The sequence below is a fragment of the Leuresthes tenuis genome, unplaced genomic scaffold (assembly GCF_036924035.1).
Source record: "Leuresthes tenuis unplaced genomic scaffold, fLeuTen1.0.hap1 SCAF_10, whole genome shotgun sequence".
In the NCBI taxonomy this organism is placed as follows: domain Eukaryota; kingdom Metazoa; phylum Chordata; class Actinopteri; order Atheriniformes; family Atherinopsidae; genus Leuresthes; species Leuresthes tenuis.
The window spans coordinates 17,532,432-17,649,414 of NW_027325364.1; the positions used below are offsets into that span (position 1 = coordinate 17,532,432).

Here is a 116,983-nt window from a genome sequence, read left to right on the forward strand (position 1 = left end):
GTGTGGGGGCTCATTTTGGCAGGGTTTGACTGTTAGGCTTTTGTTTTTGTGAGCTTAATGTTTGTTAGCGTTCCCTCTGAAATGACAAGGAGAGGCAGCAAGAGGAGGACATTATGAACGTTGAAGAAAAGTCACATCGGAAGGTTTGTCATGGCTGGAGAGAGGAGCTTCAAAATGCAACATTTCAAAATATGAACTATTAGGAGCAGAGCTTTCAATAAAGTGCTGTTATTCAACACTTCTGGAACATGAGACATGAAAAACTTTATGTACCCGAGTTCAACGATTGGAGAAACTTAATAAAGGAGGATCTCAGAGAATCCAAACATGCCCCGCCTGCTGTAACAGCAGGTTAAAGCCCTCGGTTGTTCCAGAACAAGCCGGCTTTAATCTGGTTTGGGAACCGTAATGAAATGTGCTGTTCATAAGGCCTGTAACCATATTAGGAGGAGGGAAACTTGATATTGAGGTGGCCTCCATGGCAACAGTGCCGGGGACTATGAGTCCAATGTTTGGGAGGATTTTTGTAACAGATTCATTGGGCTTGAGGGGAGATGACATTGTGAAGGGGGAATGTTGAAGGACTTGCATGTGTGCAGTGAAAATCCCTTTGAAAATAAAAATTGAATTCTCCTCCTCTGAGCTTTTGGTTTTACCACACTAGGTCCTTGCTCCAGTGAGTGACTCGCATCATATCATACTGTATACGCACCATAACAATACTGAAAGTAGTTTATATTTAGGATTTTTCATAGATTCCGAGATGATGAGCTGTTGTCCTGTTCACAACAGTGCAAAGTCAAATGTCAAAGGAGTGCTAATTTTTGCAGACTCTTTATTATTTCTTGCTCTCAGGCCTTGATTGAGTGTGCCGTCACTGTCACATGTCACTAATATGCCCTCTCCTTATCCAACACACCAGCAAGATGAATTTCTGTCTGAGTGTCCAGACATTATTGAAAGAGGTCAGATCACAGCCACAAGTCAAACTATCCTAAAGAAGGCAGCACGTGGAAAAAAAATAAATAAATAAACAGTTCCTACAGAGGAAGATAGAGATAGAAGTATTTGTAACTGTTCTTTATCTATCATCACAAGAAAATCCATTTCCAGAAATGTTAAAGCTTACCTCGAAGCAACTAGGGCTCCACGACTCCTGCATCAATGTCAATTGTGATTTTTCTCCATATGAATTGAGATCGCAATTCTCTCACGTTCCCCGTTTGTTTTCAACAAAATATTTATTGCACTCAAGCAAAAGGAAAAAGAAATATTGGCGATAGCATCTGTTATATTTATAGACCACTGGGAACTCAAAGAGTGTGATGATGCACTGTGCAATAACGTCTGAGCTGTGGATATTTGTGTGATCTTCCTGCTGCTGTTTTCAGCTGTGTTTTTCTTGTCCTTCATTGCCATCTCATGTTGCATTTTGTACTGACACTTGATGCAGTTGTTGATATTGGAGACGTTACCTTGCTATGCTGCGATAGTAAAAGACAGCTTACAGATAAGGACACTTTGTGCAGCGTCATCTGGTTTAAAGCTGAAATAGTACCAGGTGGGGAAATTATCCTCTTTTTCCGGCACCAGCAAAGTTAAGTTGTTGCCATTGCAGCGGGTTTTTCCTCGTTGGAGCAAATAGTTTTTTCTTCTATGTTATAATCGCCTCCACGTGGACGGGCTATTCTGTTATTGTCTGTCTTCTAAATATACACGAAAGTGAATCGGCATCAATAAGAAATGAGGTCACATGTATGTGTGAATCGAGATCTGGATTTTTCCCTTTTTTGCGCCCCAGCTAGAACTTTGAAAATAAAATGTAAACAAGTTCCACAGTTACAGCGCAGTGCTTTAAACCAAGCATAATTGTTGGATATGTGTATCTATATATAATATCTGTTTTCCCTAAGTAACGTTCAGTTAATAACATGATTGCACTTTACTTAAACACTTTTCTTACTTGTTTGGTTTTAGGCAGTGTTGATGACAGCTAGAAAGCAAAACTCCTTGGTTAGGGTTAAAAAAAACATCATAGTTAGGACTAAAAGACATTAATTCTACTACGTAACCATCCCATTAAAGGACACCTCTCCAACACTTCATATGTTGTTGCTTTCATGACTACAAACACAAGGTGGACTATTTTTTTTATGTAATCATGGGTTGTTTCTGCCTGCACGAACGCACCGAGGATAGTCTCGAAAATGCTTTTTATAGAGATGTCCGTCCACTGTTTTAAAACCCTAGGGAAAATTCCATGGGGCTTGTTCAAATTGAAGGCAGAAAAAGAAAAATAATTCTTGCACCTTTTCCTACAACACAAGCATTGGGAGCAGTGGCAGTGGCAACAGGATCTGTGGATGAAAGTATTCAACTCAAGCCAGACTTGATCACCTCAACCCCTTCATCTGAACACCTCAAAGTCCCTAAGTTGACCCAGCTGTGTCCTCATCAGTGTACCCCACAGTACCCATAAAAAAAGTCAAGAAATTGGCAGTGGATACATGCAGGTGGGAGAAGCTGTAGTCCAATTACCTAGATGAATATCGAACACAGTCCGCTGGTGGCTTGGAGTAATCATATCGTCTCCATGCATGACAACATGACTTCCATAAAAGTAGATGTGCATAACAACAAATTGGAAATCATATACAATACATCTTCTTGAGTGAAGTGGGAGAACCTTCAGGTAAAGGTATGCAAAACATGTACACATGTATATTTCATCCTGTTTGGTAAAACAGCGTTCCACTCGATATATACTAGCCATGGTTACCATTTTGTGAAGACTGACACAAGAAATGAATTCACCTCAGACAGGCTTTGAGGACCTTTTCTGGTTACCCTGACTGAGCCCGTTACAATCCAAACATCCCTTATCAGCCGCTGCCTTTGAAACTTGAATGCAAACTGCAACATTCTAGCATTTTACAAACCTGGCAAGTTACCAAGGCAACGATTAGTTCACCCATAGGACCAAATACTTAACAACAGCAGAACAACCGTTGCAGGTAAGTTATGTGAAGTGTATCCAGATCAATCAACAAAACCAGAGAACCCTAAACAAAAGCACAGAGGAGCCAACACTGGGTCAGGACTGTTATTACAGAAGGCTACCAGAGACTTTTGCTATAGCTGCTATGGTGCTGTTGTTCAGGCAATTGAGAAACGCACTATGAAGAACTTTGTAGACACTAGACAAGGTTAGAAGGTGTTATGCAAGTGTGGACCTATTAACATTTATTGGAGCAAATCAGGAGCAAGGACACATTAACAAGCCATCAGCAGCCTAAATTATTGTCCCAACAACCATTTGTACCACGTACGTCTGATGGTCAAGAATATTTCCCAAAACTTTCAAAAGAGATGTTCAGAAGTGTTTAGATGAACGTCCGTGGGGCCAAGACAGTGAGTCTGTAATCAGTGAGTGTTCTGAAGTGCAAAAGAGGTTTGACTTCCCCCTTCTGAGGTGCAGCAAATGCAACCTGATTTGAAGTTGTGGGTGGAGATCATAGATGGAGATAAAGCTGGAGAGGCTGGATAATTGTACTCTGAGTTTGGTATGTATCCTTACGTCTAGCAGCATCTCTCAATGTGAGAATGCCATTTCTTGACATCTTTCAGTGTTGCTTTAGTTATCAGTTACCTAAATATCTGTGGTGAACCCCCCCCACACACACACATAAGCACAACATACAAGACTCATAGGCAGTTCCCTTCACTAATGATCTGATTTATCACAAAACTGGGCACTGAATAAAACATCCCAATGAGGTGGAACTGATACTCTGTCCTTGAATCAAATGACAATAGCAAAATCAGATTCTTGCCTTTTATTCAACCTGTATGATTTTCCTTACAGCAACAGACAAACAATGATGAACAATGGAAATGAACAGTAGAAAAATTGTGCAGTAATTTTTGTTTCTTTCTAGTCTCTTTGCATTTTGCAGCACATAAATGTACATATTTATACGTGCGTGTGTTTTCACTTAGACCTTTAGATTTCGGTTCTTCTTCTGCTTTCATCATTAATATGAAATAAGACCGCACGAAAAAGACAAAGGGGACGGTAGATGAATTTTGGCTGTGTTGTCTGTGGGTTACTACATGGTATTGACACAGCTCAGACAGAGATTTGTGGTTATGTAAGCTTGCCACACACTTCAGTTCCAGTCACGTTGTCCTGGCAACTTTCCCAGAAACAACAGTGCATCACTGAGTAGCTGGGGGAAGATAATTCTACCACAAATACACGCTTATTGCCCTCTATAACACATTACAATAGCAGTTACAGATAGTGATTTATAAGATGACTCTTGAATGTGCAGAGCAGGGGTGACAGGCACATGGAAATGGTGAGGCACAGCATGTAAAATCTGATAAATATGTACGCATGGGGAAGATGCAAATCCTTAATGACCTGGCCTGTAATTTTGCCTGTTTGTCTGTTTGCAAAATGTTCACAAGTAGCTCCTCAAAAATCTCTCTGCATGAAAGTATTAATGCTGATCTGATCTGCTGCATGTTAATATCTCATGTCTCCCACACACTCTCACTATCCACCTGAGTCTCATTCATGAGAGGAAATCAAGTGTCATTCTCCTCATCTTGCTTTGCCTTGTGCTCCTCTGCTCCCTGCCCACCGCTGTGGAGAAACACAGCAGATCAAATACACACTACTTGCCTCTGTGGTGTTATATTGGTCCGTGGAGGACTGGATATCAAAATTGAGCCACATTTGCATTTTGATTTTATATTCTGCACCATAGCCTCCACATTTTACTAGTTTGTGCTTGTTTAATGGTCCTTGGTGCAAGTTTATAATAAACAAAGGATTTCATTATGCAAATGCAGACCTGAGACAGACCCTGGATTCGTGAACATGTTTGAAAAGCTTTTTGCCGATGCAGTCTATTCACTCGAGTTTATTTCAAATGAAACATATTTCTTCTGAGAAGTGTGTACAGGTACCATTGAACTGCCTGCTCCCAACAGTTGGATAAGACACAGACACTGCAAAGCATATAATTCTTGCGGATTAGTTGTTGACGTTCAAATGTTCTGTTCTCACGCTGCACTTGAACGCTTTAAACACTTTTCAACTGAGATTGCGATGAGTCTGAATTAGGGAAACAGTGTTCTGTCAAAAGCTGTGGATAGAGGTGAGACTGGTGCAAGGGAAAGAAGGGACTTTTTAAAGCTACAATGAAGGATTTGTTGGAGCATAAACCATCTGGAGTACTTTAAAATGATCCTTGTAATAATACCCTTCATCTGCAGAGGAAAGAAATATGAAATGTGATTTGTTTTTTCATCTTTTCTGAGACTCATTTGAAGTCTTTGTCCTGACTATTCAAAAGACTGGAATAAGGAATTTTTGATAAGCCAAAAAATATTTGTTTTTCCTTCAATGATTCATGGCATTTTACATTGGACATTTTTATTAAAATCACAAAAGTCAACATACACTGGCAGGCGTCTGTTTATGGTCAAACACGCTACATTTCATCAGATGGAGGAATGCACAAATGGTATTAATGGAGCTCTTTCTTTCAACCTGTAGAATGGGCTACTTATCTTGAGGATATTTTTTAAAGAAGTGGGTCAGATCCACCTATAAATGTAGAATTTCGCACCTCTCTATCTCCTTCAAAGCACCACTACTGTATGTTGAAGCCAAATCATACCAGATGGATGCTTTGCAAAGGCTGTCAGCTTTTAGCTGCTGAGTGATGCAACAGCGTGTTAATGTCAACACGCTTCTGCTCCTTTCAATGGCAATTTTACAAAATGTCTTCCACTGTGCTGCAGTCCCATTTATTTGTCACAAAGAGAGCTTTCAGTGTGAAACAAAGCGTTGAGGTTTGTAAAACATGCATTAACTTCAGACTTTGTTCAACCTTTTCTTCATTCAACACCCCTACAGTATTAAACTGTATAATAACTGAATAATGTGTCACACCACAGTAGAGGTAGCATGTAGCCATGACAGGCATACATTTATTAGGGAGCACTGGAAACCGGATAACAAGATGGTGCCTCATTCACCATTATAAGATTTTCCTTCAGTAGCTTCCCATGATGTTTTTTAAGACCTCTACTACAAATTTGGGCCCACAAAAGTCATTTTAACACGGATGTTTCACAATGTACACCTGTGAGTGCATAAAAATCCAACTGAGCTGCATGTCATAAGCTGTCACCGCAAAACTCACTCTGCTGCATTCATTTTATACAGAGCAAACAGCGATAGAATAATGATATGGGGCTGCTAAATTTCACTGACCAAGTGCCAAAATCATGTGGTAATCACATAGGATGCAACACCTGCTTGCACTTAGTTTATTTTCAGCGATATATCGGTACAGCTCCACGGGTCTTGGTCGCTCAAGGGGCAGCTGTGTGAGAATTGTGGCATGGTGTGCAGCCTCCTCCCAGGGAAAAGCCTGCTTCCCCATAAGGATTTTTTTTAACTGTGTGCCAAAGACACACAGCTTACACTGGAAACGGATGGACACAGCCTTAAAAATATGCTGTTTTGCAGCCGGGCTGCTCGTGGCATTGCTCGCAGCTTTTACCCCGATGGCATGAATTGCGAACAAAAGTGGTACGGAGAGAAAACACATCAAGAAGATAAACTTACCACCATGCCCTTTCACTACCACGTCGTCTCCCAGATGAATGGCTGGAATAAAGTCAGTCTACATAATGAGTTTATTGGCAAACTCAGCAGTGAAATTTGAAAGTGATGGAGAGTGGCCCTATGCAAGAGCTACTGTCTCTCAATTTGCCTCCAACATCTGCAGCACGGAGCCTTCACTGGCAGAGGGCTGTCTGCCCCAGCACCCTGAGAGAAAGCTCTCATTAAAAAAAGTATTTATCAGCTATGCCTGCTCGTGCTCACGGTGACTCTCAGATTAATGGTTGGAACAACGTCACACTTTGTAATACGTTTAGTTGCAAAACCAAGCTGTTTATGGGTCAATTTTGTAATACCAATTTCTGAAAAAATAAATACTGCAGACCGGGTATTTTTGATGGGACACTGTACTGTCTCCAATAAACTAAATCCATGTCTTTTGGATGAGACATGAAGACTTACAGATCGGACTTGTTGTAGTTATTTTCTATGAATATAATTACATTTTCAGTTCATCCTAGTTTTGTGATGTGAGTGAGTTATTTTCTAGGCTGAAATAGTTCTGTGTTGCAAATGTATGAAGAAATAGGAATGTTGACCAGTGGCTGATTAAAAATAGAATATCTGTCTGCATTTTGATTGGTTATTAGACTGAGCTAAATAAACAATCACCAGCAAAGTAGATCAGAAGCCACTGGACCTCGGAGCAGCACAGTCTTTTGACCTACAACATATTTCAGTTAGTTTTTATAGAAAAGTCTAGATTTAAGTTCCCTTTTTTTGTATCATTTCTATTTTTGCAATTGAAAATACAACAAATAAGGATTTGGTTTCAAGACTTTTGCTTTCTGATGTGTTTGTGTTGAGTGCAAAAAACTTGCTTGGATGCCCTGCTGCACCTATCTGTCACGTCCACCATTTTAGCAGCCAGAGGAAAACAAACCAACATGCTTCTCAACCTAGTTTGTGTTAGCCTCTCCTATAACTTGAGCCCCATCCAGTAGTCAAGATTGCTTGATGTGGATTCCTCCAAACAGTCCATGTGTAGCATTCGGGCTGTTGTCAAAGTGGTGTTTTTTTCTTTTGTTAAAAATAACATTAATAATTATTATCATTATGATAATTACTATTATTATAATGATAATAATAAACTTAAGTGGTTCTCTTTTCCTTCTCAAGAGCCAACGAAATGGCAAAAAAGTCAGATAATGCGACATGAGAGTGTTCCTGCAGACAAGATTGTTGACAGAAGAAAATAATGTTCTGTGGAAACCTAATAAGCTCACAAAGAGTATTATTACAGTCTGAGGTGCAAAATTGAAAAAAAACAAAAAAAAACCCATTCAGAAGTGTTATTGAAAACAGTCGGATTCATCACACACACACAGTAAACAAAATGACAATGTAATAACCAAATATCAAAGTGTGAAGAAAGTCCCGGCACCTCCTCAACTCATTTGCCTCTAAACCTAATAATACTCCAAATGTGTCACATTTGTTTTGGCCTTTAATCCTTTAAATGTCACACCCAAAGATCTTTCCAAATTCAGTCCCTCTGGCTCAACGAACATTTAACTACCTGAGAGCAATGTCACACAGTCTTATGAATGCAAACATTTGCTAATGAAAGTGTATTACCTTAAGGCTGTGCTACTTTTCTTTCTTTTTTTTAAGCAGTTGAGGATTGGGTTACTGCCGGTCCTCTGGAGTGGAGATGTGACAAGGTAAGCTGTAGAAAGTTTTTTGCAGCTCCTGCTTGAATCTGCTGTCTTTAATTACAGCATATTTACTGTACTCTCTGCCAGCTGGCTGCACACCTGCAAACTTCTCAGTGAAGAAACACTTTTCTTGAGCACAGTGTGAGCCCTTCAATTATTTCAACCATGCCACTCTGCCAGAAAGGAAATCATTGCAAATTGGAAAATAAGCAGCAATTTATTTGCATTACTCTGATCCCTCAATAGAAAAAATAATTTTCTCAATTTCTCTTTTTTTTTTTTTTTAACAAAAACATCAAACCCTGGGAGGGTTTCAGTGTTCCTGTCAAACAAAATGGATACCTGCCATCATGAAGATTTTATACCAAGCCCTCAGTCTCACATTTACACTATCTCAATGAAGGGATTATGTCCCATACCTCCATAGCATTATGCTTCCATCTCTGTGAAGCAGGATTTTCTGTCAGTGGAACATATCATACCATCTCTGAACATTTCTTTGAGTCTACCTTTCGACGGACACCTGTTCATTTTCATCCGAATTTTCTTAGCACGTGACCTTCTTCCCCTATCTCTCATCTCTTTTAAGCTCACCAATCCCCCTATCTTCAGCCCCTCCAAGTTAAAATTGCTTTCCTTCTTGTCTGTAATAAGTAGTGCTTCAGTGACTTGCATCTGCCCTGCCACCTGAATCCACTTCTTGTTGATATTAACAAGAAACAAAACCTCTGCTGCCTGTGATCTCAGTCAAATCTGTACATATTAAAGTCTGTATTGCTGAGATGAATAACAGAAGGCTTCAGAGGAATGTCAACGGTGTTGAAACAGCCACTTTAAGTCGACAACAAACACTCAAATTTACCACAAAACAATCATTTAACATATTACATAAACTGGCGCAGGCTTGTGAGTGGGGTTAAGGGTGGAAATGACTTTTGAATTTCAGTTTCAGTCAGTCCCATCGATGTCTTAATTACTTTGCTTTGGCATCACCATCTTTCTTTCTGACTTTCACTTCTTTTCAGCAACAGACTAACTAAGTTGGTCACAATATGCCTCTAAGCCAAAAAGTCCTCATGTGCTCAGGTTATGTGGGGAGATTTGGTAAATATTCAGTTTGATGCTAGACTGGTTCAGTGTGTTTGGAAATGACTGTATTGTGTTTACCAGAGCAGTGAGTGGAGCTAATGAAACTAAAACAGATTTACAGTATTACGGTTATACTATGTTACTCTGACCCATGCAAATCTCTTAGATACAGTATCTCTACTCACTGCACTTTTAAAAAAATTTTAAACTACCCATTTGACATCAAAGTTGGAGGATTTGTTTGGGGACCAGGAGTTCTTATATCTATAGCAGTCTGAAGTAGGAGATTCTTCTGTTAGTGGAGGAAAAGTGGGATGTTTTACAGTTGAAGGCTTTCACCTTTATATGAAATTTCTGCATGTTCCATCATCTTCCTCGTATCTTTACATCTCCAGTGTATCTGAACGTACTGAAAGTTGTCTCAATTATTCGATTATGAGAGATTTAATATTGTTACACCAGGTTTGCAGAGTACGAACTAAAATATGATTATTAATGGAGGAAAAAAAAGAAAATTAACAGTGTTGTGTAGAACATCTATTTTCAGTCTATGACAATACCTGAGAAATATTTCTGAAGATGTCATATTTTGTAGTTTGTGCAATCGTACCATAACCATATCATATCTGTTATATCTAACATGCTGGATGTAGTCGGAATGACACCAGGATTATCGACTATGAGAACGGCTTAAGATACCTTGTTGAGATTGAAATGGGATTTAGAGAACCTTGCGTCAACCCACAAATATTAAAAACAAACACTGGAGGAGCCTCGGGTACAGGCAGGTCTGATGAAAAAGCACATGAGTAACAGCCAAAGTCATCTCATGTTATTATCACGCATCTCTTGCTGCTTGAGTATCAGTCTTCAGCAAGTACTCTAAAGAAGTGACCCCTCGCCTTGAACTTTTACCCCTCGTGCTGTCGTACTAAATGGGATCAATATGAACGGACAAGAGGGTGAAGGTGAGCAGTCATTCCCAATGTAACAACCCTTTTTTTTCCTTTCTAGATCTATCTAAGTCTGTTGAAATGTTTGCACCTGGTTCACCACATTTATAAAATATAGCGTCTATCAAACAACAGTGAAACTGCCAAGAGCAAATATCTATGACATTATTTTTGTAATGCAAGAATTGTCCTTATGAAATCTCATTAACATTTCTCCTTTGCTGAAAAATCAAGAAAAGGTGTTTACAATGAGACACATTTGTTTTGACCACGCCCAAGAGGAAAGTGTTAATGCTCATTGTTAAAGCTCTACTCATTTCTCCATTTTGCATAATCTTGTCTCCTATCTCCTTTGTTTCCTTGCCTGTGACCTGGAACTATTGTACAAATTCTTCAGGAATTTCTAAGTCCCTTGAATGCATCTGGCACAGAGAGATGTGAGGAGAGACAATGGTTGGAGGAACAATGAGTGAGGATGCACAGGTGTGTCCCTGGTGGACGTCTCCTTAAAAACTACAACGTATCAAAGGAATGTAAAGACACTATCCACTGTGAACTGAACTGAATGCAAATATAGCTAAAACCTGTCATGAACACTGTTACGCTCATCTGACAGAGGTAGGTTATGACTAAAGAATGAGCAAATGATGCAGCTGTACCACACTAATTGATGCTGGTTCAAAATGACAGCTATGAAACAAGGATTTCTCATTTTAAAAATGCTTCTGCACCACTCCTTTTGTCTGTTCCTCGCCTCCTTTGCTCAGATCTCCAGTGGGAGAGACGAAGACACGAGAGGAGGAAGCGGGGCTTATTTTCAAGTATCTACTAACCAAGAAATGAGAAGACGGATTTAAATGAAGGAACAAACAAGAATGACTTAATGACAACCGACAAACCCGTTACACAACCTTGGAGATTTCAGCTTTCAGAGAGTACTGTAAACTGTCAACACAGAACGAAGAGACAACAGCTCCACATCTACTTCACGTCTTTTCTGTTTTCTTCTTGGGGTAAAATCCCCTTAAATGAAGGGGATTTAAAAATGTCACAAAATGTACAGTCAAGCTTGGCAATATATTTTAGTTGAATCTAATTTGATGATAATCAGAATGATAACAATAAAAACTATTATCATACGACTAAAATCGTAAAATGATATGTGATACAGCACCAAATGAGGACTTTCAGGTTATAGCAGGAAGAAAACACTTGTGATCAAAGGATGACCTCTGCAGAGCTATGGCAGTACAGCACAACATCGTAAATGTTTTGCACTGAAATTATGTAAATGTATGTGAGTTGTTTGTCGGAGGTAATTACAGAAGAGCTAAACGAGGGCCTTGAAAGGGAAAAGTAGAAAAAAAAGAAAAAACACGGGCAAAGTCAGACTCAATGTTAAATCAGCTGTTATGAGCAACTCTGTGCTACATGGTAAGTGCATAAGTACGAACACTTATTCTTCTGCTTGTGAAGAAGCCCATTGGAAACAGAAAAGTTGTGCAAGCAAGCAAAGCCAGATCTGAATATCACTAACATGTTGATGTTCAGCACACATAAAGCCATGTACCATGCTGCACCAAGGTTAGTCCCCAACTGTATCTTGGAATTTTAAAGAAAGTTATTTGGGTCCACAGCTGATATATAAACTCTTGGCCATATAATGAGAACACCACTTCCGGCACATGCTTTTTGTTTGTTTTTTTTGGTAATTTTTAGGGAATATTCTGTTGTTTTGTTTGTTTTGAGTGGGGTTGTGCGAGACACTTCTAACTAGTTAGTGTCTTGTCTGCAGTCAAATCACTGGAGAATCAGGGAGGGATTTTTGCGGGCTGATTAAGAAACACAGCGTCTCAGAATGGGGACGGGTAAGAGTAAACTTTCTGGCAGCTTGAACAACTTGGAATTTAACAGCAGTTCAAGCAAATGCTGTATGGGTTTTACACCACGTCATTTTTACTATAGCTTGTAGCGTTGTTTAATTTGTCTATGGATTTTATAACTGTTAAACATTTGCTACGTAGATCCACTCCATGTAACTAATGCAAAGGTGAAATAGTGTGAAAATCCACAATGTAGCGTTCGCTCGAATGCCTATGACATTTTTGAGGTTTGAATTGTTTTAGATGGTGTAATGTTGCTCTACTGGTGGCCCTTCTCTGAGCTGTTAGCTTAACTTCCCTGTCATCCTTTCACAGTACATGGCATGCAATGGCAAGTGAAAATGAGCATTGATAAGGATATCGCACATGGGTAGTAGTGTTTTTCATGTGTTATTTCATGAGACCAGGCTGGAATTTGATGGGCTCCTTTTTCTACCTTCATTTAACCTCTCCAACAGGACACATGACTCTCAGCTCAGTACAGTTTTTGTGACTCAGCTGACAAACAGACTCAAAGACTGCCGGGAACAGAGGAGACTAGAATATGCTCTAATCACCTTTTTTAAAATACAGCAATCATTAAAAAAGAAAAAGTGGCTGAAAGATATTTGCTCAAGTTTTCTGTTCTTAATATGATAAAAAAAATTCATTAATTGATATATGGAAGGTATTAGGTTGCAGATTAAACATAATTTTCAACATTCTAAGTATTAAGGTGACAAACAAAATTTAGGCTTATAGTTTTTCCACAATAACTAGTTGATGCAAATTTCACTCTTAAAAATCCTTTCAGACCAGCACATTCAGACTTTTCGTTAATCTAGTGGCATCTGAATGGGCTAATGTCATGTTTGAATGAACAACCTGGTCCTTTTGTTAACGTTTTTTTTGTGAGGAAAACCGTACAAGGTATGACCAAGTGTGAAGTGCTGCAATCATATGAACAGATAAGGAAATGGAGCATTTGATCAGCAGTTCAGAGGACTCTGACAGATTCTGACGCTTCTTCTTTTTGGTCATTGTGAAAGTGTAAAAGATGGACATAAAAGAAAGTATTTGTCATTTTAAACTCTATGCCTTACGAACAAACTTGACCTGCCTTGTGTTTGTGTAGGTTCTCGACCATCGAGGTCACTGTAATCCTAAGCGCTTCAAAAAAAGGGAAACCGAACTTTCAAGAAAAGAGGTCTGGTTACCTTCTATTCAGGCCTTTTAGTACTGACCTACTTAAGTGTTCACAGCAGGTTTTTTGACCAAACTTTTCCAAGTAACTGTAGATCTTCTCCATAATGCATGTATTTCAGCCCAAACAGGTTGGGTCTGATTCCACGTGAGAGTCTGCCTCGAGAGGTTAGTGGAGCCAACGGAAAAACAGTTTTATTTGCTTTAAAAGAAACTTCACTCAGGCCTTTATTTCATGTTCTTCAAGTCTTTCTTAATTCAAAAGAACAGCAGTGAAAAAGAAAGAAGATATCTTCTTTGTGCAGCATATACGCTGCACTCTCTTTGAGCCAAATTAGCTCAAACATGACCTGTACACCATGGGACATTAGACATGTTCGTAACATGAATACAATTTTATAATGAGCCAAATTAATAATACACAAATAACTGCTAGCCTCTCCGATAGATAGCAATAACGTACAAGCAGATGATGTAGGTTTAATGCTGTAGGTTAGTGTTGCTTCTTATAGTCCAGTTTTATTGACAAGTCACAATCTTTAGATACACTGAAACATACATTTCACATTACGTTTTTAAGCACCTATGTTTTTAAGTACAGAGCCCATTTTCAAACTTGCTGCACAAACACTACATAAACAGGATCCAGTCCTTCTGTCTTTTTTAGAACTACAACAGCAGTATCCCATATATTTTAGAAGAGGAAAAGACATATTCATGTCGCTGCTCTCTTTTGATTCGCCACAGAGATACTAAAATCAGTAAAGCATCACTCACTAAGTCATACAGATAGCTTACAACATGTCAGAGGAGGTGAGTAAAAACAATTTACAAAGGGAGGGAGACGATGCAGATAGCTGCTTCTCTCTGAAAGATAAAGCTCAGGGAGGCAGCAGGGATCATCAAAGAGGGAGAGAGGAAAGACAAGATTGAATACCCAGTTCTCTAGAAAGTTTGGACTTTTTCTGCCCACAAACGTGGAGGCTAAAAACACAGACTCCCTCAGGAAGAGCGAGAGCATAAGAGGATATTGGGGCAGTGTGGCACAATTTGATAATCAGGTGGTGAGACTTGGACTTGTGTGGTGGGTTGCACTTAAGCACAACAGATGGTGTTAAGTGTCGGATGTTGGAAAACAGATGAAGCATTAAACTCATTCAGCATGGCTCCTGGGTCAAGAGCACCACGCCAAGAGGGAGAGAGAATCCATCCCCGGACAAGAACATTTCAGGAAGCTTGTGCACAAGAATTCTACTGTCTATGGAAACATTACTGTTAAAGTTGCCTTTTTCAACACTTTCCCCTCTCCACATTCATTATCATGCATCACCACCATCCAAGCATCTACTCATCATGAAGTTTTCATCACATTTGTACATGCAGGCTTTTCCCCAGCAATGCCATTTGCACAAACCACAACAAAATATGCATGATCAGGGTTAATTAAGCCAGCAAATGGCTTCACGTTGCTAGGTCTACCCACAACATTTGCAGTGAGTTTCCCATTAGCCTATGCAATATCAAGCAGCCAAATTCTCCGCACAGCTAAATTTTTAATTGCATGCAAATAAAAACGACCTGGGTTCAAGATGTAAAGCAATAAATCTGGCTCATCACGAAGCTCAACATGAGAGCAAAATTAAGCGTAACAATGTACTTCACTGAGAGCGTCTTCATGGCATGCCTCGTGTTTGTGGAAACTTGTTGAAACCACTAGAAAGGCTCCCATGGGTCAGAACACTCCAAACTGTCATTAAAGTTATATGATTCCTGTTAGATTTCATCCAGCAATACCTCCTCGCATCTCCCAGTTTTCCTCTTGGGTTCCAAAAAAACTCTCATTCGCCAATCCTTCAATCCTTAGTCAGGTCTGATCTGCTGCACTCCTCTATTCCCTTACCTCCCTCAGCCATCTGTCACAGTGGGGTACTTGCTGCCAAGCATTTCTTTTGAAAAGATTTAAAAGCTCACACTGTCTCACATTCAACACTTTCATGGGTAAACTATTTCTCTGTTAGTTCCACCACTTATGTAAATCCCCCGTAATAAAGCAGCCCACATACTTATTCTCTATTACATTCACCCTGGCGTGTACTAGAACTGATAGTATCTGCCGTTGTATTCTTTTGAAATTTGCAGATGTAAAAATCTATATCCAGATGATTTAATGAGCAGTATTTTACTGCTCTCAGTCACAGAAAAATATATTGTAAAAAGAGCAAAACCAAGTAGCTCATTTGGTTCTTTTTAAGTTAATTTCAAGCATGATAATGTGACAACATTAGGTGGCTATAATTATGTCCAATGTGTTAGCCTATGTCAGCTAACAAGAAGATATTTTCCAGTCCAAGAAGATGTTGATTATTTCTGAAAACAGTGCTTGTTTTAAGAGAGTGCAGCCTGCTTTGCCACATGTTGGAGCAGCAAATGAACTGATAAAGATTGCTGGCTCTGTGCTGGCGACAGCTCTGGAACTGATTTTGCAAATGAAAATGCTGCACAAGTTGATGAACATTGTGGAAAATACTGCACATCCTACTACCCAACACAGTGATGAAGCAAGAAACTGTGTTCAGTCAGAGGCTTCTTCATCTCTGCTGCAACACAGAGTGGTAAAAAAATAAGTAAAACGTCAACCAATTAGCATCAAGCAGCAATTAGCAGTAATGAAGGATGCTTAAAACTATCCAATCCACAATTGTGAAATGGTCAGATCCTATATTACTACAGTGCAGTTACAGTCTATTGTGAATGCAAATTAATAAAAGATGAGTTAAGAACTGAATCTGCTCTCACACTGTTGAATTTTTACAGCAAGATTTAGTTAAAGCCAAAACTATACTTTTCATTCTTTACTTTTCCTTCGCTAGGCTTTTTGAAAGCCTGGTAAAATGAAACTGTTGAGAGATGTCCTTTGTTTGTTGCTCAGTCGTTATACCATGAGTGTGAGGAGGCTAAGCAAGCAGTGCTGTTTAAGATCTCCATGTTGTGGCACTCAGCTTGTCAACAGGGTTTGTCTTGCCCATGGCACTAGCAGACAGCTGAGTGTGTTGGTTTCAGATCTCTGCAAGCACCCTGGATGCTTTTCTATATATACTATAATATTTTTTGTGGGTGAAATCTGGATGCTGTAAAATATTTCTGATTGTGGAGTAGTTTGGTCTGTGTCTAGAGCACCACAGCCACCGCCTAAAACACAACACACAGAACACAGATGGCAATGCAGCTGGAACACATATACAGATTAAATATAAACATATTAAACCAAGTGATAGAGAGGAAGAGCAGATGCTGTAATCATTTACTTGCTGTTAATCCAATACACAGCGGCATGGCACACATTCCTGTCTCAGCACGAGGCCTACTGACATTGAATTGGCATTCTTCTGCAGGCACAACTTTCTGTGGTAAATATTTATAGAGGGGACTGGCACGAGGTGATAAGAAGTAGGGGTTCATTCATGATAACACAGGGGTATTTAAGCAGAATATTTAATCAAACACTAGTTTGTATTTATGGGACAATAACATTTCAAAGCCATTAAAGGGATACCCTAAAGCATTTTGGCAAAGGTCAAGAGGGATTTTTACAAACTTTTATCCTCCTTAGAGCAGCGTCCAGGGTTTTCAGAGAAAAACATGGCATATTTGTCCCACAATACAGAGCACTGCAGGCAGAAAGCTGAAAATGAAAAGCCATCTGAAAGCACGCAACATGCAAAATTAAAACTTCACTTACAACTGCACATTGTGATATGAGTATGTCACACAGTGAGCCATATCAGATTTCTCTCTCCAATGACTTTTTACTTATTCCCTCGTAACAACTACTTTCCTGTCTTAGACTCAGCTGCTGTGTGCACATGGATGACAGAGATATTGTGAGGGGGAAAAAACATTTTCAGAAGTGCTTTTGTCTATATTATCAAACCATCTTCTATCAAATGTCAATATTGGAGTCATTGTTCAGAGTAATGTCACCACCATTTCCATTTTACATAATCATTATAGTTTAGTCTTCACGAGGTGTGGCAGAAATCACAGAGCAGAGACGTCATTGCGCAACAAGAATTTATACATAATATAGATAACAACTTCCAAAGCCCCCTTATTCAGAGCTGAATCAGTCTCCAGTTAATGCTTTCACTTCTTATATAATGGCAATAAGCAAAATTAGAATCCTGGTGTAAATGTGAAAGGTGACAAAAAGGCTGACACCTTTATAGGTCACATGCCTTTTAAAACTTGGAATATAATGCTAGCTGAAATTAACTGCTCTTAAACATCTCAAACATATGTAAGGATCTATTAGTGAAATGCATTATGGTTTTAAAAGCACACACTGTGTTCTGCTCTTTAAAAAAAGCAGATTGCAGAAGCAACGGAGGCAGGGAAGCTGGAGAATGACACTATTCTCAACCTCGCCGGTAAAACTGAAAGATGATAATGTCTTTTTCTTCAACATAGTACCTAAAGACAATAAGTTCTGTTTTAATTCATTATAAGTTTTTTTCAGTTTTGGTCATCTATCCACTTTAACATTCGAAAAATATCAAATTACTTAATTATCAATGTTGTAAAGGTACCACAACTAAGCCAAACGTAATGAATTCTATTACAATGAAATCTTACGTTGGAGGAGGAATAAATTATGAAGATTGGTTGTTAGACAAGTGGTAACACTTGAGTTTCAACACTTATCACATGCAGAGTGCTTCTCAGTTAGCAGCTACCACACATTTTAAAGTGAAACTGGTAAAATATTGTGCACACAACATTTCCCTCTATGATTGGACAGAGCCTCTGTTAAGGTAAAAAGTGTTAAGTCAGAGTTTATTGCTGCTATATATCATGCTGCATTGACAAACAACATCATCCATATTGATATCAGTTGTGTAGAACTTAACGATGGTGGATGGAGGCAGATTAAAGAAGAAGGTTTCTAGATGTTTAAATTTCTTGGATAGGTGGTGTGATGAATCACCGAACATTTGCAAACCAGGTAGAAATTTGGAGATTTGGAGAAGGCTCTGTGTAGTCTAAACAATGGTTCTTTCCCAGATATAACCAGAGCATTTCAGGTTTCACTTCAGCTCTATTAGCCTGGAGTCACCCCACCAGCTGTTGTTGAACTTTCCTGGTATCCCTTGTTGTTAAATCAGTGGTTTCTTGTGATGTTCTATATGGACTGTAATGACCCTCTTGCTTTGCTTTTTCTAAATTTGCGTCAAATTAGTTAAGAATTGTAAAAAAGTTCACTACTCTAAGCTAACAGGGACATCAAGTCTTGTTGCCAAATCAAGTTTCAAAACGGTGAGATTACTTGTTTGATGCTCCATATTAGTTGTTGAGACAGCTGTCTACAGTAGTGGAGGGAGAAATTATAAAAGGACTTGTGTGTCTCCAGCAACTTTTAAAAACACTGTTGGCTTCTAAGCATGAATTTATTTGAAATGTCATCTGCCGTTTTATCAAATCTACAGCTGATTTGTCTGCAAAGAAATACAACTAATCTTCAAACTGACTTCAAATAAATTTCATGGTATTGTGTAAGCAGTTATACAACAGTTTGTTGAACACATTGAGCTCATAATCAGCCCCTGAGCAATAAGCAATCCTGAAATTAAGTCATCAGTGATCCAGAGTATTTGCCAAAATGTCGACTATCAAGTGGAAATCATGTTGCGCATCATTCTCCATACTCTACCCCACTCCTGCTAAGTTAACAAGGTTCATTAGGATGAGAAAGGGGTTCTTCGCTTTCCCCCTGGCATCTCGAAAAACTCTAAAACTAAGTGTAAAGGTACTTCTTTCCCACAATGAGAAGACAGGAAGAAACCTTAATCAGAAACAGTGTGACAGTCCCACAGAGTTTTTATCAGCCCTGCCCCTCTTCTCTGTGATTAAGTCACTGTGCCGGTGCTCTTAGGCCGAGCGCCATCTATCAGCTTGTGTCGATTCTCAGAGCAGGGAGATCCAAACCACAGCGATTGCTTCCAACTATCCCTTGTTGTCCCTCGGACACTTCATTTAGATTTTGTCAAGATACACTCATCGCGTGAAATGTATTGTTTTAGAGTGGTAGGCATGCAGGTTCTTGATATATCGTCACAGTTCTTTAGTTAATACTCCAAACCCACCTCCTCAGCTGATAAGAAAATGGATATGGTAGTTTTAGGTTTATTTTGGACCATCTAACAAAGGCATCTTTTTCTGCATTTACAAGACTTGAATAAAAAAAAAAAATCAATGTGGCTATAAATATATATATAACAAGCAACTGTGCCAAACACCATCTGTTGCTTCAAATTCCCCCATCATTCACTATCACATCATTAGGTTAATCCATTTCACTCACATGCTGATTAGGCTGTTGATACACAACATATGAAGTTACAAATACATACTGTATTACACAAAGACTTATTATTTGCAATTGCAGAATGCCCTGAGCTGCAACATGAATGTGGCTATGTAACCAGCATAGATCACCTGGTTAACCCACTGTGACTTAAGTCTTCGTTTAAAAATGCTTGCTAAAAGTTATATTGGATTAATTTGCACTACGCAGCTATCCTGCTAAATTAAAATCTATCATGACAATGGATTCATCAAAACTCATGAAATATGGAGTCATCCTACAGGATGATGAGGAATTAAGACCTAAGTGACAATTTCCAGTCGTGTTAAAAGTTTGGGATCCTTAATTCAGTGTCTTATATCTTATAAGCTGTTTAAATAATACTTATTCAGCACTCAACTTTAATTCTTTCTTCCGATTTTATTATGTGTGACTTCACTCGATGATACCCAGAGTTATAATGAACGATGAGTGTCATGAGCTAGTGGTTCTTCAGAATAGATTTTCTCTGAAATATAACCTTTATTTAGTAAATTCTGGTGTCAGAGAACACTTTGTTATGGGCCCTGAGCTGGGTCGATTCATCTGTTCAGTTTTTAAAAGCATCAATTTGTGATTTGGAGATGGAGTGAAGAAAAGGATTCATTGAACATACAGTATGGCACTTAGAGGGTAACGAAAAAACTTCATATCTTGATTGATTATTTGGATTTTATTTCGAAGTAATGGACTGACAGAACTGCTTGCATTTGATTTGGTGAGAAACCTTTGGATGTGAAGTGCTTGCACAGTTTTTCAATATAACATTAAGTGTTTATTATAGAAGGGCAAAGCTGTTGTGCTTTGATGTGCCTGCTCCAATGAGGATTTGTATATGATTTACTGAAGAGATCAGCTACAGAATGGCATACGACCAAAGCAATAACCTGATAGATCCTAAACACTTCATAGGACTGAGAGGAATTCAAATGCCTTGTGGCTTCGGAGTCACAGCTAAAATAAAACTTGAAACTTAAAACTATTGATGGGTTCAGTTCGAAAACTACTTTACTTCTTTTAAAGCAATTTAAGAGTCATGGGGTGCAACGTTTCCTTGAAAAGTTTAGCAATAGATTTATTGCAACATTTAAAACCCCAAATCACTCTCAGATCCTCAACTGTTTAACTGAACAAGCAGGTTTAGACTGTAATGAGGAGGATTTGAGAGTGTTGCCAGTTTCAAACAGGCTCACAGGTTTTCTGACCTTTGAAGAAGAGCAAGTCTACTGAGAAAAGCTGAGGCAATAAACCACGTAGCACCTTTATCATCACTGTACCTCCCCAAAATTCAATTTAACAATTTCTGTACTAATCCTCAATGTGGATGTAATCCCTGAAAAAGTCACAATAACTGAGGCCATCCAATTGCACAATCCAAGACTTGCATTCAGAATTATAATTGAAAACAGATAACACTGAGCGTCTACTGTGAGCATTGTTCTGTGTTGCTCAAGATTTTCATCATTAACTGAAAAAAGAGACAGACGCTTTTTTACTCAATAAGCCTTATTAAAGACTTTACTTAGGACTGCTTTGCTGTGTGGGAAAATGTAACCATATCAACGGTAGTGAGTGTAAGGAGATGTGAAATGGCCTCTCATTTTCTATAGCAACAAGAATGAAAAGCTTGTTCAAACCCTTCCATCTAAAAATTGAAACTGCAGGTGCACTGGTAATCAAATAGTGTGTATGAAGGAACGAAGATCAGCAGAAAAGGCATGCAGATGGGCCTCAACAAAAGCTGCCTGAGCCATCTGGAGTCTTCTGAAAAAACTCATACTGTGGCGGTAAAGGAGGGGGAGGAGGGGGTAGAAACTCTTCAGCAGGTGATAGATTCTCAGAATTGGAACATATAGACTATTTGGTGAAAGGAACAAAAGTGACAAGTTAGGTCGAGACTTGACATTTTGTCAAGTACATAACCATTCATGCATTCAATTTTCAACATTTGAATAAGCCATACTGTTGATCCTTACTTTCCCAATTCCATATCAACCCTTAAAGTTTTGTGTGGGTTGTGTGAAGTACTTAAGAGTACTCTGTGTTTTTCCTGCAGTAGACAGCGGTCAGAGTACTCTTAGTTTGTAGAATCAGAAAGGAATTCTGATGGAGGAGCTAAGCTAACAGCCACTCACAACAGAGCAAAAGAAGAGCAAATTTTCACTAACTGATTCATTCAAATCAAATCTGAAATATTTCACAGTTCAAACACGTTGTGTAGTGATTTCTACACACATCACTTTTGCATTTAACAGCTGTGTACTTTGTCACTAATTTTGTAAAATCCTGTGTTCATGTGGATATGTGTCACTGTGTACACTGTGGCTGCTCAACAGATCCAACTACTGATTAGCTGTGACATCAAATTCTGCTGGTCTAATCCCTAAATAATAACTACCAGACAGTGAAATGGATGGAAAACATGGGAAAGCACAAATACTTTTTTTTTGTGCTCTTTTAAATCTTTGCAAATGTAATAGCTAGCAGTAAGCCATCCCCCGATGGACTCCGCTCCAGTACATATTGGACAGGCACCATGCATGCAATAACACGGAACAACAAGGGCATTCTTTGCTTGAAAAGTAAACAACTGGTTCAGAAGTTGTGCTTTGTAAAATTCTCTACATCTGCCTGCCTAAATCACTGTGGAATTTCTGGGGTTTGAGTTATAACTCGCAAAAATGAGTTCTTTGTGGCTCCACTGTGAGTAGCTGTTAGCTTAGCTCCCTCTTCAGAACTCCTCTGATTCTTTTAGAGCGCTCTGACTGCTGTCTGCTGCAGGTAAGACACTAGTTACTCACAAATACTTCACACAGCTGCACCTAAAAAAAACTAAATATCTCTTTAAAGTGACTAAATCAAGTGGTCATAACTGGGACACAGCATCGGTATATCAGACGGTACAGGATGACTACCGTGTCTTATCTCAACTCTAAGCAAAAGGTTATTCAAACCACAGCACCCCAAAAAAATAAATCCATCCACACCCTCAGCGGGTGTTGGACAGATCAGCTGGGATAAAAACAATGTCCATGCATCTCAAAGTTTCCTATTTTCCAGTTATGTCAGCATCATGTGTTGGAGACTGCAACCTGCCTATACAGAGAGGTTAAAGGGTAAGGAGGACAGAATTCATTATCCTTGAGTGGTTACGGACTTTGGCATAAAAAAGAAAGACCTTCAGATAGGACATGCATGCCTTCTCTTCACCTCTGCCAGCCCCCAGTATCTCCTCAACCAGCTCATGATGAATAGCCCCGATCAGTGGGCGTTCTGATTGGTGAAGCAAGCAACATCAAGGTAACAGCAAAGATGAAGAGGAGGTAACAAATGTCTCTTTTAGACGAGACTGAATGTATTAGGTTATAATTAAATTCTGACAGTGTTGCAAAACAACAATTCATATCAATGCTACCAAGGACAGTGCGATATATGTGAGACTGGAAACAGTGGGTCACTTTTTTGGTGCTGGGCCTGCTTTATATGGTTTTATCATTATAGTTGTGCCTCATTACTGGATTTTTTAAAGCAAGGCACATACTTAGTATTTGACTTTAGAGGGATCATAAGACTCAGCATTGCCTTGGTAGTTTGTTTCATCAGCCCTGTTATCTATATTTTATGCTTTTAATTCCTTTAGCCTTTATCTGTCCACTGAAGTCTGCTTAACAATACACAATGTGATGCCTGATGAGAAACACTGCAGGGTTCTGCACCAGAATATACACTGTACAAGTACAATACCCGATATGAGTTGCCAAATGTGACTCTGGGAAACAATGGCTTTCAGCACAGTACAGGAATAGCATAACAATTTTCACACATGGTCTGCAGCCTTTAAATTTGCTTTACATTACTCAGAGGAGCTTTATGCGAGAACGCACATGTCCAAATCAGCTGGAGCAGGCTTTGTGTGGAATTTACTAGCATGAAAATGAGGTTTTCTCTGCTTGCAAGAATATTGCTTCCCACTGTTTCAACAATATCATTCATGCATCCTGATACAGATCGTACTGACGTCATGGCAAATAAAACAGTCATCGGTACGGACAAGAAGTTATCCTTATTTATAGTAGTGAGATGTGGGCAATCAATTGTTGTTTATGACATGTGCAAACAGATTATAGGGAGTAACACCCAGGCCAGTTCAGAGCTGAAAATGGGTCATTGTAACGCAACACAATGGTAATTCATTTAAGTAGAAAGTAAGAAACCAGGTAATAGTTTCACCACCTACCAAAGGTAACTGGTTACCATACTTGAACTGGTTTTAGGAACAAAATTTAGAATGAATTGATTGATGGTGCAAATGTGGGAATCAATAACAAGCTTGGGATGTTAAGTGACCTAACAGCCAAGGCCATTTATCACAAATCTGCTATGACGATGAATTTATTTTTAGGCCAGTAATATACTTGCTTTTATTGCTGTTTGTGATGGCTACCTTATGAATGCTGTATTTGTTTAGGGGAATGTTTGTCCACACTCACTGAAATTAATATGCACGATGTAACATGCAAGTAACCAACCTGGAGAGGCATTACGGGGCTCAGATGTGACCATATAGATCGGATATTGACAGGAGATAAATGCTATCGATGGTTACAGCAGCAATTTTGAGCAGCAAGTTTGTTTTGCCATGATCTTAACATGGATCAAGTAATAATTTATTCAATTGTTTCCATATTCATTATTTATGTACCGCAAATCTAGAAATCTAAAAAACGAGAGTGAGTGCGTTTGCTGTGAGTTTGCTGGTACATCTCTGAGTTGAACCCTCCACAAACAGGCATAGAACATCGGCAAGTATGTGATCCATCACGCTGACAGCGTAGCAAGTTGCCTATATTGTCAGCCTGAGCCATGTGAACTTTGTTGCTTTTTTTTTTTCATTCTACTTTTTTGGTCCTTTTTTGTTTTTGCTCTCAACTGTTAAACAAGTGCAAAAAATTCATTTCAAAACACTCCACACTTTTGCGTTGAGCATTTGGATTGTAACATGTGACCTGAGAGTCTGAGAAACAGTCTATAGCAAAAAGAAACAAACTGAACTGAGAATGACCATTTTGGTTCTTTTTTTCTTCAATCAAATTGTCTTACTCTAAATTGAACATTACCACTTCTGTGCACTTTATTGATGGATACATATAGCTGTGCCTACATTACATTAAGTACATTACAAGGACCAAAGCAAGTACTACCTCTTCCATACTGGCGCAATTCTAACATCCCTTATATAAACCACTGTCCTATTCTTCATGTAATTACATTCCTCATAATTCTGTGATTTACCCAAATCTTTTCTCCAAGTAATAACAAAAGAAAGACAACATGCCACAGTAGCAAATAGATGTGAGAACAAAATACCTGGGAGCAAAGAAGAGTTTCTTAAAAAATAGTGGAAGAAGAGGCTGACTGGCTGTGTGTCACCTGGCAAAAACAGAAGGTGATTCAATAACTCTGAACAAAGCAGGTCCCTCCAGCAATTCAAATCTTTAATTACAAAACACGATACCAGACAAAGGCCAGCCAATATTACCTCCTCTGTAACCTTGATACAAATCATACGCAGCAAATGAAGCGTTAAAAGGGAATCGAGAGAGCAATAGCTATGGGGAGCAACTCGCAGACAGAGGGACCAGACGGGGGGAGAGGAGATGAGTGAAGACGGGAGTAGAGGGACACTGAGCAGCCGCCGACGCAGGAGTATGAAAATTGATGGAGTCTGGGGAAGCAACTGATAGTTAGAGGACAGGAAGCAGGCTGTAAGGCAATTATCACTATCTCTGCCATTTGATTTAGGACTGACTGAGTGTGTAATTCTGCAAATTAATCACATCCAACATAGATATATCAAGAGCCCATTTCTGCCTTAAATTCCAATCATTATTTTCCATCACAGGGAAATGTACTTAGGCAATGTTCCAATTAGCATCAGATATAAAACTCCATGCACACAGGGTCAGTATGAGTATGTATATGTGTTAGGGTGAGATTTACCTTATATGAATGCACAGTTCAAAAGGAAACTTTAGTATTGTAAGCATAAATATAAATAAATATAAACAAAAAGGCGAGAGCCTCTTCAAACCCACACAAGCTTTCAAAGTGTAGGGAGGAGGAAAACAAGGGAATTCAGACATATGTAAAGCAAAACAAGTGGCAACACCCAAGCCAATTCAACCACACATACAGAACATGCATATATGCATATACAAGTCATATGTGCCACCCACAAACTGAAGTGCCCACAAGATGCCTCTCCAGCTATCATTCCAAGTGTTTGCAGGGGAAACATTAGAATCAGTCATTTAATATTTTTCTTTGTCTATTAAGCAAATGTTTGCAACAATAATTACAATTTATTCATTTCCAGTGAAGGTGGAAGTCATGCCGGGGGAATAGCATACTTTGTGTTGTTTGGCAATTAAGGCTAAAGATGGCCTGTAATGACTATTTTGATTTGCTACAACAGCAGGACATCAATGTTACGAAAAATTAGTTTTGAAAAACTGTCTTAATTGACCTGCGAGTTCACTGTAAAGCGCGGTGATACATCAGTAATGTAATCTGACTATATCCCAAAATACACACAGATCATTTGTGCCCCCTAATGGAAGGATTCAGTCTCGTAAATGTCGATTTGTTTTTTCAAATAAAAGGAATCATTTAAGGGTTATTGAGTTCGAACGCCAATGTATGAATTATTTTCCCAAAGCAATCATTCATTGCCTTTTGCCCAAGATGAAAAGAGTTGTGCACTGTATATACAACCTGTATATTGCAGCTAAAATAGATAATCTGCTTTATATTTTCAATAGTATTACCACAGTAGGACCAACATATGGGTTCTTATGCTCTGTGCACTATGCTCTATGCACATTATCATGGTGGTTTATCTTCACTTTAGTTTCAACACATATCTAACTCACAGTTGTGAGTTATGCAACATCTCACTTATCGTCATTGCTGAATCTTCTGCCATTGAACCATTTTCAATGTGCAACAGTAAATATGGGAAGCCTTTATTTGGTCCACAGTGTATATATAAAAATTTCTTGAAGGGAAAAGCAATTTGATTATTTTCAGGCCATTCAGAATAAACACACATTTGAAGCAGATTTTATGTTTGAATTTTAAACGAATATACCAATTCAGTGTCCTTTTCCCAAAACAATCCTGTTCATGACGCCTTTGCTGTGAAACTGTAGCTGTATTACCAAACAACAAGGCTGCACTCTAGTGGTGATAAACACCAACTAATGCTGTAGTATAACTGAGGTATTCACCTAACAAGTGGAACAGTACGGGATCCAAAAATCTAATTTAATCCATGTAGCACATGTAGTATTAAGGATGAAGCTATGGGTTAAATACAGTGTGGTTTCAGGACCGTTACATAGTATATATGTGACTGATAGATATATATATATATATATATATACTATAATTTTCGGCAAGGCATAGACCACTCTGGCATCTTGACTTCTACCGTATGTAGGGACATGAATGAGTGACACATACTTGAAACTGGTCTTCATAAACAGCAATGTGACTCTGATTTAATTTTCAGTCTCAGTTTTTCTCCTTATCAGCCAAAACACACTCATGAGATATACAATCGCTACTAAGCTAAAGCAATCTGAAAAACAGCCGTCTTTGTTCACCTTATATATGCATAGTGTATGTATGGTCAGCATTGCTAGCTTCACCAGTCTGTTCCAGCACATGCGGCTTTCAGTCAACACATCACTTTTGTGTTAATGCTCCTCGAGGCTTCATACAAACACCCAAACAAATACCCAGCAGAGACAGTGAAAGCGCCACCTGATGCAAACCCTATTTGTTGTTGGACAGCATGTCAAGTGATGTATTATGTATGAGGTCAGAGGTTGTTTTTTTTTTTTTTACCTTGACATGGCAGACAACTGTGAGCATGTGTCAAAAGTAAGCTGCACATTGTATTTTCTTATTATTTTAGTGTTTTTTTTCAATCACAAGCTTCCTGCATGGTGTTAGGCCCAGAATACAGCGACACATCCCTGAAAAGTTTCAGAGGGAAACTCTTGCGGAGGAACAGGCAGGCAAACACACAACTTCACTGTCAGCAAATGTTGGAGATATTTATAGAGTCACCGAAAGAAATAGGCAGGCCTATCCTTTTGTGCATTGCATATCCCTGTTAAATCGTTCAATTGTTTGTTGGTATGTCGATTGTTAGCTTCAAGAATCTTTTTTTAAAATAGTAACACTGAGGAAGCAGAAGGGGAGGAAATGCTGCTTGGTATCAAGGACTACTTGGTACGTTGTCTTCCTTCAGTTCACTGTAATCTTGTGCGTGAATGTTGATTAATAAAACAAAATGAAGTCCAGACTTGTGTTAGTTGAAAGTGATTATATTATAGTTATATCATTTATATTATATTATAAAGCTATTATAGTGCTGTTAAAAAGGATAGAAGTGAATTTCTGAAAGAGATTCAGATGTGAAACGTTGACCTAGGGTCTGATTGTATTGTCTCTGTTTGCTTAGGAAGGTTCCTATCTGAATGAAATGATGTGGGTGTATCTCAGTGGCAGCCATGATAAGAGCTGTTTGAATGATCTGTTAAGGAGCTTCAATGCATCCTTTAAGGTGTCCTTGAAGGCTAGACACAGATAGATACACTGGAGCCTTCTTTATTTTTCTTCTTCAAAAAAGGTCACATTTCCATTCCAGTTCTTTTCAAAGATATGATTAATCATTTTCATCCAATTGTACAAACTGTGATTTTTGTGAGAAAAATATGAGGGTATGAAGGTGAGTGTGAGCAGCCTGTGACAGCATATCTGACTATGTGTGCATTTTCCTTTCCATTTGTTCACAGAATTTTATAATCTTTTCATACTGATATGATATATATGACAAGGCCTCCATATAACAACACAGATTTGGTATTTTAAGTGCTTTTCTTTTTTATTTCATTTTTTTATTGTAAGTTAAACACAGAGTGAAACACATGTAACAATGCAATCATAGCTTTATAAGTTTTGTACAACAGGTAAAAAAAAAATTAAGGTATGAAAAGAAAAAAAGGCAACAACAACATTTTAAGATTGAAAATAATCATTTGACGGATTTCTACACAGGATGGGAAAGGTACTGTAGCTAAACAGAGAGAGTGCAAGCCTAAGCTGGAAATAACTAGGGCACTGAAATAAAACAGCATAAAACAGGACAAAGAATCTGCTTACAACCAGTATTATCATAGAGTCACCTTCAAGTATTTTAAGACCGGCTCCCGTACTTTATCAAAAGTTGCCCCTCTAACTTTCATAATTATATCAAAGTTTCTCCAGGCAAAGGGCATCACCAGGCTCCCTGATCCACATTTCAAATGACAGTACAATATTTGACTGCCAGTGCCTTAAAATGAGCCTTTTGGCCAAAATAGGACAAAATATACAGGCCACTTTGTGCTGTTAGTGTGCTGATTCGAGTCACCTGCTGCTCCCAGAATGACCACCAAGGGGCAGAGTTTGCACAGCCTATTAAATGCCTTTGAGTGAAAATCTAAGATTGAAGACCAAAATGAGTGAGGACCGGGACCTTTTTTTTTCTGTATTAGTCATCTGTATTAAAAGGCCCAAAAGCATGTTTGACACAGGTTGGCGTATCCCCGTTTCACATTTTTGGGGCCTTCAAGTGTGAATTTTATTAAGTTGTGTATGTTGTGTACCTTTGTGGGGCTATTCAATAGGGCTATGAGAGAGGTCCCCTCACATGCTGCCTGCTCTAAAGAAAGCCAGGCAGGGGTTGGTTTGGTTGCATCCTCCAAAAAGCTTTGTGCTTAAATGTGCTGTCCATTAGCAACATTTGAAGTCTGGGAGGCTGAAACCATCTTCCTGCTTAGATTTACCGAGGGTTTTTTGTTTATCTGTGCTACTTTGTTTTATGTTTATGCATTCAGCAGACGCTTTTATCCAAAGCGACTTACAAATGAAGATATAACAAGCTATATAAAAAGCTAACAATAAACTACATAGAAGAACCCAGTAGTCCGACTCTGTCAGAGGTGACAGAGTAGAGATAGAGTGCAGGCATAGAGGGAAGTACAGATAGATAAAGTGCAGTGATAGAGGAGTTAGGGAAGTACAAGGTAAGTGCTAGGATGGGAGATGCTCTCTGAAGAGCTGGTTTTTCACTTGTTTTGCCAGAGAAAGGGAATAATTATAGATTCCAACTTCCTAAAATAGGATTGTTGAATGCAGGATGGTTTTATTGGGAAACATGTGTTCCTGTTTATCGAATAGCTGTAGTTGATGAAGTGATGCGTACGATTGGAGATTTCTTCATTTAAAATTCATTATTCTTTTATGTTTCCCCAGCACTGACAGGCTACATCCCATCCACGTCAACTTGTTTGACAAATGCTTGAATATAATAGAAATGAAATATGAATTTATATGTAAAAGTTATGGATGTTGGCTTGGACAGTCAAAATGTCTTAAATAGTAATACCACTGAAGAAAGTCAGTGAACGTTTCAGTCTGTGACTCATCTATAGGAATTTAAATTGTCTCAATTTTGCATTGGAAATTTTTCAAGCTTCAACAATGGACAAGCTTTGAATTTTGCACTGGAGCTGCACAATCCTGGTCCAAACAAACAGTTCCCTCGCTCTGCATTTAGACCTCACCATCTTGGGAAAAGCTGAGCGCTATGAGCTCAAATGTGTTCCTTTATTTCTCGAAGACCTTTTCAGCTGAAGAAAACGTGCTTAATTCATGGTGGAAAATCTGGTCGTTCATTCGCTTCACGCTAGATGTCAGTGACTCTCACAAAGCAATATATATATTGAACTATTATTATTGCAGTATTGCAGTTTAGAAATATTTCCTTTTTTTCATCAAAATTCATCAAAATTTCTCTGTTCCATTATACCAAAAGTCAACTGACTCAGGTTGGTTGATTAAATGAAAATGTGCTGACGTGAACCTGTTGACAGTCGTATCATGGAACCTGTTCTTCATTTTGAGGAATCAAAATCAAGTTCTTGGTAAATTAAGTATTAAATCTTTCAATAAAAAACAAAACAAGGTTATAGGTTGGGTTACTGCAAGTTGGTGCCACGTGTCCCTCATACCAAAATCAACCATGAAACTTGTATGTACTGTTTTCACCATGCAAGTGTGCGTTATTGCAGTGTAATGATGTCCTAGAGACGCCTACTGTGGTTGGCTAAACCACCAAGGCAGTTTTAAGTGCTCTGCGGCGTGTGTAGATGTCTGTGGACTGGTTGCGACGACACAAATGTCACATTCATGACACACCAAGAACTTTACAAGCGTGTAGTTGAGAGCAAAGCAATGTTTGAACTTCAACATGGGTACGGGCTGACCTATGAGTGTGGAGTAAAGGGGCGTAGATTCTGGCAGGTGAAGTGAATGGGGATCACACCAGCTGCAATACCCATAATTAAATGTGTCACATCAGGTACATATTATATACATACATTACTCAGCAACCCTGGGGTGGAGAACACGCTCTGTTAAGTTTCATAGCAGTAACATGCTCCGCTGTGACACCTTCAGCTCTCTATTGTGCTACAACACAAGACACCAGGAGAGCATATTTCCACGGCGACACACACAGAATCACCAGGTGGAAACCATATCGACTTTGGTACCACAGGTGGTAGATATTTCAATTCCATCAGTTCATTTCATATCAGAACAAAGTACGCAAGTAAGACTTTGTTTGCTATTTAGCTTCAAATTACAGTTTCATTTCCTGGTGTAAGAAAAAAAAAACAGTTTAAAACAAAAAGGAAGAGCATCTCATTTTGGGATTTACAATAACACTTTATTTTCTTAAATACCACAGAATATTAGTACAGTCAGTTACAGATATTTTTAGAGGCAGACATTCTGATCCCTCCGACCCTGCTTTTCTGAGAGGGACAAAGGGAAACCTTGGGTGGTGTCAGAGGCTCTGTTTACACACACTCGCACACAAAACGCTGCCCATGTTCCACAAAACATCTGTCAGATTTCATCAGCAAACAACTTAGATCATGTGTGACAGAATATTCATGTTGCAAGAAACGCTCCATTTAAGAAAATAATAACGCTGGGTACTCTTGAGCCGCTTCTTCTCATTTTTAACAAGTTCCCTCTGAATAAACGGCAGATAAATAACAATCTCTGTAGTTAATACTGGTCCTTTTGATGGTCAGGGCAGTAACCTAGAGTTACCTTACAGGTAGGGCTGGTGAGACGTTAACAGACATCATTTGCCAACCATAAATCATTTGCCTACAATGAAGCCTTTCAGTAAAGCGACTGCATAAGCCAAATTCATCTTATTCAAGAAGACCTCAGTCTTGTTGCCCACCAGTCTGTACCTGCACATCAAAGGACAAGCTTTTCTGAACTAAAATACAAGCTTACTCTGAGTTATGACTTTTCAAAGGATCCACGCAAAATAAAAATTAAAATTAAATAAATAAAAAAAACACATAAAACAGGTTCCATGCATGTAAACATGGCCACTGCTGCCAGGCTACATATATACATATATATATATATATATATATGTATATATATATACAGTGTTGATTCAGGCAGTGCATAAAGAAACCGAGTCAGAAATGCCAAAATTATACCTTAGAGCATCACAGTTGAATCTCATGAGTAACATGTCTGTGGTCGGGCTAAGACAAAAATTAAATTGACTCATCTGACAGTCAGCCTCGAGATTCATCTGTCAGTAGTACCATCACTGAAGCAAGAACAGATTCATTGGCACATTAAACACCGTCATGAACAGAGAGTGAGGTAATGAATGTTGAGCATTTCAGACCTTTCAGATAAAAATCGAAGCAACGTTTTCAATGAATTAGTGGGATAGTTTCATAAGAAGGGTCATCAACCAAAGACTGGGAAATGATGTATTCACATCCGTTAAGTCTGACAGGCAGGAGGACACTGAACACAACACACGCTCAGAACAGATGACAAAGTCGGCATGTACTGTATTCCACTTGAAAAAGAAAACCAGCTCTATATGCTGCGAGATGGAGAGAAAACATCTGAGATAAACACAAGTAATGCACAGGGTAAGGAAGAAGTGCAAGGCTAAGCTTTCATTGACATTCACACACCTAATATCCACAGTATATACCAAAAGACATGCGTAGAGGCACATAAATATTCATCGTACAAAAAAAAAGAAACGTACTAAAAGCAGAACGCTCAGACTTCGATTCGGCTTTTGTGACTCAACTCTGTTCAGTCCTCTATGAAAACATGCACGCACAGCACTGACATCATGGGATGTGAAAAGGCAAAAGCTGAAGTTCCAGCCCTTTGAATAAAAGAGATTAATATCGTTGCAACAAAGCCGCATGAGCGATGTCACATCCATCCCTAAACCTACAAAGAGTGCCAGCCTCATTTCCAACAGAAGTCTAGAATCCAAATAAAAAGGCCTTCTTTCGATAAGTGCAGGTACAATATTTGGTCTTCAGATTGGTTTCTATACGTTCCTCAACTTTGTTTAAACACTTTTGTGGTGCTTTAAAAAAAAAAAAACTTTGATAGCCACGCAAAATCAGGAGGAAAAAGAAATAATTTACAGTGGGTTAGAAATATGAATAGAGTCCAATAAATAAAGTCTTGCCTGATTAAAGTGTTTAAATAAATGCTTGCATAACTTTAAATGCTACAATTTGATTAAGACAGGAAGATTATTCCAAATACAATGAAAGAGCCTCTGAACTGTTGGGCTTACCTGCACAAAAAGACAATCTTTTATACCATGACTGTAAGCGACCCTGTAGATAAATATGAGGAGTGAAGACACAAGGGATTGTTGTAATGTTTGAGTACGACCTGCACTGCTAAAGACAGGTTAGAAGATTCCCTTTTCCTCACTGTAAGTCACAAAAACACATCCTCAATCACTTCACTTCACTGTAGTTTGGCAGATCACATAGGAGAAATATTCATAAGTCACTGTCACAAACCGATATTTTTCATTGACAAAAAAGCGTTTCCACTGTTTTAAAACCATCACCACAGAGTAACATAAACGAACCCCCCCCCGTCTTTGAAAAAGAATCCTCACTCCTCCTTCTCGTGAAGAGAGGAGCGCACGCGCTTGCGCACATAGAAAGCCGTGAGAGCGCAGCAGCAGGTGGTGAAGATGAAAAGTGCAACGGCGTCGTGCGCCAGGTCTCCGTGGAGACGCTCGTAGAAGGAGCGGCGCTCCGTGAAGTCTGTTCGCAGCGCTTCCAGCTGCATCAGCGTGCACACCACCACGAAGATGTGAAAGATCTGGTGGCCCTGTCCGATGAAGTCACACTTCCCAGGTAACAAACTCTCTGGGTGCGGGCAGCAGAAGAAGTAGGCGCCGATTAGGAAAAAGAGCACGTGGTAGACATGGTACGCCACGATTGGGTCGGAGCAGCCCTCCCGATAGCAGCTGTATATGCGATGAACCACGGGGCTTATGTCTAAACAGTAAGCCAAGGCTGAGGGCACCACTTGGAAGAGCTTGTGGGCGAACTTGGGCAGCTCAGGACCGGCGTATTTGCCATAGCAGCACCCGAAGCAAGTGAGCCAAGCCAAAAAAGCTGCCGTTGGTAAAAAGAACCCCTGCACCGTGGTGTGCAGCTCCTTCTCTATGGCGTAGTAGTAGTGTGCCAGGGCACTCCCGTACTGGTAGACAGCGACCCCGATGTAGTCGAGGAAGTAGAAGGTGTAGTAGGAGAGCTCCGACTTGGCAGAGAGGAGATGAGCGAGAGCACTGAAGGAGAGGTAGGTGAAGGCTGCCAGGAGGACAATGAAGAGGGGCTGGGCATGAGGGTCACGCAAAAAATCCACCGTCTCCGAGATCTCCTGCCACTTCACCAAGATGATGAGGGCAGCCAGCAGGTGGGTCCACACGTTGAGCGTTTCGTTGTGCCTCTGAAAGAGGGTGAGGAAGTAGTAGCGCCAGCTGTGGTCCGTCTGCCTGTAGCCGGTGAGGATGTGACGCTCCTGGAACACCTTGGGAACGTCGGACACCTTCACGGTGCAAGGCAGCGTGGGAAAGGCCGACTCGAGCAGCTGAGGGATCTGTCGCAGCTGCTGCGCGTTGATAAACAGCCGGCCGATCTGCTCCATCACGACCGTTGCCATGGCAAACTTGAGGCTACAGAAGAGGGTGGAGAGAATGAATGAAGAGCATGTCAATATCTGGCTTTGAGACACATCCATTTCCCAGCCTGCAGGCGTGTATAAATGTTACTTTTGGTGCAGTACTACTTTTAACACAAAACAAAGAAGTAGTGCAGCTCTCAGATGGTCAGTGGACAGAAAAGTAATCCAAAGACACTTTCAATTACATTAAGACAACTATGAAACAAACTTCAAACATTCTCCAGAGTTTGTGGGTTTCTGCTTTATAAGACCATCATTTAAATATCTTTGATTTTGGGTGAATCAGACAAAGCATTTGAGATTTCACCGTTTTTCTTCTTAAAATCTCAACACATCAGTCAAAGGCCCCTCCCCTCAAGCTGCAGTCATTGATTTCTCCTTTAAGGCCACTTGGGGCAGGAAAACAATTGAAAACAACAGTGCCTTGAAATGTTTTTAATTTATTATCAGAAAGAATAAACATCCATGGCGCCGTAGCAGCCAAGGACTTGATTATGTTCGCCGGCAATTTAATCACACAGTCTGCCGTTTGGTGGGAAGTGGTTAGAACAGAAAAAAATAAAGCCGCCTGGAGTAATTGAAACAGAGGTTGATGAAAACACAATTATGGGCCAGAAAGGACACGCAATTACCCATAGACTGGTAAACGGCCCCATAGGCATGGGCTGCATTGTTTAGCTGGGTTCTTAAGGAACACTTTCACATTTTGCACAAGCAAACTGATCCATTCTTAAGAAAAAGCGTGGATTAATGAGGCTTTAAGTGTTCCAGTTTGGAGAAGCAGCTGACTCAAAATGTTTTTGTTTGCTTGGTTGATCATTTGACTGGTGTGTACCAGAGTATTCTCGAGCCATTAGGCTATTCCACGACATAAAGCATCAGTTTGCAGATGTTTGCATACAGCAGGCCCCTCGGGTGCATTAAGGCCCTGACTTTAGCTACCCTCGTTCAATCATTGGTGATTGCAAGAGGGAAATGACTTTCCTGAAAAGATCCCAACTTGACACAGGATCTTAACCTATGGGTTAGCGAGAGTTAGGAAATGTTTTTTCAAGAACGGAAGACACACAAAAGAAACACGTGTCACCTGTCATCCACACTACCACGTAATGGATAAACCCCATTTTCCCCGACTCCTGCTTCCAAGGCCGTTACCACTCAGTGGCTAAATGATCCCAGATGCTTTACATATGAGGTTCGATAAGATGAGTATCTGCTCATTTGTTTTTTTTTTCATATCTAGCTAAATCACCTTCTCAAAATAAACTGAGATAAACTATAAGACTATATAACACTTCCTTAACACGGGGATTTAGTTAGCTTCTTAAAATAAGGAAGTCTGTCTCAGCGTGGCCTGACCATGGGAGGAAGACCAGACCACACATGTTCTGTGTGAATATTCTGTGTGAATATGTGTCGCCTATAGGCAGTCCTCAGCGATGGCTTCTTCATCTATTGGGGTCTGTGTTAAGTAAGTTTTGCTTCACCTGCATGCTTCTGTTGCTTTGGAGCATAAGACAGAACAGATTTAAATGATTCATTACCTTGAAATCGTTTTTTCTTTTTTTTTTTAAGAAACAAATTTTTTTCAACATCATTTTCAATGCTCAATTGTGAATTTTATACATCAAGTTTATAATCTCATGACTTGTAGCATTTTTTTTCTTCATTTCATAGGCAGAAATGGGGAATCTTCATGCTGCTGGCGGGGCTCTAACCGAGCCCACACGGGTCTCCTCTGCATATAAGGAAACCTGGGTCAGAAATCAGACATTTCATTAATCCGATGTCAGGATCGTTTTGAGATCTTGCGCTTTACCTCCCCGAGATGTGAGGAAGGCGGAGAGCTGAGGCAGCAGCCTCAGAGAGGAAGAGAGAGAGAGCGAGATCGGTGGGATGAACATGTGCAGAGGATAAGGAGGAAAGCGTGAGTAATGAATGGGAGATTATGTAATAGAACTCCATCCGACGTCCACACCCTCGGCTTCCAACAAACGATGAAGTCCTATGAAATATTTATAGATCCGGAGAAAATGCCTGGCTGGAACCAGGAGGGGGGTTGTGGAACCGATGCGTGTTAAACAGGGGCCTAACCGGGCCTGTTGCTGCAAACTGCCTAAAGCTGATATGCACCTGATAGGCATGGCCGTTCAGATTTGACACGTTCGAGATAATATAAAAAAAAAAACGTCCAACTAAATTTTAACCAGTCATTTCACCTTTTTGTTGCCCAGCAACCATCTATTACATATGGTCGATTCTTGTAGAATCAGCCCACGAAATGCCGCCACACACTGACGAGACCTGACAGGGCTTTGCCTTCGATGCGCTTCTGAACCTCTCCTCTGCCTTCTTAACGTTCCAGCGATAAAATGCCATGAATGCCAATTAAAAGCCCGACACTTAGCACGGAAGAAAAAATAAATTAAAAAGAATGCTCCTACCTGTAGGTGATAGGATCAATCCAGAGTCTTAAACAAATCAGTCGATGGAATAACTGGAGCCGTACAGAACATGGACAACATTATTCGATGGGCTTGAGTGGGAAAGGATGACCGTGATGGGAGCAGCAGCGCCGGGTGTATCTCACGGTGCAGCTACTGGGAGGATACCGGGCAATTTGATGGACGGCTCATTCGGCCAATCAGCTCACACGATGCTGCTCTTCCTCCCTGACGCGATGGTCGTTTCGGCCAATGACATCCACCACTCGACAAAAATCGGCCCGCCCACTTTCAACTGAAATTCTTCCAATGACATAAGGCCTTTCTGTCAGATAAGGTCTTAATGGGTGCTTAAGCCGCTGGTTATCTTTCAGTTGAGATCATATTCGGCTGCCCTGTCTCTGGCTTGCATATAGTTTAATAGTCAGTAGATTTTGAAGTGTTAATCTGCTAATTAGCAGTCTGTTCCTCAAGCCTCTGCTGAAAAACTGGCACGCTTAGCTCGTCTTGAGTTGACAATGTCATCACTAGAGGCTTTATGTAACCCTGACCTTTTCACATGTCATCGTTCCTTCTCCCATGTGCACATACCACACCTGCCACAGTGTGGTTAGTCCATTGGGTTGCTGTAGGGCCACGAACACTGCAAGTGTGTTTAACACAAGTCAGAAGGACGTGTGGTCTATCAGATTCTATTACTTTCGATGCGCATCACTTTCCTTCAAAACCATGTGGAGCAAGAAGACTGTGGCACAATGCTGTAGTTACTCCGAAATTAAATGTGGGATCGACCTTAGTGCTTATGACAGAGCAAGAATCTGAAGCATGAGATCATGTTGTCTTAATTAGGCTGCATTATTAAAAGTTTTGAAATTCAGAGGTTACTTTCTAGACCACAATGGGAGTCTCACTTTGCAAAACAAGCACTTTCCCCGCACGGCTGGTGCGCTCACATCATCTTTAAAGCCTGTGCCTTCCTCTCCTTTAGCATTCTGTAACAACGTTTCCTTTGTTAAGTCTGTGTGTTGGTGAAAGATCTCTATTGTTTTTTGTTGTTTTTTTTCTACTCAAACCATCCTACTCAGTGTATATTTCTGACAAGAGGTGGATTCAGGCTGTGCCTATGAGTACAACGAATCTGTGTGTTGTCCCTCAGGGTGCTGGCCCACACTGGGATGATCCACGTCCTGACCTGAAAACAGTCAGCTTTGGATAGCACAAGCTGTAAACTGATGATCAGTACAGTATGTCTTGGACCAGAGAGGAAAAAGTCATTCCCAACATCCAGAAAAGGCTGAGAAAAGGTTGCTGAAACGGAGCCAGCTTTGGTCCCGTGTGGCCAAACAGGCAAGGAACACAGCACCCTGGGATATCATTCTGGGCTGATGAGCCCAGCAGTTTCCTCCAAACACATGACAAAGAGGGATTGTATCGCACTGCGAGGGTTTGTTGGGCAGTGCAGCCTCAAACGCAAACAATAGTCCCGCAATCTTATGAAACAATCTTACAATCTAAACAATCTTATGGAGAGCACATTGTGTTGAATTGGAAAACAGGCTAAACTTGTGTGAAAAGGATGGTCATGTGTTAAGATTACCTGGGACCTGTGTGTGTATTTTAATGGAAAGTTTGCATTTAAGCATAAGAGAGATGTTTTCTCCTCTTTGTTACGGGAAAAGAAAAAAAATTATAGTACAGGTTCACATTGTGATTTACGAGAAGAATTTATCGTTATTTTGAATTTGCACTTAATGAAATTCAAATAGCTAAAGTGTCAAACACTTACCATTACTGTCATTTTTTAATTTTTTTTCAGATTAGAATGTGATTTCTATGACTCTAACAGACAAGAGGTGTAATAGCCCAAATACAAGAGATAAAAGTCTAAATGGCTTAGATGTGAACTAATCAGACTTGCCAAGCTGCTCTGGAGAAATCGTTGAGCACTCACACGCGAAATTTTTGAACGTGCGTTGCTTTTTCAAACTTGGGTGACAGGCTTGCCAGTAACTGCAAGCCTGAGCAAGATGCAAGCAGGGATAAACAAACCCAACACAGCTGATCGCACGGCAGGAAGCTTTTTTTAAAAATCCGTCCAGCCCAAACACCAAGGGAGTCAAATGATTCGTGTGTTCATCAATGCGTTTTCACCCGAAGCCTTACAACAGAGTGCTGCACCCACCGAGCCGCTCAGTCTTGATACGAGTGTTTTGAATATCAGTGTATGTAAAAGAACTCTACCTGTGAGCCATCACGAGTCGGATATGTTCGTATCTAACGGCCAATAAGTCGAGGAATTCCTTTAGTCAAATGCATGTTATTCTTTCTATGCAACTCACAGATAGGTGTTAGGCACTTTTTTTCCTGATTGCAAAGCCTCCTCTTGGAAAGAAAAGTAGAGCATGCAACACTTATGACTTATGAATGAATCCGTGGACTAACCTAACACTCCCTTATTTTACTATCAGCAGGCAAAACATTTAACTAATAATCAAAGTGGAGACTGATGATTTAGCCGACTCTTGCTCTGAATCTTTCTAACAGAGTTATTTTTAAAAAAGAAAAAAAAAACAAAAACTTGGAAGTGAAATCTTGGCTCCATCTGCAGGCATTCGTGGCAAACACAACAGGAGAATCAGGAAGTACAAGTAACATAAAACTCTTTTTTGTCAAACTAAAAGGAAACCTCTGCGTAATAGTGTAGGCGTAAGTTTGTTCGATGTGGTCATGCCTGCACAATCAGATCAGCAATTCATTAAAAAAAAAAAAAAAAAAAAACACTGGCTAACAAATGCTGATTACATTTACATAAATTATATTTAAACACTGGAATGAGTACAAATAAATGCCACAATCCGTTTTGTGTCTTTAATAGTGAGACCTCTCGCACCGATTCTTTTATTTCGTTCAAAAAAAGACGCCTGCCAGTAGTTTTTCAGCAGTGTCCAAGTATTTATTAACAGACGAGCAGCAGCATACAGCAGAAGATGTTACAACTCGCTCAATTCTTATTATGTTGCTCGTCAAAAACGATACACAAACCGAGAGAACCTTCCAGCATTGTGTATTTCAACTTTGGTAAGTATAAAAAACAATTTAACAAAAGCAAATGCCTCAAAAAGATACAGAGTAATCAGCTGCCAAAGAGAAATGTAGGAGAATAAAAAAAAGTCAGGCTCCATCAACACTAAATCTAACAGTATATTCAACAGCATAATGATTTCCAACAGTATGAAGATTTGAGGAGGATTCCAGAAAATATAGCTTATCTTTGGACACGTAAAGACAGCTTTCAAGACCATGAACAAATTAGTTCTCGGTATCTTTCTTTGCCTCCTTGTTCTTCCTCACTTCTTGAAGCTTCTTGTCCTGTTTTTTTTTTAAAAAAAAAGGGAAAAATCGTAGCATTAGTATTTTCTCAATTTCAAACATCAGGACGCATCGGTGCAGGACTAAGACCTCACCTTCTCCTTGAACTTCTCGTTCAGAGCTGCCATGCGGGCAGTGCGGTTCTCTTTGTTTGCCTCCATCTTCTGATTGAGCTTCTCCTGTGCCAGCTTGCTGAAGTTGCAGCTTTCCTCCATAGCCTTCTGGATCACCTCCCTCTCATGCTCTCGTTTCTCTGCTAAATGTTTCAGCACTTCGGCCTCGTGGCTCTGACAAAAAATAAAGAAAGAAATCACAAAAGAGATCCTCTTTTCAGTTAATTAGCACAGCGTGAACTTTAAATCCCGCGCTTGATGCGTTTTCTCACAACTTTAAGCAATTAATGTTGCCTCTCAAGATACCCTGCGTCTTTCCTCTGCAGCCGTCAGTTTCTTCTTAATCTCATCAAGTGATGTTTCCCTTTTCTTGTTGGGGGACAACAGAAACTCCACTTTAGCATCAGGAGTCGAGGGGCTCAGGATGACCTCGAATGCTTGACCTGATGCGCGCTTGTTCAGCTCCTTCACTTGGATGTCTGTACAACAGAAAATGAGTTTAGTGCTCTCTGGTGCAATGATGGTTACTTTACTGCATATCTACAAAAGGGGAAGATTGCATTGTAATATTTGGACCGATCATTGTAAACGATGGACCAATTATCGACACTGTGTTAAGATTTGATGGACTATAAACAGTGGAGGGCCGAGCAGCTCCTCAAAGTTCTCAACATTGTTGCCTTGCAAAGGCATATCTGCACGTTATAGCGTTTTGCAGCCTGAAAAAACACGTGGAACAACCTGAGCTGCAGACTGCTTGACGTTGCGGTGGAGCTGTTGCTGGTCTTTTAGCTTTGCTCTGCTGTTGAAAAGGCAGAAGTCACAGTGGACAAAGACCTGCTTTGTGATGCAGTGACACTAAGCGATAAATAGTAAAGACTGCACCGCGCAGCTGCTGTCTTGAGCTATTCACTTGTGATTCTTTGCTATTTAAGGTTTATGTTGCTGGCCCCTCCCAGCTGTAGCCGGCTTGAGATAACTTTCAACCAATCAGGACTTGAATCAGAGCATTACGTCCGTCTCCTGAGCTCATGTATTGTTAGCTTTTAGTAGAATAGCACAACTGTCTTGAGAAAGCAGTGAAGTGCAAGTGTTTCTCTGGAGATTTGTTGTTTGCCAGGATAAACTGTATACTTATTTATCTATTTCTTTATTAATTTATTTATATCGTCAATCTTTGACAAAGCGGTCAGGGGAAAAAGGAAAAACAGAACAATAATCCATGCGGTAGCATTGTGAATTTGTCATTAATATTAGAAGAGAATATTCAAAACACGCATCAGAAAATGCTGCTGGAAACACAAGAGGGTCCAAAGGCTGAAGAGTAACTACTGAATTGCTACAGTTTGCACTTACCAGCGCAGCTTTCCATTTTAGCGGAAAAGTTGTCTTTAATTCCACTGCAGAAAAAAACAGAAATAAAACTTGTACATGAATTTCTTTACAAAAACAACGCAGCATATTGTAGATATAATAGGCAATCTGGACATTGCATAAAATCGAGCTTAAAAATAACAGATTGCATTCTTGCACCTATAAAAACAGACTGTCACAGCTTGGTAAAAATATTAACAATAATCACCCTGCTTAGGAAGAAAATATTCACTTATTCAGGCTTTGAAACGTTTACCAGAAAATCTATCTGTAAAAACATTTCGGATACACACAGACGTTTGGCGTGTTGAGATATCTGACTAAGTATGAGAACAAAAATACACATAATTATCATCATCTCAAGACGTTTTTTCTTTTGGCCTCTGAGATTTTATATTTACATATGCAAAAAAAGCACTTTCTGCTTGGATAGAACTTGATTTGCATAAATGCCCACTGGACAAATGCGGTTTAATAAACACCTATAAACTAATGGCTCGATAAACGTCGGTGTGCGATTGTTTTTCTCTTTTAAGATGTCAATATGAAAGAAACAACGTTTTGAAGGCAAGATTAGCCACGTGTGTGGACATCACAATCAATCTTCTAAATAGAAGAAAAGATAAGATATTAGGTACTTTCTCACAAAAAGGTAAAAGTGAGTTATGAAGTTACAAATCAGTTTTAGTTACCAGTCACAACCTGATATGACATGTCTGGCAAAACAAGTTCTCCACATGTCCGACGCGTCCCAAACAAAGCCGATATGGTGAGTTACCCGTGGGGTAAGGCTTTTCGACTCTGTCCCCTCTGCTCGAGGTTGAGCATAACACCTCTGCAAGAGTTACAAAAATGGCGGGGGAGGGGAAATTGAACTGCTGTACAAGTCCTCCTTAGACACACAAACTCCTGGAAACGGAGGCATTATTTCTGAAGCCTAATTAAGAACATATGATATCGAAAATCGAGACAAAAATGACGAAACTTAACTACAAACAGATCAGCGTGATGTGATTTCGCGAGTAAAAGCTCGTTTTAGCGTAACATAACAATGAAACAAAAACAATATGAGTCAGCCAAATCTGCTGGAAATGACTTAATTGACTCAACTCGACAGATGTTTAAAGGAAGCATGCAATATAACTTTTACAGTTGTATTTTCAGGTGTATATCTAAGTGTATGTAAATTTTTAATGCACTGAAAGGCTTTTGTTGAACAGCGGCCATAACAATTAACTCTGTTAATTACTGAAAGTGACTTCAGATACATGGAGCAAAACCCTGAACGCTGCAAAAAAATAAGGAGCCAAACGACTTTTAACACGACTAAAACGCCTTTTCCGAGCGGTCAGAGAGCAGGGTTATTCATTTGCGTGGTGCTATTGTTCTCACCGTCAAGTGCAGTTCAGCCTGAAGAGCAGCAGATCTTTTCTACCTTCTTCTTCTCTCTATTCAAACCGCCAACATCTGCACCTTCGCGCACAAACCCACTGACCCTCTACGTCACTAGTGATATGTGTTGTCATTGGTCCAAATTCACCAATCACAGCAGGTGTTGAAGCTGCGAGCGCGAGAAGGAAGGTGGAGGGAGCCTGCTCGTATGGGCCAGTCACCCAAGCTGGCACCCTGACGTCAACGTGGTGTAAATCAGAGCTATATACCTCTGGTGTAAATGTTCGTGAAATCAAACTATAACTATGTTGGTCTGTGTTTTATTATGTAAAACTTAAGTTATATATGTGTATACGCCATTTGAAGATAAATGCAGCATTTTCATTACATTTCTTGAGACTGGCTTTAAATCTCCACAGTTATGTATCTCATGCTGTGTAAAACCAATAAGATCTGAATATTTCCTTGATATGATATATGAATTAATTGTGTTTTCTTTTGTTATATAAAAAAAGTAATTTACAAACACAAATCTGTGTTGCATATATTGTTACAGCAATGTTACTTGTGTTTGGGTAGAGTGGTGCAACCTCATTGTTCATGGGGATTTAATGACTTGATGAAGGTTCTCCATCAAGTTATTAAATGTGATAAGGTGATAACGTAATGTTAAAGGTGATTTTAAAATTGAGACATGGATAATTGGAAGATCAAACAGTGTTACTGTGTTCCTCTTTCTTTTCTGTCTCATGACTTGCACACAAAAACTGGTGAGCTGCTCGGTCTCAAATACAACATGAATGCACCGAGGCGTTCATGTGCAACTCAATGACTGCAAGGTGCCCAGGTCCTGTGGCTGCAAAACAAGCTCAAATGACAACGCCTCCACCACCGTGCTTGACAGTTGGTATGAGGCGTTTGAGCTGTTATGCTGTGTTTGTTTTTTTGGTTGTTTTTTCTTTTTCAAATGTGGCACTGTGCAGTATGGTCAAACATCTTCACTTTGCTCTTGACTGTCCAAATTGTTCGGTTTAACTTTGTCACACATCGTGTACAGTGCAACAAAAGATTTGAAAGCCAGTCTTCCTTATGATACAATAGCACAATACTGAACAAAACCACAGAAGTGTTGTGGTTTGTTCAGATGCAACTTTGCAAACTTAAGCTGTGCTGCCATGTTCTTTTTTTAGAAAGAAAGGGCTTTTTCCTGACAACCCGTCAAAAGCAAGCCATACTTGCTCAGGGTTTTTCTGACTATACTGCCACGAACGTTTACCTTTTGCATGCTAACTGAGCTGAGTCTGAGATGATACTTGTTTTCTTTTTTTTTCAAATTTCTCTGAGCATAAGAGGGAGGGAATGACTAACAATAGGTTGGTTGCAGAAAGCAACATCAGCTGAGGAAAACAGGCTCTAGAGTAAAAGATTCAAAGATAATACAAACAAAACATGAGAGCAAAAGCAAATAACCATAAAACACAAAATTGTGGAAATCAGAACAATAGGATAGTAGAGCCAGAAACAACAAAATTCACAGACCATGACAGATGAACTCCAAATTTTCTGACCTTTTAACCTTTCCCGGATTGATTGGTAGTAAGTATTGTATCCCTAAGATCATTGCTGATATCCTTCCTCCTTGGCATTGTGTTAACACATATCTGAATGCTCAAGACCAGCAGACTGACAAAACATATCAAACTGATTAAGTGTGTTTGATTAGCAGCATCTGATGACTATTTACCCTCTTAATTCCTATGGTAGCAGTGCCAGTGTACGTAAGTATGTTTTTCACACACTGCTTCAGCATTTCAGCTAAGTTCATTTTGAATAAATTATGAAATGGTGTAATATGTTGTTCGTCTGAGGTTGTATTTATCAAATTTAAGCACCTGGTAAGGGCCATATGAGTTTGTTTATTATGTCCTGATGCATAAAACCTTGCAATAGGCCATACTTTCTGCTCATACTAACAGCTCAAACTAATATGTATGTTTTACGGTAATATAACTGGGAAACAAATCTGCAACCAGCTGTTTCCTTTCCATGCATTACAGTGATTACATGTGGTGATTTTTTTGGAAGCAGAATTCCTCAGACAGTTGTTTTTGTCATTAGATTTAAGTCATATATTCCAGGCATGGTGTAAATTAAAGTCTGGGTTTGTTGTTGTATACTTTTGCTTTGGGCTGCAGGAGTTTTCACCTCTTTTGGCTTGTCCCTCCCCTCCCGCTTACACTGGAAGTTGTTGTGCCAGAAACCCCTTTTTAACACCTTTCTAACATCCAACAACAGTCTTTAAAGAGCCAAAACAAGAAACTTTTTTTCCCCTGTCTTTTATGTCTCCTTTGTTGCAACTCTTACTGAAGGGGAAAACTACAAGTCATTCCTTGGAGTAAGTGATGAAAGAGTGGTGATTCTGGAAGCTTCATCCCATGAACAATAAGACAAAGATGCACATAGCAGCTGCCAACTGCTGCTGCCGGGCAAGTTAGGCTGCCACTATGAGAACAACGCAGTGATTACAGAAGACTCACAGCGGTTCGTGGTTATGCCGAAGAGCTGACAGAACTTGGTTTATATTAAAAAGAAACTGACCACCTGCTTTTTCTCTGATCAATTGGATTTAAGGAAAAAGAGAAAAGCAGTTCCTGAGGTTAAACAATCCAATATAATGCTTTCCAGTAGAATATGGTTACTTTTAGTTATGACTATGTTTTAAACACAACCCGCAATTGTGATAAAACACGAGGTGCCCACACTGAAGTTGTGTGGTTCTACTGAAATGTTTTGTCTGCTTTCCAGTGCATTGAATTGACTAATGCTTGATCAATCTTGAAGAGGGATATTATTTTACAGCATAAAGAATACAGATAATTCATTTATCAGCCATAAATCATTGTAAAAAGTAATCCTATGGAGCTATTGTTGTGGGAAGGAATGACCCAATGGCGTAAGTTTGCATAGGAACCATAGGGACAAGTCACAACCAAAGTTTGGGAAAGACAGAGTTGTCCCCAGCAATATTTTTGATAATATTCTAATATATAATTTTTTTACATAATGCATTGAATGTAATATTTTTCACAAACTTATTCGTATATATATATATGTATATATATATATATATATATATATATATAGAGAGAGAGAGAGAGAGAGAGAGAGAGAGAGAGAGAGAGAGAGATTTGGTCCCCCCCAATGCCAAAATTATGAAGTAAATCCTCACATTAATATTTTTACCCGTGTTTCTGCTCTGTAAATAGAAAATGTCAAAAAGAAAAGAGACATCAAAAGTTATTTCACTACTCAGAGAGTAGTTAGTCGCCAACTGCCCACACAATGGTGGCCTTGTAGCCTATCGTAAACACTTATTCTACTATGGAAAAGTGTGTGACACCATAACATGTTGCTGGGAAGTGTCCCTATCAAACGTACGCCCTTGGAATGACCTGCAAATGCTCTTTGTTGTTGCAGCTGAAGAGGCATCTGACTGAACACACTTTGTTCTTCGATCAATATGCTAGAGGGCGCATACTGTCGTAATCAGTTCAACCCAAGTCAACCGTGGAGTTTTATTTCGAAAAACTGTCGACTGACTTCCGGTTCTGTGTGTGTTTTGCCAGCGTCAGTCGCAGCTCTAAAGGAGACGTCGGAAAAACAGCTCAACATCTCAGCAATATTGTGTCAAAATGGGGGCTTGCTTGGCCTTGTGTTCTTTAGCTAGTTGTGTAAGTACCTCATGTTAACACCACTGTTATTCTATTTATCAGATAGAGGCTTTTGTTCTCTCGTGTTCTGTCGTCAGGTTAAACTAACATTGGAAAATAGTGCTAACCTTGTTAGTTTAGTCCTAACTACGTGACCGTTAACATTAACGTAAAAATCCTTTACTTGAACGAACCAGTTAACGAGTCAAGGTCCGTTTCTAACTGCATTAGATATGTAGCTATTCACTGTATGTATATTAAAACCAAGGAAGCTTGTTAAGCTAGTCAGCAGTATAAATAGATAATGACTAAGGAAGTGTCAGAACTGGGCAGGCCAGTTGCACAACGTTGATGAGAAACATTAACACCATGTAGTTATGTTAGACAGTTCGAGCAGTTAACGGACTAAATGCAAAGTGTGTTATATTAGCTCTCGTAAATGAACACCTTCAGAAGCAACGCCACAGTCATTGCTGCTTCAGACCTGGAGTTGCTTTGCCAGTTAAAACAGGGCAGATAAATCCTGTCTCTTTCTGTGTGGGTGAACTGTGACAACTTAGAAGCCAGAGGCCAGTTATCCTTTTGGTTTATTTGACATTATATATGCCCATTTCACTAGATTTGACCAAGCATTTAGTAAGTGACCCAGATAAGTGGGTGTGGTCTCGGATCTTTACCATCATGATTAATAATTTACCAGCTTTCGACCTACTTGTGATTTGTTTTGTGCCTCAGCGAGCAGTTGACAGCATTCATTCACTCTTGGTTGATATCGTTTTAAAACCCCGTCTTACCCAAAGTCTCGACTGTCTTTGTGTGTGTCCCCTCACAGGCCTCCTGTCTCTGCGGCTCAGCTCCATGTCTTTTGTGCGGCTGCTGTCCCTCCTCCAACAACTCCACAGTCACACGGCTGGTCTTCTCTTTCTTTCTGCTGCTGGGGACCATGGTGTCTGTCATCATGATCCTTCCTGGAATGGAAACACAGCTCCGTAAAGTGAGATTGGGGCGCTTAATGCTATATTCCTATTATACATAAAAATAATTGCTTTGGGATGATTCCTGAGGAACATTTATTTTCTTCCATATGCCTGATAAAAGTAGGATTCATTGTTTTTTATAACTTGAAGCCGGAGGTATTAGTGTTGACGCATCTACAGTTGATAAGCTGTTGATTGTGTTTGTTTTATCTGGTTTTCTTCCCTTTCATAGATCCCAGGATTCTGTCAGGGAGGAACATCTATACCTGGTATTGAAAACCAGGTCAACTGTGATGTCATTGTGGGCTACAAGTCTGTGTACCGCATGTGTTTTGCCATGACCTGCTTCTTCTTTCTGTTCTCTGTCATAATGATTCGTGTCCGTAACAGTAAAGACCCACGAGCAGCTATTCAAAGCGGGTAAGAGCTCCATTAGGCTGTTATCGTACGCAGAGGTTCAGAGCTACTGGCTGGATTAGAAACTTCCAATGCTTCTGCTTCTGCCGTCTGACCTGATGGCGTGTTTGTTGATGTTCGTCTCTGCAGGTTCTGGTTCTTTAAATTTCTGATTCTGGTTGGGATTACCGTGGGAGCTTTCTTCATCCCGGACGGAACATTTCATACTGGTACTGACAACTCTGCTGAGTGAGAAGAAGCTGCGGTAGAGTTTGGTAACCACGGTCACAGCGAATTGCTTTATTAGGGCAGCGCTGCCATAACGCGGAACCACAAACCCAAACAAAAGAGCAGATTGTTGCTGAGTCTTAAACTGTTTGGAGGGCTCATACCATCCAACTAAGGTCAACATCAGTCTGAACAAAACAAATTGAACACCGTCAGGAAGTGTAGAGGCTTAAGAAGTACTGAAATGAGAGCAAATGCATGACCCCAAGATGTTTTTACCAACAGTGTGTGGTGTGGTGCCCCGTATCGCTGCACCGCTTTATAGCAAACCACAGCACTGATGCCGGCTGGAGTTGGTTTCAACACTCAGACAGTACTAAAATGATTTAAACCTCAGGCACACACGTTCAGCGAACTTGTACTCTGGGGTCGTAATCAGAAGTAGACCTCCCCTGAATTGAGCCGTGTCCCCCTTCTCACAAAAAACTTTTTGAATCATCCTGCTAACATACCAAACAAAACACGTATCTTCTTGGCTAGATGGAACAATGAAGGCCGTATGGCGTCTGTGACAACATGTGTCACATGTTACCAAAACAAAAAGTACAGCTGCCAAATACTATGGCACACATCCATCAGCTGCTCAGTTGTGATGTGATGTCATGTTGCCAAGCTCTATTTGCTTCTATATAGTTTTTTTTCCCCTTTAACAGTATCTCTGTCAAATATGTACGTATACATTGATATTTATTACTGTTAAGCAGTAACAGATACCCCTGTGTTTGTGCCTTTTCTGTTTAACAGTGTGGTTTTACTTCGGACTGGTGGGATCCTTCATCTTCATTCTAATTCAGCTTATTCTCCTCATTGACTTTGCCCACTCCTGGAACAAGATCTGGGTGGAAAATGCTGAGGAGACCGATAACAAATGTTGGTTTGCAGGTAAAGGTGTTTCCTAAAAGAAAGATTCTATGTTTTGAGTTACACATTTGAAGATGGTTGGATATGAATATGATGATTTAATATTATGTCTGAATAGTGTTGACTGTGGGTGAAAAAACATCAAAGATAGACTCATGTATGGAGGTGAAATGATCGAGGCTATTTATGAAGAACCAAACTGCAGATGATGTCATCCAACTTATAGAAGCAAAAAAGGCAGAGTTGTTTTATGTCAACAATGGTCACATGCTAAGCTGTTACTGCTGTAAAATGGCTCTCATTTATGTAGTTTCTAAAGATTTGAACTGCCAAGGTTCAGGAGTCATGGCATTCCCACATTAGATTTATTTTTTTTTTTATTACAGATATTTGATCCAAGTCCAAGTCGGCATCAGGTGTCTGTCCATCTTTCTCTACTCACGTCACTCATGTCTTCTTGTTTATTGCAGGACTGCTGACTTTCACCGTCCTCCACTATGCTCTGGCTTTCGCTGCCGTGGTGCTCTTCTACGTTTACTACACGCAGCCGGACGACTGCACAGAACACAAAGTCTTCATCAGCCTCAACCTCATCTTCTGCGTCATCATCTCCGTCGTCTCCATATTACCTAAGATACAGGTACAGCGTTGGAACGGGTCGCACACTTCAGTTAATGGTTGTTCGAAGGCAGGCTGACGGGTTACATGTGAGTGTTTTTGTCCTGTTGCAAACAGGAAGCTCAGCCGCACTCTGGTCTGCTCCAGGCTTCGATCATCTCCCTCTACACCATGTACGTCACTTGGTCTGCAATGACCAACAATCCAAGTGAGTCGCCTGAAGTCTGATTCCATTCTCGTCCTAAAACCTTTGGCGGCATGTTGAGTTGTTATTCTACTCACTTTGTCCTTTTGATATGTGCACCTGCTGTTAATCTGCTGCAGCTTTCTAACAGTAAAGGTGAGTTTAACCTGATACGCTTCATGAGCCAGGAGCTGATTTAGCTTGTTTTAGCACGCCTGCCTCGTGTCTGTTCGTGTGACCCGCCTCTTTTGAGTGGATGTCAACCGTAGGTAGCATTGCAATAGATGTAGGGTTAGGTTTCTTCAACCCATTCAGATCTGATACGGAATGTGTGTTTATCTTCCTTTCAGACCTGGACCACCATTTGTGCGCTCTAACCCTTCCGGCCCGACACAATGCTCCTGCTATTTAATTCAATACGCACAACCAATACTGACGAGCTTACGGGCAAAATCAGTCATTTCTAAGAAAAAATTCAAACTTGCCCTTTAAAATGGTTCTTTTAATTCTACTTCCTGTTTCTCCCAGAGGTTTGGAATTACGGGTTTTAGCTGTAATGTTAAGATTCACAGGTTTTTGGGGGCTGTTTTCGAACATGGCTGAGGTTCTGAAGCGCACTTCACGAGTTTACCCCTGAAGGACTTACACATGTAGGCATCTTTGAGCCGTTTACACACGACACTGAAAGCGCCTCTCAGCAGCCCAACACAGAAGTGGTCCTCCGTGTTGTCTGAAAGGACGAGTCATCCTTGTTCTCCCCAAAGAGCCCAATTTCTGTTTTTCTAAAACATTTGCGAACATTCACTGGCTCAGATATAAAAGAGGCTAATGTGATGTCTCACGAGTGTGTGAATGTGTGTACCTCGTGCTTTAGATCGCAAGTGTAACCCCAGCTTGTTGAGTCTGGTCTCAAATGTCAGCGCCTCCGAAACACACGACAGCGGCACGGGACAGGTGCAGTGGTGGGACGCTCAGGGCATCGTCGGTTTGATCATCTTCCTCTTCTGCACGCTTTACGCCAGGTGAGCTTAGCAGTGCAGAAACCACCGAGATATTTTTCACTTTCAACTGAAATTGTAATGTACTTCTCTGTGTGTGTCTGGTAGTATCCGGTCATCCAGTAACACCCAGGTGAACAAACTGATGCAGACAGAGGAGGGCAGAGGGTCGGGAGGAGAGGGCGTCGTCGGAGAGGACGGCATGCGCAGGGCCATCGACAACGAGGAGGAGGCAGTCTCTTACAGCTACTCCTTTTTCCACTTCCACCTGTGTCTGGCCTCCCTTTACATCATGATGACTCTTACCAACTGGTACCAGTAAGTGTTTGTGACCCGAACACAATTGAACAACGAGGTGTTCAGATGTGAGACAGATCGATCTTACAAAAGGGAGAACAGCGACGAGGAAGTGAAAGTTCAGTATTTGCCTCTTCTGAATGAACCTCTTTCAGCCGCCTGTGAGCTGCGGTGGAGTTTCTCCGTCAGCAACTGATAACACTGTGGTTGTGCTGCACGCCTTCCGGTTAGGAAGCTGATTAGAGAGTTTTGATAATAACCAAATCCACACTACGAATGTTAAAACAATTCTTTTTTTATAGTGAGGAAATTCTTGGCTGTAAATCAGAGGATTTCCAGCTTACCGTTTGACGCTCGAGTTCGTTGCCAAACATTCTTAATTCGTCTTTAAACCTTAACCCAGCCACCAGAGGGCGCCATACTTTACCAGAATTTTCTACCTTCTCAGAGCACAGATTGAGTTTCCATTTAGGAAAAGAGTCGTCCAACATTTATGTGCCTTGAATTAAGTTTGGATGAACCTCGGTGCGTGTAGGAGGCTGCGGTAGCATCAACTAAGTTGTGCTTTTCCCTCTGTGCTCCCCCAGACCAGACACCACCACGCAGGCCATGCAGAGCAGTATGCCGGCTGTGTGGGTGAAGATGAGCTCCAGCTGGCTGGGCCTGGGTCTCTACCTCTGGACCCTGATTGCACCTCTCATCTTCCCTGAAAGAGAGTTCAACTGAGCGTGCCATGTCCTCTGGTTGTTGTTGGGGGTTTTTTCCTGCCTTGCGTATTGGGCAGTTTGAAGGATGCTACAAAAGGATCGAGATGGAATCATTTCTTTTTATATCTGTTTCATATGATGACCTTATTATAATAGTCTTATTTTTGTGCTTGTGTTGTTTTAAAGCTTCGGCTGGTTTACTGAGAATGATAATCACGACATAAGTTTGAAAGTTGATTATGTTTTTTTGATGAAGGTTTCGGCCATAGGAATTTCTTTTGGTTTGCCAATGGCTCAGAGTGATAGGTGACTACCCCCCTCTGTGGTGTGTTTTTACAAGCTCTGTTATCTTTGTGCCTGAATTACCTTCTGGACTCTTAACAGTGACTCAACAACAAGACACCTTCTTAGTTCCTGAGATGTATCATTCCGTTTTTGAAGGATTTTCTGATCAAACCTCTCTGATTGGCTAGATCTGGAATACCCCTGATTAGCTGGACTCCTGCACTGCGGGGGGCGACGAGGGGAACCCTACTCAGGAGCCCCCGAGTGAGGTGAGTGTGAGAGCTAGATAAGGCTAATAAGGCACGCCCTGTAGATCATAACAGGGTTTCCCTGGTACTGCTAAGCTATAAGCATGACTGTGTCACCTTGAGCCAGAGAGCCCTAATATACAGCCAGTCTAATCTCAGCTCTTCCATGTCTGCTGCAGTTTAAGACAATTTATACCTGGTGCTAAGTTTTTTCCACGTCTGACAGTGTCGGACAGCCACGGGCAGCAATCTTTGCCTTTATAGCAGTCTGTCTGCAGCAGGGAGACTTGTATTGATCCACAGCAGATCAGCATCACGCAGCGTGCAGTTGTAAGGTTCCACAGGGGGAAAACATAAACTCCACACTACCGGCGTTCTTGTTAATGTCATCATTTTCAGCAGTCTGTCAAGTGAACGAAGCAAAACAAATAAATTGAATTGTTGCACTGTTCAAAAACACTAATGATGCATTTCACAGATGATAAATGCTGTTAAAATGTCATGGTGATGTGACGGTTGTAACGGTGGTACAGTACTTATGCATTAAATAGTAGTTACCTCAATTTTAATAGGACTCAAATGAGAATGAATCAGTATATTTGCACATGTCGAAAACAGTTCTTCGGTACAATCCTTAAAAGTAATGTCCCGGTTTTTCATTTTGTTCTTTTTCATAAAGCTAAACGGGCAACTACATGAATGAAATATTCTGTTGCTATGGCTACATATGAGTATTGTGAATGGAGATTTTCAAAGTGTTGTGATAAATTGAAACCCTTGTCTTCTTTCTTTGTTCTTTTTTTTTGTACATTTGATCCCTGTAAGGGTTTTTATTTAGCCTGGATGACCGCTGTAATCCATTTCATATAAGTGCCTTTTTGTAGTCCTGCGTTTCAGAAACAGTGTGTCACCAATGCCGATGTGCTTATTTGCCTTCCCTTATATCGTGGTGAGTCGGTCATTGCATGCCATGAGGCACTGGTCTTTGACAGGAAGTATAACTGTAATAAATGTATGAACACTTTTAATAAAGATGAGAACTTTCTGTCTCGATGGAGCGTTATTGTAAGGTTTATTCTGCTTGTGTCCACTCGTGATTAATCACAGCCACGGAAACAAGTCTGTGGAAAGACACGGTGGGGGGGGGGTGTGACTCTTCCTCACGCCTGATGATGACAAGGCATTTAAAATGTGAGTATTTTGGGGTGATTTAGGCTTTTCGGTGGGAGTGATTCGGCATCCCTGCTCAGTCACCGCTGTGCAGACAGTCTGGTCACACTCTCCTGTGCATCACCTGATAAACTTCAGCCATGAGACATTTTGACACCACCAGGGAGGGGCTCAGAGGCACATCACAGCACGTCCTGTACTCTGGGCGAAGCATCATGTACAGTATAGAGGCAAGTCGAAAACAAGCAAACCATCAGGCTGACTCATTGATTTTTCTCCATGCAGCAGCTGTCTGTCATCAAACATCACCCACTGATATCTTGCCTTTTGCTGATTCTTCACTGGTTATGCTTCTTTGACAGATATCCAAGTCTGAACTGAAAGTGCATGACTTCCTCTGTCGACACCTTTTTTTTTTCCCTCCCCCCTCGGTGTAAATTAAAGCAGTAAGAGTGTGTGACGTGTCCTCTCTGCTGGTTCAGGGGCAGAGTCGCGGGTGCCAGCGCTCGCAGTCTCCGCTGTGTTATTTCCTTCTTGCCTGGCTGGTAGACGGGACATGTTGGTTTTGGCTGCCACTGTCACTCAATCCAGTTGGCAGTGCATGGAAATGTTCAGGACACACTACCTCCTGTGGACTTGCACCCTCCCACATCACCACCCCTCGCTCAGCCTATCCATTCCAACCCTGAGTTGGTGTTTAGTGTCGCAGTTTAGCTGGTGACTGAAATCTTATTTCTTCTCTCTCGTAAAGGGGGAAACAAACAGCTCTTAAAACACTGCGGGGGAAGACTGCACAAAACTGTAAAGCTATAAAACATTTAAGCAGTGGTAGCATTTGCTTAGTGATGAATAATCATGCCAGATCTAAAGGAAATATTTCTCGTCAGTCAGCAAATTAATTCAAGTTGGGGGTTTTTCGGGCAACAGATGAACCAGATCCATTTTTTTTACTCACCAAGCACCTTGATTCTTGTGAGATCGTGACCATGAGAGAAGTTGCTGTGAAACAAACCATCTGGTGGGTCAGGTTGGAGTTATTTGTCAAGTTACGGCCAGTGGTGCAGTAGTGCCTGCAAAGGTGGATATAATTTATTTATTATAGAATTTATCATTAACTGCCTGTCTTGTTAGCAGTGATCCGTAAGACTACACTGCCATAAATGTTCAGCCAAAAATGGATCAGTGGTATGTGCACATTGTCACTTGACTTTAGGCAGTAGTCATTATTATGGAATTTGGTTAGTCTCAGAGGAGGTGCAGATTTTGAGATTAGTACTGACACAAAGGCTGTAAGGTAAGACAACTATATGATTACGCCTTTAGCGTAAACTAGCTTTCATACAGTTTTCATGAAAACTGGACAACTGTTCTCTCATTTGCTTAGTGATGAATAATCATGCCAGATCTGAAGGGGATATTTCTCCCCTTTGCAAGTCTACATGCCAGTTAGCTGCTTACATGGCTAAACATTTTGTTGTTGAGTGGCTCGTTGAATATTTTCTATTATTTTCACTCATGAAGCACACCTGTTCGGCTTTGCCTGTGACTGACTTGCATTCAATTTTCCTACCTCATGCCTAAAACTGACGAGTGCAATGAATGTAAAGTACATCTAAGGGGATACAGAATCAGTGCTGACAGATAAACAAAACAATAGTCTGTATATTGTTGAATCCCCTTTTTTACGGGGGGTTGGTGACGATTTCACAAAAAAAGCTTCAACAGGACTCCACAGAAATGTTCACGGGGAATTTTGTCAGTTTCTTGTCCTCAAAAATGAGTTAAACTGCTACATAAAAAAACTGCAAAGTTTCTTTTTTTTAATTTGTTTTGTTTTTTGTTTCACAAAATGTAAAGAATCCTTATCTGAAGAAGTGCCGATGACATCCAGCTAATATTTAGTCTCTCATTTCGTAACAAACATTCATGAGGATCTGTGCAGTTTCCAGGGAACAGGTGGTTAAATCTGGCAGAAACTGGCCAGTGAAGACTGGCTCCAAAATAACAATGCTGCATGTTTTCGAATGAAACACACACATAAACAAACACACACATTGTTATAAATACATTATGGCGTATTAATGGCACAAACATGATTCTATTGGGTTTTTTTCTTTGCTAAAATAACCCATTTCTTGAAGAAATCAGTGTTAATTTACACCAGGATCAGTTCGATTTCATGTGAATTTGTTTTGTTTATTCATTCATTGCTTCGTTACCTTCCTTATGATTTTGCCATTAAAAAGAAATACAGCATGTAGATATTTTTGACATTACAGCTATATAATATTTCTTAGCCATCTTACTAAAACCCTGAAATCTGCTTAGAATTTACTCAAGTGAACATTTTCAGACTGACCCCCTGTCAAAGAAAGAAAGAAAGAAATAAAGAAAGAAAGGGAACAGAGTTTGTCTGATTGTCATTAATCTGAATTAACAATATCACAAATGATATTGGAACTGCTTTTTCAAAAATAACATGATATTTAACAAACACAGCCAATTTAAGTGCACATTAAGAGAAAAAGAAATACTTTGTGGATCAGGTGCATGGAACAGGGTGCGTATCGAGTCTTGTGCACCGTCACCGTCCGTTGCTCCCAGACATTTGTAAGAAACCAGATGACAGATGTGATGTAACTCCTCTACAGGTGCAGACATCTTCCAAATTCCAGGTGAATTCTTTTTTTTTAAATCTTAAATGTTTACCCTTTTCTTTTTTCTTTAAGTCTCTTCTAAAACTCTTGTTAAAGTACCTCTGACTTCTTAACTTCTCTTTAATGTATTTGTGCATTTGTAAAAGTACCAGAATCAGTTTTTCTTGTTGGGATTGCTCCAGTGTGCCATCCTATATGTTGTTGTTGCAAAACAACCAGCTTTTTTCTACATTTTACAAAAGAAAATCAGCAATTTATCGGAAAATTTTTAAATCCTCGTGAGGAGTGTCCACAACTGGAGCTTAACTGAAATTCAACGGAGCGGGTGAAGCTGAAAAAAAAATACTTTCACTTCCAACAGCACTTTACTGACCACGCACAGCTTTTTCCCAACAAAACCTTGTTAAAAGTTTCTTCTCACAGCATAACCTGATATTCGAAAATACAACTTTTTGTCCTAGTAGTTTCCAAATGACAGGAAAACACCCAGCAGCCCCAGAGACTTCAAATACAAAAGAGAGCAGAATTTTCATAGAAAACCAAATCTTGCTCTGTTTTTAACTTCCCTGTAGTTAAAAATGCATGTTTTGCAAGATGCATGTTTTGCAAGGTGGCAAAACCATGCCATTAGGAGTTATGCTTTCTTTCTCAACAGCAGGTTTTAAGAACAAAGTTTATGTGAATTTTCATTCTGAGCCTGATAGAAATGTACACACAACCTCACCACTGCAACCTTTACAGCCACTCGTAACTTGCCTCCAGCAGATGTCCTGACTCTACATGTACACAGAGCTTCATCTGAACACGGAGATGGACTCAGCTTCAACTTTTTAGAAGTTAGCAAGACACAAGGGATGGGAGTTTCAGCAATCCCACTGCAATTTCTTCAAAAATTGCAGAGGCTAGTTCCATTAGTTCCCTCTAAAATGTACCAGCCGCTGAACACAGCCAACAGCATCTGAGAACAAATGATAAAAAACGTCATAAATCTCCCCTTATTTCCCCCTGTAACCATCAGGTGTACAAATGTGAGCTCGTTTTTTCTCTGAGGATAGATTTAATACACTCTCCGTCTTCGGCCATTGGCTCCGGTGTCATAAATCCCACCTTCATTTCCTCTGTTATCGTCAGAAGCAATTTGTCGCTGTAATAGGAGATCAGAGGCTGTAATGTGCTGATTATGAGCCACTTAGTGTGGCTGTGCAGCCACGCTTGGTTAGGCACCCAGGGATTTTTAATTGCAGATTGACTGAGACAATTGTTATCACTTGCAGTGTTTGCCCTGACCTTAATCTCCATTTCTATTTTCCCACATTAGCTTGGAAATGCCAGCGTTATCTGCATTTTGCATTCATTTGCCAAGAGTGAGGTCACTCTCTCGACATAAAAATAGATCATCTCTGTGTTGTCAACTTTGTGTCTGGATTTATCATTGCTCATTGCAATAAATGAACAACAACTTTTCCAGCTGATGCTGATTCAGGTACACGTTGCTCTGCGAAAGGATTTTACATCCCTGACCACCTCTTTGGCGGGATGACTGGAAATGCCTGTCTGAGGTGTAATTGGGTTTTAAGAGTTGAATCCAGGCCCATTAAATTATATTCAGCATGCAGGGGAGCTAATTGAGTTTGGGCCCTGCTGGCATACTGCAAGTGCATTGGTAACATTTACCCAACATTAAGCCCCAATTAGGCTTTCCATGATGGGAAACTTGTTGCTGGATGATGGGAAGTGAATCTGCTGATGCCTGATGGACTGATTGTGCAGATTCTCTATAGCTTGAACGTGGGCGCTAACAGCTCTTTTTCTAATGAACTGATGAACTTGCTCTCTTGCTCATTTGGCGTATCCAGGCTGCAGTGCAACGCAGCCGCTCCATCCTCAGCTGAATGTATAAAAGTCTGGAAGTCTAAGTGTGTTTGTGTGCTTGTAGAGCTCTCCAGTGCGCATGCTCTCCCTCAGCTCAGAGGAGCAGCTAATGCAGTTATATAACAGTCAGTGCAGCCGGCGTCTGCTGTGAGCCAAATGCCAGGCCAGTCTGGTTACATAAGCCTGTCAGAGTCATATTGTAGCAGCACAGAGCGCTCACACCACAGAGTGTCCCTGCACTCCTTCCCCCGTCCACTGCTCCGTCTCACACTTCCTCCCACTGTCTTCCCTTGCTCTTCGCTCCTCTCCTCTTTTTCCACACTTCTACCCTCCCCTCCTACTTTTCCTTTCCTTTCCTCTCCTTCCCCTTCCTCTCTGCTGCAGCGCTGCTCTCAACACCTAGAACAAAGAGTTAGAGCACTGGATGCGGATGCAGATTCAGCCAGGAAAATATGAGCCACGAGAGCAGGACCGACTGTATGTTCACATGCATATGGTTAATTCTGCATCACACTTTCCTCTTCCGCATATCCCGACATGTTTATGTTCAGTTCGCAGGATGCTTTCTGTCTTCATACAATATGTGAGAGCAGTTTTATTCTTCCTCGGGTCATTTGTGTACACTGTAGTAGAGGTGAGTCGGGTGAATTGATGAGGTGTGCTGGCTCTCACCACCACCTGCGCTCTCTGATGTCCGCTGGCCTTTAGGAGTACATTTGATCTCCAGAGTATCCAGGTATGCAGCAGCCAGGACTGCATCTGTTTGGTGATCTTTACTGTACCTGACCCTCCTCGCTCCACTCAGGTCCCCCTTAGGTATGAGGAGAACAGAGAGATTAGATTAGCAGAGATGCGAAACCTTGGAGAAGTTCCTGTTCTTAAGAGCAAACACCTAGGAGACCTGCTAGGAAGCCTTTGCATCTGACTGTTGTCATCATATATGTGGTGTGTTATCTGTCAGCAAACACTACTGTTTTATGAAGTCTGTGAGTTGGAAGTGTCTGTGTGTGATGTAAAAAAAAGAATTACATAAAACGGGACACTGGGCATGACACAATAAGATATCTGAAGAGGAACGAGTGCATAACCTGTCCAATCTGTCTCACTGCACGAGTTTGCCCAGCTAATTGCAATTAATAGTATCAACCAGGAAGTGTTTTTTCTAACCAATGGCATCCTCCGCTATATCAAATTATTCATGAGGCGCGCCAGCCCACTGGTGGAGGCAGACAGGAGGGCGGCGCCCGCCGGACCTGCCGTGCGGGGTGGTGCGGGTACTCTGAGTGTGTTTCGCGTAGGGCGAGATGTTGTTTTGTTGTGGCGATCAGCTGAATGTGGCATCGCTATCCGGTCTGACACAACAGTGGGAAGCACACCGAGCCCCCGCGGCTCCCCTTCCACACAAACGCGGGCGCAGAGCCGCTGTATCCAGCGCATCTGAATCCAGGAAATGCGGATTTCTGGCCCTTTCGCTGCGGGATAAAAGGCTGCAGCGCACAAACTGTAGCAAGCTGGTAAATATTAACCTTAATGTTACTGCCTGTATGTGACTTGGTTTCGGTTGTCAGAGAGAGGAGTGGCACGGTGCGAAGTTGAGAGCAGATCCCACCCGTGCTTCCACATGACTGTGCCTCGAAGTTGACTTGCCTGGATTAGGCTTCATGTTGTGTTGATGACTGATTTGGAGAGTGTTGCATGTAGCGGACTTCAGCAGCAGTCAGTTCAGGGGGGTTTCGGACACACTTGCTCTCCAGCTTCAGCACTCGCAGCGCTGAAGTAGCGACGGGGGCGCTGCGCACACAGCTGACAGCCTCACCGTGCACCTTCAATACGAAACCGGCTGAGGAGAGCAGCGGGGGTGGCACTGCCAAATATTAGATTAAAGATCCAGCCTGTGAAGTTGTTTGTAATGGGCTGCACCTCCACTTGCCAGATTTTTAGAGGATGACATCATGCCTTTGTACTCAGTTGATCCTGTTATAGTTTGTGATGGGTTGAGATTACCAACTCGAGTTTGTTTTGGCGGCTGTGTAGTTTCCCTAGAGTTAAACCCCTGTTTTCATTTGTTTATTGCGAAGCTTCCCCAGCATACCTTGCTTAAGTATCATATACAATATACTGCAGCCTTAATGCACAGACTACCACTCAGAGAACGACTAAGTCTGACATGTTTATTATTCAAATTAACCCAGGAAGTAACCGTCTTCAAGAGTGTCGGCAAAGTTTTTAAGCCTCGTTTCAATACACACTTTTCAAACGACTAACCGCAATGTTGCTTAAAAATTAATAAACCCTGTAGAAGGAAGCACCAGATTTGAAAACAAGTTCCTTAAAGAAGCAAATGAGACCTAATATTACTTTTCATCGTTTAATTAGAAACGATTAAAGTTCCTGTATTGAGTATATGTGTGAACCCCTTGGGTTAGTTTGCTTGTTCTCAGGGGAGTGCTGGGTAGTTTCTCATAGATAAAGCTTCTCTCACTTTGGTTCATGTAAATGTTCATGAATCCACCATCAAGAAAACATTGAACAATACTGGTGTGCATAGCAGGGCTGCAAGTAGCAAACCACTGCTCTCCAAAAAGAGCCATTTTCTAGCACAAGATCCTTTTTCCCATTTGCAGAACATGGTGGTAGTTGTATCATGGTTTGGTCAACACCATAATCAGAATATTCTCTTATTTAGGCTGAGTTACATATAGGCTATTACTTTATGATTCCAGTTTATATGTTCAAGTGGTGACTCAGGTCCACATTACGCGCCCCACGCCATTGCCCAACCAAAGTCCTAATTGCAGCCATATCCCTCATAAACTGGAGCATTACTCATCTTTCTTTGTTGCCCCAAACATGTGTCTTCTTTTTACTCACAGCCATGGCTGTTCTGCACTGACTCTGCCAGTGTTTTTAGATCTTGTGATAGAAAGAAGAAATCCTATCAATGAAAACAACCCCCAAAACAAGCAACTAGATTCCTAAAAAAAAAGAAGGAAACTTAAAGTTGCACGTAACAGACCAGGCAAGTCTAGACAAGCGTACATAATGTGACTAAGATTGGAATACTCCACTGTATCTTAAATCAATAAGTGCTTACTCCAAATATGACCTCATAAGGGTTAAGTTAAATAGAAATGGCTGTTTGTTTGGCCGTCTCTTTTTCAGAGGAAAGTCTAAACGTAGCCATTGAAGAAAGATTCAAATCAGAATTCGACCAGTGGATTCCAGAGGAAAATATCAGGACATACGTCTGTTAACTGAATCACAAGAGAAAGTGGGTCACACAGCAAGCTCAGCTCTCAAGTAGTTCTATGAAAGAATGATTAAAGAGTAAAGTGAATGTTTTGGAATGTCAAGTTGAAGTACTGACCTCAATCCAAAAGAAATGCTGCATTGGATTTGACACAAGGCGAAGTCATGGCACGCTCTTTGCATTTCAAACACTACTTTATTTAATGAGAACAGCACTTGAAATGTGTTTGCTCTTCGTAGAGTCCACAGTGGCTACCTTTTCCTGGGGAAAAAAAAACCTCCCCATCCAATCCACAGGATTGTGGACCTTAAAAGACAAAAAGAAAACCAATAGCAGTCATGCGGCAATATTACTTGACTTGTGTTGTAACTTTCAGCACCATAATAAAAAAAAAAAGAGAAAAGTGGTGAAGGGGGATAAATGGAGAGAAGCCAATATGCAATTATTTCTTATTGAATCAGCACAAAGAGGCAACCTTACAGTGCTGCTCTCGGGCCTGGATCAGGACCACTTGTGCTGGCTGAAGAAAGGCAATAGCTCAGCAGGCATCCAAGGAGAACACTTTTCATTTTCCAAGCAAATGTCCAAGATTGGTTGACACCATAACACATTTGGTCCTTAAAAAAGAAAAATAAAGTACCTGCGCTTAGTGATTGCTGCCATTTTTAGAGTTAACTTAGATGGGAATAAAAGCTGTGTCAGACTTACTTTGATGTTTTTATAACATTGTAACTTGGCTGAAATGACAGGGAGTGGCTCGTTAAGAATAATTGCTAAGTTTTAAAGCTGGAAGTAAATGTGTTTTTTATACCAGTCAACTGCTTAGCAGTGCCAAGTCATTACAAAAAGCTTTGGAATCCTGTATCTTTGCTGTAGACTTGCGTAATGGCTTTCCTTAGGTACACTACAAGTAAAACACGAGTCTGTCGACACTAAGACAGATTACTGAAAGACCTCAGCCTTTTAGCCAAACATGTTTTTGCGTTCAGTCCACATGGAAACCGGCCAATTTATGCCAGTTATCACAGAGACACTTTATTTTGTAACTGCTTTATATGCTATAGTCCTGCTCTCTTCTACTCACACATTGACCTGGAATACCCACTGTGCTTAGCCCTGACACACCGAGTCAGACTTGGAGTTGGGGAAAGGTGGATTAAAGTAGTGGTACAGAAATGCAGTCAGCAGCAAAGGTGGCTGTGCAGAGTTGCTCAGACCTTCAGACACAACTCCCATAGATTAAAAAGATTCAAGGACCAGCAGCTGTATTTCTCCAGCAAGAGTGACAGTTTGATGCAAAATTTTTAGGTGTTGCAAGGATGGCTTAACACATTTAGAGAAAGTTAGCGTTCGAAAGCAAGTCTGTTTTGCTTCAAGCATGACTGGCTGGTTTGACCGAATGCGCTAAATGTTAAATGTCACATTCAAAGAAGTTTGTTTTTCCTTGAGAACATGTTGGGAAGAACGATGGCACTCATACGACTGAAAAAGTAAAGAAAAAAATAAAGAAAAACACAAACACACTGCGATACACACCCAAGCTGTAAAATTCCGGTGGCCAGCGGACACAACCTTTTCATGTTTCTGCTGCTGGCTATTAATTCTGTTCTCTGAAGCACCATGGAAGAATAGACCCAGTGTAGTGAGGAGAGACCACACTGAACCAGGAACAAGATCTTGGATTCGCATTTTAGACAAGCACGCACAGTACAAAATGGAGGCCAGGAGTGCCATTCTGACAACTTCACAAATGCCCTACTAGCCTAATAATTTTATTCCTGACATTCAGTTGAATTCTACTGTACTCTGAATAGATCTTTTATTAAGACATGCTCTCTGTTGTTCAGTGCTGTGGCCTGGTCTGTAGTCTGTGGTTTTCCTTTTATATCAATTGGGTCAGGGTGTGTGTGTGTGTGTGTGTGTGTGTGTGTGTGTGTGTGTGTGTGTGTGTGTGTGTGTGTGTGTGTGTGTGTGTGTGTGTGTGTGTGTGTGTGTGTGTGTGTGTGTGTGTGTGTGTGTGTGTGTGTGTGTGCGTGTGTAGTGGGGTTCAGTTTTCTGTCAGTTTGGAGCTTCCACTTTGCCTCTTGCTCAGGACAGTGTTTTGGTTGGCTCTTCAAATGGAGGTAAAGTTTCCTTTTGTTTGTCCTGGACCATCGTGGGGCTGCTTGGCCATCTCCCATGTGTATTTGCCAAAGTTATGTCATAATAAATGCAGAAGATGATGTATAGTCAGGCTGTCAGCACAGGTTCTGCAGAAAGAGAGCACACAAAAGAAGGGTTTACTCATTCAAATACTCCCTTCTTAAAAGTTAATCATTACCTTCTCCTGTGCAGTTGGTAGCCAAGAGGAATGTTAGCAGATTTGCCATTTGTGATGGCAGTCCTCTCTCAAAATAGGCCACAAGTTGATTACATCACAACAATGCCAACTTTGCACCTAGTCATATCAAATCACCAGATTTATATCTTGCATTGTACTTATCTGTATATCTTATGATCTCTGTGTTTTTTCTTCTATCAACATTTAGGGCATTTGTTTGGTATGTGTTCACTTTCCACGTAGGCCAGTGTTGTGCAACAGTTATTGTTGTAGCGTGACTGTAAGCTTCTGTGATGGACACCGCAGGTATGTCTGTAAAAGGCTGGGTCACGGTATCACTGGTGAGATTCATGTAACACAGGGGAGAGGCTGATGATAACATGAAAAAAGGAACACGCACTCATACGTGCGCGCTACACACACACACACAGTTGTAATGTTAGTGGATATTCATATTTGCATTGAATGATTAAATCGGAGCTTTTGGGGGTCAGCCGCATAACTTTTCAGTCAGGCTGTGCTTTGCCTTGAAAGATTATTAGATGCAAGTCTCGTGTTTTTTATTGATCGATGATGCAGTCGAGGTATTATTTTTCAGAACCAGATATCTCTACCTCCTCTACATCTCTCGCATTCTCTCCCCAGTTCCCAAGACACCCCTCTGACCACACCCAACGGCACACAGTGCATCTGCACTGATTACAATCTCCAGATGTCACTTCACCATACTAATCTGTGCTCATTACCCGAACACCTGCAAAGATTACTGGTGTTTACTTGTGGTTGAACTCCTCCTGAAACTCTGTTTGCTGTATCATGCATGAGGAGTGGCAGTTGCATGATAATGCATATGCATATAAACTGTGTGCATGTGTTTGAGGTAGGAGAGAAAAAGGCAACATAGGATGTTTGCCAACTTCTCTAATGATATATATAGTCCACATACAGTTTTCTGTCTTCAGAAACAGTTCCACTCCCGTTATAGAGCCCTTTGTCTCAGCATGTAAGGCATCCCTGCAGTAACTGCAAGTGAGGATTGGAGGGGATTTCTGCTCTGTGGGAGGGTAAGAGGGCTTTGAGGGGGAAAATCCTCCCAACCCTGCCGCGGATCTGCCGAGCAAATCAAGGCAGCAGGCGATCCTCTGGCACAATCCTCCCCAAGCTACGCTGCTGCCACTGAAGCGGAGAGGCTGAACTAACCCGCAGACCCCTTCTTTAGCCGTACTCTTCAAAAGCCCTAAGAAAATTTGTGGCGAAGCCCTCAGCAGAATCCAGATTTGTTTTGTCTGTCTCATGGTGCTGTCAGTCTGCTTTGTGCCTTGTTCAGCCTTGAGGAACACTCTTACCTGCGGTGTGCTCATGCTATGAAGTGCGCTGGCTTGCGGGGAGCTCTGAGGCAAGCTTCTTTTTATGTTTTGGGCCATACAATGCAGCATGATCTAATATATCATCGCTGCCATTGAATACTGTGCTATGTGCAGTATATGAAAAAAGGTTTATTAATGTGCTGTGAATTTCACACGTGTGTGTGTATGTTATTTACCACCTAGTCTCTGTTGGCAAGCTGTGCCCTAACATTGTCAGGTAAGGTCATACAAAGAACACCTCTTGTTATATGCTGTTAATTATGCAGAAGTGTGGTCGGCTGCAATCAGTAAGGAAGGTCATTTGCTTCTCACGTCACGAAAGGGCACATAACTCTACAGAAATGGGTTTGTTTTGTGTTTAGTGTTCGCACAGAAAAGTGCATTTTCATTGTGGTTTTGCAACACTACTGATGCTGTGCTGACATCCTGTATGAGGTTAAAACTACCTTTAGAAGGATCCACCTTTTAGAGTTTTCTTCTGTTTGATGTAAGATTACATTGCAAAGGATGGTGTAGTTTCAGACATGATGTATTTGTGTACACGCTGCTTGTTTATATAATATATTCTTCAACGGTTTACGTGTGCGATGTTTTGCTGATGCCTCCATATTGCAGCCCCTCAGCCAGGGCATCTGTTTCACCTAATTGAAGGTCAATATTTGCATGAGCGTTCCTACAGACAGCTTTCATACAGAGACTCAGGCTGGACAGAAGACAGGCTGTTACTGCACTTCAGTAAAATCAGAGTGCCTGTCATATTCTAATCTAACATCGCCACACCCACTGTATCTCTCTACAGTGCTTTTGTGCTGTTTCAAAGCAAAAGAAAGGTCTTGTTATCATTGCAAGAGAATGCTAAGCAAAAGAAAAGAAATTAAACTTTCTCGTTGTATCATTTTACTAAAGCAAATGTGTTAGACTTGAGCACTCCAAGTCTTACATGCTGTATTGCTCGGGAATGATTTAGAGTTTTCTCATCCATCCATTTTCTGTACCTGCTTCAAAAGTCCATCGCAGGGCCAACACAGAGATAAATGAGATAAACAACCATGCATATTCATACTCACTTAATTTAGAATAGTCGATTAACCTAACATGCATGTTTTTGGACTGTGAGAGGAAGCAGGAGTACCCAGAGAGAACCCAGGCGTGCCCTGGGAAGAACATGCAAACTCCACACAGAAAGGTCCCAGCTGGTTGAACCAGAAGCCTTTTTGCTGTGAGGCGAAACCACCACACCGCCATGTAGCACCAATGTACACACAATTCAGATGCTAGCTTTTCCAATTTTATCTTCCAGAAATGGGCTTTGAAAACGCCAAGCATGACTGGGGAAAAAAGGGGGAAAAAACAGCATATAAGAGACAGTCGGTATTATTTCAGCGATGCACATCTTTTGATATATTACCATTCTAGTAATTAGAAATCAGTGCATAACGGTGGTATCATAAATATGTAGAATAATTTGATCTGGGGACAGCTCTTGGTTGTTTTGTCACTGTTGATATTTATTTAGCTTTGCTCAGAAAGAACTCAAAGAGGAGAAAGATCTGCTTTATGACGACTGTTCAGTGCAACTGTTGTCCGAGCTTTCCTCTTGTGCTTAGAGTAACTGCATGTGATGTGTGAAAAAGGCATCCAGAAAAGTAATGGTTACATTGCAAAAAGTATTTTCTGACGATTTTTTTTTCAAATCCAAACCAAGTGAAGTTGTTGGCTAAAGCCAACCATAAAGTACAAAGTCTTATCATCCCATGCTATGTTTACATGTAATCAAGGCAACTGGCAATATGGCATTCAAGAGTATCACTTTGTAAAAAGAATGTATTTTAGTCCTAACCAAAATCTTTTTCTAACCCTATCAAAGTAATATTATTATATAAACCCAACCAGGAAGTGGTAAATTGTTTTAGTACATTTTTGTCTCATTATTAACTGAACGTAACTCAGAAGTGAAAAACCTGTTGTCATTTGATGGTCTTGAACTTGTGTCACTTGCGTCTGTTTCCATGCCACCCAAACCCATACATCATGCACACACAGCATGTTGTTGGAGTGTTTGTGCTTTGTGTAGTTGATGACTCACAGCACCAATACAAAGAGACACCTTGGGGTCCTAAAAATGTTGATGAACACATGTATACGTAGGCAAAGTAAATATAAATTGGCAAATGCAAAATGGAAATCTGATGCAGAGTGAGATACACTCCTCATACTGTTTTTTTTTAACTTGGACTATGAAACTGGAAACTATAATCTATGCCAAAAAAAAAAGAAGGAAAAAAAAGAGTGTACCAGTACTGTACTTCGAGTTTCAGTGTTATATAACATAATGTTTTCCTGATTCTTTGTCAAGAGACAAAACCACCTTTGCTTATTTTGGGTGTCTGTCTGAAAATCCTTTTAATCCTTTGAGTAGAACATTTCATCCACCAACCTCAGAATCAAACAAAAGGAATGACAGCAGGTGAACTGTCTCCACAATGCTCTGTAGTCACAGTGAAGTAATCTCACGTCAAATTTGTTACACCCTTGTCAGGGTTGATTACCAGTCAGAGATGGCTGTTTGGGTTGTAGGGCTGCTCAGCATGAATTCCTGTGAGGGAACGTTTAAGGTTGGTAGGTTGAGAAAACTGTTTATTTTCTATGTTCTGTTGCACACTAGCTCCAACCTGTATCTTGTCACAATCATCACAGTATTTTTCAGACTAATTTCCACACACGTACACACACACTGTCGAAGCCATGCCTCCTCTAGAAACTTCTGCACCCCAGGAGAGGATCCTCCCTTCTCTGCCTCCCGCCTCATGCCAGAGCAAAACCCCAGAGCTGCTGACACAGACTCACCCAGTGTAATTGAGAAAATAAACAGATGAGGAAAAAAAGAGAGTGCCGCTCATCACAGGGCTACATGTTTATCCTCTGCTGCTGGATGTTGAACCAAGGATTTCAATCCCTGCCTGGGGAGGAAAGATGGATGAGGTCGGGTGGATTGTGAGCGAAACTGAGGAAAAAAGCTAGAAATACAGTAAATAGTTTGGGGGAACTTGAAAATCCTAAGCATAAAATCTATCCATGCATGTTTCATACCCATTTACATCGTGTAGATTTAAGGGATTTGCAGCACTTGTCACGGTATATTCAGCTAGAGGCACATGGCAGTAAAATTAAATTAACGAGTATTATGAATCATGTCATAATTAAGGATTTGCAACCACTACAAAGGCAGAGGTCTGCAGAAGACATGGGCTTGTGTATTGTTGCAAGGTCAGAGCTTGCTGTAGGAAACTTCCACAGTGTGAGGAGTTACAGTGGTTTTAATTATGTAATCCTGCTGTCCTCAACAACCTCAGTCAGCACTCCTACTGTTTGCATCCAGGTAGTCGGCCACCTCCTCCCTTTCCTCGGTCTTGCACTGTCAGCACAGTGCTAGGGAGCAACCCCAGTGTAGTCACTGCAGAGTTTGATTTTTCATCAACACTCCACGACTCTAATATGCTTAATGGCACTGCCTCTGTCCTCTGAGGACTTTGCTCTTGCCCCAGTGTCAGCTGATTGACAGGTTTCTGGGCGAGGGGGTTGGTAAAGGAGGGAGGACACATGGTGCTCATCTTTGGCTCTGGCCAGGATGCCATATTTCACACTGACACTTGCATCCATTGGGAAAACAGGCGGTGCATAGCTGGTCATATGTTTTCGGTTTCAAAGACAGAGGGTTCAGCCCTCCCAACAGCTATTTTTTCCCTGTTCACCAGGATTCTCCCTCTCTTTTTCTCTGTCCCCACGGAGCCCCCATAATATGGTAGCATGTGGGTAGCTATGTACGGCTCATTGGGATTCTTTGTGAGTACAGTAGCCGGAGCGGTGGGGCTGGATTCCCACTCACTGCCTCTGAGTGGGGTGTCCATTACAGTGGCCCAAATTACACAGAAGAGGGAGATGAGGAGAAACCCTGGTGAGAGCTGCGGAATAAGAGGACAGAGGGGGTTGGGGTGGTGAGTGGAGAAATCAATTTGTCTCTGAGCAAAAGAAAAAAAGACACACAAGGACATTATTTTAGGGGTGTGTGAAGTGCATGATTTCAAAACTGGCTATATGACCATTAGTGTAGCAAGACTGTAAATCTTCAGTTTGGTTCTTGAGCTTAATTCCACTGCAGATCTTTTGTCAGTGCAAAAGTGTAATGTGTATCTGTGAGTCTGTGAGATGGATGGTCTCTTTGGCCTTGTGAGAGCGTGTTGGCTAAGTCTAGCCGCAGTCTCCCATTGGTTATAGTTGTGTGTTTTTTGCCTGCCGAGTTGGTCATGTTGTCATAGGCATCACAAAAACACAAGTCAGAGGTTGGTTGCTGCTTTTTGTTCAAACAACGTCTTCCCTGTTTGCCCCCTGAAAAATCAACAACAGATCTTGGAAGCTGCAGGTTGCTTTGCAGCAAGTATCAGTGTTTCATCGCATCAATCCTTGTAATGCACTGTTTATTGCTTTTCTGTGTAACTACAGCGTTATCAGATTATCCTCAGTGCAGTTTTTCATAGTGAACACAGTGTTACATTGTATTGTGTCTCTCATTTGCCAAGTATTTAATACTTTTGTTTGGTTGTCATAATGAAAAAAAAAAAAAGACAAAAGATGTTGTCTCTTAGAAGCCAAAGCAGTCCTTAAGTCAGGGGGATATCTACTAATGTGTTTACATTCATGCTGTATGCAGTGTCAGTAAATCCCGCCATGGAGTGGCTCCATGGATGGCAGCACTATTCTCTTTACTTATTACTCAAATGGTCACTTCAATGAAAACTGAAATATCTCCTTTGGATTGATGGCAAATACATTTTGATGAATCCAACTTTCTCTGTAGGCCATGCAGGCTGACTTTATAATTTTTAAAAAAGGTAACTCAAAACTTGGTGAAAGCAGTAATAGATATGTGTGAGTTATTTGCGACATGAAGAAATATGTTAATAATCAAACAATTGTCATATATTGAGTTTTGTAAAAAGTAAAAAATGAGCTGTGATCCTTGCTCTGAAATGTTTTGTGGTCACTGAGAATGGATATGAATACACACTGCAGCTTTGTCAGATATAAAATGTCTTGTTACCTATTAAAGATCTTGTTACCCGAAGTTCACGGCCATAGGTCAGAACAGATACATAGACTGACTGATAAAGGGAGATTTTTTTTCTTTATAGCTCAGCTCCCTCCTCACCAGTAAGGTACAGTACAGCAGCTCACAGGTGAAGCTGTTACCAACCTCTGTTTATTTCAGAGTAACATATCTCATCACTCCTGAGCAAGACCCAAATGTTATAATTCAAATCGGAAGTAGAATGACTTGAATATAGCATCATGATAGGAAGTGGTTTGAAGAGATATGCATACGTTGTGCCACAAAGTGTGCAGAGAAGATGCGAACATGGTTAATTCCCTAAAAAGTGTTTTAATGTTGTCTTAACTGTCAAATATGAAACATTACAGTCAGCACAAAGAAGTAAGGATGCACTGGCTCTCACAGGTGATCCAGCGGGTGTTCTTTAACAAGTCAGATAAATTACAAAAAGTAAAGACACATCTGGCAGACCAATGTATTCCATCATCATCAGGTGAAAAGGCATTAATTTAATTAATTTTTTATTTATTTATATGCCAGTCAGTACCTCATGAAGACATAAAGTCAGTATGTATTGTTAAATTTGTTTGCCAAGACCGCCTGTCCATCCATCAATTTTCTATTCCTGCTCATTCCAATTCAGGGTCACAGGGAGGCTGGATCCACACTGCCATCGAGCAAAAGGTCCGCCCCTCCATACACACGCCCGCCATGACTGCTAGGGTTACAATATTACCTCGATTAGCCCAGACATGACAGATTTCACTGAATACTTTTGACCTGATTTTCTCATGATGATTTTGTAATAGAGACCACTGAAATCGACAAACCCTTGTACTAAATCAGATGAATCCGTAAAGACAATAAAGGTTTATGTCAATGCCTCGTTAATCCCTCTTTTCACAGTTCTCAAACCAAACACCAATTGAGACTTGTCAGACCACACTGAGCGTAATGAAAACTGTGCGGCTGGCAAGACAACATCTGCCAAAGCTGGAGTCCTGTAATCTCATTTGGAAATTAATCAGTGTGTGTTTTGAGTATCTCTGTGTGTATTACTGTATTTATGGTGTGTGTGTGTGTGCCTGATCATAAATTTCACAGTGTTCTCACTGTGGAGCTTGTTGTTCTCTTCTTTCACTTTTTTGCATTTGTTCAGGTTCTGTTGAACTTTGATGATGTGCACACTTTGAACATTTGTAGTCAGTTTTTGGTGTCAGTATTGAAAGTTATCCTACTTGCGAGACACAAGATTAGATTTCCACTGTCTTTAGATTAGATTTTCACTCTCGGTTTAGCTGCTTACTGGAGGGCACATCTTGCCATTTGTTTAAATTTTGTAGGCTCAGGCTTATGACTTTCTAATCATATTTTTTATGTGGTCTCTAAAAGAGTTTCTATCTTGTTGGAAATTCTTATGTCAGTCCATTTGTTGTGAATTAGATTTGGCCAAAGTAGGTGACCCGCTTGAGGTGTTTCATTTTTCTACCTCTTTACTTATAATTTTGCTTAGCCAGACTTCTTCAGTGTTGTGTCAGTGCTAGAGAATAGTCTGACATTATCCACAGTCTTTTCTAGTATGGGGGATGAAACACTTGGGTATGTTTTTCTCCTCCACAGTCATCTTGGGAATTGCTTGATGCAGTGACAGTTTCACTGTTGCAAATAGTTTTGGGGTAACTTTTTTCTTTTTTCTTTTTTTTTACTGGAACCAGTGACCAAGCACACAAAAATGTGCCCTTTAGGTTGTTGTTTACCACAGCAAAGTAGATACTGCAAACAAGCATATATCAGAAGAGGAACAGTTATTTCATACTATACATTGTTTCTGCTGTATCTTCATTTTTTATTTGAGTGTTACGTTTATTTAAAGCACTGCTCATTTTTCAGTAATGACAGAGATAATGACTTTCATACCCTACGAGGCATTGAAGTCAAAGTATGTAAGTGACTGAAATTCCTTCCATCAAGAAAAATTAAACTGTCAGAAAGCATGCTCTGGAATTCATGATGGGGTGTTCCTGTGTTGATTGTAGAGAGTTAAAGGATAAGATTGACTGAACTTTTATATCTGTCCGTCACTGAGGTAGTTTGGAAGGCTAAAGTGAGCACCTTGCTTGCTGAGCTTAGCCAGTCTTAGCAAAATTAGCTGAGCTTAGTACAAAACATCTGCCCCATTCTTAAGTGGTTCAAACAAACATTGTATAAAGTGTTATTTGGGAAGCTTTAAAGGTGCTTGAATGCGGGTGGAATTCCATTTCCATTCTTTGTATTAGCTATGTTGAATAACTGATCATGTTAGCATCTTAACATTTGTCTCTCACTGAATCCAGTCCTTTCACCCTTTCATCATTGGAAAAATTTAAGGTACCCTTTCTTCATTTCTCACAACTGTCATCGCAGTCTGTCTGCTTCACAGCTTCATCCCTCCACCGCTGCACCACCTGTGTCAAGGCCGAGTCCACGGCACCTTGAAGGAATTGGTTGCTATTTATGGCGCTGTCTCTCTATAGCTGCCTCTCATCTACAGCAAGCTTTGGCCTTCATCAAAAACGTGTGGTCACCCAGATTGTCCAAAAATATTCATGTGTACGGTTAAAAGCTTGTATATTTCAATTGCTATGTTTTGTCATTCCGTTAAGCCCCTTACAGACATCCACCACTTTCCATTAATCTGGTGGCACTTGAACATGTTGGGTCATGTGTGCATCCTGGTGATTTTCCTTTGCATTTTCTGAAAGCACCCTTTCTGGGTTAGACCTGGTAACATATCTATATCACCATCAGCAAATCACAAGTCACATATCTCAACTGCTGCAGACAGACACCCATGGTAGCAGTGAAATTTGACTCCTGATCAGATGTTTTGAGAAATCCAAAAGATCACATTATTAGATGAATAAGTAACACTGTCCAAACTTTTCTGCTTAATGTGTTAACTGTAGCGAGATCACCTCATCCTTTTGTTTTCTATTGTTTGCGCTAAAAGAGCTGGACAAAACAGTCTAAAAGTATTCTGAGCTTCATTTGAAGCTGCTCTCTGACTGATTGCTTATCAGTATCATTTATTTGTCCCATCCATTCGCATTTTGTTTAACACGGTGTGACATGCTTGTCAGCTTGATATGCATTTTTTGGAAAAAAAACTAACTAGTTTTTTGTTGTGGTGCAGCTTCCCATACAGTGATGATTTGAGAGATGGTTTCCTTGCTTAAAGGGAAAATCCTACGCTTTTACTGTTATATACACATTCTCATCAATAAGGTTAAACATATGGAAAAGAGATATTTTCAGCTGCTTCCTTGACGTGCTTTACATAACCACTGCTTGATTGGCAGCAAATATTAGCTGTAATGGCGATACTACATGATGTGAGAACATCATTTCACTTACAGTTCAATAACGCTTGAGTTGCAAATATCGTGTGCATCATCGCTCTCTGTCACTTTCAGAGTTCTGTTTGAATGGAGCTGTGCAGAAAAGTGACCAATGTCTCAACGCTTTAACAGATTGATGAAGCCATTAATGTTACATAAGTCATGCCTGGAAAGAGCTGAGGACACAAAGCAAATGAGGTCCAGCATGTTAACGTCACTGATCCTTATGCCTTGTTTGCCTGTTTGAATTTGATACCTCACGTCCAGCTTTGACTAACTGCATTTAAACAATTAAGTGTGAGAGGCTGAGCATTGTTTCACAACTCATGCATTTCCTTTCCTGAAACAAGGTCGAATTACTGTCAGGTGGCTCATTCAGTTGGAAAACAATGGTATACAGCAGTGACAAGCCCAGAGACACATGAGAAACCCCATTAAGATATTTTTCCTTGCAATGTGCGTTTCTTAAGAAGTAGATAATGGCTGACGTAACTGGTACGTTGGTTTCAATCTCAAGTCACAGTTTAAACTATGTTGCTTCTTAAACAAAAGATTTGACAGCCGGGAGGGTACTTTTACAAGACGTTGCTATGGGTGATATTTGGGTGTGAGCAGACTCCATGTATGCTTGACTTGTTGAAGTTTTTTTGAATGGGTGAGGGGTATTTTACAGCAAAGTCACCTAATGGAATCTGATATGTGGAGCTTTGTCAGCTGTCACGGCTTATATGCTTCATTATGTGAAATTTTGTTCCCCAATTTGAAGTCCTGTGGTATGCAAATCATGTATCTGAAGAGAGAGCTTGCTAGATTATCTAGTGACCCTGCAGGACAGAAAGCTCTTTGAGTAAACATGACCAATGGGAACATTCACAGAGGCAGCACACATAATGATCTACTGTGTGTATATCGATATGTGGAAGCCAGCGAATCCTGGCTTAGGGTATGTTCAGAGACAGTGCTTCAGCCTGTATTGGATGACAAATCAGCTGCACATAACAAGGCAAGAACTAACAGGAAATCGATGTATACAGCCACCTATCCTACATCAATGCTGTGTCTCAGTTGCTCTCTTTAAGCCTGATAATCCTTCTGTCTTTCGGTTCTTCTTTTTCTTTCTCTTTGTCTGCTGGGTCTGTCCTTGCAGTGTTCTTTTCAAACAGCCTCTCTATTTTAAGGAAATCTTTGTCTCTGCTTTGTATTCAAATGATCTGTCTCAGAGGCAGGAGGATGCAGGCTTGAGGATGAGTGGGATGGTAGTAGAGGATGGATGAGAATAGCGAGTCGGCCTTTGGGAGTCAGATTTCTCCAAAACCAGATTTTTCTGAGGCGATGACAGCTGGAGGAATGCACCCCTAATTCACTTACCATGGGTCATCATGTGACCTTTGGGCTCAATTACTCTTAAGAGCAACATGAACATGTTGGGTGGTCAATGGAGAGAAAAATATTCATGTGATGAGGGGGTGATGTAGACTCTGATCTTATTGCAGTCAGAAGCAGTGTGTGTTCGCTCTGATATGGGTTTGGTGTGATACCCTGGAAACAGTCAAGAGTTTAGTGTGGCCATCCCTTGTGGCCATATTAGACTGCACCTCCCAGAAACAATGAGAGCAGCCGTTGACACATTTCTGCACGTCTGCCAGTGCAAAGTGGGCCAGTTGGTTTCCAGTAGATCGGGGCATATTTTAGTCACACCGCAGGCTCATTGGGGTTTTCCATCATTTTAATATTTGAATAAGATGTTGTGCAATAGAAAATCTCCACTTACAGCAACTCTGCTGCTCTGTAGTTGTGGTTTAGAAGCTGGGCACAGTATATGTTTGGTTTTGTAACTAACACTGTGTTACTTAGCAGGATGCATGGATTGACACTTGTGTTGACATCCTCGTCCCTCTGGACTTTGTGTGAACTTGCTCGTATTGAGAAATGACAAAACTTTACATCAGCATTTCTTCTAATGACACTTTTTAATAATTTGGGAACCAAAGATACTCATCGTCAGGATAATTATTGCAGTTTTACTAACAGGAATATATGACCGTTCTTGCTTATTACGAGATTTCAGCTTCAACAATCAACAGTTTTTTTTGTTTTTTATTCTTGTCTGATTCTCCTGCTCATGATGGTCCATACATTTTCAATTGCAGACAGATCTGGAGTGCAGACTGGTCAATCAGTCACAGGCTCGGTGTCTCTGAAGCCTCGCTGTTGGAAGTCATGCAGGTTGAGGTCTGGCATTGCCCTGCTAAAATAAAAAAATTCCAGTATACCTCTCTGCAACGATACCTTAACATGTAGTATGGAAGTCATTCACTCCACTGACACTGATGCACCCCCATAACATTACAGATGCTGGCTTTTGCAGCTTACGTTGATAACAGCCTGGATGGTCTTTTTTTGTCTCTGGGAAATAGAACCAGACGTCAGTTTTTTGTGGACTCATCTAATCCCAGAACACGTCTCCACTATCTATTTGTCCATCTGAGATGAGCTCATACCCAGAGAACTCAGCGGTGTTTCTGTGCCGTGTTGATATATGACTTCCTCCTTCAGTAATACAGTTTGAGCTTACATATCTGGATGCAGTGGTGGACTGTTCAGTGAAAATGGTTTTCCAAAGTACTCCTGAGCTAGTATGACTGTATTGTGGCATGTCAGTTTCATAGGTGGTACACCTGAGTGCTCGAAGATCAGAAACTTCCAACAGCGGTTTTCTGTCCTTCAAATCCTCCTTGACTATTTTTAGAATATTGTGCACCGTAGATGAAGAAAGACTAGTGTTGTTTATCATTTTGCAATGAGAAACATTTATCTAAATTCATCGATGATACTTTGATTGAGTTTGGTACAAAGTGGTGAGGCACGACCCGTCCTTACTTGCAAATACTAAGCCTTTAGTGAAGGTTTTTTTTCGTTTGTTTTTTTAAAAAGGGCTTCAAGCTTTAGCTTTCCTCAACAATGTATTTGCAGTTCTACAGAATTCAATGCATAGATGCCGAATATTTAGACATTTTATAAATAAGCTTCGGGATCACCTCATTTGTTTTTCAAATGCTGTTCGAGGCAGATATCTGAAAATTTCGTCAGTCAAGTCAAGGATATCAAGAAAATAACACGTGATGCCACCAGAACCAAGACCATTCAAAGATGCATTCATTTGAAATATTGGCAGCGTTAACGTTCATTGAGGTGAGGAGCCAACACCTTTCAGAACAACCAAAATCAAGAGCCAGATTTTTCTTGTGAGTCTCTCCTAAGTTTTTTTTGAGAAAGACTCAAAAACCCACAGTATATCTATGCAGTAAGCAACCGTCAGTGCTGTTTATACTTCAAGTTCTCTGCAGATTTAGCACACACAGATTTATTACGGCACAAATTATTTTTGACCCAGTTGTCTTGTGTGATTGAAGAACTGCCTCATTCAACTCTGGTGCTGCATTCTTCTTCTGAACTCGCTGCACCATTCAAATAGCCTTTTAACAGATGGTCTCTAAGGGTAGATCCATCACAGGTTGCAACCATGTGCTGATACCGAAGACATGAAATGACCACAAATAAGAGCCACCTCTGTCTGCGTCTCTTTTCTCTGCCTCCCTTCAACGCATGTGCACACACTGTTTTTCTCCAGTGTCTTGTTATTCTCTGTCTCACACTGTCCCTCTTTCTATAAACACTTTCACTAACAAACACCTTCGCTTTCAGAGAAACAAACACATCAACAGACGGATTATAGCACGTGGTGTTTGTATATAAGAACTGAGTTTGAAGAGCGCTGACAAGGCGTTGATGTGCCAGGAGAGCCTCTGTTGACAGGCTTCTAATGCAGTGTGGCACCAAACAGAATGGCCAGCAGGGTCTCGCAGCAGAGAGGAGAGAGTAAACTGTAAACGAACGCCTCGGCTGAATGGAGTTGTTTGTCACTGTGGTTTGCAATTACTTGGACTGGACTGGCTTTGAGTAAACTCCCTGATCAGAGGGTTACCCCTCTGCCAAGGTGGGAGGAGGCTGTGTTGATGCGTTCTGCGGCCTGGTCCTCATGTTTGAACACACTCAGGCTGAGCTTCCACCTGTTGACTCTTCCCTTGTGTCCGTGTTTGTGCAGGCAGCAGTGAAAGCACCGGCAGCTCCAGCTCAACGGCTCAGATCAACATAGTAGCAGGTTACTGAGATGTGCAGATAAGGCATGGCGCCGGGTCATGCACAGAGCTGGAGGGTTTGGGTGTACCTGCTGCAGCTTCACACAGGATGCAGCACAACAGCTGCAAAAAGAGGAACTAGCACAGGCTTTCCCATCACTGGGGAGGAATCCACATGGGTGACTTCATAGAAAAATAGATAAACTCAGAAAAAACAAAAATAACTGCACAAAAATGTTTGCTGTCATAAGATGACTCCATCACCACACAGATTTTGAATTATATGCTTTAAAAGACTACAGAAAATAGCATGTTTCCATTGTAATGCACTCAATTTTGGATCTATCCTGAAGTAACCTACCACAAGATCAAAATTTATAGCATTCATTTAGTCTTGTGCTTTCATCATATAGTTCTTGCTGCAGAGCTGTGTATGTGTTCCCTCTCTGTTTAACTAGCCGCCATCTCATTGCAGGGTTTCAGCAAACCCATTCTTTTGTTCGCACCACGTCTCGGAGAGCAAATACAAAACAGCCGACTGTGAGCCATGGGCACAGTGAGCTGCGTGGGAGAATATGAACTGTGAGCTTGACTTCCACGCATCAGTGAAACTTGTGGGCATGTGGAGGACAGCTTTTGAAAATGTCAGTTCCTCTTTCTATATTTGTCCCCGCACACCCTCCGCAAAAACTCCACTATTGCTTTGTCACTCTTTTATTTGATTTGCAAACCACTCACGGAGCTGTCCAAAGACGGATCAAGTCTCTTTGACACACAACTCTGTCATATGTTTTACTTCTGTTACAGTTACTCCCTCCCTATTGCTTCAGTCTCTTTGGTTGTCGCTGCTGTCTTTACTGAATATGTTGCATGTCAGAGGACCGTTTGACCATTCAGGCACAATTTAAATCTATTTCTAAAGACTGTCTGTAAAGTAATAACATGTAACTATAATAGCTGGGTTTACATTAGCATCACAAATTGCTAATGATAGATTACCTCTATAAATGGTATCACTTACCAAGGGCCAGGCTATTTTCCATAGTCACCACCCACAGCAGCCCTGGAGACACGATTTCCTGGTAACCCTCCTCATAGTATAAAGTTTACACTGCCACATATATAGACAGTGGCTCTTATTAATACCATAGCACCATGGAAAAATAAAAGATAATGAGTGTGTGGTGTGGCAACAATTGAGCCTAAAAAGGGAATAGTGTCATTTTGTGTGTCAGAGAAAGTGTGAATAACAGACTTAAAGAGAGGAAAAAAACAATCCCCTCAAATTAAAAGAAAAAAACTGAGGTGCTGAGTAAAACAGATTGTGGCCAGTCCTTCTGTGTTTTACGGGATCAGATATCACATCTACATGAGGGTACATTGATTGGCTTTTAGGGCTATTGGTTGCCTTATGAAGACTGATCTCTACAACCTCTTGCTTTTTTTGTTTGTCCTAAAGCACCTCTCGGTCTGAGTGTTTAACCTCAGTCCTTTTGAATGATAACCAGTTTGTGTCTACGGGACATGTCAAAACCAATTGTGTAGAAATTTGGCTCCTATTACTTTGTTTTTACCCTGTCTTACTTTTTGATGAGATATTTATTGATTTAAACCATAATTTTGTTTAGCAGCTCGAGGCCACATCATGCACTTCTTGTATGACTTACTCAATCACGGAATAGCTTGTGGTTGGAACAGCTTGTGGCAAATAGTGCATAATGTTGGCAACAGGTTTTCTACTGGGATAAGAATGAAAGGAATAAAGGGAAAATAAATAGCTGGCTCCATTGCATTGATTTAGATGTTTTTTTCTTTCTTTTTTTGTCTATGTCAAGTGCAACAATCTCCTAGTTTGAAATTACATTTCATGAGGTCCTGATGGTACCAGTTAACTCAGAGGAAGTACTTGTTGGATGGTCAAATGGTTATTCTGAATCCCTCTGTCCAAAACTTTCTCACAGCAGCTTTGAACTTTAGACAAGAGGATTGTAGTTTACTTGGCTATTCAGATTTAAAATTTAGATTTGCAATTTTAGTTTTATGTTAATATTCAACAGCTTAGATGCGCAGGCAGAGGATTGCGTTATTAACCTAGGTATGAAAAATAGGTGAATGAGATCAGCTTGGTTGGGATTTTAGCTGTACTATCATACACTTGTGCTTTACTGTTTAAAAAAAATTAAATAAAAAAAGACACAAAAAGATGGAACTTCTGTGCATGTGAGCGCCAAGACCCATTTGAGCCTAGCTGGGCGTATACATGCAGGAGTAATTCTGATCCCAAACTGTGTTATCTAAATGTTTTAGTCTGGTTTTGAGAAGCTTGATTTTATATGATAAAAACTTGCACTAGCAAGCTGACATGCATTGTCAAAGTTCAGTTTTGATCAGACTAATGCGATAATTTATTTTTTTCCCCAGAAGTTATGTAAACGTAATATTCATAGATCCACACTACACAGGTGTTTCACTTGTCATGGTCTTTCATCAGAGAAAACAGCTGAGGCTAAACCTCACTCTTTGTCATACAAGTTTTGATTTGAGGTGAGAGGAAAGTGATGATACAGTTAAAGCACATTTACTCAAGTAATGGCAATATTTCCCTTTCCTAAAGGACCAACACTGCCCCTCAGCCAGTTGTCTCAGTACCCTTTCTGTTTTCAGATAAATACAAACAGGTAGAGTAACAGTGAGAGGTAGGCGTCCGCTTTAAATGGATCTTATTTCTATCATAATACCACAGTCTTATGGACAGAATGGGTCAGTTTACGGGAAGACCACATGTCTGAAAAAAATCTCTCTGAATGCTCCCATATTTGCCCACTTTACTGCCAGTGTCTGCAGTTTATGGGGTGAAAGTCCAAAAATATTTCATCTGTATGGTTGTCTGTAAATGCACAAACCACTCATTTGGTCTAAATTATAGTCTGTGGCCGCTCCAAAACAGCATGAAGTTTCTTATAAAGCTTGATGTTTGCATTTTAGGTGTTGCTTGTCTCTACGTTATGATGTATAGGGTGTGTGCAATGCATATAAAATTGTGTCATGTGACCATACCACAGGGGAACCCTTGTTTCCATTTACTGTAAATGAGAACAGCTTTGCATATACTGTAAGTCTGACATGCTTTGGCCCAGTGGGTAGCATATGGTTACCGTTTATTATAGCATAATGAAAACTTTCTTTCACACCTTCACAACAGTTGCACTTCCCATTTTGACTCCAGTCGTCAAAATTATTCTTTCCTCTGTTGTTGTTTGCAGTATTGTTGAACTTATCATATCCTAGCTCCTTGTCTAACTCCTAACTAGCCTGTGTATCTGCTGCGCAGTCCTTGGCCTTGCTAATCGTTACGTCCATGCTGAGCAACTTTTCTGTCAATCATCGCCACACTGGCAGTTTTGTTCCCGGGCCTCTGCCCTCCCCCACCAACACCTTCCCCTCAGAACCCCTCAGTCTGAGGAACAGAGGACAAAGGGATGACGGATGGGTGAAGGTCCCTGACAGGGAAGTACAGTATAGAAGGTGTGCGCTGTAGGGTGACAATGAGCACATTCAGGCAGACACAATACAGTGCCTTGGCCAGCAAAGCCGGCAGCCTGTGAGAGTAGCCCAGCATCAGGCCAGTACAGTTTCCCTACAGCAGTCAGCCTTCAGCCACACTGAGGCAGGGGTAATCACCACGTTCTGAACAACACTCCTATTGACTGGAACCAAATAAAACAAGAGAAACAAAAAGCAGAGGAGAAAGGCTTGGAGATACGTGGATAATCCTAGAATAGCACAGGAGAAAGAGGTGAAAGAAGCAAAAATGTGAAGTGAGAGAGAGTTAAGAAGCAAGTAGAGTAGAATGGAAAAAAAAGAACAAATAAAGGGCACATTTAGAGCAGCAAAGAATCATCTTTTCCTTCTGACTCATCCCATCCTCTGGCTGTGAGTCCCACCAGGCCACCACGTGTTGCTGGCCTGCATGGATCCATGTTCCCTCTGCCTGCCTTCTGATCAGTAGCCCAACCATCCGCTCATTCTCAGTACCGGCTCGTCGCTGTGTGAGCGTGTTTATTTTAGAGTGTGTGACTCACACTTCCTGCGCTCTGCCAGTGAGGCAAAGCTCTATGGAACAGCAGGACCTCCGCTCATTCTCAATTCTCTCTTTCTCTTTCTGTTTCTCTCCCTCTCCGTCGCGTTGCACTGCTGATAGGCCCAGCCTGAGCCCTGCGTAATGCGGGGGCTTGCTTGAATGGATGCCACTCTGGAATACGTTTACAGATGCAGCACAGTGGCACTCTGGCTGTAACTGGAAAATATATGTAAAGCAGACATGTTTTCTCGTCGGCGTATGGTGTGCCTCTTTGGAAGAGGGCTGCTGAGTTTTCCCTCACATGCCACAACAGTAAGATAACTTTTGTGATAAGGAGGTGATCATTTTAAGGAAGTCCCTCCAGGGTTGTGTGTTGCATGGGAAAACCCCATGCAAGACCTGTTTGTAATCTTGTCTGTGTGCAGTGTCCCATAGCTGGTAAATGTGCACGATTTAAAGTAACAGTAGCAGATTAACCAGTCTTGGATGTGTATAAATGGCAAGAGATGATATAACTGATTTTAGAAATTAGGTGATTTGTCTGGGATTTATTCTACAGTGACTGTCGTGGCTGCCTCTTGCTACCACATCTTCCTCCTTCCCTCAAATTTATACAGGGGAAACATTCATTCAGTGTCTTCCTCGCTCCCTCTTTCCCCATCACTTCGGGTTTTTTTTTTTTGTTTTTTTTTGTTTTTTTTTGCCTCTCTCTCCGTCTCTCTCAGCAACACACCCACTCAAACAGTCATATCCGCTCTCACTCTCTGGCTCTCCCTGCTTGTCTCACAGTGCCTGTGAAGCGTCTCTGAGGGGGAAGACCAGACTGCTCTGTCAGGTAATCTAAACTCTGACTCTCTGCGCCCCACTCACTCTCTGCCTTTCTCAGTCTGTCTTCGTCTCTTATTTTAAGCTATATGTCTTCCAACTGCAACTGCTGGAATAGATTGGAATTGAGTAGACATTTAGTGGTTTATTATTGCATTTATGGAAGTTTTTTTTCTTCTTTATTTTCTAGTATTTTAGCAGCCATTTGAACATATTTGTGAGTTTAAGGATTTGGGCTTGTCTTTTTCACTGGCTTGAAAGTATACCTGAGATTGTTAGCATGTCAGAAGGAGTCCTTGAGCTGTACAGATATTTTGATAATAGGTTTGACAGTCACAGCTTGAATTCATGTCAGAAAGAGGTTGAATTTTTTTCAAAGTAGAGCTTGTCTTCAGTTCCTTTCTAAATGTATTCTGGCCTATAACTTAAACTTGCAAACTGCATGCTGACATAAAAAAAGGTGATTTCCATCAGTGAACTTGACCACAAAAAAATTCGATAAACGGAGGACGGAGTACTGAGCAATCTGCAGTTGAATCCAAGTTCTAGCCATTTTGTTATAACAGTTAATTCCGCCAGCAAAGCTGTCAGGATCATTCTGAATTGGTGTTTGCATTACCCACCTCTGCTTCCTTCTGTTTCATTTAATGGCTAATATTGACCTGCAGTTCACCTGCTTGTGGTTAATCAAAATGAATGCTGTGACGGCTGTGAACTGCCAGTCTTATCAGAGCCCTGTGAAATCCCTCTTGTCTCGGAGGCACAGTGAGCCCAGTGCATCCCGCACAGAGCTGAGAGAGTGTGGCTGAGGGCTCTGGTATGTGCTGTTTTGTAGACGGCGTCCTCCTCGGCACACAGCAACAGCAGTGATATCCCTGGTTGAGTGAGAGTCTCAGCCTTTGAGGTTTTCTTCTCCGTGTGGTGTTTCGTTCTCTTTCTTTTACTGCCTGTGGCATTGATTTGTCTGACTGTTTAGGATTTTGGGGTCTGGGTTTGAATGACAGCTCTGTTTTTAGGTGGTAGTGGCAGGAGGGCGATCGCGATTTAACTTTCCATTTTACAGTTTGGAAAGGCTGCAGAACCGCCTGTACAGTATCAAATGTTGAATTGCTTCATCGTGACTATGGTTTGCTTTGATATCAGCCAATCGCCACTCAAAGGGATTTTCAAAGTCAAGGGTCATGCCAGCTTGTCAACACATGCAGAGGCCAAGCAGTTCCCCTCCTCACTTCCTGCTGCCAGTGTGAGTCTGTAGTCAGAGAGGATGCTGGGAGATAAATTTAGACCTCCAGCTCCCTCTCCATCTGCCGTTGCACAGAGTAGGATTGTTTCCATGGGAACATGCACCAGGCTACTGCCAGTAAGAGAGAATGATGTGTGTTTGTTTGTGCTTGTTTGTTAGGGGTTGTTCTGACACTAGTTTTTTTTTTTTTTTTTACACTAGTTTTCATCTTGAGCCCTGTTTTTATTTACTTATTTATTGTTTTTATCATCCCTCATTAACAGCTGCTGCATGAATCCATCCATGAGTATTGATGAGGAAGTGAGCACAGCCTCTGCCGGCAAAACTCTCCTGTGGACGCTAACAAAGTTTTAACTGTAAAACTGCTGCATAGCTGAAGTGCTACTTATTGAGCCAGAGCCGAGCTTATTGTCTATAAGATTTACACTTTCAGAAGGGCCGGACTGAACGGGTGTTGCAAAGATGATGGAAGGAGACGGTGCGTGACGGCACGTGTGTGTGAAAGAGACGGAGTGTGAGCTCCTCTGTGTGTCAGGGCTCCCTTGGGTACCTGCATCAGAGCTTGTTTCTGCTGACAAGGCCCTCTCACATGTACACACACTCTGTTCACTTTCCTCACTCATTCTGCCTTCTTATCTTTGTTGACGAGTCATTTATTACATTTTAGGCATAGACACAAGAAACTAGTTTGCGCAACAAATCGCCGAATACACTGCAAGACTGTTTCTGTTTCTGTGGATTAGCATAAAATGGTTCAGAATGCACAGTTTGCTTCTGTTCTGAAAATGTCAGTCAACAGAAGTAAAGGTTGTAAAGCAGCCATATCAGCGTCTTTGTGTCTCCCACCTAAGAATATAGATAGAATAAAGAATGACAGCTCCAGCCCTTCCCTTAACAGTACAAGACTTGTTTCACATAACTTGCGGTTTCATCAGAATTGTAGTTGCAATATATTTTTCACCTCTACTCAATAATGTTATCATATGTAAGAGACTCCATTGTGATTATGTCATGTCTGTGAAATGATGATTATGAGGAAAATCCCTCTATGACATCAGGTTAGGTCACCTCAGGGCAGTGTAACTGATTGGCTAGTCACATCCGTCAGAGTTGATTTGGGGTTGCTGTGCATTTTGGTCTGGGAAGCGCAGCACTGTGTGCTGTATGTGTGCTTTAGGGTGTGCGTGCTTTGGCTTAATGTAGGCTTGACTCTGGCATTCCTTTCCCTCATCTTCCTGGCACAGCTCTGACTGTGTGTTTCCTCACTCAGACCTGGCAGTCTAGACTGCAATGAATAATGTAAGCAGCGTTCTTCTCAAACCTTAAAAACCTTCTAATTGCCCTGTTTAAGGGCTGCATTAACAGCTATCCTTGAGATCATTAAACTTAAACTCTGATAACCAACTGCATGAACAAAGACATTCAATACAGTTGATGTGTAGGAAAGCGATTTGTCCTGGCCTTTGTGTTTCCCATCCTGCTCAGTCCTTTTCTTCTTTTTCAGTCCCTCGTGCTTTTTCCCATCTTCACCCACTGGGTTGCTGCTCTTATTACATTTTTTTTCCTTTACTCTTTATTCTTATGTTTTATCTACAATTTTTGTTAAATCTTTGTATGTAGTTAATAACACCCTTCAGTCAAGATTTGCAAAGACCGTTTCATACGACCTAACTTTTGCTGCCCTGGAGAACAATGTGTCTCTGACTCAACATCTCAAGACAGAAAAAAAAAACTCTAGCTGCCACCAAAACATGCAGGACAGGAAAATGAATACAGAGAATTGGATTTTAATTGTGTTGTTTTGGTTTTTTACGCTGCGTAATTGCTGAGTGTCTATGCTGAAAGTCTGCTGGAATCAAAGCGCTGGTCTGCTCAGAGAAACACAAACTGGACAAATGATTGGACCGCTGCAGATGTGGGGAAATGTGGAGACAGATCCAAGAATCTGTGAAGTTGTTTCCAAGAGGAAAGGTGATTCTTTTCCTTTTTATTCCTCTGTAAACTGGCTCTAATGAAGGCTGACTGCGCTGGGTATTTTCAGACATATGGAGAGAGTCAAAGTGTTGCTCATTATAAAAAGTTGTCATTACTGCATTGCCTCCCCTGGCACCGTAAGCTATATTTTTCTGTTGGGTCCGATTATTTAGCCACTGGATAAGCCATTTCTTTTCCCCCTAGGTTTTATAACTCCTTCTTATGTATATCTTGTATCTTATATAGTATATTATGGAAAATCTGTATGTTTTTTTCATGTCTGCACTTGCTCTTCATCAATGCTACACCATTGCAAGGATCAGCAGCTGTGAAGGGAACACACATGGCGTCCTCCTTAACTTAGCACACATTTCTAGAGCCTGACGGAGTTAGTGACTTGCAATAAAGTGTCAATGTCTCAGATAGTGAATGATACTCTGGATAAGCCAGTGCTGGGGCTGTCAGCAGTCTGGCAGGGCTGCTCCCTGAAAATGTTATGATTGGCTCAGTCCTTTCCCAGAATGTGCTACGATTGGCTGCAGTACAAGAATTCCATGTCTCGAGTTGAGACTGAGTGCATGCTTTGTAGTAGGCAGGAATTATTACAGCACATACATCTTGATAAAGGATGAGATTTCATTGTTGCCTCATCTCTAAGTCTTCGTGATAAGCTATTTTTGGCTCCTCATAAACACAGCTTTCTAGTAGTGTGTAAGTGGGAAATATTACAATATATCAATCTTGATAAAAGGTTTCACAGGATCCTGCCACGACAGACTTGGATTCTTGTCTTGGCTCCTCGTAAAATTTGCACCCTGGTGGCAGTATAGTATGAGAAGCGTAGGCTGAAACACAGCTGCTGTGATACTAGAAATCAGCCCACACCATTTACCCCCCCTCAGCTTCACTGCCAGATCAGATAAGCATGGGCCAACATTTGTTTTGACTCTTCGCCCTGATATGAGGGCCTCGTGTGTTGGTGCCCGTGCTGTGGATGTTGCCTGGCTGGCCCTTAGCTGCTCTGATTCCCGCTGAGTAAACCAGTGCCTTTTTTTTCCAAGAAGATTTTAAATTTTTTTTAATTTTTGTGAAATGTTTGCATCAGGTAACTTAAGTTTCACTTTCCATGTTATCAGGTCATTGTGCCTTTTTTTTTTTAATGTTTCAGTAGTCTAGTCTAATATCTGTGCATTTTTAGATTGACAATATTTTGTCTCGTGAAGCATATAAGAGCTGCAAGAACTGATTAGGGTAAGACCGTGTTGCTAATGCGTTTACTTTGCAAAGGTTCTTAAAACAATACGGACTCCTCTCAGTGATACACAAAGAAATGTAGACCGATTTGACAGAATATGATTCCTGTTGGCAATTTCTAATAGAGTTTGTCAACTAGACACTTTTAAGTCTAGCCTTGTGCTGATTTGAGGCGTCCGTGGCTCAGCAGTTGTCGTCCGCCAAACCAGAAAGGATGGAGGTTTAACCAAGCAAATAGGCCTCCAACTGGAGAAGTAGTGCAATGATTACTATGTTTCAGATGGCAAGTTATTTAACCTTAACTGATGCTGTGAGTAGCTTCTTAATCCTTAAATAACCATATCAGAAGACGCATCCTGTGGTTGTGGAAAAGGAAAATTCTGTTTCAGATGGGTCAAATGATTTTTCTGCATCGAGCAAATAAAACAACTAAAGAAAATCAGAAAGAAAAGAAAATCTGTAATAAAACGCATGGCAATGTTTGACAGCAAAAGTAAGAGTATTTCCACACACACATTACAGAGACAACCCAAGGTACTGGGATTATAAAGCTGTGTAGGCTAAAGAAAAACACAGATTGTTGTTGCTTATCATAGGAAAAATTTGCTTGGGAGCATAGAAGTTGGACTTTTGAGCAGTAGGAAAAGGTCATGTGGTCTGAGGAGTCCAAGTTGTTCAGTTGGTCAGGTGAAGGTTCAGCTATGTGCCAGCTGGTCAGCTGGCTACCTGAATATATTGAATGACCAGGTTTTTCCATCAACAAATTTCTTCTTCCTTGATTTGGCCAAACATATTCCAAGATGACAATGCTATTAATTCGACTCAAATTTTAAAATAGTTGTTCAGGGAGCAAGAGACATCATTTTCACACATGGATTGACCTCCACAGAATCCAGACTTTAACCCCATTGAGAATCTTGTGGATATAGGGGAGAAGAGTTTATGTCACTCTTTTATCAACAATACAAGATCTTGGTAAACATGGCAAACACAGGTTGTAATCAAAGCTAAATGTGCTGGGCCAGGCATTATAATGGAGAAGTGTCATATTAGTGTTAGTGTACATGGATGAGTGAGAAACACATTGTAAAGAGCTTTGAAGAACCTGGCTAAGGTGTAAGGGCAGCTTTCTTTTCCCCAGCATGTTCAAATGAGGTCTGGCTGGCTGAGGTCTGTGCAGAGAATGAGTTTTCTTTCTCATCACTCTTTGTTTTGTTGCTTTTGTGTAGAAATAGCATGGTTTTAGAACAAATCGAAGAGCAAAAAGTTAAAGCTCGGAATGGTAATTTTAACAGCATTCAACCATAGCTTTTTGTGAATAAACCTTTTTCAGAGCATTAAGAACATGTGCAATATTGATAGGTTTTCTCTTTTGTGACTGTACTTTTTGTGTTTTTGTGTTCATTTAGACTCATTCAGAAGCTGAACAGCTGGCACTCTTGAGAACCAACAAAAGATATGCAGAGAAGACCTTGGGAGGACTGTTAGAATGGCTCAGGCGAGACAGAAGGAGAGCTGCTTTGCACAGAGAGAGCATCTATGTTTACCTGCATCCATGCTGCTCCAGGGCACCTTTTAATGATGCCTCATTTGGTCCTCTTCAATAACTCTTGGACAATACTAAAAAAGGTCCTCCATTTTGATTTACAGTTCAGTCTGTCGACGTTCCCCTGCGTCTGACCTCTCTGCTGCCATGCGGTTGGACCAATGAGGCTCAGAGAGCCCTTCGTTACGTGTCTGTGAGGTCTCCCCCCACTCTATGGAGGCTGAGCCCAGCCATCCGGCTGATGGGGAGCGCTCTGGAAGGCAAGAGCAGCAGCAGCCTGTGACAGCTGAATCTTCATTGGGATCTTGTCTATCTCAGCAGCCCCAGCAGCCTCCTAATCCCCGCCCTGTACACAGAGCCTTGGGTCGCCTTCAAAATCGCCAACCCAAACGTACTGACCTGCTTCGTTTACAGCAGCAGCAAGCAGTGGCATGGCAGCATTCAGACACCACAGGTCCTTCGGGAGGCAGCTTCTTCTCTATAGCTTCCTCTTCGACCTCATCCCTCCCCTCTACTTCCTCCACCCAGGGTGAGTCTGGTCATGGAGTGCCATCTCACTCAAGTCAAGAGGTCCAAGAAGGTTTCAGCTCACCCAGAAAGGGGGAGAAGAAACCACAAAAACCAGGGAAATATGTGTGCACTTATTGTGGACGTCCATGTGCCAAACCAAGCGTACTTCAGAAACACATACGCTCCCATACGGGAGAAAGACCCTACCCTTGTGCCCCTTGTGGCTTTTCTTTTAAGACCAAGAGCAATCTGTACAAGCACCGCAAGTCCCATGCCCATCGCATTAAAGCAGGTCTGGCGTCCACTCGTGATGAGCCAAGTTTAAGTGGACCAGAGGGTAGTGGTGTTGGAGAAGACCCTGAGGAGCACACAGAGGGAGAAAGCACAGAGTCTGAAGAAGAAACAGGCCAACATAAAAAATCCTCCTCTAAGGAGATGCTCAAACAGCAAAAGAAAGGTGGTAAGGAGCATCTGGGAAGCTCAGAAGAGAGCCAGAGACCTGAGGACTCTCAAGCTGTCAAGCAAAGACTGGCGCTGAGGCTTAGTGAAAGGAAACGTGGCCCCATGGCTTCTCCAGATGACCCTCCTTCCTCCCTCTCCACTTCATCTTCTTCCCTTGGCCCTGGTAGTAAAGGCAGCACAGAGTCTGGATACTTCTCTGGATCTGGCAGTACTGACCTGTCCCAAGTAAGCCCCCCTAGTTCCAGTGCCAAAACCTATGCAGAAATTATTCTTGGGAAGTATGGACGGCTTGGGGGGCAGCAACGCAGTCCCCACCAGCAGCAGCCTCATTCTTCACATTCCTCATCCTCAGGATCTGAAGAGAAAAGCATTTCCTTCGCTGTGCCCAAAACCCAAGTAATAGAACACATTACCAAGCTCATCACTATCAATGAAGCTGTGGTGGACACCAGTGAGATTGACAGCGTTAAGCCCCGACGCTCCTCCCTGTCCAGGAAGAGCAGCATGGAGTCACCCAAATTCATCACTCCTAAAGATCCTTACACATTCGATCCCAAAGGAGAGGCAGCAGGCCCCAGTGGTTTGAGGCATCTCCAAAACCCAGAGGCAGATCCACCAGGTGTACAGGAGCAGTCAGCAGTGCCTCTTCTTAGAAGCCACTCAATGCCATCCGCTACCAGCCAAGCAGAGCCCTGCACCTCTGGCACCATGTCTCCCAGAGGTTACCGCCTTTGCCAGTCATTTGATGAGCAGCAAGCAGTGGTGGCAGAAATGAGGGGGGCCCAACGCATGCTCAAACGCCAGCCTGCCATAGAGGTTCCCTTGGGTGCTGAGTTAATGTTAGAGGAGGCCAGTCCCACCTCCATGTCCTCCTCAGCCAGAGGCACTGAATCAGCCAAGCAGCCACAACAACATCAACATCAAAAAAGTCCTGGCTTGTTTGAATGTGGAGCATGTGGGGCCAGTTTCCAACACAGTGAAGGCTATGAGGCTCACAAAGGCATCTGCCCAGGACCGGAGAAAGAAGCTGGGGGTGTAAGTAAGACATTCAGGGAGGATCGCCCCCTGATGATGCACTATAAGTTCCGTGCACTGGCAATGGCTGTCAGGAAGAGGAGAAAAGAGGAGAGTCTGGAGGAGGATCCCCCCAGCCCTGGATCTGTACCCATGTCAGGCAGCTCTGCAGGCCTTATTTCAATGCCAAGCAGACCAGAGCACAGCCAGGCCCTCTCAGGTTTGTTTATGTATCCCTATGGTAATAAATAAATTCGGTTATCTTTGTACGCAACACATTCCTTTTCTTTAAGACACTTTTTATTGTCAGGTAACTCAACACATCTAATACCTGATGATAAAAGGGCCTTAAAGAACAGAAATGAAAATATTGTGGAATAATAATACTCCGTTTAAAATGAGAAACAGCCAAATGTTGTTATTCAAAAGGTTTGTAGCAATATGACATGTTTTTTTCTCATGTTTTTCTGTAGGTGTTACCTTACAGACTGAGCCAAACCAACAGCAGCAGCAAGACAGGAAGGGTGTGTCTGTCATCCAACACACTAGCTCTTTTGAGAAACAGGAGAGTATATCTATGGAAAGCCAGGAACCAGACCTCAGAGAGCATCAGCAATCACAACAACCTGAGCCAAAACCATCCCCCTCCACATCGCGCCTCATCCGCCAGCCAAACATCCAAGTGCCGGAGATCCTTGTTACTTTGGAGCTTGATGCTGACATGCCATCTGTGACACCCTCAGTGACAGGATCTTCATCCAAGGTACATAATCCTTTAAATGACCTTTTCTTTTCTTTCATTTATTAGAATTTGATATAATTACACTTCTTCTACTCAAGAATGTTGTAAAATATGAGCATTCAGTGTCCCTCATTTTACACAAGTCAAAGTTAATAATTTCTCTATCTGTCTTAGGAGGCAGAGAAAGTAGAGGAGTTCCACTGGCCACAGCGTAGCCAGACTCTTGCTCAGCTTCCTGCAGAGAAGCTTCCACCGAAGAAGAAAAGACTCCGCTTGGCAGAAGCTGCCCAGTCCTCTGGAGAATCTAGCTTTGAGTCTTTGTCTCTGCCTCGCAGCCCCAGTCAAGAAAGCAACATCTCAAGCCATTCTGCTTCTTTTGAGGACACAGCACGATCAGAGTCAGCGGTCTGGGCCTCCAGCAGCCAAAGCTCCCAGATGTTAATGGTGCCATCTGCTTCTCACCAACAAAGCCACAAGGAGATGAGGCGCTCTGCCTCAGAGCAGGCCCCTGCTAGCCCACAACAAACAGAACAGACCTCAGAGACCAGAAGTAAGTCCTTCGACTATGGATCCCTGTCCCCTCAGCAGTCCACTTCCTCCTGGAAAGAAAGGAGGAAGTGTCTTCTCACCTTACCTGCCACCTTAGGTGAACCTGAGCAGGAGATGGGGGGCAACATTAGTCAGTTGTCCAGGGTAGAAAGTCCCAAGCCTGGTCCTTCCTTCTCTAACCATCCTTCTCTCTATTCAACTGATGTAAGCTCCCGGTTTAGCCTGGAAGCTAGAGGAAAAGCCTTGCAGCTGTTACCGCCACAAATCTTTTCATCCTCTCAGGATCTGCTCCCTTTTCAGCCTAGAGGACAGCATACATTCCCCCCAGGATCACTATCACAGCTACTCCCAATCACCTCAGCCATATCTGAAGTACTGTCCAACCAAGTTATCCACAGAGCATTCTTACATTCGCACACAGCATCTCCACCTATACAGATACACCCAGCACAGATCCCCATGGCAGAACGGTTGAGAATACCTCTGCATCAGCTTCCTCCTCTAGTTCCTCTCACATTTCCCTCCAGGACTAGATCAAGCCAGACTCTGTACCTGCCTGTTCCCCCAAGACTTACCACACATGGTTCTTCGCCATCAACTATAGAGAGCAGACCCTCACCCCTTACTCATCAGTCCATTGTGACAATCTCCTACCACCACCCCAGGCCGGTCATAGCCACATGTCTGGCACAGCTCGCACCAGTAGTGTCCCTTGTGGTGCCAGTGCGCCACCAAACTCATAGACCTACCTTTGCTAGTGCTATGTATACTACCCTCTCCCAAATTTTAGCTTCCACTCGCTCACAGGAACCAACTTCTTGTACAACTATGGTAATCATGAGCCAGATGGAGCGGGAAAAGCTGCAAAGGACCTACCTAAAGGTCCCCTCCACAGACATCAAAACCCTCCTTCCGCTGTCTCTGCCAACGGAGCTAGCTTCAGGTTCTGGGGAGGAATATGGTCAGCTGGGGGCTGGAGGAAGCAAACGCATGCTTTCACCTGCAGCTAGTCTTGAGCTTAGCACAGAAGCCCAGCGACACCAAAAAAGGGTAAAAGAAGAAGAGGAGGAGGAGCAACACAAGGCGGAAGATGAGGGGGATGTAGAACCAAAGGTAATACAAGAAGAAGAAAGTAAAGCCACAGGGGACAAACTGGAAGAAGGAGAAAAGAAACAACCGGATAGAGTGGAAGTGGCAACTGTGAAATTAGAGAACTTACAGGACCAAGTACCAAGAAAAAATAACAGGGAAGATAAGAGGGAAGAGAAGGAGTCAACTGAGAAGACAGGTCAAAAAAAGGAAAAGGTGCCAACTGTGGAAGAGGGGGCTGAGAGACCAAGCACCCCATCATACCCCAGCCTCCACACTTCCACCTCTGTCAACTGGTGCTACCTGAAGTATGTCAAACCCAACCCATCTGCCCAAAGGGACCCTCATACCTCAGTTTATTCTACATGGAGCATCAGTGCTCACAACCCCAACCTGCCAGGCCTCAGCACTAAGGTGGCCATGTCTCTGCTGTGCTCTAAACAGAAGCACAGCTCTGAGACATACACCATGGCCACTGCCCCGACACCAGCTCGAGGAAAGCTGGCCTCTGCAAGCAGCAGGACACCAAATGTTTCAGAGGTAAATATAAACACAGTATATCATAAATCTGTAGATTTTGCCAATGGCCTTTTTACATATCGGAGTCAGTCAGGTCATAAAAATTTCAACAAGTAAAGGAGTGTCTCTGGGCTCCCTTAATACATACAAGCACAGCACATTCACTTATTCTGGAGGGGAATGCTACAGAAATACAGTTCTAGAGCAGTAGAGTACCTTAAATATTAAAATGATAAGGATTTTATTTTGAGTTTTTTTTTTTTTCCATTATTTGTCTTGAGTGTAGGTACATGCCACGCCACCCAGCACCCTCACCGAGGTAAAGGATCAGCAGAAACATGAAAAGGAGGAAAATAAAGAGATGAGAGAAGAGGAAGGGCCTTCCACCTCCAAACAGGGCGAGCCCTCCCGGGTTCGCATCTTTGAAGGAGGGTAAGAGCTGCGAGAGCCTGTGACTGTTTGGTCTTTTTATTCAGTGTTTTTGAGTTATGACAGTGCCTGATTACACAAGTTCCTTTGCCTGATGACAGCAGCACAACAACTATGGAGAGCTGACAAGAGTGCACAGAGAATTAGAGTAGCAGATGGGAGGCAGTGGGGCCCACAGGGATTTCATTTGTACCTGCAGCCAAGATTTTTCCTCTCACTGCTGGCAAGAATGTGTGTTTAAGATGTGTTAATTTGAGGAGATGGCAGTGTGTCTGTGTGTGCGTGTAGGAGAATAGATTGCCTTCGAATTCACTTTGCGAAACTCATTAATATCTTTTTATGGTTACTGTAACTTACTGTGAAAACACAGAGACACAGTATGAACTGATCTGCAAGCAATAACACAGACATGGCTGTTGTTTTTTTTGTGTGCAGTGTTACTGTGTATTTGTCTTAAGTGCCTTTCATAAATGTCTCAGAGATCCTTTCCAGTGCAGCCCATCCGCTTTCCTCCGGTTCACTGTGTTTAGACCTAAACGTTTCTCCAGCAGCTGAATATATACAGATCTCTTCACACTGAAGCAATCTTAGAAACAGATAAGAATGAAAAAAAAAAGATATGGAAGTGCTAGAGTAGTTGAGAGGTGTGAAATGTTCCGGTATACATTTAGGAGCTTCCAGTATTCGTTTTTGTTGACACAAAGCATATTTTAGAAAGGCATTAGATAAATAATATGGCATTTCAGGGTTGTTTATTTGCTTGTACGTGTGTCAACACTTCCACATTAAGGCCAGTGTTTTGTGTTTGAGTGTACAGCAGATTGAGAGTGGAGCAGTTCTCTGCTTAACAGTAGATAAGGCACTAATTACTAGTCTTTATCATTTTCAGCCACACATTAAACACATTCAGGAAGTGCATTTTCATCCATAAACAGCCCACAGCTTTCTTCTGTCTTCCTCTTCTCTGTCCCTATTGTACCACCCTTCTCCCTCTGCTCAAGCAGCCTGTTTCACTCTGGCAGCTCTTCCACTTTCACTTACACCGAGCATTTTCTCTCCCAACCTCCTCTGAGTCTTTTCTCTCTGCCTGTGTATTATCCCTTGATGTCCTTCTGCATTGTCTACATGCATCCAAAAAAGCTGCTACACAGCTACTCACTCTTCAACGCAGTAGAATGTTTGCTCCCTGACTCTGTTAGCACTCCTTATCCATATCTTCCTCCACTCGAAACTTTGAATTTATGTTTATGTGCAACTCTAGAGCACTCTTCAATGAATATGCATCAACTTTGTTTGTGTTGCAGTGACTTGCGAGTTTCCATGCAGTGTCAGAGATTCCTTTGGTAAAGTATCTCTAGAGTTAAAGTTAAAGTCATCCACAGTCTGCTTTTCTTTTTTTGTGGCAAGTCTGTAAAACATCAGCTGTGGTTTCTGTCAGTGAGCACAAGCTGGACTGTCTCCTTCTGGATTCTGTGACAACATGCAGTTTGATTTCCATGGTTATAACAGCTAACAGTGCAGGTTTGTCCTAACATTTTAACCACACTGGTGATCAGTCTGGGGGCCATATCTGGCCATATGAGTAGTAATGCCTAATATTGTGATTCAGTGGTTCTATGTGGAGATTCAATAAAATAATCAAGTTTATCAGCCAGTCGCTCTCTAGTTTGAGGGGTTATCCTTTCCAGCAAACTATCTCTAAATTGTCAGCTGAATCTACCAGAGACTTGCTGCTGATTTAAAGCTCAATAAGTGAAGTGCGACAGTCTTCTTTTTTTCTGAGATGTGGGTGGATATTTTTAGCAGTGACAAGCAATACTTGCCAGTTAAACAGTAGCCAGTTCCCAAACGAATACAGCATAATGTCACAGTTGAGACGTTTTTGCAGTTGTGTAACAATTTGTTTTGATTTGGTTCTGCTACTTCTGTCATACAACAGGGAGCATTGTAGAAGTGGTGCATATCCTGTAATTAAACACAGTCAGCACACACTGGGTGTTTACAACTCAGAATGGATTCAGCATCTCTTCATGAGCAGTGAGAGGAGAGCTGGAGTTTTTCATAGAGGACAATTTATTCTGATATAAAACATCTGCGGTCCACTGTGTCTGCAAATAGTCTGCGGGTAAACAAGAAGATTGTGCATAAACAATGTTTTTATAGACTAAACCTAAATGTGTTGCTTGATTTTTTTTTTTTTTGTAGTGTCTATTTTGGGTTGTTGGCCATAGCCAGGCTTCCCTTCCCTCTCTTTAGCTGCTGCTGTTGTTGGCAGGGCCACCCGATCGCAGCAGAATAGCTGGTATTCTTTGTGCTCCTAGGGTGTAGTGGAGGGTACGGCCAAGGGAGTCAGTGCCGCTGGGCTTTTGGTGGGGCTTCCCCAACCCGCCTCCATAAAGAAAGCCTTGTTTCCCCATTTCTTATGCGTGTGCATCTTGTGTGCATTTTGATGCTCTGATCAATATTTTCATTATGACATTGGGTTAAATGACTGTGTAATGTAGTCACTCATAACAGCGAAGCCACAGACAATCATCAGGCAGCTTTACCCTCAGAGCCTCTTTTAGCACATTGTTCCGTGTTTTTTGTCTGACTAAGATTGCAGTCATGAACATTGTTTCCATCAGCTGTATCCAGGGGCTAACTGCTAACTAAATGGTGTACATCCTAGTGTATTTAGTAACTAAAGAGACAAATATTTTTCAGGACTTGGCAAGTAAATTTTGGCATCAAATTCATGACATAGTCATAAAATTCAGCTATGAATCCTAATATTTTCTGTATGTGGTGGATTTGCAAACAACTTGAGTGTAACGATAATCACAAGACTACACAATATATGTTGTGTTTTCAACTTCATTCCTGGGCTCAAAATTGACAGATGATAAGTAAAGCACTGGGAAGACCTTTTTTGCACCCAAATGACTGTTTTTACAAAACACAGTCTACATGGAGGCAAATTGTCAGTGAAATATTTAACTTTTTACTCCTACTCAAGAAATTATATGCTAGCGGGCAGCAGCACCTGCTCTGACAGCTGACTAGTGCATAGCATGCTAACCAGGTGTCAACACTGACCCTTTGGTCGTACCAGGGAATTTTAGTAAACTGTGAAGAATAAATTCTTTATATAATTTAAGTTGCGGACTTTGATTAGTTATACTGAATCTGCAAAGTGGACACGGCTGGTTCCCCTGTCCTGTTCTGCAAGGCTACAACACACTCTGCTAACACAAGGTCACAACTCTTCATGTAAAATTCATAGAAGTTAAAATGATTTGTCTCGTCGCCCCCAATATAAGCTAATCTTAACTTGACTGATCTCGTATGGCAGCATAAGAGCGGTGGAGCAAAAACACGAGTGTAGCATCTTGACAAGAGGATCTTTCATCAACCTACTTTTCTTTGTTTTCTGTGTCCGAAGCCATTAGAGTGTTCTTTTATTTTCACTATTGTGGGCTTTGTCTTTATATTTCACACATTCATCCACTGTTGAAATGATGAAACCCTTCTATCAGGATCCTTTTTTTTTGGACATCGCAGGGTTAAAACAATTCAGAGATCAGCTTTTTGGGGATTTATTATTGGTGCAACCAATTAGACAAAAAACAGTTTTGCGTAATGTTTCTAATTTATAATGGACTCTTATGGTTGTTCTCAATGCTGCTTGTAGGATTGTTTTTCTCCCAGAAAGGGGTGTAGTGTGGAGAGCCCAAATGTGGATAATGCAGTGCTGGTCTGATTGACTGAAATTGATTGTTGGTTGACTCTACTATGTAATTATAGTCTGACTATATTCTATATTTGACACTGGAGACTATGTATTTGACTCTCCTGCTTGGTGTCCACTTTGATCTGAAAAAAAAAAAAATGGAGAGCCATCCCTGAAACCAAATTCTTATAAAATCAATACAAATGAATTACATCACTTTGTTGCATGTAGTTACTTTAGTCACTGCAGCTTTAAAATCGCATGTGTGTTTAATCTGCTAGATGTAGAGGCTATTATATTTGTACATGTACACTCAGAGGTATGCATTAAAAGTAATTTCGACATTTTTCAGGCAACCATATCTTTTCTTTCTCTTCTCTTTATCTTAGGTATAAGTCCAATGAAGAGTATGTCTATGTGAGAGGTCGCGGCAGGGGGAAGTACATATGCGGAGAGTGTGGCATTCGCTGCAAAAAGCCTAGCATGCTGAAAAAGCACATCAGAACACACACTGATGTTCGTCCATACATTTGCAAACATTGCAACTTTGCCTTTAAAACCAAAGGTGAACAGACAATTTGAAAGTTACATAAAACATGAGTTCTATTTTGGTTCTTTACTTGTCATCACAGTGGTAGTTCTATGTTAAAAATATCCTACTTTTCCTTTTATTCTGCAAGTCAAAGGCAGTTTTCATGGGCATTTCTTGTTCTTTCCTAGGAAACCTTACAAAACACATGAAGTCAAAGGCTCATGGGAAAAAATGCCAGGCAATGGGAGTATCTGAGTCATCGCTTGACGAGCCGGAGAGCGAGGAAACAGGTACTTCAGGGGATGGAGATGCATCTCACATATTTCCCTTCCACTAAGTAGAACTATCGGTATACAGCTGGATGAACTTCTGTCTGTGAAGAATAGTAGCTGCTCAATACTGACAGCTTATGCAACACCATGTTCTATTCTCCTCCCTCTGGCCTTGTAAAAGAAATGTGAAAAAGCATAAGATGAATAAATTAAGAATACAGAGCGAGCCACATTCTCCTTTTATAAAATGGTTTGATGGTAGGCAGGTAAAAGAGTTCTGGCGTCACTCTTTGTGCTTGCTCCTTCTGTTCATGTGAAGGTTTATGACCCAACTTTGTACATTAAGTGCAGTGGTTTTGACGTTTACAATACGGATGTTAAGGGAAGATGTTTGTGTTTTTCTGTGTCTGCACAAAAAGCAGGAAGCGATGAACGTGTGCGTGGCTCAGAAGAACAGGAGGAGCATCAGTTTTCTGACGTGGAGGAGACTGAGGATGACGATGACAATGAAGATGATGAGGAGGAGGAGGAGGAAGAGGAATCTGCATCCCATGAAGACCCACCATCCTCCTGTTCTTCGGACACCCACCCGTCTGCTGGGGGACGCTCCAGTTGCAGTCGGCGCTCACAGCAGAGCACTCCCGATCCTGAGCCCAGTCCCAGCCCCGGTCGGGAGCCCTCTCAGCGGGGAGTCTGGTCCGGCAGGCGAGCGGCCTCGCCAGGCAGCAGGAGAGCACTCTTCTCTCGACGAGGCTGGAAAGCGTCTCCGAGAGCCTTCTCCCCCAGCAGTGAGAGCTGCTCCCCCAGCCGCAGTCTCTCCCCCCGTCTGGAAATTTCCTCACCGATCCGTAGTCTGTCCCCCATGACCGACCTGTCCTCCCCCAGCCAACACGTTTCACCCTCCCCTGAGAAAGGACCGTCTCCCATCAGACCCCTTTCTCCTCTTCGTCCCACTTCACCCAGCTGCTACCGGCCAACTAGAATTCGGACTTCTCCATTAACACAGGGGGTACAGCACAGAACCCCTGGATACCTGCCCTGGGAGAGTCCCCACATGAAAGGAGGTCACGTCAAATCGGTCAGTCTGTTTTATTTGTACATCATACATGTATTCTTACACATTTAAACAGGGAGTTAATAATACCAATATATTTTCTATAAATTGCACTTGCCTCCTGGGAAGATCTCAGTACACAGTACTTGTATATTCACAATGTAATTCGGTTCGCAAAAATAATGTGTTTGCTCCCTCTACAGGCGAAAGGTGGTGCAGCAGAAGAAGGGCGAACATTGGCAGAAACCAGCTTTTTTCCACCTGCTTTTCGTCTTTCCACCTGTGAGGCTTACTCAGGCCTCCAAACAGCAGACAACATATTCAGCCATCTTCCCATGCACTCCCAACAAGCCAAGGTCCCCTACCTGATGATTCCAATCGGTGGGATCCAAATGGTACAGGCCAGACCGAGGTCCCACCCCACTACCCCCTCATCCCCAACATCTCCCCCACTGGAGGGGCCATCACTGGCCCGGTTTGAATCATACTGGGGCGGGACCCCCAGGACTCAAGGGCTTAGGACTCCTGGAGATAACTGGTCAGAGCACCAGGCAGCAGGAACCAGCCAGTCAGTGCGGCATGGTCTTAGCACAGCGCTAACGTTTTCCAAAGCGGAGTTGGAGACCACAGACTCAAAGCAATATGGCAGCTCACATAGCTTCGTCCACGTCCACAGGTCTGCTACTGATATCACAGAACACAGCAGCAGAGACAGTCATACAAGAGCACTTAGCCTCAGCCTAACAGCCCCAGTAGCCTCGTGTGCCATTGGACAGCAGCCAGAGAGGGAGGAGCTACCATCAGGTAGTGATGAGGTGGAGGGAGAAGCTAAAGGAGACTCAGCCAGAACAGAACAGAGCACTTAACAGTGTTGACACCTTGATGCATTGTGCATCCCATTTTGCTTTATTTGTTGCTACACTAGTCTTGTTTTTTTATTGCTTTGTTTTATACAGTTTTCAATACTATTGTTAACTTAAATGTTTGTTTTTGGGCAATATTCAGGTTTGGTATAAAAATAATGCACTTTTTTCTGTGTGAAAATAATGTTTCTGTAAGTCTCTCTATATAAATTATATATAAATATATATATATATCTATATAAAATATAGCCCTCCTGTATCTGAATAGATACCGGTAATCTTAACTGTTTGAATATATGTACATGGAATATGAATAAATTTGTAAATGACCAAAATCTTTCATCAAAAAATAATTCCATTTTTGTTTTGTTTTTTTCAGTATTACTCACATTGTAGTTACTTGTGCCTTTTCCGTCCAGGTTTGTGTTTTTGAGATGTACAGTACAGATAGAATAAAGAGAAGGCTGTGAATTTTTATAGATGCTTTTTTATGTTCTTAAAGAGGGTTAATATTTGGTGTTTTGATTGTTTCTGTTCTAAAGGCCAATGCTTTTTAGCCAGAGTAACTGAGAGTCATGTCGTGGAGATCCAGAGGAACGAGGAGAAATGTGTGTGTGCACTGAAGTTCTATTTTTATTACAAAAGACTTTAGATCAGAGTATATGTCTGTACAGGGAAGAGCGCTCCTTATTTATTGTTATTAAATGACAATGATCATTATTTCAAGCTTGTTCTTTTTTAAAAAAGATTTTTGTTATCTGGAAAGAAAAACCTTTTTTTTTGTTACATCTGTGTCTTTTTCATGATGTTCTTGTAACTTTAACTGGTGACAAAGATGGAGGATTGATTTGGCTGGTACCAGAGGATCAAGTGCCCTGCCGATTTCCCACAGCAAAATTTCTAGTCATTGAAAAAAAAAAATTAAAAGCAGCACCAGACTCCTTTGAGGTCTTGTCCTTCTTCTTCTTCTTCTTTTTTTTTCCAGAGTTCGAAAGAGTACGAAACAGGCTCTGTCAATCTATAGAGGAGATCAAACTGTTGTGTGAAATTGATAAATACAAATGAAATGATCAGAATATATCAGTAAAATGTAAAAAAAAAAAAAAAAAAAAAAAAAAAGTTATCAAAAGGGAAAAAAACATCTTGCTTTACAGTGAATTAATACAGAGACACTGGTTTGTGCAAGTCGTTTTTGCACTAGCAGCTTTTATCCCTTCAGATTTCAACTCTTCGAGCAGATTTAAGTCAGTGCTCATTGCTGGCCAGTTTAAAATATTCCATCTTTTTCTTTTCAACCATTCGTCTGTGTTTTTCCGTGTGTGTTTCAAGTCGCTCAGTTGAAAGACCCAAACCCAATATTCTGACAGAGGTTAGTACATTTTCCTCTAAAACACTTAGACAAGCTTCAAATTGCATCATTAAAGTAATACATTCAGTATTTTCATTACCAGAATTATCGGAGTGGCCGGCGTCTGACAGGACTATTGACTACCACTAGATGTCGCCAACCTCTAAGGTCAATCACAATGCTGCTGATGTTGACAGCTGATACATTGACATTCTATGAACATGATGCTCTCTTAACCTTAGCTGTAGAAACACTGGAGTCATCTTCTCCATTCTTCCTTGGTTGTAGTCTCAGTTTGGATTAACTGGGTGACACACTCCCTCGGTGGAATAGAGTTGATCAATTCCAAGCCCACATGGAGTTAAATAACATGTCATAAATTCCAGTAAGTATGACTGGCTATGTGGGTCAGTTGTTGGTTCCCTCTGTCAATCATTTTTAAAAAAGCTCTTTCTTGTTCTTTTTTTTATTATGTGGACACATCCGAAGGGTTTGACTCGGTCAACAACAATCATCATTTCCACACACATTTGTAACGTCCTTACATGGGCAATTGAAAGTCTTGGTGTACGTTAATGTTGAACTGAATAAAAGAGGATCAGTAAACAAAACAATATTCACATAAACGGTATCATTCTCATCCAGTCCCTGCGGTGCTTTTGATTCTTTCTCACTGGCCTTATGCAAAAAGCACAGCACAGCAAGATGGGGATTATGTAAAGCTTACACAGGCATGTTATTCAAGTTTATTGACAGGGAGCCAAAAGATGATACGATAGTAGTTCAGTCAGATCTTCCACAGTAAATGTGCCAGAGCAGGACAGAGACATTTCAAAGTCCTACGAGAGCTTTGGTAAGCAGGAGATGGTATGTTCAAAAGAAATCAACTAAAAATAAATTAACACCTTCCAGGACTGAAGCCTTTACAGTCATTACAGTGTGGTTCAATATTCAGAGACTTTTCATCACTTGTTTACCCCTCCTCCAGCTGCCATCTATTTCTGAGTGACGGGGCGGCTTAAAATGATGTGATGATCCCTGGGGAGGGGGCACATCTGTTCTCCCGAGGAGACTGAACTTACAACCTCTGGTGAAAGAATGTGAAAAATCTACAGGATTGTGAAGTGTTTTGAGGTCAAATCTTTACATAAAGGAAACATATCGCTGCCTCCCTGCAGAAAGCCTGGCATGTTACATATGTGACACAGATCATTTCAGCAATGAAGTTTCTACTCGGATGCACCAGAAAAACAAGCTCCACAAACAAACTGAGGTGATGAATGGTCCAAAATAAAAAGTTAAAAATATCATGGTTCGTAGCACAAAATCATCATCTCGTGTTTTTTGCAGCATGTTTCTTTGTCATCGATGCTTTTGTGAGCCCTCAACATGCACGCCACACAAAGGAAAAAAAAAAACATCTGCTCTCTGCTTGTTCCATAGGTTAAGGTGTCCGGTTTCATGGAAAGTTATGTCTGCTCCTATAAACATACAGCTTGCTCTGTTAAGTGGTTACCTGTCCACCTCCAATCTATTTTCTTCCCTAAAACACTGTCCACTTCATATGAAGTTACTTAAAAGAGTGGGAGAAAAGAATTTCTGTCCCCCTCTGGAAAATGACAGCCATCTAGCTTTATCTACGCGGCACATCTCAACATGTACTTACTGTATTTACATGTGTGAAGGTGGGCATTTGGCTATCGGCATCAATCTGGTGTTGCTCATCTGCCTTGGCAGGTCATGTGGGGGTGACATGACCAGGATCCCTGATGCCTGTGGGAAGGGATTTGCCAAATTATGTGTCACCATCAATCATGGATGGAGGCATCAGCTTAGTCAAATATAACAAAATGGCATGTCATGCTGCACATCCTCACTTTATCTTCACATTTTCATGTCATTAAAAAACGAATGCAGTCGTGAATTACTACAAATCCAATAAATCCCTTCGTGTGAAATGGCGCTGTGGCAATAAAAGGTACATTTTCAGCTGAGTAACTCATTGTGTTTTGCCTGATTTAACCCAAGACAAAGAATTCTACATAATGCTTAGTCAATTTCAGTAAAAGAAAAGTTTAATCACAGAAGTGTATCTTTGTTATGTTTGAATCACATCTGAAAATCATTTTGCTTTAGATTCAGAGCAGATACTGCCCAGCTTTCAGAGGTGATGAGCAAATACACGAATCTGAAATAAATAGTGAACATGTCTTAACTAAGGATTCATTCCATATATCTGTGTGCCAACAAGACACATAAGTGAACTTTTCTTAACAGAGAGCACTGGGGATGAACCAGAGGTTAGTTAAACATTACTTAAGTATATGATCATTATACTTAATATTTTATGAAACGAGCCTTGTTGTAATGCTCTGGAAGAAGTACCACAATCCTTTGCAGAAGTAAAAGTAGTATTGTCTCACTATGTACTCTATATTAAATACTTCACTGTCAGTAAGAGATCTGCATTCAAAACATGGTTGTCAGCCAGATTTACATAAGCTATGAAAAGTAATAGCATTTATCATGCAGAATGGTGCCATTGTCCTGCTACAACCACAATTCTCTTAAAAGACGACTTTTTACTAGCTCAAAAAAGAGCCTTGTGTTCTGCTCTGGTCTTTTCTACTTTACCTATGTATTCCATAAAAATACTTCACATGTCTTTTACGAAGTAGGAGTGTTCAAAGATCATAAAAGAACTTGTAAAAAATTTGTTCTGTTCGAAATAAAAAAAAATCAATCACAAATCATCAGTTTCGACAGGGAGAGGATGAACATTGCTATCTGACCTGTAAAGGGGCTGAAACATACATTTGTCCTTGATATGTATTTTACTGTACTGGGATTTTCTGCTGTGGTCTTTATTCGTTTCTCTATTTGCATCTCACATAAGTGATTAACCTTTTCTATTCTGTTTGTTTATTATCTGTTCCAGCAGCGTAACTGGCCTTGAGGTTCCAGGAGATTCTGATTTAAAGCATCTCCGTCATATACCAGCATATCACTGCTTCATCTCCCCTCTCATCTCCTCCCACATGTGTTCCCTGCAGTCATGTCCCGGTCATCCCCCATCAGTTTCAGTATAGTTCCATGAAACTCATCATTAGTGATCACCTCTTCCCCATTGTCAGACTTGTACTCATTCAAAGAAAAAACACAGACATAACTTGGCAGATGATATTTATCTCCACCACACAGAGGCTACAAAGCAGCAGGTATTCCTGGAATGTATCACAGGTTCGAACACCCTGGGGTCGTACGCTGTGGCTCCATGACAGGCAGGCGTGGGGGGAGCTTCGACCATGACATCACAGGAGAGGAGAGGCATAAAGTTCAGACACCTTCAGGAAGGAAATCACGACAGCAGTAGCAGCAGCAGCAGCAGCAGCACATTAACACCACACCTACAAGCAGTTTCTGCAGAGCCTCATCCATCAGATATTTACTATGTCTTCTCACAGCAGCCTTCTTCTCCTCATCACTCTTTGGGCTTCAGTTCAAGATGGTAAGCTTTTTTTTTTTTACATTTGTATTGAAATAAATATTTCAGTTAAACACTTTCTAAATTAAAACAATGTTATGTTAACTTTTTTTTGTTCCTCTGAGACAACCACTGAATCTGTGACTCATGTGAGTGGCAGTCCCATTAAAATCAGTCTCACTGTGGATATGGCAGTTTTGGTCATCACTGCATGTTAGTGCGAATGCATGTTTTGGCAAGCACAAGCTTGTTAAATATAAAAGGCTGCATTTAACCTGCAGCTGCTCATTTAAACGGTTTTCTTTTTGCATACATTTTGTAACTGGAAATCAATTTCAGTCAAATGTCATTGTGCTTCTTTTTAATTTTATTTTATTTACCAGAGTCTATGAGACTTTGGGATTTTAATCTATCATAACCAAGGACTTCATATTGACATTCATTTAAAATTTTTCACTGCAAAAAATTTACTTTTGCGGAGAGAAAATCAAAACATTTTGTAAAATTTACAAAAATATGTTTGAATCTAGAATTCTGCTCCTCGAAGACCAGTGATGTATAATCATTATAGAAAGCCATTAAGGGGGGAAAAAATAAAAGCAGCACTACTGTTAAGTTGTTTCGCTTGGCTGGAGTTGATGCTGTGTTTATTTGCTGAGTCAGAGTGTCCCTTTGTTTCTGAATACCGTAGGTTTGGGTCTTCCGGTTGTGAAGCAGCTGGAGGTGGAGGCCAGTGAGGGTGTCCAAACACACAAAGTGAGGACCAGACGCTGTGCCTGTAGTAATCTGCTGGACTCTGAGTGCCATTACTTCTGTCACCTGGATATCATCTGGGTCAACACACCAAGGTGAGTTTAAGAAGACAAACTGCTCAGTCAGAATGACTCAAATAACAGCACAAAGTTTAGTGCCTCTCACTTTGAGCCAAGAAACAGTTGACTAACCCTGCTATCATTGCTGCTCTGTATCATTAAATGGGCAGCTGCAAAGTACCAAAGAGCAAAGTCTGCAGACTGTTTATGTCATGAGCATGGCACTGAGTTTGTCTTTCCCTGCTGCAGTAAAATGACGGTTTATGGTCTGGGAGGTGCTTCGTTGCGACGCAAGAGGTCCACCGACCGCTGCACCTGTGCCAAACTTGACGATCAAACCTGCAACAGTTTCTGCCATCAGCGGTGAGTCGAGGGCTGAGCATCCACACTTACAAGTATTAGTTAAAGACTCTCATTAGCGAAGAGCTTCTGGTTGTACTGGCAGGTATTATCACTCTTTAAGGAGGACAGGGAGTGGTAAGGTGTGAGGGAATAGCTCGTGCTATTCTTAGCCTAAATGTGTATCACAAGTCTTACTTGTCCAAGGGTGTGAACGTCAAAACAATCCAGCCGAGGCCTGAGGGAAAAGGGCAATTTAAGTTCACACAGGTTGTTTTTTGATTTGTGAGGTGTGTAGGATACTGGTGGAGGGAGTGAAACATTTAACCAAGAATTCACCTTCCTTAGAAATGGCAGATAAGTATGTACCGTCACCACCTAGTAACAGAGGCGACAGTGAGCAACAGACTCGATACAGGAAAGACATAAGGCAGACAAGGCAAGTCTGAACAGTGAAGCGTTGACAGAAAAACACTGACTGGTTGACTGTTTTGTTCTGACATAAAACATTCAGTAAGTTAGTAAAGAGATTCTAAAGTTATTTTACAAATCGAAATAGCATGAGATGCTTTATGTAGTGTTGATAAATTTAACATTTAAAGGTATGAAGCACAATGTTCAGGTTATCTCTTGGTCATTTTTGCTTACTTTATTATTTCATGTGTGCAGCTCTGAAATCAAGTCTGTGAAAAGAGCTCAACTTGACACAGTCAGCATCCTGAGGTAAGCTTTGGAAAACATATAAAAAGAAAAAGAAAAAGATCATACTTGGAGTTACTAACTGACTTTCTGCCCCACAGAGCTGCTGCTGCTGCTGGCAGGTCACAGAGAGCTCGGGATGTGCGCGTTTCAAGCAGGGAGGAATCTTCAGGGGCTCAGAGGAAGAACGCTTGATGGTCAACCCGGCTGCTGAAGCAGTGAGAGTTACAAAGAAAGAGAGCGGCCAGCGAGCACCTGAACAAATGACACTCCTTTGAAAGAGAGGAGGGAAACAAAGGGTGGCTGAAAGATGAGTCTGACCGAGAGAGGCCAGAGTGCCACAAAGATGTCTGTTTGTACCCGGGATTAGAGGGTAAAAAACATGACAAAGGTCTGCAGGCACATGATGGAAACAGAGGAGGAAAGTCAGAGATGATAAGATATGATACCGTTTTATGTTTGACTCTGGTTGTTTAGTCTGTAGGAGCTTAAATGACTGTCTGTGTGTCACTGTTACACAGGCCACGTCTGGGAGAAAGAGATGCATATATAGTATAAATGCAAGTACAAGAATTTCTGACATGCACACAATGTTGTTGCTTGTTTTGCTTTTGTACAATTATTCTCCTGTATTTAATGGATAAACACTGACATGATATGATTCTTGCAAAATTGCATGAATCGTGGTATAGCTAAAGGGGTTTGACTTTGTTTCTAGAATAGTTCAATATATTATTTTCAATTCAAATCAATTCAATGGATAATAATTCATTGTATTTCTGTATCAAGTATGGCTTATGAAAATAAATAAAATAATCTTTCAATCCGTAAGATTTTCTGTTGTGATTGAAATGAAAACAAAAATTCAGTCCCTTCTGATTTATATCTTTGTTTGCTTTAGGGATTTAAATAGAGTAGCTTCTTTGAATAAGCCACATGAGAAGAAGCATTCGAGGGAACAGAAATCATGTTAAGCAACATGTGTGATTCAATTGTGTGACTAGCAAACACATAACTGAGTTCAAAAGGAGGCCTGACATGGTTGAATGGTTGAGGAATTTTGTGGCTTCACATCAATAATAAGTTTACCTGCTATTCAAAGGCAGCGCAGCCCATGTTATCATAAGGATCTGTGGAAAGAATGCAGCGTTTTGTAAGTCAGGGGCTGCAAGAGAGGCACAAAATACCCTGTCACCCCTTGTTCCTCTCCCGTTGCTTGCACTGCACATACCGTTCAAGCACACCTGAATATGCAAGAAGGTCAATGAGAGCTCGAACCAAAGACAACAGTTGTGAGAGATGGTTCATTGGTCTTCAAATGAATTAAGCTGCAGCGAACTGAGCTGCTTTTACTGTCAAGTAGCACTGAGGAACAAAAATAACAAGTGTTAATGTGACATCTAATTTAAGAAGCAGTTTTCCTGCTTGACTGCATTGCATTTCATTCTTGTCTTACATACCCCCTGCAGGCATCTTTTTCAAAAGGCTTGAACAGCCACAGGCCGACTTCACACCGCATCACAAACAACCTGCTCTGCAGAGCCGCCTCTGCAATATCAGATCAAATCAAATGTTATTTATTTGGCACCTTTCATACTTAAAAAAGCAACACAAAGTGCCTCACAGAGGCTAAAAACAACAATGATAAACCATACCAACTCTCTCACCCCCATAAATACCCAGAGAGACACAGAGACACACAAACACACAAGCTCAGACCCACTGCACCTATTTGAGAGAGACATGGTCGGACACCGAGAACTAAGGCAAGGAAAAAGCCACACTTGGCGGCTGACCACACTGAGAGGGCTCCTGGCCGAAGACTACAGGGAGCGCCACCACAGAGACAGTCCTGACCTGGGCAGACAAGAGGCCCTACACTAAGGTGCAGAGTCCTCCAGCCACCCGGGCTAGAGCAGTCCACAGGACAGCACCCCCGTCAGTGGACCAAAAGCAGCTCCCGGTGTGGTAGGCCCCCACGAGGAAACACTGGAGCTAAAAACTGAAAAACTTAAGCAGCAAAAAAAGATAAAAAGGTGTAAAATGAAGCTTGTGTAGTTAAAACATATAACTAAAATAGTACAGAACAAAAATATGATAAAAAGTTTGATTAAAAGGAATAAAGGAAATCAATAAAATCTAATAAAATACTTCAATCAGCCATGACAATCAACATCACTAGTATTGTTTATTTACTTTTTTAGGTCCTAGAAATGACAGGAAGTCTTTATGTAGTCGTTAGGAGTTTGACATTTAGTGATGTGTTTTGATTTGAGGCAATTCTTCATCCCAGAGGCATATACAATGATAAAAGCAATTACTGTGCTGTAAAAGAAAAAGAAGATAACCCTCATAAAGAAATTTAAAAAAAATTGATTATTGATTAACTGATTCGATAAAACGTGACCACATGCTGTTTCAGTGGAAAAACTCTGTCCATGGTGCTGGAATGGCACCTCATTGTTCACTGCCAACACAGATGGATGAAGTTTGATGGTTTCCGGCAACTTTTATTTTTTCAGAAAAACTCCAACACTTACACTAATTTAAGATATCCAATGACAATGTAAAAATGATAACTGTGATAACTGTTTAAAACAGGCCCCTGCAGAGTCGGCCCTACAGAGACCTCACCCCTGAGTGTGCAGCTTCTCTTTCTGGAGCTGTATTGACAGTGACAACATCAAATGAGACTCTCCTATGTTTAGTTGTTGAGAAGTAGGTTTATTTGCACTTTTTAACCTCTATGAATCAGCCAGAACTAAGGCAGACAGCAGTGCATTCAAGGTGATACTAATCATTTAAATCATGCATAGAATGTTGGAATAAGTGGGGATTTCTCCCAAAAGACAAGAAGATTTCTGAACATTATTTGAAGCACATCAAAAGCAGACAATATCCCTCACCCAGGTGAGTAACGAAAGTCACTTTTGTAGCTGCACTTCTGTGATTTAATGATAATCTCACTAATGTCACTGAGTTTTATGTTTTGTATTCCTGAGTTACACTTCCCACAGTTAGTTTTTCCCTTTTTCTGTATGACTTTCATGACTTTGAACACTGTTCCTCAAAAGTTTTTTCAACAGAGGGACCAGCCTTTCCTGCTGCAAGCAATTTAGTTTTGAATCCAGAAAGGTCAAACATTTGAATACATACTGACTCAGAGATGCGCTGCAGGTGGATGCCTTGCAGCAAGAATGTTCCTCTGTGGACTTTGCATGTTCTTCCTGTCTCTCTGGGTACTCCGGAGTCCTCCCACAGTCCAACAACATACATGGATGCATGTAGAAGTGAGTGTGGGTATACATGGTTGTTTGTCTCTGCGTTGACCCTGTAAAGGACTGGTGACCTGTCCGGGTTGTAGAGAAATTGCTGTTTTTTCCCTCTTGCTCTTCACACTGTGGCTTTAAACAGTTGCTTAATAAGTATTTAATTACTTAATAAGTATTTCATTACTTATTAATTAATAAATGTTATTTATTCTGTAAATAACATTGATGGAATATAGGACAAGTCTACCACTGCACTGTGTGCAGTGTACTGTGTACTTCTACTGCCATACCTTACATGTTTTGAATATTAGCACATTGTGTTTTCAGCTGTCATCCTTGACATAACTGTATGCAGTTATGCGTATGCATGTGTAACACAAGTGAACCCAGACATCCACCTCCATGCATGCGTGCATGTATATCCATCACTGAGGGGAAGAAACCACGGTCTGATTGACATCTGTTCCCTCAAATTCAAGTGAATTCGAGTGTGGCAGAGGAAGACTCCTACTTTTTAGCATGCATAGTCTCACTCACTGATATTGTGAGCATGACATAGTTGAAGAGCAATGAATCCACCAAATATATGGTTTTGAATGAGCTCATTAGATAAGATATGACTCATGCCAGTTCGTAAACATTCTTCAAACGTTTTAGTATGTTGCGATCAGATTTGCTCAAAATGCTTATTTTGAGGTCACAGCCAACTGACATTGATATTGATTGGTAACAGCATGTTCCCCTCTTAAAATGGCTTGTTGTTTCATTCATCTTTTCAGCTGAGTGAGCTGGGTAAAAGACTTCTGGAAGGAATTTTAAAAAAAAAGTGCACAAACACCTGTCCACATCAACATCGAAACTACCTAACCCATGCGGCAAGCATGTTTACAGCACAACACTGTGTGGTTGCCAACTTTGCTGTTTGTTAAACTTGGCTCAAAAATGGAATGACAAAAGCAGGAGCACACCAGACAAAATTACTCCCATCTGAGGGAGGGATCTTATCTATACATAATTGTTTATGGCAGATTGTCACTCTCTTGAGTAAGAGTCATAAAAATTCCCATCCATTCTGTAGGGCAGTTCCAGGGAAAGTGCTTCCGTTATCAGTTTATGGTCAGCTTATCGATGGCATCCATTTCACTGAGAGACACATATCTGACTTCAGCAGTAACAGCTGATCTGGATAAACAGTGTAAAGCGTTATTCTCTCTTCAATCCTCTGACAATACACCATGCTGCATTTAATTGTGCTAATGTTGAAGGCTTTTTCTATTTCAGATATTAACCTAGCGTTTGCTCTTTGTAAGGAACATCTGTTAAGATCCACATGTGGGATGTCTATACCGTTCGACTTTGTCTGATGACGTCGTACCGTCACTCAATCAATAAGGTCATAGTCAGCAGAGGGTTTGTACTGAACTGTATTATACTGAGAGCTGATTAAATTATGATTATGAACACCTCATACATATTGATTTGAAGGACAAGAACAGAAAATAAAAGTTGAAACATGACAACATAACCCATTAAAATGACCTCACTTTGACCTCATTGATGAATGCATAACCTCATTCATGCATTTTCAGCACAAAACAAAATTAGAATTAATTTTCATAAGAATTCAGTGAAAAAAAAAACAAAAAAAAAACTACACTGTAAGGAATTCAGAGTAACAGTAACATACTGGCAAGCAGAAATACCAGTGTTTTTACAACTATTGTTAGTGCATCTTGTACACATGAGCAGTATAGGTCCAGATGGTCAGGTGTGGCCCATGGAGCCTCAGATGAAAACAAAACAACTGAAAAACCTATAAAATACAACACTTATCTTGATGCAAGTCATAACAATCTACACTGCCATTACACTTTATTCCAGTAAAAGAGCCCCATCTCAAATCAAACTGGACTAAAAATAAATCTCAAGTTGACTCTGCCTGTGGCAGGTCAGTGACGTCAGCAGCAGTGAAGGCAGAAACAAGAGTAGGATTACTTCAACAAAGAGAGATATCGACTTCAAATGTTACCTTTTAAACCAACAGCAGGCATCCTGCATAATTTCCATGTGTCAGCGAAATGACAAAATGTTTGATTTACCAACAGGTTATTGCTGTCCTCAGTGCACAGCATCAGAAGGAGCTTTCAACTAAGCGCGCTATCTGAGCTACACACTTGTCATTACAGGAAAAAGAAGAAAAAGCACCAGATTACCTTTACATAGCAGTCGAAAATCCACAAATCGTCAAAGAGTCTACGAGCTTCCAAAACAGACCAAGGCTTTCAGTGATGGAGTATTTTTGAAGGAGTGCATGACATGGGTGAGGAGCATAAACCCATGTTTCAACTCAGATGTCTAGTGTGCAGCCTTTCTGTGACTTTAACTACTTATGGCCCTCCTGAAAAAAAAAAATAAGAAATTGCTCACCCAACTACAATAAGTTATCTTACCAGCATATTCTTGTATTCTCGGTAACCGTATGTGATATTGAAGTGATTACACTATCAAAATTATATTACAATGGGCAGATTTATTGATTAGTAATCTAACATGCGTATTTTCTACTTAGTATCACCATTATAATTAACTTTAAGGACTGATGTTACACTTTGTCCTTCTGTGACTCTGTGCCAGTGTGGTGGTGATAAGTTTGCTCAGAAGATTATCTTAATGTTAAAATGCCTTCGAAGTTGACTCACCTGCATGACAATGAGGACAGTCATCAGCCATATTTCTTTTGACATACAGTAAGTTGCTGTTGCAAATGTGCTATGAATCTATGGCAACTCTATACACAATGTGCAGATCTGTGACTGTTTATTCTCTTTATATAAAATGGACTTGCATATACTGAATAGGCCGCATACAGTGCATCATAATCTGAATCCATACAGCTGTAGTCGTATAGTGTAACTTTTTCACTGTCATCATTCGCTGTGTGAAATTGTTTTGTTTATTTTCTTTCAGTCTGATGCTTTACTTCAACAACCTGAAATTCTGCTAAAACCATCTTTTAAGGTCTGAAAAGTATCATCCACATAACAAAAATAACTGTATCATAGCGTGGAATAAGATCTTATCTTAAATATTTCTTATCTCAAACATTAGGGACAATATGCAGATGAACTGTTGAACCAGGAATAGCTGCTGTATAATGCTACATAAAACATTCACACACAAGGAAAAAATAAAAAAGAAGGGGAGAATTCATGAGTTTAGGTTTATCCCCTTGGACCCAAATGCTTCCTTGTATTTGTGTTGCTGTGTTCATAGAGGCTTTATGACGTGATATTGTTGTGTGAGTACATTTTGTGTGCTTTTTACACTCCCAGACATAACAGCCACGTTTTATAACTGCATGCACAGAGACAAAATGTTCTTAAGCTAAAGTATAACTCCTGGATTTATTGTTTGAGAGGTGAATCTGCTCTTCTGAATAACTGGAGAAGCATCCGTCCATTCTGCATTGGCGGGTCTGAGGTGGAGAGGGTTTCAAATACCTAGGTGTGACCATCACACAGTACCTGTCCTGGTCACTGCATGTCAAAAGAACTGTTAAAAAGGCCAGGCAGTGTCTGTTCCACCTCAGACACCTCAGAGATTTCAGGTTCCCCCTCAAGATGCTCAGGAACTTTTACACCCACAGCATTGAGAGCATCTTGAGTGGGAGCATCACCACTATGGATGGGCAGCTGCAAAAAAACAGGACCTCTTGGCCCTTAAGAAAGTAGTCTCAGTTGTCAGCTGAGCTGACTATTAAAACAACCCTACCCGACCTGCAAGACATTTACAATGTAAGGTCGAGAGTTGAGAAGCTCCTCAGGCAGCCCTACCACCCCGGACACACTCCTCTCCCTGCTCCCTTCAGGCCGTCGGTTCTGCAGCCTAAGAACCACCACTGAGAGGATGAGGAAAAGCTTCATGCCATAGGCCATCCATCTGCTCAACAGTGAGTGTTAAACTGGACTATGGCACTTTCACTTTCTGTCTGTTAACACAATTTAGATACCTTATACATCTTTTATTTTATACACTGACACTTTAAACAGAGACATTTTTAAATTGTGTGTGACTATTGTGATAGGGCTCTTATATTATTCATATTTAATTTTAATTCAGAATTAAACTATTAAATTTTTTATTTTATTGGTAGCAGGACAAGGAAAGATTTCACTGCATATTGTACCGTGTATGATTTTATATGTGACAAATAAAACTATCTTGAAATGTGGTCACTACAGTTGGCCAGCAGATGGCCTCTAGCAACTGTATACTCAGTGTGGAATAAGATCACAAAAAGAGTCTCCGATTCAAGACTTCCTGCTCTTACTCATAGATCTACTAAGAAACCGTTATAGGCATAGCAAATAGAGAGTGTATAGAGAGTTATTTTTACTCTTACTATATAATGGAATATGTGTAGACAAGACAATTATACTAATGAGATTTCACCCAACAAGTAGATACTGTTATAGTGGTTTTATTGTCTATACTACTGTATAAAGACTCCCAGAATGTATCAGGCTTATTGGCTGCCCTAAACTTTATGATAAAGACCTAGACGTGTTACTGGGAATCTGCAGCTGTTGAAAGTTCCGGAGAGGATAAGTTCTGAATCCTCACACCCTGTGGTAAGGCTCCCCTCAGGGCAGATTGCTGACAATCGACAGATTTCACAATTTAAGTTATCTCAAAGGTCGCTGAACAGTAATAAAGATAAGTGAAAGCCAAGAAAAAATTTTGATAACATAGAGATAAAAGTTGAAAATTTGCCTAGCAGATAAACAAAGCAGAAACCTCTGTCCAGCTGCAGCGGAGAAGCTGCCACAGGAGGGTGCACTGGTTCACAGCGCAGCACTTACGCACAAACAGGAGAAAGGGACACTTTACCTGGGACCTCATCAGCAAAGCTAACATTTGGCAGCAAAGCAACATCTGGATAGGCATAGTTGTTTTGGAAATATGTTCAAACTAAGTCACAGTTGCCAAATATATGAAGATGAGCAGCATTTGAATAAAATATTTTTTGCAGGTGCTCAGTTTCTGCAGGTAAACAATCAACAGATAAAAGGAAATAATAGATTCCACCAAACATCTGCTAATTCCATGTCAGATTAATACCTGAAACTGAGAAGAAGCAGGTTTCTGTAACAAGACAAATACTCCAAAATAGATCTCTTAATCAGCCTCATCAACGAGGCAACACAAACACCACTGAAGCTTTTGGAATGTGCCTAAGTTTTCTTCAACTTGGAATCTGTGGATAAACCAGGAACATTTTCAGTTTGCATGACACGTGACCTGCAGGCAGGTGTCTTTTTCACAAAAAGAAAAAGGATTTGAAACTGGAAATTACACACACACACACAATCTCACATTAATAGTTTCCAACACTGTAGAGCGAAAACCTACTGGATAAAAAGAGATGAAACCATGTAAATTTCCCACTTGCAGTTTGTGGTCTGAAAAAAAATGACAGAGCTTCACTTTCATATCTCATATAGTTAATTTACACTTAAAATAAACTGGCTGTGTGATGAGTTTAAATGAGGAAATGGAATTATCGATAAGAGGATATACTCAGGGTGTAGTCCTAAGGGACGTCACATCCCTATGTCGACTTTGAGTGATAGATATCAACAGTGCTTTTTGATATATTATCACAGTTTATAAAGCGGCATGAGGACGAAAATGTGCATATGGGGGGTCTAAATGAAAGCAGACTCTATATGGTTTAATTCGTAACGTACAGTAGAGAAAGAGCTTATAAATTCTTTACTCT

The 116,983-nt window shown here is 41.0% G+C and overlaps 5 protein-coding genes across 8 annotated transcripts; 3 read left to right on the top strand and 2 right to left on the bottom strand.

The window, feature by feature from the left end:
* Positions 1-31,694: 31,694 nt before the first annotated feature.
* On the bottom strand, positions 31,695-37,631 carry paqr7b (progestin and adipoQ receptor family member VII, b). Its single transcript, XM_072394542.1, has 2 exons — positions 37,502-37,631; positions 31,695-35,049 (listed from the first exon to the last, which is right to left on the bottom strand). The coding sequence occupies exon 2, from the start codon at positions 35,034-35,036 to the stop codon at positions 33,978-33,980; it is 1,059 nt and encodes a 352-aa protein (XP_072250643.1). The 5' UTR covers positions 35,037-35,049; positions 37,502-37,631; the 3' UTR covers positions 31,695-33,977.
* Positions 37,632-40,540: 2,909 nt separating this feature from the next.
* Positions 40,541-43,853, bottom strand: stmn1b (stathmin 1b). The gene is made up of 5 exons (XM_072394543.1): positions 43,750-43,853; positions 42,340-42,383; positions 41,290-41,462; positions 40,966-41,157; positions 40,541-40,870 (listed from the first exon to the last, which is right to left on the bottom strand). Exons 2-5 carry the CDS (start codon positions 42,353-42,355, stop codon positions 40,811-40,813), a joined length of 441 nt encoding a protein of 146 aa, XP_072250644.1. The 5' UTR covers positions 42,356-42,383; positions 43,750-43,853; the 3' UTR covers positions 40,541-40,810.
* Positions 43,854-47,361: 3,508 nt separating this feature from the next.
* serinc2l (serine incorporator 2, like) lies at positions 47,362-54,367 on the top strand. The gene is made up of 10 exons (XM_072394544.1): positions 47,362-47,480; positions 48,292-48,453; positions 48,669-48,856; positions 48,983-49,062; positions 49,865-50,002; positions 50,452-50,621; positions 50,717-50,807; positions 51,658-51,805; positions 51,890-52,099; positions 52,666-54,367. The coding sequence occupies exons 1-10, from the start codon at positions 47,442-47,444 to the stop codon at positions 52,802-52,804; spliced, it is 1,365 nt and encodes a 454-aa protein (XP_072250645.1). The 5' UTR covers positions 47,362-47,441; the 3' UTR covers positions 52,805-54,367.
* Positions 54,368-60,264: 5,897 nt separating this feature from the next.
* hivep3b (HIVEP zinc finger 3b) lies at positions 60,265-102,192 on the top strand. Of its 4 annotated transcripts, XM_072394546.1 has the most exons (10): positions 60,265-60,531; positions 83,448-83,493; positions 89,364-91,706; positions 91,960-92,249; positions 92,403-94,406; positions 94,672-94,817; positions 98,916-99,091; positions 99,247-99,348; positions 99,750-100,408; positions 100,588-102,192. In XM_072394546.1, exons 3-10 carry the CDS (start codon positions 89,714-89,716, stop codon positions 101,248-101,250), a joined length of 6,033 nt encoding a protein of 2,010 aa, XP_072250647.1. In that variant the 5' UTR covers positions 60,265-60,531; positions 83,448-83,493; positions 89,364-89,713; the 3' UTR covers positions 101,251-102,192. The 4 variants fall into 4 exon arrangements, with proteins under 4 accessions (XP_072250647.1, XP_072250646.1, XP_072250649.1 ...); XM_072394545.1 differs by lacking the exon at positions 83,448-83,493; XM_072394548.1 differs by lacking the exon at positions 83,448-83,493 and having other exon boundaries at positions 99,753-100,408.
* A 3,706-nt stretch (positions 102,193-105,898) lies between these two features.
* On the top strand, positions 105,899-108,633 carry LOC140315718 (endothelin-2). Its single transcript, XM_072393309.1, has 5 exons — positions 105,899-106,103; positions 106,771-106,927; positions 107,141-107,254; positions 107,900-107,953; positions 108,031-108,633. The coding sequence occupies exons 1-5, from the start codon at positions 106,046-106,048 to the stop codon at positions 108,122-108,124; spliced, it is 477 nt and encodes a 158-aa protein (XP_072249410.1). The 5' UTR covers positions 105,899-106,045; the 3' UTR covers positions 108,125-108,633.
* Positions 108,634-116,983: the final 8,350 nt, after the last annotated feature.

Excerpts from the sequence above, each read along its gene's own strand:
- paqr7b (XM_072394542.1), bottom strand. The coding sequence starts at position 35,036 with ATGGCAACGGTCGTGATGGAGCAGATCGGCCGGCTGTTTATCAACGCG.
- stmn1b (XM_072394543.1), bottom strand. Across the intron at positions 41,158-41,289 it reads CTGCAGAGGAAAGACGCAGG|AGCCACGAGGCCGAAGTGCT; the intron begins GTATCTTGAGAG and ends ATTTTTTGTCAG. Across the intron at positions 40,871-40,965 it reads ACGAGAAGTTCAAGGAGAAG|GACAAGAAGCTTCAAGAAGT; the intron begins GTGAGGTCTTAG and ends AAAAAAAAACAG.
- serinc2l (XM_072394544.1), top strand. The coding sequence starts at position 47,442 with ATGGGGGCTTGCTTGGCCTTGTGTTCTTTAGCTAGTTGT. Across the intron at positions 48,857-48,982 it reads CGAGCAGCTATTCAAAGCGG|GTTCTGGTTCTTTAAATTTC; the intron begins GTAAGAGCTCCA and ends TCGTCTCTGCAG. Across the intron at positions 51,806-51,889 it reads TTCTGCACGCTTTACGCCAG|TATCCGGTCATCCAGTAACA; the intron begins GTGAGCTTAGCA and ends TGTGTCTGGTAG.
- hivep3b (XM_072394546.1), top strand. The coding sequence starts at position 89,714 with ATGGAGGCTGAGCCCAGCCATCCGGCTGATGGGGAGCGCTCTGGAAGG. Across the intron at positions 92,250-92,402 it reads TGACAGGATCTTCATCCAAG|GAGGCAGAGAAAGTAGAGGA; the intron begins GTACATAATCCT and ends TATCTGTCTTAG. Across the intron at positions 100,409-100,587 it reads AAGGAGGTCACGTCAAATCG|GCGAAAGGTGGTGCAGCAGA; the intron begins GTCAGTCTGTTT and ends CTCCCTCTACAG.
- LOC140315718 (XM_072393309.1), top strand. The coding sequence starts at position 106,046 with ATGTCTTCTCACAGCAGCCTTCTTCTCCTCATCACTCTTTGGGCTTCA. Across the intron at positions 106,928-107,140 it reads ATCTGGGTCAACACACCAAG|TAAAATGACGGTTTATGGTC; the intron begins GTGAGTTTAAGA and ends TCCCTGCTGCAG. Across the intron at positions 107,255-107,899 it reads AACAGTTTCTGCCATCAGCG|CTCTGAAATCAAGTCTGTGA; the intron begins GTGAGTCGAGGG and ends TCATGTGTGCAG.